The sequence below is a fragment of the Ranitomeya imitator genome, chromosome 2 (assembly GCF_032444005.1).
Source record: "Ranitomeya imitator isolate aRanImi1 chromosome 2, aRanImi1.pri, whole genome shotgun sequence".
NCBI lineage: Eukaryota > Metazoa > Chordata > Amphibia > Anura > Dendrobatidae > Ranitomeya > Ranitomeya imitator.
In genome coordinates this window covers 148,125,918-148,270,096 of record NC_091283.1, presented here as the reverse complement: position 1 = coordinate 148,270,096, position 144,179 = coordinate 148,125,918, and the positions used below count along the sequence as shown (strand labels likewise).

General features: G+C 47.7%; 2 protein-coding genes across 4 annotated transcripts; one reads left to right on the top strand and one right to left on the bottom strand.

Moving 5' to 3' along the window:
- Positions 1 to 24,988: 24,988 nt before the first annotated feature.
- On the top strand, positions 24,989 to 97,726 carry CNTRL (centriolin). 2 transcript variants are annotated; one of them, XM_069747425.1, is made up of 44 exons: positions 24,989 to 25,280; positions 46,256 to 46,386; positions 47,553 to 47,715; positions 49,673 to 49,797; positions 49,892 to 50,022; positions 50,467 to 50,608; positions 50,681 to 50,867; positions 51,655 to 51,848; positions 54,372 to 54,491; positions 56,220 to 56,448; positions 56,565 to 56,674; positions 56,889 to 57,083; positions 74,331 to 74,484; positions 77,432 to 77,631; positions 79,575 to 79,751; positions 79,833 to 79,946; positions 80,384 to 80,529; positions 81,647 to 81,854; positions 82,339 to 82,518; positions 82,618 to 82,797; positions 83,050 to 83,166; positions 83,847 to 83,979; positions 84,063 to 84,205; positions 84,302 to 84,485; positions 84,563 to 84,852; positions 85,438 to 85,613; positions 85,688 to 85,880; positions 86,469 to 86,599; positions 86,663 to 86,803; positions 86,906 to 87,032; positions 87,117 to 87,281; positions 88,160 to 88,319; positions 88,462 to 88,577; positions 88,760 to 88,977; positions 90,034 to 90,191; positions 90,271 to 90,344; positions 90,460 to 90,627; positions 91,515 to 91,740; positions 93,029 to 93,225; positions 93,413 to 93,553; positions 96,188 to 96,436; positions 96,550 to 96,612; positions 96,824 to 97,036; positions 97,368 to 97,726. In XM_069747425.1, exons 3-44 carry the CDS (start codon positions 47,571 to 47,573, stop codon positions 97,413 to 97,415), a joined length of 6,768 nt encoding a protein of 2,255 aa, XP_069603526.1. In that variant the 5' UTR covers positions 24,989 to 25,280; positions 46,256 to 46,386; positions 47,553 to 47,570; the 3' UTR covers positions 97,416 to 97,726. The 2 variants fall into 2 exon arrangements, with proteins under 2 accessions (XP_069603526.1, XP_069603528.1); XM_069747427.1 differs by lacking the exons at positions 24,989 to 25,280; positions 46,256 to 46,386; positions 47,553 to 47,715; ... (3 more) ...; positions 50,681 to 50,867; positions 51,655 to 51,848 and adding an exon at positions 53,897 to 53,977.
- Positions 97,727 to 115,764: 18,038 nt separating this feature from the next.
- RAB14 (RAB14, member RAS oncogene family) lies at positions 115,765 to 140,170 on the bottom strand. 2 transcript variants are annotated; one of them, XM_069747423.1, is made up of 9 exons: positions 139,848 to 140,170; positions 119,437 to 119,491; positions 118,856 to 118,914; positions 118,666 to 118,719; positions 118,359 to 118,536; positions 118,067 to 118,133; positions 117,897 to 117,984; positions 117,786 to 117,816; positions 115,765 to 117,169 (listed from the first exon to the last, which is right to left on the bottom strand). In XM_069747423.1, the coding sequence occupies exons 3-9, from the start codon at positions 118,905 to 118,907 to the stop codon at positions 116,992 to 116,994; spliced, it is 648 nt and encodes a 215-aa protein (XP_069603524.1). In that variant the 5' UTR covers positions 118,908 to 118,914; positions 119,437 to 119,491; positions 139,848 to 140,170; the 3' UTR covers positions 115,765 to 116,991. The 2 variants fall into 2 exon arrangements, with proteins under 2 accessions (XP_069603524.1, XP_069603525.1); XM_069747424.1 differs by lacking the exon at positions 119,437 to 119,491 and having other exon boundaries at positions 139,848 to 140,020.
- Positions 140,171 to 144,179: the final 4,009 nt, after the last annotated feature.

The following is a 144,179-nucleotide window of genomic DNA, read 5'->3' as shown; positions in this document are numbered from 1 at the left end:
ATTTAACAGCACAGACTACATAGTGGTGGAGCAGGGAGAGGTAAGTATTGCAAGTGGTAGAGCACTGTTCGAGCTGGGGGGGAACACTCTCTCGTGGGCGGCGGTACTGGCACAGGGCCCCTCATATTACGACGGTGCGTCTGACGTTGGTTGTGCACCACCACCGTCAGAGACACTAAATTGTACTATGACGGACCCCGTGCCAGTGCCGTCGCCCAAGAGTGGGCGCACCCACCTGTCCAGGCAAACGGCATTTGCACGGGTGCTTACGCCAGGTGGTGACCACGGCTCTATGGGGGGAGTCAGCCCCTTTAGGGAGGTATAAAAATGGCCTATGGTGGACATTCAACAGCTGCAAATGGCGGAATTGGAGAAGTCCGTAAGAGGAGGCCAAAAGCAAGACATTTTTCAGGCAAGCTATGTGTCAGCAGGAGAAGTGTAGGGCAAAATAATTTGAAATCCATGATTGGTTCATTTTAATGAAGGTTAGATCAACATTCTGGGTAGCCAGACGTGTCCTTTTTTCGGTCAGTATTGAACCAGCAGCACTGAAGACTCTTTCTGATAGCACACTAGAAGCAGGGCAAGCGAGCTTCTGTAATGCATATTCTGCCAATTCAGGCCAGGTGTCTATTTTAGATGCCCAGTAATCAAAGGGGAATGACCTTTGAGGGAGAACATTGAGAACATCGATAAGGGAGGAAAAGTAGTTTGTAACCATACTGGACAAATGCTGTCTCCTGTCACTTTGAATCGATGCAGTGGCAAAAAGTGGCTGGAAGATATATGAAAAAATACAAGGACTGTAGTACAATTTCAATCTCCCTACAATGATCTCAGGAAAAGTATGGCAGCAATAAAAAGGACTGCTGCACACAAAAGTGTGGACAAATAAACAAGATAACTGCAGAAAAAAGCAACAGGATTTTTGCTTTTAAAAAAGCAAACAGCAATGCAGCTATCAGGGAGCCTTATAAGGCAGCCTAAGAAGCTACAGAGATGATGCACAAAAATATAGACTCCACTGTCCCTGCAAACAAATGGTGCTGTTGGACAGTGGAAATCACTACAGCACAAGCAGTTTTGGGGTTAATCTTCCCTCCCTAACTATATCCCTTCTTATGAAGATGCAGCAACCTCTCCCTATGCTACGATCGGCAGAAGTAAGATGGCGGTCGGCGTGCACGCCCCTTTATAGCCCCTGTGACGCCGCAGAAAGCAAGCCAATCACTGTCATGCCTTTCTCTAAGATGGTGGGGACCAAGACCTATGTCATCACGCTGCCCACACTCTGCGTCCTTTTTCATTGGCTGAAGAATGGCGCTGAAAGCGTCATACGAAACGCGACTTTAGCGCGAAGATCTCCGACCTCATGGCCGATCCCACACTAGGATCGGGTCGGGTTTCATGAAACCTGACTTTGCCGAAAGTCAGCAATTTTTGAATTTGTCCGATCCGTTTCGCTCAACCCTAGTGTTGCATAGTTTGTGATACCTGGTATAGGGTTGAGCGAAACGGATCAGACAAATTCAAAAATCGCCGACTTTCGGCAAAGCCAGACGATGCCTGCACACAGAGACACACACACCAATGACCCCCCCCCCCCGCCCGAAGCAGACCCCAGCATGGCTAGCAGACCCACCGCACACACCAGCAGACCCCAGCACCGCCCGGCGCCCGCACATCCCAGCGCAGCCGCACCGCCCGGCGCCCGCACATCCCGGTGCAGCCCCGCCCATCACAGCACAGCGTGCACATCCTTGCCTAGCCCCACCCGCACATCCCAGCACAGCCCTGCAGCCCCCAGCCCAGTCACTCTTGAGTGACCGCTTTCTGTGGAGGCTGGGTCACTGCTACTGATGTTGTCACGTCAATTTCCAGAGTCTGGAAATTGACGTGACGTTGGCGGAAATTAGCGGCGGCTGCAGCCTGGGGGTCACGTGGCCCGGACTCAGCCGCTGGCATAGCGCCGCTCACAGGCAAAAACGGCAACAGAAGGTATTTACAAAATTCATTAGGGGCCCCGGGGGGATACATTGGGGGGTTAATTGAAAGTAGGGGACAACCCTTTTAAGGCATTTCCACTGAAGTTGGACCAGCCTGTAATTTGATTTTCCACTTTGATTTGAAGTATCATTCCAATTCCAGACCTCCGTGGGACATTAATTTTGATTTACGTTGATCATTTTTATGTTTTATTGTTCTCAACACATTCCACTATGTAATGAATAAAGATTTACAAATGAAATATTTAAGTCAGTGATATCTAGGATATCCCTTTATTTTTTTTGAGCAGTGTATATATAGTGTGATGGCCCCAGTTCCCACTATAAATATAGTATGATGGCACCAGTTGCCATATACAGTTAGGTCCATATATATTTGGACAGAGACATTTTTCTAATTTTGGTTACAGACATTACCACAATTAATTTTAAACAAAACAATTCAGATGCAGTTGAAGTTCAGACTTTCAGCTTTCATTTGAGGGTATCCACATTAAAATTGGAAGAAGGGTTTAGGAGTTTCAGCTCCTTAACATGTGCCACCCGGTTTTTAAAGGGACCAAAAGTAATTGGACAATTGACTCCAAGGCTATTTCATGGACAGGTGTGGGCAATCCCTTCGTTATGTCATTCTCAATTAAGCAGATAAAAGGCCTGGAGTTGATTTGAGGTGTGGTGCTTGCATTTGGAAGGTTTTGCTGTGAAGTAAACATGTGGTCAAAGGAACTCTCCATGCAGGTGAAACAAGCCATCCTTAAGCTACGAAAACAGAAAAAACCCATCCGAGAAATTGCTACAATATTAGGAGTGGCAAAATCTACAGTTGGTACAGCCTGAGAAAGAAAAAAAGCACTGGTGAACTCATCAATGCAAAAAGACCTGGGCGCCCAGGGAAGACAACAGTGGTGGATGATCGCAGAATAATCTCCATGGTGAAGAGAAACCCCTTGACAATAGCCAACCAAATGAACAACACTCTCCAGGAGGTAGGCGTATCAATATCCAAATCTACCATAAAGAGAAGACTGCATGAAAGTAAATACAGAGGGTTCACTGCACGGTGCAAGCCACTCATAAGCATCAAGAATAAAAAGGCTAGACTGGACTTTGCTAAAAAACATCTAAAAAAGCCGAACAGTTCTGGAAGAACATTCTTTGGACAGATGAAACCAAGATCAACCTCTACCAGAATAATGGAAAGAGAAAAGTATGGTGAAGGCGTGGTACAGCTCATGATCCAAAGCATACCACATCATCGGTAGAACACAGTGGAAGCAGTGTGATGGCTTGGGCATGCATGGCTGCCAGTGGCACTGGGTCACTAGTGTTTATTGATGATATGACACAGGACAGAAGCAGCCGAATGAATTCTGAGGTATTCAGAGCCATACTGTGTGCTCAGATCCAGCCAAATGCAGCCAAACTGATTGGTCGTCGTTTCATTCTACAGATGGACAATGACCCCAAACATAAAGCCAAAGCAACCCAGGAGTTTATTAAAGCAAAGAAGTGGAATATTCTTGAATGGCCAAGTCAGTCACCTGATCTCAACCTAATTGAGCATGCATTTCACTTGTTAAAGACTAAACTTCAGACAGAAATGCCCACAAACAAACAGCAACTACAAACTACCACAGTGAAGGCCTGGCAGAGCATCAAAAAGGAGGAAACACAGCGTCTGGTGATGTCCATGAGTTCAAGACTTCAGGCAGCCATTGCCAACAATGGGTTTTCAACCAAGTACTAAAAATGAACATTTTATTTAAAATTATTTAATCTGTCCAATTACTTTTGGTCCCTTTAAAAACAGTGTGGCACATGTTTAGGAGCTGAAACTCCTAAACCCTTCATCTAATTTTAATGTGGATACCCTCAAATGAAAGCTGAAAGTCTGAACTTCAACTGCATCTGAATTGTTTTGTTTAAAATTCATTGTGGTAATGTCTATAACCAAAATTAGAAAAATGTTGTCTCTGTCCAAATATATATGGACCTAACTGTATATAGTATGATGGCCCCAGTTCTCCCCACATATCTAGTATGATGGCTCCAGTTCTCCCCATATACAGTGGGGCAAAAAAGTATTTAGTCAGTCAGCAATAGTGCAAGTTCCACCACTTAAAAAGATGAGAGGCGTCTGTAATTTACATCATAGGTAGACCTCAACTATGGGAGACAAACTGAGAAAAAAAAATCCAGAAAATCACATTGTCTGTTTTTTTAACATTTTATTTGCATATTATGGTGGAAAATAAGTATTTGGTCAGAAACCAAATTTCATCTCAATACTTTGTAATATATCCTTTGCTGGCAATGACAGAAGTCAAACGTTTTCTGTAAGTCTTCACAAGGTTGCCACACACTGTTGTTGGTATGTTGGCCCATTCCTCCATGCAGATCTCCTCTAGAGCAGTGATGTTTTTGGCTTTTTGCTTGGCAACACGGACTTTCAACTCCCTCCAAAGGTTTTCTATAGGGTTGAGATCTGGAGACTGGCTAGGCCACTCCAGGACCTTGAAATGCTTCTTACGAAGCCACTCCTTCGTTGCCCTGGCGGTGTGCTTTGGATCATTGTCATGTTGAAAGACCCAGCCACGTTTCATCTTCAATGCCCTTGCTGATGGAAGGAGGTTTGCACTCAAAATCTCACGATACATGGCCCGATTCATTCTTTCATGTACCCGGATCAGTCGTCCTGGCCCCTTTGCAGAGAAACAGCCCCAAAGCATGATGTTTCCACCACCATGCTTTACAGTAGGTATGGTGTTTGATGGATGCAACTCAGTATTCTTTTTCCTCCAAACACGACAAGTTGTGTTTCCACCAAACAGTTCCAGTTTGGTTTCATCAGACCATAGGATATTCTCCCAAAACTCCTATGGATCATCCAAATGCTCTCTAGCAAACTTCAGACGGGCCCGGAGATGTACTGGCTTAAGCAGTGGGACACGTCTGGCACTGCAGGATCTGAGTCCATGGTGGCGTAGTGTGTTACTTATGGTAGGCCTTGTTACATTGGACCCAGCTCTCTGCAGTTCATTCACTAGGTCCCCCCGCGTGGTTCTGGGATTTTTGCTCACCGTTCTTGTGATCATTCTGACCCCACGGGGTGGGATTTTGCGTGGAGCCCCAGATCGAGGGAGATTATCAGTGGTCTTGTATGTCTTCCATTTTCTAATTATTGCTCCCACTGTTGATTTCTTCACTCCAAGCTGGTTGGCTATTGCAGATTCAGTCTTCCCAGCCTGGTGCAGGGCTACAATTTTGTTTCTGGTGTCCTTTGACAGCTCTTTGGTCTTCACCATAGTGGAGTTTGGAGTCAGACTGTTTGAGGGTGTGCACAGGTGTCTTTTTATACTGATAACAAGTTTAAACAGGTGCCATTACTACAGGTAATGAGTGGAGGAAAGAGGAGACTCTTAAAGAAGAAGTTACAGGTCTGTGAGAGCCAGAAATCTTGATTGTTTGTTTCTGACCAAATACTTATTTCCCACCATAATATGCAAAAAAAATGATAAAAAAACAGACAATGTGATTTTCTGGATTTTTTTTTCTCAGTTTGTCTCCCATAGTTGAGGTCTACCTATGATGTAAATTACAGACGCCTCTCATCTTTTTAAGTGGTGGAACTTGCACTATTGCTGACTGACTAAATACTTTTTTTCCCCACTGTATCTAGTATGATGGCCCCAGTTCTCCCCATATATATAGTATGGTGGCCCCAGTTCCCCATATATATTCAGGGCCGTATTTGGCCTTCATGCTGCCCTAGGCACTTTTCGTGGTCGCGGCCCTTACTGATGTCACACAGTCTGTGCACACGAAATCTATATAAGGCAGATCTACTCTGTAAAACCCTTTAAAAAGAGATAATTAAACACTTAAAGAATAAACGTCTGCACTTGCTGCGCACAGGTTCAGTCTTTTGAGTGGTTATTTTTTAACACCTTCAGCTTTCCAAAGTCGTCAAGACATTAAAATAGGTGACCTAACCATTGCTTCAGTGAGGAGAGGCCTAGTGATATAGAGACATGCTGTCTGCTCATTCACCCCTCCTCTTTACTGAAGGTGTTCAAAGTGAAGCCAAGAGCAGACAGGTATCAGGCCATGTGCACACGTTCAGTATTTTTTGCGTTTTTTTTGCATTTTTTCGCTATAAAAATGTGATAAAACCCCAAATAAAAAACGCTTACATATGCCTCCTATTATTTAAAGTGTATTCCGCATTTCTTGTGCAAATGTAGCTTTTTTCCGCGAAAAAAATCGCATTGCGGAAAAAAAAGCAACATGTTCATTAAATTTGTGGAATTGCGGGGATTCCGCACACCTAGGAATGCATTGATCTGCTTACTTTCCGCATGGGGCTGTGCACACCATGCGGGAAGTAAGCAGATTATGTGCAGTTGGTACCCAGGGTGGAGGAGAGGAGACTCTCCTCCACGGACTGGGCACCTGTTGTGAATTCTGTTGTCATGAATGGTACTTCGGCTGGTTCTGTCCATGGACTTCCTCTGGTGGGTGTTTCTGAGTTTCCTTTCACAGGTGACGAGGTTAATTCGTTAGCTGCTGCTCTATTTAACTCCACTTAGATCTTTGCTCCATGCCACCTGTCAATGTTCCAGTATTGGTCTAGTTCACTCCTGGATTGTTCTTGTGACCTGTCTTCCCATTAGAAGCTAAGTTCCAGCTTGTATTTCTTTGGTTTGCTATTTTTCTGTCCAGCTTGCTATTTAATTTGTTGTCTTGCTTGCTGGAAGCTCTGGGACGCAGAGGAAGCGCCTCCGCACCGTGAGTCGGTGCGGAGGGTCTTTTTGCGCCCTCTGCGTGGTCTTTTTGTAGGTTTTTGTGCTGACCGCAAAGTAACCTTTCCTATCCTCGGTCTGTTCAGTAAGTCGGGCCTCACTTTGCTTAATCTATTTCATCTCTGTGTTTGTATTTTCATCTTTACTCACAGTTATTATATGTGGGGGGCTGCCTTTTCCTTTGGGGAATTTCTCTGAGGCAAGGTAGGCTTTATTTTTCTATCTTCAGGGCTAGCTAGTTTCTTAGGCTGTGCCGAGTTGCATAGGGAGCGTTAGGCGCAATCCACGGCTATTTCTAGTGTGGTTGATGGTTTAGGGATTGCGGTCAGCAGAGTTCCCACGTCCCAGAGCTCGTCCTTTATTATCAGTAACTATCAGGTCATTCCGTGTGCTCTTAACCACCAGGTCCATTATTGTCCTGACCACCAGGTCATAACAGGCACCATATAATTGGTAAAAAAAAATGAATTAAAATAAAAAATAGCCATATACTCACCGTCTGATGGCCCCGGAGTCTTCCCGCCTCTCATCGGTGCACGCTGCCGCTTCCGTTCCTATAGATGCTCTGTGTGAAGGACCTGCGATGACGTCGCCGTTTTGTGATTGGTCGCGTGACCGCTCATGTGACCGCTCACGTGACCGCGACGTCATCGAAGGTCCTGCACACACACACCATCTATAGGAACGGACGCCGCTGAGGAGATCGGCTGTTTGCAGGTAAGTATAACCATTTTTTAAATTATTTTTAAACATTCTATCTTTTACTATAGATGCTGCTTAGGCAGCATCTATAGTAAAAAGTTGGTCACACTTGTCAAACACTATGTTTGACAAGTGTGACCAACCTGTCAGTCAGTTTTCCAAGCGATGCTACAGATCGCTTGGAAAACTTTAGCATTTAGCTAATTTCGCTTGCAAAATGCTAAAAAAAACGTGAAAAAAACAGGAAGAAAACGAAAAAAAAGAATGCGGATTTCTTGCAGAAAATTTCCGGTTTTCTTCAGGAAATTTCTGCAAGAAATCCTGATTGCCTTGTGCAGGCATGTACTACAGAGGACAAAGAATGAACTTGAATCCAATATTGCAGCCAGCATGCAGCCAGCGGGTAAGGAAAGGGTGAATCAAACACCCGAAAACCCCGCCTCCATGGCTGAAAATTGTTCCCTCCAAATTCAGGTGACAGAGTCCCTTTAAGTGCTGAAATCTGCATGGAAACGCTCCGCCCGGCACAGATGGCGTTTTCAGTACCATGGATACGTGTGTCCTGTAATCCGAGGCACCAAATACACCATATTGGACCTTGACGGGAGCGACCAGAGTCACAATACTGGGGGCGGGGACTCATTTTCACAATTTTTATTTTTAAGACCCACTTTAGTTGACATAATTCCACCACAGGTTAATACTAGTGCAAACAACACGTGGTATCGCACTGCCACTGTTCTCAAGGTCACCTGGGGGAACTTCTCAATGTCTTGATACTTTGTATTCAATCACCATTTGTAAGGCAAAGACATCAGCTCCCCTCCATATGTATAATGGTAGCGCCCTGCTGGTTGCACCTGAGCTCGACAGGTGTCTCTGGCGGTAGCCCCCTTATACACCTGTCCCAGGTGGATCTGAGCATGCGCAGTGCGCGCCCGGTGCTAGGACCCCCACGGAGGTGACGCAGCGCGAACCTTCACCTCCAGCCCCGGCGCAAACCTGTGTACACGCAGCACCACAGCAACATCCGCAGCAGCATGGCTTCCTGTGACTTGTTGTCCTTCCTCCTGGGGATTATCACTTCACACACGCCGGAGCGGAGCCGCCTGCCACCTCCATCACCAGAGAGTGAAACTTGCAGTACCAGGCAGAAACCTGCTCCCCTCTCCCAGCTCCAGGTGGAGGAGACACTGGCCCCGCTTCACCGCCACCACCTCCAACCTACCCTGCCGGGTGCAGAGCATCGCAACTGCCGAACCTGCAGAGCATCGTACATGAAACTTGTCACTCTCCTTACTTTCATCTGGCTTCCTGCCTGGACTTTATATGCTCTGCAGAGCTTGCTCTTCCCTGTCTTGGTGCCGCCCCCAGCAACCCCGCGCCCCTAGGCACGTGCCCTCCAGTGCCTAGTGGAAAATACGGCCTTGTATATATTATATATATAGTATGATGGCCCCAGTTCTCTATTTTAAAAATAATGAAGTTTATACTCACCTCATCCTGATTCCCGACACTGCAGCCTCCATTTTCTCTTCTGGTCCGCAGAGCGGCATGAGGCAATAATGTCATCCCGCCGCCTGCGTGAGCACACTGCAGTCTCAGGAAGCTGTGGTCTAAGCTTATGAGACAGACCAGGGCTTCCACTAGGAATTTCGGGGCCCCATACTGACAAAATTTTAGCGTTCCCTTGAGACTCCACCCAGGCTCCACACCAGCTCCGCCTCCACCGTCCCACTACCCACTCTGGGAAAAATTCAACTTCACCACATATTCATCGATCAGATATTAACAGTTCCCATCAAACACCAGATCACATTCAGCAAGGTATGTTTCTACGTGCTGGATTACATCAGGATTTGCTGCGGATTGGACGCTGCTTACAGCCGCAGAGTCCAATCCGCAGCATCTAGATGTTACAGCATAGTGGAGGGGATTTTATGAAATCCCATCTCCACTATGTGCGCACAGCCGCATCTGGCGGTCCTGCGTATCGGGACATGCGGAGCGTCTTTATAGACCACAGCATGTCTATTTATCTTGCGGAGACACTCCGTCTCCGCGAGATAACTAACCAAGTCTATGAATACGATGCGGTGATTCTGCATGAGTTCAATGAACACAACCGGAATCACCGTGCGTACAACAGGAGGCAGGGCTTTGGCGGAGCGGGGCATCCCCTGCGTCCAAAGTGCAGCCATTCCAGCACGTGGAAATATACCCTAAACAGCAGCTTTTGTTCTGGCCAAAAGGATTTTTAAGCTGACACCACAACACGGTAGACTCTTTCGGCCGGGCCCTACTCTACTCTAAACAATTAAAAATATATTTTTATGTGTTTTTCTTTAAGGGAATGAGTGACATACATTTACATTTTTTTAAAACAACCATTAATACCACATACAAGGGACAAATAACATCACACCATTACCAGACCACATATTACCACCACATAGTGACCGAATAATACCACATGCAAGGAACAAATACTGCCACACCTTGGCCAGACCACATATTACCACCACATAGTGACTGAATAATACCACATACAAGAGATACCCGACACCATAGCCAGACCACATATTACCACCACACAGTGACTGAATAATACAACATACAAGGAACAAATACCGCCCCACCAAGACCAAACCACATATTACCACCACATAGCGACTGAATAATACAATACTAATCATTAATTTAAAAAAAAACACAATACTAAGTGTCATTGTATAGGGAAACTCTGTATTTAATTACAGGTAATACAGTGATCACTGGTGACATAATACCCGGAAGCTCTGTATATAGTGTCAGTGTTCAGGTAATACAGGGATTACCGGTGACATTATATACAGGAGCTCTGTATATAGTTACAGTGTATAGTGTCAGTGTACAGGTAACACACTGACTCATCAGTGACGCCTCTATCTGAAGTCCTTCATCTTTGCTTTTCTTTTTCATGCATCACAGACCACCATCACTTCTTCCAGCCAGGACTTGTTTCTGCATAAAATAACACAGATACCTAGAGCATCACTTTTAGAGCACATTCCCCATTTTTTCCCTTCTACACTACACATCTGAATACAGAGGTGCACCCACAATATATAATTGGTTATTATGCAACCTTATAGATTGTAAGCTTACGAGCAGGGCCCTCATTCCTTTTGGTGTCTGTTGACCTATGTGTTTATTGTTATGCTTAATGTCCATTGTCTGTACAAGTCCCCTCTAAAATGTAAAGTGTTGCAGAATATGTTAGCGCTATAGAAATAAAATTATTATTATTAACTCACTATTCCAAATATAAATTATAATCCACCACTGTGCACCCACTAACTATAAATAGCCACTTTCCACATTTACTATATAAATTAATTAGCACCTGTACTCTTCCCCCAATTCATTACCAGTTACTTCAACCTCAACCCACCACCGCTCTAACCCTAACCCCGATTCATTATATTTACATGTCCCTCCCACCCCAATTCATTGTCATGTCTTTGTCTCCCACCCTCTATTCATTATCAACTGCTCTACCCTACATTCAATACATAATTTACTTCCCCATCCTCAAAATTCATTATTTGTTCTCCCCCTAGATCATAATTTGCTCTCCCTACCCCCCACCTTCAATTAAATTGCTGTCCCCGACTCTCACACTGTATTCATAATTTGCAGTCCCCAGTCCTCCCCTCTTCATCATTTGAAGTCACCCCACTTTAATTTGAAGTCCCCTAACTTCATCTATTGCAGTCCCCTATCACCCCCCATTTCATTTGCAGCGCCCCTTCATTTGCAGCCCCCTATCCCCCTTCAATTTCATCATGTGCAGTCCCCCCTCAGACACACTTCATCATGTGCAGTCCCCTTCCCCCCACTTCATCATGTGCAGTCCCCCTTACCCCCAATTCATGTGCAGTCCCCCTTACCCCCACTTCATGTGCAGTCCCCCTTACCCCCCACTTCATGATGTACAGCCCCACTCCCCCACTTCATATGCAGCCCCACTTCATATGCAGCCCCACTTCATCATGTGCATCCCCACTCCACATGCAGCCCCACTCCCCCCACTTCATCATGTGCATCCCCACTCACCCTTTATAATGTGCAATCCCCCACCTCATGTGCATCCCCACTCCCACTTTATCATGTGCAATCCCCCTTACCCCCATGTCATCTTGTGCAGCCCTGCTTACCCCCCCACTCCATCATGTGCAGCCCCACTCCCCCTTCACCATTTGCAGCTCCACTTACCCTCCAGTCCATCATGTGCAGTATCCTTTCACCCCCAAACTCCATGATGTGAAGTCCTCCTTACACACACACCCCACCCCCATTCATCACTTGCAATTACCCCCAGCCATTGAATTCATTTTATAAAGAAAGCAAAAAAGTTTTTCATACTTACCTCACCAGTCGCTCCCCTGCAGCTCCTCTCTGCTTCCAGCGCCCGGGTCATGTCGGAGGGAGCAGGAGCTGCGCTGCCGTCAAGGTGACGCCGTGCACAGCTCCCGGCCCCGGCGCAGACCGTGTGCGCTGATAGACTGTCAAGCGGCTGTGTCTGCACACAATTTCCATCAGGCCTTGTACTGCTGCTGGGGGAGCGGCTCGTGGGGCATTTGCTTCTCTGCCACCAAGCCCATCCTGCCCCTGGTTTCAGGCAATGTACATATATGCACTGGTGGACACAGTCAGGAGAGAGCCCCTGTGCCAAAACAATATATGGACCCTTTGCTTCCCAATAGCTCATCATTATGCACAATTCCACCTGCTTTGGGGGTGTAAATGGGCCCCCTTACATCTTGGGCCCCTGTACGACTGCACAGGTTGCACCAATGATACGTCTGCCCCTGCAGATCTTGGTTTATTACAACCTACTATTTATTGTGATATCCATACAGTGGGGCAAAAAAGTATTTAGTCAGTCAGCAATAGTGCAAGTTCCACCACTTAAAAAGATGAGAGGCGTCTGTAATTTACATCATAGGTAGACCTCAACTATGGGAGACAAACTGAGAAAAAAAAATCCAGAAAATCACATTGTCTGTTTTTTTAACATTTTATTTGCATATTATGGTGGAAAATAAGTATTTGGTCAGAAACAAAATTTCATCTCAATACTTTGTAATATATCCTTTGTTGGCAATGACAGAGGTTAAACGTTTTCTGTAAGTCTTCACAAGGTTGCCACACACTGTTGTTGGTATGTTGGCCCATTCCTCCATGCAGATCTCCTCTAGAGCAGTGATGTTTTTGGCTTTTCGCTTGGCAACACGGACTTTCAACTCCCTCCAAAGGTTTTCTATAGGGTTGAGATCTGGAGACTGGCTAGGCCACTCCAGGACCTTGAAATGCTTCTTACGAAGCCCCTCCTTCGTTGCCCTGGCGGTCTGCTTTGGATCATTGTCATGTTGAAAGACCCAGCCACGTTTCATCTTCAATGCCCTTGCTGATGGAAGGAGGTTTGCACTCAAAATCTCACGATACATGGCCCCATTCATTCTTTCATGTACCCGGATCAGTCGTCTTGGCACCTTTGCAGAGAAACAGCCCCAAAGCATGATGTTTCCACCACCATGCTTTACAGTAGGTATGGTGCTTGATGGATGCAACTCAGTATTCTTTTTCCTCCAAACACGACAAGTTGTGTTTCTACCAAACAGTGGCAGTTTGGTTTCATCAGACCATAGGACATTCTCCCAAAACTCCTCTGGATCATCCAAATGCTCTCTAGCAAACTTCAGACGGGCCCGGACATGTACTGGCTTAAGCAGTGGGACACGTCTGGCACTGCAGGATCTGAGTCCATGGTGGCGTAGTGTGTTACTTATGGTAGGCCTTGTTACATTGGTCCCAGCTCTCTGCAGTTCATTCACTAGGTCCCCCCGCGTGGTTCTGGGATTTTTGCTCACCGTTCTTGTGATCATTCTGACCCCACAGGGTGGGATTTTGCGTGGAGCCCCAGATCGAGGGAGATTATCAGTGGTCTTGTATGTCTTCCATTTTCTAATTATTGCTCCCACTGTTGATTTCTTCACTCCAAGCTGGTTGGCTATTGCAGATTCAGTCTTCCCAGCCTGGTGCAGGGCTACAATTTTGTTTCTGGTTTCCTTTGACAGCTCTTTGGTCTTCACCATAGTGGAGTTTGGAGTCAGACTGTTTGAGGGTGTGCACAGGTGTCTTTTTATACTGATAACAAGTTTAAACAGGTGCCATTACTACAGGTAATGAGTGGAGGAAAGAGGAGACTCTTAAAGAAGAAGTTACAGGTCTGTGAGAGCCAGAAATCTTGATTGTTTGTTTCTGACCAAATACTTATTTTCCACCATAATATGCAAATAAAATGTTAAAAAAACAGACAATGTGATTCTCTGGATTTTTTTTTCTCAGTTTGTCTCCCATAGTTGAGGTCTACCTATGATGTAAATTACAGACACCTCTCATCTTTTTAAGTGGTGGAACTTGCACTATTGCTGACTGACTAAATACTTTTTTGCCCCACTGTATATAGTATATTACTTATATGGAACATCTCATTTTCATTTAGCGGTTCGGGATTTGGTTTTTGATTTATCAACCACATATATATATTTCTTAACCTCTTGTATAAGAATTATTGTTTCTTCCCTAAGTGCGGGCATTTCTTTGCATGGAGTGCTACTGTTTACCATGAAGGTATTTTTATCCTGACATTATTCTTCCCACGTTTCTTTCCTTGGAGCGCAGGTTGGGTACATCCCCATGTTTTCCGGAATGATTCACCAGTCCCCCACATAGCACATATACAGTATCTCGCTTATCCCACATCGGGGTCTATGGTATTTTTCTTCGTTGATGTATAGTATTTGCTACGCTCAGTGTGTGTTCTCTCTGCTGTATGTACATCGTGGTTTCACAAGTTTACGATTTTTATGGAGGAACAAATAAAGAGGAAAACTAAAGGACTGACACAGAAAGAGACGTATTCGCTGAGCTTGTAACGTCTGATCCGTCCACATCTAAGATTAATGAAGCGGATTGGTGAAAGCCATGAAGTGAACATGGCAGAACTGTGATTTATTAGTTGTCGTAAATTCACAGATAGACGATTATATTCGGGATTTACCGGGAGAGTCATCAGCAGCAGCGGTCATCTGACGTGAGGAGACCTGGCCCGCTGTGCTCCTGGACATCTCACCGAACATGGCACCGGCCCACTATCAGGCACAAAAATGGAAGACGACGAGCCTTTATTTCTCTGCACTAGTTTCCCTGGTTATGTATGACTAGATCAGGGGTGGGCAATTAATTTTGCCATGGGGCCGCATGAGAAAGTGGGATGGTTTTAGAGGGCCGAACTAATTACCGTATTTTTCGGACTATAAGACGCACCGGACCATAAGGCGCACCCCAAATTTGGGGTGAAAATTGCAGAAAAAAAGATTTTTTATAAGATGGTCTGTCTTATTGTCCGAATTTACAGTATCTTACGGTAAGATTCTTACCTGAGGGCTGGCGGTGGCAGAGCAGGGTCACAGGAGGCATGGTGTCGGCAGAGGTGGGGTGATGCGGTGTGGCGTGCACCTGAGCAGGGTCCCTTCCTGCTTAGGCGGGCGACGCAACGGCCTGGTGTCCATGGGGGGGTTGCAGCAGTGGTGGTGCGGCGGCGGCAGAGATGCGGTATGGCGTGCGCAGGGTCCCTTCCACCGGTGAGGTGACGCAGCGGCCAGGAATGCGATGTGCGCACCAGAGCCGGGTTGAATATCGGTGGCGGCGGCCATCTTCCCGAGGCCACGTGTGTGCAGATGGAGTCCTCTGCTTTACGGGGCTTCAGGAAAATGGCCACGGGAGGCCGCGCGTGCGCAGATGGAGATCGCGGCGGCCATTTTCCTGAAGCCGAGATCTAAATCTGCAATCTCGGCTTCAGGAAAATGGCCGCTGCGATCTCCATCTGCGCACGCGCGGCCTCTCGCGGCCATTTTCCTGAAGCCCCATGAAGCAGAGCACTCCATCTGCGCACGCGCGGCCTCGGGAAGATAGCCGCCGCCACCGGGCGGCTGTCAGAAGTGACAGCTAGCTGGCGGGCCGCTTAAAATCATCAGGCGGGCCGAATGCGGCCCGCGGGCCGCATCTTACCCGGGTCTGGACTAGATGGTGGCCCGCTTCTAACGCATCAGGTATTCTAGAATATGCATGTCCACGTAGTATATTGCCCAGTCGTAGTATATTGCCCAGCGACGTAGTATACAGCACAGACACGTAGTTGTTGTGAATTCTGTGGCAGAGCTCCCTCCTGTGGTCACAAGTGGTACTTCGGCTGGTTCTCTCTGTGAGCTTCCGTTGGTGGAGGAAAGTGGTACTGCGGCTTCTGAGTTTCCTTCCTCAGGTGATGTGGTGAAGTCGTTAGGTGCTGCTCTATTTAACTCCACCTAGTGCTTTGATCCTGGCCTCCAGTCAATGTTCTAGTATTGGACCTGTTTCCTCCTGGATCGTTCCTATGGCCTGCTGCTCTGCATAGCTAAGTTTCTCTTTGCTATTTGTTTGCTGTTTTTTTCTGTCCAGCTTGTCTTTTTGTTTTTTACTGCTTGCTGGAAGCTCTGGGACGCAGAGGGTGTACCTCCGTGCCGTTAGTTCGGTACGTAGGGTCTTTTTGCCCCCTTTGCGTGGTTTTTGTAGGGTTTTGTGTTTACCGCAAAGTTACCTTTCCTATCCTCGCTCTGTTCAGAAAGTTGGGCCTCACTTTGCAAAATCTATTTCATCTCTACGTTTGTCTTTTCATCTTAACTCACAGTCATTATATGTGGGGGCTGCCTTTTCCTTTGGGGTATTTCTCTGAGGCAAGGTAGGCTTATTTTCTATCTTCGGGCTAGCTAGTTTCTCAGGCCGTGCCGAGTTGCATAGGGAGCGTTAGGCGCAATCCACGGCTGCCTTTAGTGTGTTGGAGAGGATTAGGGATTGCGGTCAACAGAGTTCCCACGTCTCAGAGCTCGTTCTTGTTTTTTGGGTTATTGCCAGGTCACTGTATGTGCGCTGACCTCTATGTCCATTGTGGTACTGAATTACCTTTCATAACAGTACTGGAGGCCAAAAGTACTAATGATTCTCAATAGAGGGAAAAAAGAAGTTCTGAGACCATTTTTTTTTCTTTGCACTGTGTTTTGCCTTTTTTTTCCCCTAGACATTTGGGTGGTTCAGGACACAGGTGTAGCAATGGACATTAAAGGTCTGTCTTCATGTGTGGATCAGCTCACGGCAAGAGTACAAAGTATTCAAGACTTTGTGGTTCAGAATTCTATGTTAGAACCGAGAATTCCTATTCCTGATTTGTTTTTTGGAGATAGAACTAAATTTCTGAGTTTCAAAAATAATTGTAAACTATTTCTGGCTTTGAAACCTCGCTCCTCTGGTGACCCAGTTCAACAAGTTAGGATCATTATTTCTTTTTTGCGTGGCGACCCTCAGGACTGGGCATTTTCTCTTGCGTCAGGAGATCCTGCATTAAGTAATATCGATGCATTTTTCCTGGCGCTCGGATTGCTGTACGATGAGCCTAATTCTGTGGATCAGGCAGAGAAGAATTTGCTGGCTCTGTGTCAGGGTCAGGATGAAATAGAGGTATATTGTCAGAAATTTAGAAAGTGGTCCGTACTCACTCAGTGGAATGTTAAGAAAGGCAATTCAGTACTACAATGGACATAGCGGTCAGAGCACATACAGTGATCTGACAATAACCCAAAATCATAGAACGAACTCTGAGACGTGGGAACTCTGCAGACCGCAATCCCTAATCCTCTCCAAACAACACTAGAGGCAGCCGTGGATTGCGCCTAACTCTGCCTATGCAACTCGGCACAGCCTGAGAAACTAACTAGCCTGAAGATAGAAAATAAGCCTACCTTGCCTCAGAGAACTACCCCAAAGGAAAAGGCAGCCCCCCACATATAATGACTGTGAGTTAAGATGAAAAGACAAACGTAGAGATGAAATAGATTTAGCAAAGTGAGGCCCGACTTTCTTAACAGATCGAGGATAGAAAAGGTAACTTTGCGGTCTACACAAAACCCTAAAGAAAACCACGCAAAGGGGGCAAAAAGACCCTCCGTACCGAACTAACGGCACGGAGGTACACCCTTTGCATCCCAGAGCTTCCAGCAACAAATTAGACAAGCTGGACAGAAAAAATAGCAAACAAATAGCAAAGAAGAACTTAGCTATGCAGAGCAGCAGGCCACAGGAATGATCCAGGGAAAAGCAAGTCCAACACTGGAACATTGACAGGAAGCCAGGATCAAAGCATTAGGTGGAGTTAAGTAGAGAAGCACCTAACGACCTCACCAGATCACCTGAGGGAGGAAACTCAGAAGCCGCAGTACCACTTCCCTCCACCAACAGAAGCTCACAGAGAGAATCAGCCGAAGTACCACTTGTGACCACAGGAGGGAGCTCTGCCACAGAATTCACAATAGTGGAATGAAGGTGCGCTCGCAGCTATTTTCAGAAAAGGTCTCTCTGAAGCCCTTAAGGATGTCATGGTGGGATTTCCTATGCCTGCTGGTCTGAATGAGTCTATGTCTTTGGCCATTCAGATCGGTCGACGCTTGCGCGAGCGTAAATCTGTGCACCATTTGGCGGTATTACCTGAGCTTAAACCTGAGCCTATGCAGTGTGATAGGACTTTGACCAGAGTTGAACGGCAAGAACACAGACGTCTGAATGGGCTCTGTTTCTACTGTGGTGATTCCACTCATGCTATCTCTGATTGTCCTAAGCGCACTAAGCGGTTCGCTAGGTCTGCCACCATTGGTACGGTACAGTCAAAATTTCTTCTGTCTGTTACCTTGATCTGCTCTTTGTCATCATATTCTGTCATGGCATTTGTGGACTCAGGCGCTGCTCTGAATTTGATGGACGTGGAGTATGCTAGGCGTTGTGGGTTTTTCTTGGAGCCCTTGCAGTGTCCTATTCCATTGAGAGGAATTGATGCTACGCCTTTGGCCAAGAATAAGCCTCAGTACTGGACCCAGCTGACCATGTGCATGGCTCCTGCACATCAGGAGGTTATTCGCTTTCTGGTGTTGCATAATCTGCATGATGTGGTCGTGTTGGGGTTGCCATGGCTACAAGTCCATAATCCAGTATTAGATTGGAAATCCATGTCTGTGTCCAGCTGGGGTTGTCAGGGGGTACATGGTGATGTCCCATTTCTGACTATTTCGTCATCCACCCCTTCTGAGGTTCCTGAGTTCTTGTCTGATTACCGGGATTTATTTGATGAGCCCAAGTCCGATACCCTACCTCCGCATAGGGATTGTGATTGTGCTATCGATTTGATTCCTGGTAGTAAATTCCCAAAAGGTCGACTGTTTAATTTATCTGTGCCTGAGCACGCCGCTATGGAGTTATGTGAAGGAGTCTTTAGAGAAGGGGCATATTCGCCCATCATCGTCGCCATTAGGAGCAGGGTTCTTTTTTGTAGCCAAGAAGGATGGTTCACTGAGACCTTGTATAGATTACCGCCTTCTAAATAAGATCACGGTTAAATTTCAGTACCCCTTGCCATTATCTGATTTGTTTGCTCGGATTAAGGGGGCTAGTTGGTTCACCAAGATAGATCTTCGTGGTGCGTATAATCTTGTGCGTATTAAGCGAGTCGATGAGTGGAAAACTGCATTTAATACGCCCGAGGGCCATTTTGAGTATCTAGTAATGCCGTTCGGACTTGCCAATGCTCCATCAGTGTTTCAGTCCTTTATGCATGACATCTTCCGAGAGTACCTGGATAAATTCCTGATTGTGTACTTAGATGACATTTTGATCTTCTCGGATGATTGGGAGTCTCATGTGAAGCAGGTCAGAACGGTGTTTCAGGTCCTGCGTGCTAATTCTTTGTTTGTGAAGGGATCAAAGTGTCTCTTTGGTGTTCAGAAGGTTTCATTTTTGGGGTTCATCTTTTCCCCTTCTACTATCGAGATGGACCCTGTTAAGGTCCAAGCCATCCATAATTGGACTCAGCCGACATCTCTGAAAAGTCTGCAAAAGTTCCTGGGCTTTGCTAATTTTTATCGTCGCTTCATCTGCAATTTTTCTAGTATTGCTAAACCATTGACCGATTTGACCAAGAAAGGTGCTGATGTGGTCAATTGGTCTTCTGCTGCGGTGGAAGCTTTTCAAGATTTGAAGCGTCGTTTTTCTTCTGCCCCTGTGTTGTGTCAACCAGATGTTTCGCTTCCGTTTCAGGTCGAGGTTGATGCTTCTGAGATTGGAGCAGGGGCTGTTTTGTCGCAGAGAAGTTCTGATTGCTCGGTGATGAAACCATGCGCCTTCTTTTCCAGGAAGTTTTCGCCTGCTGAGCGAAATTATGATGTGGGCAATCGAGAGTTGCTGGCCATGAAGTGGGCATTCGAGGAGTGGCGTCATTGGCTTGAAGGAGCTAAGCATCGTGTGGTGGTCTTGACTGATCATAAGAACTTGACTTATCTCGAGTCCGCCAAGCGGTTGAATCCTAGACAAGCTCGTTGGTCGTTGTTTTTTGCCCGTTTTGACTTTGTGATTTCATACCTTCCGGGCTCTAAAAATGTGAAGGCGGATGCTCTGTCTAGGAGTTTTGTGCCATTGTTTTTCCAGCATGTGGTTCGTTTACATGGTATTCCAGAGAATATCGTTTCTGACAGAGGTTCCCAGTTTGTTTCGAGGTTTTGGCGAGCCTTTTGTGGTAGGATGGGCATTGACTTGTCTTTTTCCTCGGCTTTCCATCCTCAGACTAATGGCCAGACCGAACGATCAGACCTTGGAACCATATCTGAGATGCTTTGTTTCTGCTGATCAGGATGACTGGGTGTCCTTTTTGCCTTTGGCTGAGTTCGCCCTTAATAATCGGGCCAGCTCGGCTACCTTGGTTTCACCGTTTTTCTGCAACTCTGGGTTCCATCCTCGTTTCTCTTCAGGGCAGGTTGAGTCTTCGGACTGTCCTGGTGTGGATACTGTGGTGGACAGGTTGCAGCAGATTTGGACTCATGTAGTGGACAATTTGACTTTGTCCCAGGAGAAGGCTCAACGTTTCGCTAATCGCAGACGCTGTGTGGGTCCCCGACTTCGGGTTGGGGACTTGGTTTGGTTATCTTCTCATCATATTCCTATGAAGGTTTCCTCTCCTAAGTTTAAACCTCGTTTTATTGGTCCGTATAGGATTTCTGAGGTTCTTAATCCTGTGTCTTTTCGTCTGACCCTTCCAGATTCTTTTTCCATACATAACGTATTCCATAGGTCATTGTTGCGGAGATACGTGGCACCTATGGTTCCATCTGTTGATCCTCCTGCCCCGGATTTGGTGGAGGGGGAGTTGGAGTATATTGTGGAGAAGATTTTGGATTCTCGTGTTTCAAGGCGGAAACTCCAGTATCTGGTTAAGTGGAAGGGTTATGCTCAGGAAGATAATTCCTGGGTCTTTGCCTCTGATGTCCATGCTCCCGATCTTGTTCGTGCCTTTCATATGGCTCATCCTGGTCGTCCTGGGAGCTCTGGTGAGGGTTCGGTGACCCCTCCTCAAGGGGGGGGTACTGTTGTGAATTCTGTGGCAGAGCTCCCTCCTGTGGTCACAAGTGGTACTTCGGCTGGTTCTCTCTGTGAGCTTCCGTTGGTGGAGGAGAGTGGTACTGCGGCTTCTGAGTTTCCTTCCTCAGGTGATGTGGGGAAGTCGTTAGGTGCTGCTCTATTTAACTCCACCTAGTGCTTTGATCCTGGCCTCCAGTCAATGTTCTAGTATTGGACCTGTTTCCTCCTGGATCGTTCCTGTGGCCTGCTGCTCTGCATAGCTAAGTTTCTCTTTGCTATTTGTTTGCTGTTTTTTTCTGTCCAGATTGTCTTTTTGTTTTTTAGGCTACGTTCAGATTAGCGTTTCCCGATGCTGCGTCGGGAAACGCAGCGGCGACGCACGCGTCATGCGCCCCTATGTTTAACATGGGGGACGCATGCGTTTTTCTTGTTGCGATTTCCGACACGTGCGTCGTTTTTGACGCTAGCGTCAGACGCAAGAAAACGCAACAAGTTGCAGTTTTCTTGCGTCCGATTTCGTCAAAAAAACGACGCACGCGTCGCAAAACGCAGCGTTTTTGCGTGCGTTTGCACGCATTTTTTCGTGCGTCGTGCGTTGCGTCGCCGACGCAGCGGCGCGCAACGCTAATCTGAATGTAGCCTTACTGCTTGCTGGAAGCTCTGGGACGCAGAGGGTGTACCTCCGTGCCGTTAGTTCGGTACGGAGGGTCTTTTTGCCCTTTGCGTGGTTTTTGTAGGGTTTTGTGTTTACCGCAAAGTTACCTTTCCTATCCTCGCTCTGTTCAGAAAGTTGGGCCTCACTTTGCTAAATCTATTTCATCTCTACGTTTGTCTTTTCATCTTAACTCACAGTCATTATATGTGGGGGCTGCCTTTTCCTTTGGGGTATTTCTCTGAGGCAAGGTAGGCTTATTTTCTATCTTCAGGCTAGCTAGTTTCTCAGGCCGTGCCGAGTTGCATAGGGAGCGTTAGGCGCAATCCACGGCTGCCTTTAGTGTGTTGGAGAGGATTAGGGATTGCGGTCAACAGAGTTCCCACGTCTCAGAGCTCATTCTTGTTTTTTGGGTTATTGCCAGGTCACTGTATGTGCGCTGACCTCTATGTCCATTGTGGTACTGAATTACCTTTCATAACACGTAGTATATTGCCCAGCCATGTAGTATATTGCCCAGTCACATAGTATATTGCCCAGTGACGTAGTGTATTGCCCAGCCACGTAATATATTGCCCAGCCACGTAGTATATTGCCCAGCCACATAGTATATTGCACAGCCCACGTAGTATATTGCACAGCCACGTAGTATATTGCCCAGTGACGTAGTATATTGCCCAGCCACGTAGTATATTGCCCAGTCACGTAGTATATTGCACAGCGATGTAGTATAGAGCACAGACACATAGTATATTGCCCAGCTAGGTAGTATATTGCCCAGTCACGTAGTATATTGCCCAGCAACTTAGTATACAGCACAGAGGCACGTAGTATATTGCTCAGCCACGTAGTATATTGCCCAGCGACGTAGTATACAGCACAGAGCCACGTAGTATATTGCCCAGCCACGTAGTATATTGCCCAGCGACGTAGTATACAGCACAGAGCCACGTAGCATATTGCCCAGCCACGTAGTAAATTGCCCAGCTACGTAGTATATTGCCCAGCCACGTAGTATATTGCCCAGCTACGTAGTATATTGCCCAGTCACGTAGTATATTGCCCAGCGACGTAGTATACAGCACAGAGCCACGTAGTATATTGCCCAGCCACGTAGTATATTGCCCAGCGACGTAGTATATTGCCCAGCGACGTAGTATACAGCACAGACACGTAGTATAGTAGTATGCAGCAAAACGTTAGAAATGTTCTACCAGTCTGTGGTGGCAAGTGCCATCTTTTTTGCAATCACATGCTGGGGTAGTAGTGTGCGGGCCTCTGATGCTAATAAGCTGAATAAGATTATTAAGAAGGCAAGTTCTGCTGTGGGCTGCAATCTGGACTCTTTTGGGGAGGTAGTGGAGAAAAGAACTCTGAGAAAGTGTATGGCAATTATGAACAATAATGCACATCCACTATATGAGCTATTCATGAGACAGAAGAGCACCTTCAGTAACCGGCTAATACTTCTGAGGTGTAAGAAGGAAAATTTAGGAAATCGTTTGTGCCAACTGCCATGGGAATGTACAACAACAACATTAGGGTTAAACCACCAAGGTGAATGTCTACTTATTTCTCTACATTTCAGTTCACTCGTTGTGTATGTCCTATTCTAATGTATAATGTTCTTCTGTCAACTCCACTGTCATGTCAACTATGTAATTCCTTTATGATTTTTATGATTTAAGTCGTGCTGCTGTGATACCATAATTTCCCACGGGATCAATAAAGTGTATCGTATCGTATATTGCCCAGCTACGTAGTATATTGCCCAGTCACGTAGTATATTGCCCAGCGACGTAGTATACAGCTCAGAGCCACGTAGTATACAGCACAGAGCCACGTAGTATATTGCCCAGCTACGTAGTATACAGCTCAGAGCCACGTAGTATACAGCACAGAGCGATGTAGTATATTGCCCAGCCATGTAGTATTGCCCAGCCATGTAGTATATTGCCCAGCAACGTAGTATACAGCACAGAGCCACGTAGTATATTGCCCAGCCACGTAGTATATTGCACAGCCCACGTAGTATATTGCCCAGTGACGTAGTATATTGCCCAGCCACGTAGTAAATTGCCCAGTCACGTATATTGCACAGCTACGTAGTATATAGCACAGAGCCACATAGTATACTGCCCAGTCACGTAGTATATAACACTGCCCACGGAGTATATAACACTACCTATGTAGTATATAGCAGCCATGCGGTATATAACACAGCCCACGTAGTATTTAGCAGTGTGGGCACCATATCCCTGTTAAAAAAAATAATTAAAATAAAAAAATAGTTATATACTCACCTCCTGGGATCCAGCTGAGCTCCGGCGATAGACGCGCGGCTGCCGCCATCTTCCGTTCCCAGGATGCATTGCGAAATTTCCTAGATGCGCCGCTAAGTCTTCTGGGTAATTTCGCAATGCATCGCTGGGAACGGAAGATGGCGGCAGGCGTATGCGGCTCAGCGGACAACGGAGGGTGACTATGGCAGGTTTTTTGTTTTTTTACTATTTTTAACATTAAATTTTTTTACTATTGATGTCGCATAGGCAGCATCAATAGTAAAAGGTTGGGTACACACAGGGTTAATAGCGGTGGTAACGGAGTGCGTTACCAGCGGCATAACGCGGTCCGTTACCGCCTGCATTAACCCTGTTTGAGCGGTGAGGAGTGTGCGTGCGCCGGGAACAGACTACGGGTAGTAAGGAATGGCCATTTTCTTCCGGACTGTGCCCGTCGCGGGTGTTTTGCCACGACCAATCAGCGACTTGGATTTCCAGGACAGACAGAGGCCGCGACCAATGAATATCCGTGACAGACAGAAAGACAGACGGAAGTGACCCTTAGACAATTATATAGTAGATACAAGGAATGAGGTCATTGAAAACCACAACTGGTCCCGGGGCCGCCACAAGTCCGGCAGTTGCAGAAGGGGAGTACTTAGCAAGGCGCGGAGATGGAGACTGCCCGGGCAATAAAGGGTGAGCTGCTGAGGTAAACTGAAAGCAGAGCGCTGATTGGGCGCAAACGGAAAGCAACGCTTGTCGGTTGCTATGGGAGACAGTTTACCTGATCTACTGGCGCAGAACAGCCAATCAGCGCTCAGTTCTCCTTTTGCCCACAGATCAGTGTACATGAAAGAGATTAAAGCGAAGTTGTGATTGGTTGCGCTGTATAACGCACCGGTGCGAGGCCTATGGAACGCGGTGCTGGCTGCTCCACTTAGTACCGGCCGGCACAAGATGAGCACACCCCCGACGCCTTTCTGCTGGCTGGCGGGCCCTCCCCGGATCAGGCGCGGCTTTGGCTGCCCCTGTCAGTTGACGCCTCCTGTAAGATGGCGGCGCACAGCTGCAGGTGACCGCCTGTTTTCTCCTAGATGACTGCACCATATAGCTGTACACGTCACAGCTCACCTCCGCCTCCATCTCCGGGGGATGCCGGTCCGACTGCAGCGCGGAGTATCACGGGAGGACCAGCCTGCGGCGGGAAAAGACGAAGAAGCCGCAGTGTTACCATGACAACGGCGACCCCGACAACAACAACAGCTGCAGCCAGAAGGAGAGGAGCTTCCGAGGAAAGGAGGTGAGGAGGCTAAGACGCAGAAGGCGACTGAGGAGACGAGCGGGGTGAGGAGGCACAGAAGCAGAAGGCGACTGAGGAGAGGAGCGGGGTGAGGAGACTCCGAGGAGAGGAGGCAAGTAAGCTAAGAAGCAGAAGGTGCCTGAAAAGAGGAGGGGGTGAGGAAGCAAAAAAGCAGAAGGGGTCTGAGGAGAGGAGCTGGGTGAAGTGGAAGGTGTCTGAGGAGAGGAGCAGGGTGAGGAGGCTAAGCAGCAGAAGACGTCGGAGGAGAGGAGACAGCACAGATTGGGGAGGAGCAGAGGCATGGAGATTCCCGAGCGCAGGCGCGGAGACTCCCGAGCGCAGGCGAGGAGCAGAGGCGCGGGGACTCCCGAGCGCAGGCGAGGAGCAGAGGCGCGGGGACTCCCGAGCGCAGGCGAGGAGCAGAGGCGCGGGGACTCCCGAGCGCAGGCGACTTCTAGTGAAGGAGAGAAGGTGAAGCGACCTCTTTGGAGAGGGGACATATCACCCTCACTTTGAACATATGGGAATAATTGTAACTGGGAAGTGAGAGAAAGCTCACACTTCAACTTCCATTAAAGTAGAGACCTCCTGCAGTGACCAGGTAATTCCAGCAATGATCTGCTGTGGGAACCAGCTACCAAGACTAGGATTCGTTAACGCAGAAGCAGAGAAGTACACTTCTGAGGGAAGGTTTTCCTCTGTTCAAAGGCCTTGTCTTGAGCCAGTAGTTGTGAATATTGGGGTTTCATCAATCCTCTGTTCAAAGGGCTTGTCTGAGCCAGTAGTTGTGAATATTGGGGTTTCATCAATCCTCTGTTCAAAGGGCTTGTCTTGAGCCAGTAGTTGTGAATATTGGGGTTTCATCAATCCTCTGTTCAAAGGGCTTGTCTAGGCCAGTAGTTGTGAATATTGGGGTTTATATCAATCCGATATTTATGGGAGATATAATTTCGGCGTTGTAGCGAAGGGATGAAACCTAACGTGTTCATTCACATCACCGTTAGGCCGGTTGAACACCTCCAACTTAATATCGGCTGATGGATGATGCTATTCATGCCATGTTTCATCGCTATAGAAATGGGAAACCTGCCAACAATATCTATGGCCTGGGATCTCCAGGGGGTAAGATATCCCCAATGTTGGGGATCTCATAACCTGCTCGAAGACCTAGCACATCACACAAACCCACATATGAGTTGACCAAGGGGGAATGCAGGTGTAACCTTGATCTAATTAAAAGCAGAATTTTGGTTTTAGTATTTTTTGTCAGTCCTGGAAGGTACAGTTTGCTGTGGGTCCTGTCCGTTTTTCTAAAGAGTACCTCTCTCAGCTAAGCTCTGAGCTATTACTGTGACATCAGGCTGTCATTTTCTCTTATTATCTGTTGGCTCCTCTCCTCCCCTTCTGGGTGTTTGTAAAATGATGAGGGGATGAAGTTTAGGATCACAGTGAGGGGCAATTTTGTTGGGGCTTTAAAAGTGATACTGACAAGCAGATTGTCACAGAGGACGGCCGGCAGCACCGATTCTGTTAGTTGGTTGTGCTCGTTGTATCATAAGCTGGGGTCAGATACGTGAAGTGTGTCATGTGCTGTGATTAGATACACTTAGGGTATATGCACACAATCAGGAATGGCTCAGTATTTGTTCAGGATTTGACGCAGGTGAAATCTGCATCTGAGGTCACTGGCAGGTCACCTGCGTTTTTGATGCGTTTTTTTGTCACTTGAAATAAAGCTACTAATTGAAAGTTGGCTTCTGGGGAAGAAAAGCATGTCAATTTATGTAGCCGAGACTCTCAGTCTCTGCTATGTAAATTACCCATACACTTTCATTAGATGTGGTAAAACTGCATTATCTTCTTAGTCACATGCGTATTAAGTGTGCACTGCAGTTCCCGTGATCAGCTCATCTCTAGTGTTGAGCATTCCGATACTGCAAATATCGGGTATCGGCCGATATTCGCTGTATCGGAGTTCCGATACTTTTACGATATTGAATACCGGAATCGGAAGTTCCCATAGTGCAATGATGCACTATAATGGAGTGTGGGCGGAGATTGCGTGTCTGTGTGTGCGGGCCTGCCGGGGGTCTGTGCGGGCCTCTCGGGGGTTGTGTGTGTGCAGGCATCGTCTGATGGGACTAAAAGTCCCATCGGGCTATGCCTGCTACAGTGACAGTGATTGACAAATTAGCCACTGATGGGACAGTAGTAGTCCCATCATCCGGCTAATGTGTTGAATGTAAAAAAAACCCCACAAACATACATACTATATACAACACGCTACATTCATACATCTGACATAGAGTATATACTCACCATCACTTGTCACTTTGTTCCCCGAAGCCAGTGTCATCTGTAAAAAATATGAAAATAACAAACAAACAATATACTCCCTGATCCGCAGAAATCCACGAGTGTCCCACGACGATCTCCTGTGGAGAACGGCAGCATCAGCTGATGTGACCGCTCTCTAGAGGCTACAGGAATACAATGACAGGAGGAAGGTATCCTTCTGCACTGTATTCCGCCGCCGCTGTAAAAAAAATAGTCCCTAGTCTCACTTTTGGCACTGCTGTTTGAGAAATTGCCCATGCAGCAAATGCCATACAGTGAGACTCTGAACTACAGTAACCTCTCAGTGATGCACTGCAGGAGCCATTGTCTCCTGTCAGTGTGTCACTGGAGGCCCTATAGAGCAGTGACATCACCCGATGTCACTGTTCTATAGGGGAGATCGTCGTGGGACACTCGTTGTTTTTTTTTTTTTTTTTTTGATTCAAATAAATTTTTATTAAGAATAACAAGATAAATGACATGTTACATTCTTATTTTCAATACAAAGCTTTTTTCCCCCCCTTCAAACATTCCCCTTCAATCCCACCACCCTCCAACCCCACCCAACAAAGCAGCTCACCTTGGTTAGCACTTCCATCATTAGACCAATATACTATCTAATCCCTCGGCCAATAATATAAGCCACATTTAACATTACCATTAATTAGGAACCTTAATTAACTCTCCCTCTATACTACCCCTATCCCATAGCAATCCACGGAGACCACATTTTATTGAACATTTCGATTTTCCCTCTTTTTTTTATAAAACCCCTTTTCCAGTGTCAGGCCCTGCTTCACATACTGGAGGAACTCTCCTCTTGACGGCGGTTCTTCCCTAATCCAATTTCGAGCTATTACCTTCCTAGCCATGTATAACAATCTGGCAATAGCTATCTTTAGGTTGTTATCCACTCCAATCTCATCCACACATCCCAACAAGCACACTATAGGATGGGGACACTTGTTATTAATTGGACTACGGCGGACAGATAGTATACGGTTTATTATTTTACGTTTTTTGCAGGCGCTGAAGTATGGTTAAATGAAGAATATTAAAATACTTTTTTCTGGCTGTGTCTTTATTTATTTTTTTAACTCTTTCACTACACTAGGATTAATAATGGATAGACGTCTTATTGACGCCTCTCCATTATTAACCCGGCTTAATGTCACCTTACAATAGCAAAGTGACATTAACCCCTTATTACCCCATATCCCACCGCTACACAGGAGTGGTAAGAGAGGGGCTAAGTGCCGGAATTGGCGCAGTTTTTCAACGCATCCGCTGCCCATTCTGAAGTCCGGGGAGGAGGGAGCGGAGTTTCGGCCGCACATGCGCGGTAGAAAATGGCAGACGCGACGGACAAAAATTCACTTGAACGTTTTTTCGTGCCGACGGTCCGCCAAAACACAACTGATCTGTTGCACGACGGATCCGTCGCTAACAAGTCTATGGGTAAAAAACGCATCCTGTGAGCACATTTGCAGGATCTGTTTTTTTCCCAAAACGACGGATTGCGATGGATTGCTAAAGACGCAAGTGTGAAAGTAGCCTTAGAAACATCAGCCTTTCTATTATATATCTATGGATATATCTAATAGAGAAAAAAACCAACCAGCACGCCTAATGTGAACACGTGCAAGCTGCATCATATAGATAAAGAAAAACAGCAGCACATGTACATGAATCTAGGCCATGTGAAAACAGACAAATATTCAATATGAATTATACTTCTCAAAAAAAAATTTTAAAAATTTTTTTCTCATAAAACTTAGTTATAGATGAAATGAAGATTCTTAGCGCATAAATTGGCCAATTCATGTGTGCCCATCAACCACGGCAAGGTGATCTCCCTCTGATGGGTCCTACACTACCATACATGCCACTTTTGGGCCACCAGCCTACAACTCTGGACAAAACATGTCACTTCAGGCTCAACCTACAATTTATGGGCAGGTAGAGTAGATTACCACCACCTGCAAGGTCAATGGGAGGAGTGCACGATCAGTGGGGATGCAGCCGCATCCGTACATCAAATAGAGAAAAAAAATCTAAGTCTATGGGTAAAAAACGCATCCTGCGAGCACATTTGCAGGATCTGTTTTTTTCCCAAAATGACGAATTGCTAAAAACGCAAGTGTGAAAGTAGCCTTAGAAACATCGGCCTTTCTATTATATATCTATGGATATATCTATCCATAGATATATCTATAGATTCATAGATGTATCTATCCATATATCTGGCAGCTTTCATACATCAGGTTTTTGCCGTCAGGCACAATCCGGCGAGTTTTGAAAAAAACGGATCTATTTTTTCCGCCGGATCCGTTTTTTTTCTCAAAGAGTTGTATTAGCGCCGGATTGCGCCTGATGGCCACACGTTTCATCTGTTTTTTTGCCGGATCCGACAAAAAAGCTGTTTCCACCGGACGGAAAACACATACAGAGGAACGTTTTTTCTGTCTGGTGAGAAAACACACAACGATAGATCCAGTGAAAAACGTATGAAACTGAGATGTGAAATGATGAATCCGGCCTCCGAATCCATTTTTTCATGCATGTTTCCATTCAAATCATGCACATTTTCCGTTTATTTATTTATTTCCAAAAACTGCATCATAACTGCACCAAAAACTGCTTCAAAACTGCACCAGTTTTTGATGCAGTTTTTGGTGCGTTTTTTGCACGGTGGTCAGTGACATTGCGGCAGCTCGGGTGGTCGGTGACGTGGCGGCAGAATGGTTATTGCAGGCTGTAGGCTTTCCAGGTAGAATAGGGGGAGAGAGGTGCATGGATTCAGAGGTGCAGTGGGTATTCCAGGTTAGCAGACAGTTCAAACGTACCTGTGAATGGAAGCAGATGGGTCAGGGCATGACAGCATGAAGGAGAATATGCCATGGGTTATCTTTGTGTCATATTTCTGACGATACACTTAAAGATGTCACTTGAAATGATGTCACATCTGACTAAAGTCAAATCTGACCGACACCATTCAACTTATACCATTCAAGATAGCTCAACCACACCGAAAGAGGCAGTGAGGTGATCAGAGGTAGAAGGTAGGCAACTTCCATAGAGTACCAACACTCGAGAATTTCTCCATCAAAGAGGAGTTTACCAGTCTGGGACTTTTTAAAGAGCTTTCTGAGACCTAACCACTAAGAACCTAAGCACCATTAGCATGATGAGGCACCTGTCATCTACGCACCCAATGCCTGGGTCTATGATTGGTACAAACGGGTGACACCACTGCCTCTTCTCCTGTATTAGGTGCTTCCCAATCCCCTGTTTGACATTGGTGTGGAAGCCTCTTGCCCTGCACCTGTCCTTGCACATTATGATGCACCATCATTAGGCAATTCCAAATCGTCCCAGCACAGCATTCAGCCAGATTTGCCAGAGCCTCAGATCCAGGTACTCTGTGTCAGTGCCCATTTCCCCAAGTCTGCTACAGCTGCTGCCACTCTGGCACTGCTGCAGCAGCGCAAACAAGTGCCATCTCACAGACTGGTATATGACGTGACGTGCTGAAACGCCACTGCACATACGGGTAACGATTTGTGAGAAGCAGAGGCCAGTTTTGCAATACCAGCTCCAACACGCCCTTTGGTGCTGTGCCTAATGCGTGTGCATGGATGTTTGACATTTGTGCGGTTCTCTAAGACTGAGGAGTCCACAAAGATGGTGAGTGGCGATAACGTCACAGTTCGTGCAACGATCCCACTTCTGTGCCTACTTAAGCAGTCACTGAAAATTAAACATGAAGTTATGCATGCAGACCAGGTGGCGATGGAGGAAGATATGAGACAGGGAGATACTACCCAGCCTAGCCTCATTTCATCTGTTCAGTGTGCATTGGATAACAATGAAGAGGAGGAACAGGATCTAGTTACTAGCACAACATAAGCTAGTACCCACACAAGCCTGTCCTGTCTCCTATGTGGATAGGCTGACGAGTTGGAGATGGAGAGTGGTCATCATGGTAGAGACAAGGAAGTGTTGGCTGTAGTGAGCTTGGCACATATGGCCAATTTTATGTAGCGCTCCCTTTCCTGTGACCCTCGCGTTATATATACCTTGGCCAAAAAAAGAGTACTGGTTGTTCTCCCTGATAGACCCACGCTACAAGGGGAACTTTGCATCTTTCCTTCCTGTGGCGGAAAGGTTTTCTAAAATTCTGCTATACCAGAAGGCCATTGTGGAAAATATGCTGAAAAAATTACCATCAAACCACGCTAGCAGCAGAGGGTAAGCGTCCTTGCCCAACCAAGGAAGAGAGGCTCCGGAGATACACAGCAGAGGCAGAGGTACATTGTCAAATGCATGGCCCAATTTCATTACAACATCCTAGCATCCAGGGCCTGATAACCGGTTATTTTTGACGAGGGAAGCATTTTTAAAGATGGTCAAGCAATACCTGGCTGACTAAACCAGTGTAATCCCTAATTCCTCTGTGACCTTCAACTACTATTGGGTCTCAAAGCTGGACACCTGGCATGAGCTGTCACTCTATACTTTGGAGGTATTGTGCAGCCCTGCCGTTTGCATCTTGTCTGAGAGGGTTTTTAGTGCTGTCAGAGGGCATTGACTGTTAAAAATATACTAGATTGTGGCCCGATTCTAACGCATCGGGTATTCTAGAATATGCATGTCCCCGTAGTATATGGACAATGATGATTCCAGAATTCGCGGCAGACTGTGCCCGTCGCTGATTGGTCGAGGCAACCTTTATGACATCATCGTCGCCATGGCAACCATTATGACATCTACGTCGATACTGTGCCCGTCGCTGATTGGTCGAGGCGAATTCGCAGCAGAATGTGCCCTTCGCTGATTGGTCGAGGCAACCTTTATGACATCATCGTCGCCATGCTGTGCCCGTCGCTGATTGGTCGAGGCCTTGCGACCAATTAGAGACGTGGGATTTCCAGGACAGACAGACGGAAAAACCCTTAGACAATTTTATATATATATATATATATATATATATATATATATATATATATATATATATATATATATATATATATATATATATATATATATATATATATATATATATATATATAGTGACTTTTGAATTTGTATTTTTCTGATTGGTCAACAAAACACAGATTTTTGTTTGTATAAGCCTGTAATATTGACTTGTAAGTTAACATTTGATGTTATAATGTAATATACTGTGCTGTTATACTGGATGACCAGAGACGCAGGATAAATGAATAATGATCTTTGCTGATAAGATGATTACACATTGTCCAGGCCAGCTAGCTTGTTCACTTGCAAAACAGATGAGGAAAAACTATGCAAATAGATTAAATAATCAAATAATGCAAGTAGACCTCATTATCATTTTTCCCTTTTACCTCTGGATGCTGGCTTGAAGGACAGTTGTAAACTATAAAAAGAGAATTTATGTGCCTCTGTAACATATACAGATATACATTCAATGAACCTTGAGACTCTCTACAGGAGAGCATGGCTCCATCACGAGGGACACAATTTGTCGTTCTACAGGATGCCAGTTCAGGGGTCCATGGCCCCGGCTGAAAAAATACATGTAGTGTAGCTTACAAGTTATTTGTCAAACTTAACCTGACAAGTGCCGTGCCCCTATCAAAGGGTATCAAAAAGTGTGTGCTCTGTCGCCCCCTTTCCAAACACACTCCCCTCCCCATCAGACTATCTGTTGTGCTGTTCCCTGCATTTTATATGTGTTTGATATCTTGTATCTCTCCCTATATTTTCTGAGTTTGATATTCCCATTATTTATTTGTCATTCTTATTTGATAGCATGATTCTCATTGCTTGGGCCTGTATTCACTATGTATGCAGTATTTTATAGGAGTTTGATATACCCATCAGATCGTTTATTTGTCATTCTTAGATCATTTGTCATTCTTATTTGATAGTGTGTTTATTGGGCATATTATTTATAGGGCCCATAAATCTTTTATTCAGCTCTTACAAATCACCTTCCCAAGTATAAATTGTGTGTTTTGTAGGTTTGTAAAAAAAAAAAGACACAATATTGTAAATATTGCCGTGACGTGGCAGTGGGCTTCAGAGTCTGATCGGAATGTTAAGCGAAGAACCTCATGTTCACTTATATAAATCTTTGCCTGGTGGCTTTAGATCAACGTGTGATTGTTGGAGGTGCTGCCCATTCTCTTTTTTTTTACAATATTGTAAATTGTTTAAAAGATTTTATTGTCCTGAAAATAATTGCCTCTCAGAATGATTGTCACAGATTTTATGTAATCAAGAAAGTTATGTGGTCTGTAGGGAGCACTAAGACACAGTGGATGAGGATAAATTTAAAATTAGAAAAGTCCAGGTGACCCATGGTGCCTGCTGGGGCCAGTGTGCAGAGATAGTCCAGCGTGACCGCTGTGCGCGCTCTGCCACACGTGACCGCAGGTCCTGAGGGTAACGTAAGGAAGAGTCCTGGCAAGAATGAATTAAGAAATAGTCCTGTGGGTCGCAGCTCTAGACATGCGCCCTCAGAGAGGTATAGAGAATAAAAACAAAAGTGATCCATAGATATATATACTAGAAAGGCTGATGTTTCTAAGGCTACTTCACACTTGCGTTTTTAGCAATCCGTCGTTCTGGGAAAAAACGGATCCTGTAAATGTGCCCGCAGGATGCGTTTTTTTACCCATAGACTTCTTGGCAACAGATGGCTACACGTTGCGTCCGTCGTGCAACGGATCCGTCGTGTTTTGGCGGACTGTCGGCACAAAAACGTTTTTTTTTTTTTTGTCTGTCGCGTCCGCCATTTTCTACAGTGCATGCGTGGCCGAAACTCCGCCCCCTCCTCCACGGACTTCAGAATGGGCAGCGGATGCGTTGAAAAACTACATCCGCTGTCCACGTCGTGCACAAATTTCACAATGTACGTCGGCCCGACGCATAGCGACGGACCCGTACCAACGCAAGTGTGAAAGAGGCCTTAATGAGCGTTTAATTTAAAAAAAAAAAACGGAAAAAAAGGGCGTGGGCTCCCGCGCAATTTTCTGCGCCAGAGGGTGAAAGCTGACGGCCAGGGGCCAATATTTGTAGCCTGCTATGAATATCAGCCCGCAGCTGTCTGCGTAGCCTTTACTGGCTATTAAATTAGAGGGACCCCCCAAAAAAAGTGATGTGGGATCCCCCTATATTATATAGCCAGAAAGGCTATGCAAACAGCTGCGGGCTGATATTCATAGCCTAGAGAGGGGCCATGGATATTGTTCCCCCTCCCCCAAAGGCTACAAATACCAGTCCGCAGCCGCCCCAGAAATGGCGCATCTGTAAGATGCGCCAATTGCGGCACTTAGCCCCTCTCTTCCCACTCCTGAGTAGCGGTGGGATATGGGGTAATAAGGGGTTAATGTCACCTTGCTATTGTAAGGTGACATTAAGCGGGGTTAAAAATAGAGAGGCGTCAATAAGACGCCTATCCATTATTAATCCTAGTGTAGTGAAAGAGTTAAAAAAAATAAAAATAAAGACACAGCCAGAAAAAAAGTATTTTAATATTCTTCATTTAACCATAGTTACCATACTTCAGCGCCTGCAAAAAACTAAAAATAAACCATATACTACCTGTCCGCCGAGTGTCCCACGATGATCTCCTCTATAGAACAGTGACATCGGGTGTGATGTCACTGCTCTATAGGACCTACAGTGACACACTGACAGGAGACAATGGCTCCTGCAAGCATCACTGAGGCCGGCGTCACACTAGGCGTAAGTAAATATGGCCCGTTTTTGACTGCCGTAATATGCAGTAATTGTACCCAAAACACTGTTCCGTATTCAATGAGAGGATGCGAATTATTTATTTTTATTTATTTTTTTTTTGTCACAGGCTTGCAAAATAGACATATCATGGATCCATCTGCTCAAGTATTCTTAAAAAAAATAAAAATAAAATAATAAATAAATATATATATATACCATATATATATATATATATATCTCTTTGATGACTGCTTTGCACACTTTTGGAATTCTCTTGATGAGCTTCAAGAGGTAGTCACCGGAAATGGTCTTCCAACAATCTTGAAGGAGATCCCAGAGATGCTTAGCACTTGTTGGCCCTTTTGCCTTCACTCTGCGTCCAGCTCACCCCAAACCATCTCGATTGGGTTCAGGTCTGGCGTAGCACCCCATCACTCTCCTTCTTGGTCAAATAGCCCTTACACAGCCTGGAGGTGTGTTTGGGGTCATTGTCCTGTTGAAAAATAAATGATGGTCCAACTAAACGCAAAGTGGATGGAATAGCATGCCACTGCAAGATGCTGTGGTAACCATGCTGGTTCAGTATGCCTTCAATTTTGAATAAATCCCCAACAGTGTCACCAGCAAAGCACCCCCACACCATCACACCTCCTCCTCCATGCTTCATTGTGGGAACCAGGCATGTAGAGTCCATCCGTTCACCTCTGCGTCGCACAAAGACACGGTGGTTGGAACCAAAGATCTCAAATATGGACTCATCAGACCAAAGCACAGATTTCCACTAGTCTAATGTCCATTCCATGTGCTCTTTAGCCCAAACAAGTCTCTTCTGCTTGTTGCCTGTCCTTAGCAGTGGTTTCCTAGCAGCTATTTTACCATGAAGGCCTGCTGCACAAAGTCTCCTCTTAACAGTTGTTTTAGAGATGTCAGCTGCTAGAACTCTGTGTGGCATTGACCTGGTCTCCAATCTGAGCTGCTGTTAACCTTCGATTTCTAAGGCTGGTGACTCAGATAAACTTATCCTCAGAAGCAGAGGTGACTCTTGGTCTTCCTTTCCTGGGGTGGTCCTCATGTGAGACAGTTTCTTTGTAGCGCTTGATGGTTTTTGCAACTGCACTTGGGGACACTTTCAAAGTTTTCCCAATTTTTTGGACTGACTGACCTTCATTTCTTAAAGTAATGATGGCCACTCGTTTTTCTTTACTTTGCTGCTTTTTTCTTGCCATAACACAAATTCTAACAGTCTATTCAGTAGGACTATCAGCTGTGTATCCACCAGACTTCTGCACAACACAACTGATGGTCCCAACCCCATTTATAAGGCAAGAAATCCCACTTATTAAACCTGATAGGGCACACCTGTGAAGTGAAAACCATTCCCGGTGACTACCTGTTGAAGCTCATCAAGAGAATGCCAAGAATGTGCAAAGCAGTCAAAGCGAAAGGTGGCTACTTTGAAGAACCTAGAATATAAGACATAATTTCAGTTGTTTCACACTTTTTTGTTAAGTATATAATTCCACATGTGTTAATTCATAGTTTTGATGCCTGCAGTGTGAATTTACAATTTTCATAGTCATGAAAATACAGAAAAATCTTTAAATGAGGTGTGTCCAAACTTTTGGTCTGTACTGTATGTGTGTATATATATATATATATATATATATATATATATATATATATATATATATATATATATATATATATATATATATATATATATATATACACACACACATTTATTCTACCTATTGTCAGTGTGATTTTACTGTACACCGTGCTGAATTGCCGGCTTTTCTATAGAACACCGCTGCGTATTTCTCACAAGTCACACGCATGGTCCGTGTGTAATAGACTTTCATTGGTGTATTTTTTGCGCAATACGCTGACAAACGCAGCATGCTGCAATTTTCTACGCCCGTAACATACCGTATATTACGGATGCGTAATATACGGCAGATAGGAGCTGCCCCATAGAGAATCATTGGGCCATGTGCAATGCGTATTTTCTGGACGTATTTTATGCGCTCATACGTCCGTAAAACTCGCTAGTGTGAAGCCGGCCTGATGGTTACTATAGTTCAGAGTCTCACTTTATGGCATTTTGCTGCGTGGGAAATTTCTCACACAGCAATGCAAAAAGTGAGACTAGGGACTATTTTTTTTTTTTTTTACAGCGGTGGAGAAATACCGTGCGGAAGGATACCTTTCTCCTGTCATTGTATTCCTGGAGCCCCTAGTGAGCGGTCACATCAGCTGATGCTGCCGTTCTCCACGGGAGATCGTCGTGGGACACTCGTGGATTTCTGCGGATCAGGGAGTATATTGCTTGTTTTTTTTCATATTTTTTACAGATGACACTGGCTTCGGGGAACAAAGTGACAAGTGATGGTAAGTATGTACTCTGTTATATGTACTGATTGTCTATATGTATTGTATGTAGTATCTATGTAGTATGCAGTATGTATGTATGTATGTAGTATGTTGTATATAGTATGTATGTTTGTGTGTTTTTTTTTTTGTTTTTTTTTTTTGTTTTGTTTTTTTTACATTCAACACATTACCCGGATGATGGGACTACTACTGTCCCATCGTTGGCTAATGTGTCAATCACTCATTGTAGCAGGCATAGCCCGATGGGACTTGTAGTCCCATCGGACGATGCCTGCACGCCTGCGCGCGCGCACGCACGCACGCACGCACGCACGCACGCACGCACGCACGCACACACACACACACACACCCCCGAGAGGCCCGCACAGACCCCGCCCACACACACAGACACGCGGTCACCGCCCACATTATTCCCCCCTCCGGAACTGAATGTGCAAAGGAAAGAAAGGGCTTTTTTTTTCATTCCGATATTTGTGTCCCATTGACTTGCATTGGTTTCCTGTATCGGCAATACCCGATATTTTTTGGGTATCGGTCCGATCCATTCTGATATTTCCCGATATCGGAAGGTATCGCTGAACACTACCCATCTCATGTCGAGAACTGCAGTGTACGTGTACTTCTGGCTGAAGCAAGGTACACCATTATTCAAATTAGTACACATGCGTAGTAAGCTGCGTTCCCGCACTAAATACGCATGTGACTAAGAAGATAATGCGGTTTTACCGCAAATAATGAAAGTATATGGATAATTTTCGCAGTGGAGACTGAGCGTTTCCGCTACATAAATTAACATGCTACGGTCTGGAGAGACGCACCGCATGTCCGTCTCTGCAGGGAAGCCGGAGGTGTGCATGCACGCATAGTGGAGATGGGATTTCTTGAGATCCTGTCCACTATGCTGTAACATTTGTGCGCTGCAGATGTACACAGCATCCAACCTGCAGCGTTTACTGACCGTGGGAACATATCCTTAGTAACACGCTGGGATTAGATACATGCCTCAGTATAGTGTATCACATGATGGGATTAGATATCCAATATGTAATGTGTAACCTTGTCCACTTGTATGGGAGCAGTGGTGAAATGTGTAATCCCGCTCGTCTAGTCTATTACTACTCTCATAGAAGTGGACAGAGCAGGGTCACACACTACACTACTACTCCCATTGAAGTGGATGAAGCGGGGTCACACATTTCTAGGGGAGCAGTAGTGTAATGCGTAACCCAGCTCCATCCACTTGTGTTTGAGCATTGGTGTAATGTTTGACCCTGCTCCATTACTTCTCCCATAGAAGTGGACAGAGCAGGGTCACACATTACACTACTACTCCCTTAGAAATGTCACCCTGCTTCGTCCACTGCTATGGGAACAGTGATGTATTATGATGGGTATTACCATGATGGGCATTAGATACACGGCTCTGGGTGGTATCACCTGAGATGTACATAGATATCATGTGGCTCCCCCCCTCAAAAAAAAAAAATCAGCAGGGTCACGGAAGAGCATCTATCATAACTTTGCTATGTTTTAATGCAATATTGTGGCATCCAAAAAAACGTAATTCTGGCATTTTGACTTTTTTTTTTTTTTTCTCGCCACGCAGTTTAGCAATCGGGATAATCCTTTTTTTTTTTTTTTTTTTTTTTTAATTGGGTGATTCTGAACACGGCGATACCAAATATGTGTATGTTAGTTTTTTTTTTTTTTGTTTTTTTTTGTTTTGTTTTATTTTGAATGAGGCGATTGGGGGTGATTTAAATATATATTTTTTTAAAACATATTTTTTTTTTACTTTTGGCATGCTTTAATAGTCTCCATGGGAGACTAGAAGCTGCCATAGCCCGATTGGCTCTGCAGCATAGAGGCGATGATCAGGCACTGACAACCATAGAGGTATCCTGGAGGCCTGGTTGTCAGAAGCCGGAAGCGCATGTTAAATGCCACTGTCAGTTTGACAGCTACATTTAACTAGTTAATAGCTGCAGTTATTGCGGGCACATCAGTTGTTCAAAACAGCTGACATGTCCCGGGAAAGATATGGGCTCAGCGCCAGAGCCCGCATGAAAGGGAGGGAAGCGACCTCTGCAGTACTAGTACGGCGGAGGTTGTATAGATGTTAAAGATAGCTGTCTTAGGCTGGGTTCACATTGCGTTAGTGGGTGTCCGCTGACTGAATCCGTTACATGGCGCAATTAACACTATGTAACGGATCCGTTAGCATACCCATTGACCGCAATGTATCTAACGCATCGCTAACGTATGCCATTTTTGGCATGTGTTAGCGATGTCCCGTTATTTTCTGACGGACCTCGAACGCTGCTTGCAGTATTCGAGGTCTGTTTTTCGCTAGCGCAGATCGGGCATCTGCGCTAGCGGGATCACTAAACACAATCCCTTTTTGTACATTGCGTTAGCGCATTCCGTTAGCGTATGCGCTAAACGGATTGCACTAACGCAATGTGAACCTAGCCTTACATAGTCACCTTTATGAAAGACTCCTGTCCACAGACTCAATTAATCAGTGAGACTCTAACCTCTGTATCCTGGGAAAGACCAAAGAGCTTTATCAGGATGTCAGGGACAAGATCATAGACCTGCACAAAGCTGGAACTGTTGGTGCAATAGTAAGAAAAAGGAAGAAATACAAAATGACTGTCAATCGACATCAATCTGGGGCACCATGCAAAATCTCACCTTGTGGGGTATCCTTGATCATGTAGAAGGTAAGAGATCTGCCTAAAACTACACAGGGAGGGGGGGGGGGGAGGTTCTTGATAGCTGGGACCACAGTCTCAAAGAAAACCACTGGTAACAAATTACGCTGTAAAGGTTTAAAATCCTGCAGCGCCGGCAAAGTCCCCCTGCTCAAGAAGGCACATGTGCAGGCCCGTCTGAAGTTTGCCAATGAACACCTGGATGATTCTGTGAGTGATTGGGAGAAGGTGCTGTGGTCAGATGAGACAAAAATTGAGCTCTTTGGCATTAACTCAACTTGCCGTGTTTGGAGGAAGAGAAATGCTGCCTATGACCCAGAGAACACTGTCCCCACTGTCAAGCATGGAGGTGGAAACATTATGTTTTGGGGTTTTTTCTCTGCTAAGGGCACAGGACTAATTCACCGCATCAATGGGAGAATGGATGGAGCCATGTGTCATAAAATCCTGAATGACAACCTCCTTCCTTCCACCAGGACACTAAAAATGGGTCATGGCTGGGTCTTCCAGCAAGACAATGACCCAAAACATACTGCCAAGGCAACAAAGGAGTGGCTCAAAAAGAAGCACATTTAGGTCATGGAGTGGCCTAGCCAGTATCCAGACCTTAATCCCATAGAAAACTTATGGAGTGAGTTGAAGCTCCGAGTTGCCAAGCGACAGCCTCAAAATCTTAATGATTTAGAGATGATCTGCAAAGAGGAGTGGACCAAAATTCCTCCTGACATGTGCGCAAACCTCATCATCAACTACAAAAAACGTCTGACTTCTGTTCTTGCCAACAAGGGTTTTGCCACCAAGTATTAAGTCTTGTTTGCCAGAGGGATCAAATACTTATTTCTCACTGCATAATGCAAATAAGTGTGTAATTTATACAATGTGATTTTATGGATTTTATTTTTGATATTCTATATCTCCATGTTAAAATTAACCTACCGTTAAAATTATAGACTATTCATGTCTTTGTCAGTGGGCAAACTTACAAAATCAGCAAGGGATCAAATACTTATTTCCACCACTGTAGACTCCTTCAAGCCATGTGCACACGTTCAGTATTTTTCGCGTTTTTTTTCGCTATAAAAACGTGATAAAAGCGGCAAAAAAATGCGAAAAAAAAACTTACATATGCCTCCTATTATTTACAGTGTATTCCGTATTTCTTGTGCAAATGTTGCATTTTTTTCCGCGAAAAAATTGCATTGCGGAAAAAAAAGCAACATGTTCATTAAATTTGCGGAATTGCGGGGATTCCGCACACCTAGGAATGCATTGATCTGCTTACTTTCCGCATGGGGCTGTGCACACCATGCGGGAAGTAAGCAGATGATGTGCGGTTGGTACCCAGGGTGGAGGAGAGGAGACTCTCCTCCACGGACTGGGCACCATATAATTGGTAAAAAAAAAAAAACGATTAAAATAAAAGATCGTGATATACTCACCCTCTGATGGCCCCGGAGTCTTCCCGCCTCTCAGCGGTGCACGCTGCCGCTTCCGTTCCTATAGATGCTCTGTGTGAAGGACCTGCGATGACGTCGCAGTCTTGTGATTGGTCGCGTGACCGCGACGTCATCGAAGGTCCTGCACACACACACCATCTATAGGAACGGACGGCGCTGAGGAGATCGGCTGTTTGCAGGTGAGTATAACCATTTTTTATATATTTTTTTTAAACATTCTATCTTTTACTATTGATGCTGCATAGGCAGCATCTATAGTAAAAAGTTGGTCACATTTGTCAAACACTATGTTGGACAAGTGTGACCAACCTGTCAGTCAGTTTTCCAAGCGATGCTACAGATCGCTTGGAAAACTTTAGCATTCTGCAAGCTAATTTCGCTTGCAAAATGCTAAAAAAAAACCGCGAAAAAAAACGGGAAAAAAACGCAAAAAAATGCGGATTTCTTGCAGAAAATTTCCGGTTTTCTTCAGGAAATTTGTGCAAGAAATCCTGACGTGTGCACATACCCTCAGACATTTGTTAGGATCTACGATGGTGGATTTTAACAGGAGACAAGCATCCATCAGTGCCCAGGAGAGGGAGGCCATACAACCTTTAAAATCCAACAAAGAAATCCTCATTTAACCTGTTGATAAGGGTGGTGCAGTAGTCATGATGAACACATCAGACTATATTAATGAAGCAAACAGACAACTGATGGGGACATGCTACTACGAAAAATTGGGGGAACGACGCCTGTGAAATGCTCGCCTGCTCCCAGCGCTCCTGACGCGGTCCCTGCATGTCCCACGGTCTTCGGGTGCCTGCAGCTTCATCGCCTGTTCAGCGGTCATTGGTACCGCTCATTAAAGTTATGAATATGGACTCCACTCCCATAGGGGTAATGAGCGGTGCCATGTGACCGCTCACTACAGGAAGAAGCTGCCGCTCCCGAAGACCATGGGACATGCAGGGACCGCGTCGGGAGCGCCGGGAGCAGGTATGTCATAAGCACCTCTCCGCGTTCTACCGCCGCCTCGTCTTCCCGTCCTCTTGCTGTGACTGTTCAGGTCAGAGGGCGCGATGACGTACTAGTGTGCTCGCGGCCCTCTGCCTGAACAGTCAGTGCAAAGAGACGGGACGCTGAGGAGCAGCGACGAGAGGTGAGTATGTTTTTTTTTTTTTTTTTTTTTTTGTGCAGCAGCATTACATGTGGCACAATGCATGGCAAGAACTGCATGGAGCATCTATGGGGCATTTATGGGGCCATAACTACATGGAGCATTATATGGGGCATCTATGGGGCCATAACTGCATGGAGCATTATATGGGGCCATAACTGCATGAAGCATTATATGGAGCATTATATGGGGCCATAACTGCATGGAGCGTTATATGGGGCATCTATGGGGCCATAACTGCATGGACCATTATATGAGGCATCTATGGGGCCATAACTGCATGGAGCATTATATGGGGCCATAAAGAACTGCATGGAGCATTATTTGGGGCATCTATGGGGCCATAACTGCATGGAGCATTATATGGGGCATCTATGGGGCCATAACTGCATGGAGCATTATGTGGGGCATCTATGGGGCCATAAAGAACTGCATGGAGCATTATATGGGGCATCTATGGGGCCATAAAGAACTGAATGTAGCATTATATGGGGCCATAAAGAACTGCATGGAGCATTATATGGGGCATATTTTGTATGGAGCATTTTATGGGGCCATAAAGAATTGTATGGAGTATTATATGGGGCCTATTTTGTATGGATCATCTTATGGGGCCATAATGAACTGTATGGAGCATTATATGGGGCTCTTCATTCAATATGGATTTTCAAAAACCCTTAACCTACTGATGTCTCAATTAATTTTACTTTTATTGGTATCTATTTTTATGTTTAACATTTACCCGTAGCTGCTGCATTTCCCACCCTAGGCTTATACTCGAGTCAATTAGTTTTCCCAGTTTTTTGTTGCAAAATTAGGGGGTCGGCTTATACTCGGGTCGGCTTATACTCGAGTATATACATATATACATATATATATCTACAAGAGTCTGGTACAGCGATGGGAAGTTAAATGCCTCCACAGTACGCAAATCTTTTCATGGCAAAGTTTGAAAATGACTTCTTGTACTATCTGGCCTACTACCGTGACATTGATGATATTTTAATCATCTGGACAGAGTCTGAGCAACATTTAAAGACGTTCCATAAACATTTCAATCAATTTCATCCCACTATCAACTTAACACTCAACTACTCCTGTACTGAAATTAAACCTTTTGGACACATCATTAAGCTACAGAATAATTTAATAAAGACGTCCCTGTATCGGAAACCAATTGGTCTTCCAACATACCTTCAGTGGGACAGTTTTAATCCAAAATGCGTGAAAAAAACTATCCGCAACCAAGCCAACAGATACAGTCAGATATGTTCCAACCCTATGGATAGAGATGAACACCTTGGTCACATCAAACACCTTTTTGTATCAGGGCTACCATCCAAGAACAATTGAAAACTAGATTACAAGAGCCACCAGAATATCAAGGCATCATCTCCTATATTACAAAACTAAAGAAAACCACCGAGTGCCTCTAGTGGTCACCTACAATCCAAATCTGGAGGTGCTAAGGGGAACTGCACGGAAATTACAACCTTTACTACAAGATGTCCCTATTACAATCCATATTTCCAGACCACCCACTTCTGTGTTTTAGGCAGCCCCTAAATCTAAGAAGCATCATTGTCCAGAAGCTCCCGGTCCTCTCCAACAGCTACAGGAACCTTTCCCTGCAAATAGAAAAAAATGTAAAATCTGTCCATTTATAATGACCATAGACAAGATAAAGATCTCAAACTCTCGTCAGGACTACAAGATCCCAGGTACTTTCAGCTGCATCACATCAAAAGTGATAAAGGGGATGGGAGAACTACAATACCTAGATAGATTAGCGAAATTAGGATTATTTAGTCTAGAAAAAAGACAACTGAGGGGCGATCTAATAACCATGTATAAGTATATAAGGGGACAATACAAAAATCTCGCTGAGGATTTGTTTATACCAAGGAAGGTGACGGGCACAAGGGGGCATTCTTTGCGTCTGGAGGAGAGAAGGTTTTTCCACCAACATAGAAGAGGATTCTTTACTGTTAGGGCGGTGAGAATCTGGAATTGCTTGCCTGAGGAGGTGGTGATGGCGAACTCAGTCGAGGGGTTCAAGAGAGGCCTGGATGTCTTCCTGGAGCAGAACAATATTGTATCATACAATTATTAGGTTCTGTAAAAGGACGTAAATCTGGGTATTTATTATGATGGAATATAGGCTGAACTGGATGGACAAATGTCTTTTTTCGGCCTTACTAACTATGTTACTATGTATGTTACTATGTTACTTAATTATATGTGTCAAATGTCCAGCTGGGGGTCTGTATGAGGGGGGAGACAGGTTGAAAATTTAGAACAAGGATGAATTCTCATCACTGCACAATAAAAATAAAAAAATAAATAGGAAAAATAGATCTTCCTATGGCCAAACATTTTTGTATCCCTGATCACCGCACCATGGACATGAAATTACTGGTATTAAATGGGGTCTAAGGGGCAATGTTTCTCCTTATGGAGAGTGACATAACAGCTCTGGCTTGTCAAGGTAGGGAGGCTTATTCGCCGTGCAATGGAAATATAATATGCAAATTGCCTCTTCAGAGAAGAAGAGGACTTTAACTCTATAGCGCCACCTGTTGGAAGTAGCGATCCTACAAGTCACAATCAACCCTTTAACAAGTTGTGCAATATGACTTAGGATAAAAGCCAAATCAGTATCTCAATTCGCAGACACGGTGTTTTGGGCTGTTGGCCCTCGTCAGTGCGAAGCATGAGAACTAATTTGGCTAGATGAGAACCTCTCACCTAGCCAAATTAGTTCTCATGCTTCGCACTGACGAGGGCCAACAGCCTAAAACACTGTGTCTGCGAATTGAGATACTGATTTGGCTTTTATTCTAAGTCATATTGCACGATTGCTTCTCTGAAGAGGCAATTTGCATGGTATTAAATGGTAACTTAAGTGTGTACTCAATTTTTTTCTGACAACCTTTAGCACTCAGTGGAGGAATGAATATGTCACATGGATTTTTGTTTCTATATCAACTAAGGAATGTACTCCTCAGACCATTTGGGGGCATCACAACCTGACCAGACCTCAATCATAGGACAATAAAACTTTCACACTCCTTATCTATGAACTGTTCCAATATTTACAGCCACAACTGTTTTTATCCCTGTCCCATACTGATAGATCTGTCACTTGTCTTATCCATATGCAAATTGTCTCTTCAGTGAGAACTAGGACTCTAGTGCCACCTATTGGAAGCAGCAATCCTAAAAGTCAATGTCGACTCTGGTCCTTCATTCTGAGCTTCCGAAACGCGCAACGGGTGTGCCATACACGGCGACTCTGATACAACCAGGTATTCTATTGTTTTTTGCTTATGCATCCGGCTTAATACTCCTTCTTCATTGACCATTTTATACTGTAATTCTTCCCATATACAGCTTTATTTCCTTAAAAAAAAATTATATACAGTGTGTGTGTGTGTATATATATATATATATATACACACACACACACACACACACACACACACACACACACACACACACACACACACACACACACAATGTGTGTCTCTACAGCACGTGTTCTATCAGTTCTTTGCACATATTTATATAGTCATTCCGTGACCAGACAATATTCTCCTTCATTCCTCCCCCATTTTGTTATATACATAGTGTTGCTTTCTTTATAATAAATTCTTCATGATTTATGATTGCACTTGGTTTTAAATAATATATCACAGTTGTTTTCTGTTGTCAATTCGCACATGTACTTTGTGTGACATATATTTTTTGTATAATTTTTTATATTTTGTAATAATTTTTTTGCTGTGTTTATATACTCAAACTTCTTTTTACCATTAACAAATTATAATAATATATTCTTTTTCTGTCACACTGACAGTACAAGATTGGTCCTCCTCTCCTTTTTTCCCCTTTTTGTCTCTTATCACTATGTGCAATATATCTATTTTTTTTGTAGATATTACCTGGGGTATTTGGTTTTAATATTGACTTTTTTTTATCATTTTTTTTATAATTATTGTAATCTATATTATTATCAATTGTTTTTTGTTTTGTTTTTTGTCCGTGTCAGCACCTTGTCTTATTTGTAGTGCTACATTTTCTACCCTCGCTAGTAAAAGGTATTTTAGCCGTAATTTCTTGTCTTACTACTTCTTGAGCCTTGCTCGGTGTTCTCCTCTTTTTTTGTTTTTTACTTCCTGGTTACTATAATGCCGTGGTCTGCAACATGTGTATATGATGGAGGGGGAGGCCTCATCTGCCAGCAGCATCTAGAGAAGAGGAAGGAAGCGGCTCTACAGCATTTTCTCGCCTCCGCTCCCTCCTCCCTCTACTGCTGCTGTGTAGATTGTAAGCTCCTGCGATCAGGCGTCTTGTATCTGCCACTTACCTCTATATCCTAGTCTGTGTTATGTGCAGTACAGCACTGAGATAATGCTGGTGGCATATAGACCTTGGATATTCATGGTCAAGATTCTGTAATTCTCTGTTGCAGGTGGAAACTCCTCATATAATGAAGAAAAGCTCCAGGAATCCGCAAGCTGCACTTTCTAAACCAAAAATGAGATCTTTGACCTCCACAAAGCCTCAGAGGGGAATCGGCCATAACCTTGATACAACAGAATATGGCGACATCTCGGAGTATGAAGTACAAGAAGGTGGGGAGCAAACACATATTCACAGTGTGTGGTCGCTGGCTGTAACCTCTGCCGCTGGGGTGGTCTGCTGACTGTGACCACTGCGGCCAGGGGGAGAGCGGTTGGCATGCCGGGGTGGTGGTGGTGGGGGTCGGTTAACTGGCTGTGGCTGGAGGGGCGGTTGGCTTGCTGTGGCCTTTGTGGTGGGAGGGAGGTTGGCAGGCTGGCATCTGTGGCGGGAGGTTGGATGGCTGGCTGGCCTCTGTGGTGGGGGGAGGTTAGATGGCTGGCTGGCCTCTGTGGTGGGGGGGAGGTTGGATGGCTGTGGCCTCTGTGGAGGGAGGTTGGATGGCTATGGCCTATGTGGCGGGAGGGAGGTTGGATGGCTGTGGCCTCTGTGGCAGGAGGGAGTTTGGCTAGCTGTGGCCTCTTTGGCGGGAGGGAGTTTGGCTAGCTGTGGCCTCTGTATCGGGAGCGATGTTGGCTGGCTGTGGCCTCTGTGGCTGGGGGGAGGTTGGATGGCTGTGGCCTCTGTGGCGGGAGGATGGCTGGCTGGCTGGCATCTGTGGTGGGAGGTTGGATGGCTGGCTGGCCTCTGTGGTGGGGGGGGGGTTGGATGGCTGTGGCCTCTGTGGCGGGAGGGAGATTGGATGGCTGTGGCCTCTGTGGCGGGAGGGAGGTTGGATGGCTGTGGCCTCTGTGGCGGGAGGGAGGTTGGATGGCTGTGGCCTCTTTGGCGGGAGGGAGTTTGGCTAGCTGTGGCCTCTGTATCGGGAGCGATGTTGGCTGGCTGTGGCCTCTGTGGCTGGGGGGAGGTTGGATGGCTGTGGCCTCTGTGGCGGGAGGATGGCTGGCTGGCTGGCATCTGTGGTGGGAGGTTGGATGGCTGGCTGGCCTCTGTGGTGGGGGGGAGGTTGGATGGCTGTGGCCTCTGTGGCGGGAGGGAGATTGGATGGCTGTGGCCTCTGTGGCGGGAGGGAGGTTGGATGGCTGTGGCCTCTGTGGCGGGAGGGAGGTTGGATGGCTGTGGCCTCTGTGGCGGGAGGGAGGTTGGATGGCTGTGGCCTCTGTGGCGGGAGGGAGTTTGGCTAGCTGTGGCCTCTGTGTCGGGAGCGATGTTGGCTGGCTGTGGCTGGAGGGAGGTTGGCTGGCTGTGGCCTCTGTGGCGGGAGGATGGCTGGCTGGCCTCTGTGGAGGGAGGTTGGATGGCTGGCTGGCCTCTGTGGAGGGAGGTTGGATGGCTGGCTGGCCTCTGTGGAGGGAGGTTGGATGGCTGGCTGGCCTCTGTGGAGGGAAGTTGGCTGGCTGGCCTCTGTGGAGGGAGGTTGGATGGCTGGCTGGCCTCTGTGGAGGGAGGTTGGATGGCTGGCTGGCTTCTGTGGAGGGAGGTTGGATGGCTGGCTTCTGTGGAGGGAGGTTGGATGGCTGGCTGGCCTCTGTGGAGGGAGGTTGGATGGCTGGCTGGCCACTGTGGAGGGAGGTTGGATGGCTGGCTGGCCTCTGTGGAGGGAGGTTGGATGGCTGGCTGGCCACTGTGGAGGGAGGTTGGATGGCTGGCTGGCCACTGTGGAGGGAGGTTGGATGGCTGGCTGGCCTCTGTGGCGGGAGCGGGGAGGTTGGATGGCTGGCTGGCCTCTGTGGCGGGAGCGGGGAGGTTGGCTGGCTGGCTGGCCTCTGTGGCGGGTGGGGGGAGGTTGGCTGACTGTAGTTTCTGCGGGGGATAGGCGACCGGCTGATTGTGGCCTCTGCGGAGGACGGGCGGTTGGTTGGCTGGCTGTAGCCTCCGCGACAGGTGGGGCAGCTGGCTGTCGTCATCCAGTAGATCTAACAGTAATCGCCATAGATCACCATTCTACACAGATTTACCTTAATAAAACTCAATATGGTAGAAATGTTGGAGCACAGAATGTTGTGCGCTGCTATTTCCCCACTAGAGTAAATGACGATTGAAGCCTCTCCTCCACCTCCCAATTATTAGGTGATAATCCGGGAGTGCGTTATATCACTCAGTCGCTCATCCAGAGATTATCCAAGCAGGAGAACCTGGCGTTTGTGAGCTCGCTGAATCTTTCTCTTTCTAAGGATGGAGGCAAAAAGTTTAAGGTGAGGTGTAATAGTGTGACTGTAGAGAACGAGTTGTGAATGTTCTCAGCCCCAGTGCGGGCTTATGAGGACTAATTGTACATCTGCTGCACAGTTTATAGAGAATCTAGAAAAATGTGAGCGGCTGGAAGTGCTGAACCTCAGCCATAATCTCATCGAGAGAATCGAAAAGCTAGAGCGGCAGACACGACTGCGGGAGCTGAACCTGGCTCACAACCGAATCAGGTAAGCATCGGCCCTGTGTTCCCCGATTACAGGTACAGCCACCATAGACTAGTGCACTGCTAGCAGTCCTATCTTCTTGATGTTGCCATTAATTATTATCTAGCGGCTGGTGGGTGTTTAAGGTAGCAAAATATGACGGCTATAATCCTAATGGTTCCAGTCATTGCAGTCCCCACATTGTGAGCTGCACAGATGTAAGATAATTCTGGATGCATCTGCAGGGTTACCCCACATTAAATGTACATAATGTGCAAGCCACTCCTGTGCGTTGTCCTCATCTTCCCCATGGCAATGTGGTTTTACTCTGGACTCTCCTTCTGTACATGTCTGCATAATGTCAGCAGAAAACGGGGGTCACTCTGCCCAACTCGAGCAGAGAACGACTTATCACAGGCACAGTGCCGCTCCATGTCCAGCCCTAAATCTGACCTTTTTGTTTTGCAGTAAGATTGAAGGTGTGGAGCACATGCAGAATCTCCAGAAGCTGAACTTGTCCATTAATGAGATCGAGCACATCCCTGCCTGGATGGGGAAGAAGATGAAAGCTCTGCGGACCCTGAACTTGAAGCAGAATGTCATCTCGTCAGTAAGTAGTCATGTTGGTGATTCCGAGATGTCCGCTGACTGTGTACCTACAGGTGATCATCTCCGTCTGTAGCTGCAGGACGTTTCCCGACTGAAGCCATTAAAGGACTTGACTTCCCTGGTCTTGGCTGATAACCCAGTGGCCAATCTCCCCCATTACCGGCCCTACGTCATCTTCCACCTGCGCTCTTTGAATTCATTGGATGGACAAGTGATAACTATCCAGGAGAGGCAGGAGGCACATGACCGTTTCAACCTAGGTGAGAGTCTGATACGTGTCCATCCCATTTCTTCTGTGTATCCTGTGTCTAGGATTGACGAAAAAATGGAGAAAGATTCCGGCACAACCATCCTGGGATAAAATGAGTTCTTTATTCAAACATAGTTTAAAACATTAAAAGGCCTCATACCTGACGCATTTCAGGTGTATACACACCCTTATTCATAGGCTAACTGAGGCATAAGTGTAACAATCCGACATGTATACATTGTCTAAACAAAAGGACAATTACAATAGGTTAGAACAAAGTCAACTCCCATAAGTTGGAACCTGTGGCTGGAGAGGAGAGAGGAACACATGATGGTAATAAATGTTTTAATAATAAAAAACATGAAAAGGCACAAAAATGTTTCTACCATATATCAAGGCAATTATTATTAACCAAATAAACCTACATAGAATGTCTAGGATCACTGCTGCACTGCGGGGTCCAACAAAAACATGGCTGCTTATTGCTAAAAGCAGCTCCACTCCTCTACATGGGTTGTATGTGGTATTGCATCTCATCCCTATTCACATCGATGGAGAAAAGCAGCAATACCTCACACAGACCATGGACAGAGCTGACACTGGTTTTAGAAGAAGGCATCCATGCTTTTCTAATTCTGAACTGTCCAAAAAGTTTCCAGTAAAAGGTCTCTGTTCCTGGGGTCTGCTGCCACCTATAGGTTTGGGGTTATTACCCCTTTCTCAAGGTGAGCAGTCATCTGATGCCTGTAGCAGGACAGAGGTATAGTCCATTTAATGATACTGAACTCTTTTTGTAGAGGAGGTGGAGAAGCTGGAGAGGGACTTGGAAAAAAGGATGAAGGAGATCGAGGAGCTGCAGAGCCAGAAGATGAAGGTAGTCAGCGACCTCCACAACCAGGACCAACTGAACACTTCTCTGCGGCAGGAGGCGCAGCAGCAGAAGAAAAGCTACCAGGAGCTGGAGCTTGAGATGACCACCAAGAACGAGATTGTAAGTAGTTATCCGACCCTGCAAGACGGCATCATAATAGCTAGAAAAGCTGACTTCTGCAGCTAAACAAGATGATTGGCCTCATGTAATTTGCACATAATGAACATCCTGATATTATGCCCACATGTTCCTTACAGTCTGAGGATGTAAAAATGAGCATTCAGCTTTTAATGTAGTACTTAGACTTCTCTGTCCACCTCTCCCTCTGGACTATACTCTTTGCTCTTCTATTCTGCCCTCCCTCTGAACTCCCTTTCGTCCCTGCCCTCACTCTGGACTTTTCCTTCTGGTCTCTGCCCTCCATCTTGACTCCTCCCCTGGTCTCTATCCTCTACCTGCCTTCCTCCCTCTAGTCCCTGCTCTCCATCTGAACTCCTCCCTCTGGTCCCTGCCCTGCCTATGGACTTTTCCCTCTACTCTCTGTCCTCTACCTGCCTTCCTCCCTCTGGTCTCTACTCTCTACCTACCTGCCTCCCTACCTCTGGTCTCTGCTCTCTACTTACCTGCCTTCCTCCCTCTGGTCTCTGCTCTCTACTTACCTGCCTTCCTCCCTCTGGTCTCTACTCTCTACCTACCTGCCTTCTTCCCTCTGGTCTCTGCTCTCTACTTACCTGCCTTCCTCCCTCTGGTCTCTACTCTCTACCTACCTGCCTCCCTACCTCTAGTCTCTGCTCTCTACTTACCTGCCTTCCTCCCTCTGGTCTCTGCCCTCTACCTACCTTCCTCTACTCTCTACCTGCCTGCCTTCCTCCCTCTGCTTTCTACCTGCCTGCCTTCCTCCCTCTGCTTTCTACCTGCCTGCCTTCCTCCCTCTGCTTTCTACCTACCTGCCTTCCTCCCTCTGCCCTCTAGCTACCTACCTGCCTTCCTCCCTCTGCCCTCTACCTACCTACCTGCCTTCCTCCCTCTGCCCTCTACCTACCTACCTGCCTTCCTCCCTCTGCCCTCTACCTACCTACTCTACCTACCTTCCTCTACTCTCTGCCTGCCTTCCTCCCTCTTTCTACCTACCTGCCTTCCTCCCTCTGCTTTCTACCTACCTACCTGCCTTCCTCCCTCTGCCCTCTACCTACCTGCCTTCCTCCCTCTGCCCTCTACCTACCTGCCTTCCTCCCTCTTCCCTCTACCTACCTACCTGCCTTCCTCCCTCTGCCCTCTACCTACCTGCCTTCCTCCCTCTGCTTTCTACCTACCTACCTGCCTTCCTCCCTCTGGTCTCTACCTACCTACCTGCCTTCCTCCCTCTGGACCCCTTCTTGAATGTCCTGCATATTTGCGGATACCCTAGGTGTAGATTGTATTTGTGCTGTGCTCGCCTACCACGTCTCTTGGTGAGACCAATGGGCACAATAAGTGATAACAGCTGGGATTGTGGGTCCATAGTCCATAAACTTCTCAACATTCATCCAAAATCTATAACCCTGCTCCCAGTGCAAGTCAAAATATAGAATCCAGTTCTGGAGTGGGCCTGTGGCCCCCATGGCCCTCACTGTGGAGAATGAGGCTTAGTGCGGCGGTTTCACTGGTGTCTGCTCCTCGCTGTGGACTGTAGCGCTTACCCCGGTACAGACCACTGTTATGTAGGATGGGGGATGTGATCCACAGGACACTTGACATTTCCTGACTTCGGTCACTGAAAGCAGAAGATGCGCTGTCAGCTGCTCCTTGTGATGTGCGGCGTCCCAGCAGCCACTGCTCTAAGGAATTGCTGACACCAGTCAGATGCAGAACATGTGCGGAGCCGGTCTCGGGCGGCGCTGATACACAGTGCCCTATGACTGGCTTACACCCTGTATTATTCCACGCTCTTCTCATCCTGCTCCTCGCGGTTTTTCAGCAGTAGTGGAGGCAGAGACCAGTGTGCCATTCACACATAACACAACTGTGCCACACAACTACAGGCTCGGGGCTTGTAGGCAAACATGACTAGAGGAGCAGGCTGTACAGAGATGACCATGGAGACAAATGGGCCTGCGTAGGAGCTGCAGACACAGAAGGGAGGTGACTTCTGATGAGACGTTAGTGTGACTGCAGTGATGGGGAGCGGTATAAGAGCTACCAGCATGACCTCTTTCCCTCTTGACCTTTTCTTTCTTCCTTGCAGCGTCTGGTCGGCCCCCCCTGTGCAGGTATCTGAGCACGTCCCCCCTACCAGGCTGCATGATGCGACTTATCCGATTTGCTCTAAATTTGCATGATTCCTCCATGTTCAACCATGTCCTGTCCTATCTCTCCTCCCTTAGACGTGGCATCCTGTGGGAGGAGGGCTGCATGCTGTGTGAGGTACTATACCACTACAGGTCACATGATGGCTGATTTGCGGGACATTCTGAGGAGAACTACAACTCCCAGCAGTACTCCCTGCATGCTAGCCATTGTTATCTGTGCAGTCAGTGAGTGTACCATTATAGTCCGTGCAGTGTGGTAATGTGCTGTACGTGGCGTCAGTGGTGTGACCCCCCCCCTGCTGCCCATGTTACTGTCGTAGTATCACTCTCATAATTCACTGTACTCTATTTGTAGCTGAAGCAGAAGACGCTGGAGCTGAGCCGAGCCTGCCAGAAACAGTACCAACTGGAGCAGGAGCTCGCCTTCTACAAGATCGATGCCAAATTTGAGCCGCTTGGATACCTGACCTCTGAGGTGACCTCTCGTTCCATCCCCTTCTCTTTTAGGATGTGGCTGATAGGAGTTGTAGTACTGCAGCTAGTCAGCCTTCTCGAGATCCTCAACGGATGTCTGAGTCATTTACTGATGCTTTCTCCACTCCTCTACCCTGTGTTTCTGATCAGATCTCCTATGAAGAAGAGTGACCCTTTAAGGCTATATGTACACGTTCAGGATTTTTCGTGGTTTTTTTTCCGCCGAAAAAACGCTAAAAAAAGCTTACATAAAAATCCCATCATTTTTAATGCATTCCGCATTTTTTTGTGCACATGCTGCGTTTTGTCTCGCGGCGGAATCGCATTCCGGGAAAAAAATGCAGCATGTTCATTCTTTGTGCGGAATCGCGGGGATTCCGCACACATAGGAATGCATTGATCAGCTTACTTCCCGCATGGGACTATGCCCATCATGCAGGAAGTAAGCGGATCATGTGCGGTTGGAACCCAGGGTGGAGGAGAGGAGACTATCCTCCGGGCCATGGGAACCATATACCTGTTAAAAAAAAAAAGAATTAAAATAAAAAATTGTGATATTCTTACCATCTGGCGGTCCCCACAGCCTTCCCACTCCTCGCGATGCTCCCGTTCCCAGTAATGCCTTGCGACAATGACCTGTGATGACGTAGCGGTCTCGCGAGACCGCTACTTCATCTGGGGTCATAGCCGCGAGGCATTACTGGGAACGGGAGCTGTCGGGAGCATCGCGAGGAGCGGGAAGGCTGCGGGGGCCGCCGGAAGGTAAGAATATCACAATTTTTTATTTTTTTTTAAATTTAACATGATATCTTTTTACTATTGATGCTGCATAGCAGAATCAATAGTAAAAAGTTGGTCACACTTGTCAAACACTATGTTAGACAAGTGTGACCAACCTGTCAATCAGTTTTCCAAGCGATGTTAGAGATCGCTTAGAAAATGCTAGCATTCTGCAAGCTAATTACTCTTGCAAAACGCTGGGGCAGCATGGTGGCTCAGTGATTAGCACTGCAGCCTTGCAGCGCTGGAGTCCTGGGTTTAAATCCCACCAAGGACAACATATGTTCTCTCTGTGTTTGCGTGGGTTTCCTCCAGGTTCTCTGGTTTCCTCCCACAATTCCAAAGAGATACTGATAGGGAATTGTGATCCCCATCGGGGACAGCGATGATAATGTGTACAAACTGTAAAGCGCTGCGGAATATGTTAGCGCTATATAACAATAAAAGATTATTATTTTAGTGTTGATATAGATATATATAATTATAGCGGGAATATGCATGCCAATTCTGCATGCGTTATACCCACGGCAGGGAGTTGCAGAATTGCTGCTGAAATTTCCGCAGCAATTCTGCAACTTGAGCACATAGCCTTATAAGACGGTGACTGCACCTACAGGTGTCCTCTAAGCTGGGGACGCATTGCAGCAATTTGCAAGTCACTGGGGTCATATTGTGGCTGGCAAGTCACAGTTGTTTTGCATGTCACAGTATGGTGTTGGTTGAAGAGCGACCCCTGTACTACGCTGCCATGTAGTGGTGACATGCCCCAATCTCTGGCCTCGCGGCTTGTGCCACAGCCAAGTCGCCATGCAGTTGGTATGTGGGGCTGTCAGCAGCAAGGATGAATAGTCTGACCGTAACTGTGCTGTGAGGGGCTATACCCGATAATACAAGATGGGGGTTATACTCCCCCCGACCTGGTGTTTGCATATGCTGCTCTCATTTACAGGAGGTAGATGCTGACGATGCTCCTGGAGAAAGCCCATACATTGGGAAAGCCAGATACAAGAGGAATTTGTATGCCAAGGAGGAATATATCCCCAATCGTGCACAGCAAATACAAGTCGGCAAGGTTGAGATTGATTCAGATGACCAGATTAAAAATGAGCAAATCCGAGCTCGAATTCACACCACCCTTGACGTGGACCTGAATGAAAAAGAGAAAACCATACGGGCAGGTGAGGCCACTAGAGGGCAGCACAATGTTGAGTGCTATGGCATCGTATTGCGACATATGCTCTGCGCCGGGCCCTGTGCAAGCACAACACAACTGACTTTCTTTTTCTTGTCATAGCTGAAGCAAAATTGTTTGATGTGCGTCAGGAAATTGTCCACGCCGAGGAGCAGATATTACGGGCCTCCGAGGAGCTGAAGGAGCTGGAGGAAGCCGTCGCGCAGAAGAAGGTGAGTTGAGAGACAACCACTCTGTGTATAATGAGCATCCGTTCAGCCATCTGCTCAGTAGTCAGGGCAGTGGCCTGTGTGCAGGGAGGCAGAATCAGGTGCAGCTTATTTATCCAGGCATCCATTGTGCTCCTCTACAGTGCAGCACCATAGGAAATCTTCTGATGTGACAGGTGTCACTGTGAAACTCTAGCCTTATTCTCTTGTCCTGCAGATATCGGAGGCAGAAAAGGAAGAGCTGCGGCAGCAGCTGCGGAGTCGGATCCAGACCCTGAACCAGCTGAGGGATGAGGCTCAGGAGCTGGAGAGACAGATGGAGCGGCAGCGGTTAGACATGGATAAGAAGCAGCAGGAGATCGAGGGGCTGCAGCGGCACCTCGACTCTCTCAATCCTCAGGATCCCAGACATGTGCGTTAGGATAGGGTTGGTGGAATGGCTTCTGGACATAGGGGGACCTCTATTTAGCTGCTGGTTGATGCTGAGGACGCTGGATGATCCCACAGAAATGTGTGTGGAGACTGTAAGCTGCACAGGGGACATATAGATCTGTAGTCTGTAAGATGTGTGTATATGGCAGAGGCTGAAACTAGAAGTTTACATACACTATATAAGAAGACACATGCATCTTTTTCTCAATATCAAACATAAAATCAGAATAAACCTTTCCCTTTTTAGGTCAGTTAGGATTACCATAATTATTATTTGCCAAATGCCAGAATATTGTGAGAGAATGGTTTAAGGCATTTTTCTTACTTACTGCAAAGTCAAAAGTTTACATACACTAAGATTACTATGCCTTTTAAACAATTCTGGACTGCCCATATGATGATGTCATGTGTTTGGAAGCTTCTGATAGTTTTTTTTTTTTGGCAACATCTGAGTTAGAGACACACCTGTGGATTTATTTTAATGCCCACCTGAAACACACTGTTTATGTAGCATCATGGGAAAGCCTAAAGAAATCAGCCAAGATATCAGGAAGAGAATTGTGGACTCGCACAAGTTTGACATATCCTTGGGTACAATTTCAAGATACCTGAAGGTGCTTTGTTCTGTACAAACAATTATACGCAAGTACAAAAAAGATGGGAATATCCAGCCATCATACTGCTAAGGAAGGGAAAGGGTTCTGTGTCCCAGAGATGAACGTGCTTTGGTCTGACATATGCATATCAACCCAAGGACAAAAGCAAAAGACCTTGTGAAGATGATGTCGGAAACTGGTAAGATTGTGTCAATATTCACAATAAAACGAGTATTGTATCAAAATGGGCTGAAAGACCACTCAACCAGGAAAAAGCCATTACTCCAAAAGAAACCTAAAAAAGCCAGATTCATGTTTGCAAATGTACACAGAACAAAGATCTTAAAGGGAACCTGTCACCCCGAAAATCCCGGGTGAGGTAAGCCCACCGGCATCAGGGGCTTATCTACAGCATTCTGTAATGCTGTAGATAAGCCCCCGATGTAACCTGAAAAGGGAGAAAAAGACGTTATATTATACTCACCCAGGGACGGTCCCGCTGCTGGTCAGGTCGGATGGGCGTCTCTGGTCCGCTGCGGCGCCTCCTATCTTCTTTCCATGACGTCCATCTTCTGATCTTGAGGGCAGAGGATAGTACTGCAGTTCGCAGGCGCCGGAAAGGTCAGAGGCTCGGCGCCTGCGCACTGCAGTACTTTGTCTGCCCTCAACAGGGCAGAGCAAAGTACGCCTGCGCCGGAGCCGTGGCTGAAGATCAGAAGAGGACGTCTTGTAATGAAGATAGGAGGCGCCGCAGCGGACCAGAGACGCCCATCCGACCTGACCAGCAGTGGGACCGCCCCTGGGTGAGTATAATCTAACGTTTTTTTCTCCCTTTTCAGGTTACATCGGGGGCTTATCTACAGCATTACAGAATGATGCCGGTGGGCTTACCTCACCCGGGATTTTCGGGGTGACAGGTTCCCTTTAATTTTTGGAGACATGTCATGTGGTCTGATGAAACTAAAATTGAACTTATTGGACATAATGACCGTCGTCAAGCTTGGAGGAAAAAGACAGAAGCTTGGAAGCCTAAGAACACCATGCCAACTGTGAAACACGGGGGTGGCAGCATCACGTTGTGGGGTTGTTTTGCTGCAGGAGGGACTGGTGCACTTGACAAAATAGATGGCATCGTGATAAAAAAAATTGTGGCAATACTGTAGCAACATCTCAAGATATCAGCCAGGAAGTTAAAGCTTGGGCGGAAATGGGTCTTCCAAATGGACAATGATCCGAAGCATACTGACATAAAGGTAAAGTGGATTAATAAAAACGAAGTCAATGTTATGGAGTGGCCATCACAAAGCCCTGATTTCAATCTTGTTGAAAATTTATTGCCAAAGCTGAAAAGGCAAGTGCGAACAAACCTGGATCAGTTACACCAGTTTTGTCAGGAGGAATGGGCCCTTCCGACCAACTATTGTGAGAAGCTTGTGGAAGGATATCCCAAACGTTTGACCCAAGTCATTCAGTTTAGGGGCAATGGTACCAAATACTAATGAAATGTATGTAAACTTTTAACTTTGCAGTAAGTAATAAAAATGCCTTAAAACATATTTTCTCCAGTCACCTTCCACGACAGCGGTACTGGAGGATGTCTCCCCGCCCTAATGGGGGACAGGAAACACAAAGAGGTTAAATACCCTCCCCTTCTTGCCACCTCCAGTGTTTTTCCTGTCCCCTATGGGGCATGAAGAGGTCCTGCGGTAGTGCTGCCGTGGCCGGCGATCGGAGCACTCAAGATCTTACCTTGCCGGGCAGCTTGGGTCGGGATGTTTCTCCTCCCTGCGGCGCTGCTCCCGTCTCCTCACAATGTGCGGACTCGGGACCCCTCCTCCGCTCCTCCCGCGCTCCTTCGGGAGTAAAGCGGAGCGGTGTAGTGCGGCCGGGGTCCCCGCGCGGCTCCCCGGCATTTCCTCCTCTCCTCATGGCCGGAAACGGTGGACGCGCGAACCGGAAGTACCCGAACTTCCGGTTCACGGCATGTGCGTTCCAGCGGTGGAAAGCACGCGCGTCGGAATACAGTTCTGATGGCGGCATAGCGGTTTTTCCCCTACGCCTGGGACCGGGAGGAGGAGCACAAGATTGGACGCAGCTTCCACGGTATTTAACCCTGGTAGATCACCTCCAGGTAAGGCCCCCTGTCTGTCTGACTGGACTGCAGTACTGACTGACCATGGAAGGTGACAGATCTGTCTCTGCTTATGCCGAGCCCTGCGTCCTCCCTCCTACCGTGAGTAGTGGGTTAAGGTCCCTCTATCCCTGTATTCCTTAGGGTGCTATATACTTAGTCCCCCTTCTCTCTCTCTTTTAGGGAGACAAGGCCTCTGCCCCTAGGAAGATCGAAAATGTGGTGTTTGTGCATCAAAGCTACCTTCTTCTTACAAGAAGAGACTGTGCCAGCCCTGCACTGATGAAATAATTTGCTCAGAACAGCCATCCTTGTTCGAGAGCATTAAATCCCTCATTAAACAGGAAGTTCAGTCCTCGGTATCGGCCCTTTCCCAGTCTCTGTTACCTCCGCCACCTCCTCCTAAAAAAAGGAAGATGGCAACTTCTGATTCAGATTCTGGTGAACTTCATTCCTCCGGCTCGGAGGATTTGTGGGAGAATGAGGGCTCCACTTCCACCCCCAAAGAGGAGAGTAAAAAATACTATTTTTCCTCAGAGGACATACATGAGTTAATTAGTATGGTCAGGGGGACAATGGGCGTTGAGGAGGAGGAGAAGCCATCAGTGCAGGATGAGATGTTCGGTGGGTTAAAGCCTAAAAAATTAAAGGGGTTTCCTATACACGAGAATGTACAGAGTCTCATTCTTCATGAATGGGAATCGCCCGAAAAGGGTCTTACTGTTCCCTCTGAGCTTAAAAATCGTTTTTCTCTCGATGGAGACGTCTCTCTGTGGGATACCCCTAAGGTAGACGTGCAGGTCTCTAGAGTGTCAAAAAAGACAACCCTCCCTTTCGAGGATTCTTCCCAACTCAGAGACCCTATGGACCGCAAGATGGAGAGTTTACTAAGAAGATCGTGGGAGACTTCTACCAATCTCCTTAAAACAAACATTGCGTCCACCTGCGTGGCTAGATCCCTATTCCGTTGGCTCCGCACGCTTGAAGACCACCTTACCCAGGGAACATCTAGGGAAGTAATCTTAGATTCTCTCCCGCTTCTCCAGAAAGCTACGGGCTTCCTCGCCGATGCTTCGGCAGAGTCCGTAAGAGTGGCTGCCAAATCTGCAGTTCTCTCTAACTCAGCCAGAAGAGCTCTATGGCTTAAGTCTTGGAGTGGGGACATAACGTCCAAAACAAAGCTCTGTGCCATTCCCTTTTAGGGCCGCTATCTGTTCGGGCAGGCCCTGGATGATATTCTGGATAAAGCAACGGACTAGAAGAAAGCGCTTCCGGAACAGAGAAATCCGAAGAAACGTTTTTTTCGTCCCTCTAAAGAACAACCCTTCCAACGTGAGTTCAAAGGGAAAGGCAAATCAGGACGCTGGAGCTATCCTAAAGGGGGGAAAGGTAGGAACATCCTGGTTCCCCAGTCCCAGCAGACTCCGGACAAACAGTGACTACGCCCAGGGCTTTGGGGGGCGTCTCTCGAGCTTCATCAACCAGTGAAGTTCCATTTCGTCGAACCAGTGGGTACTCGACACTATTCAGAATGGACTAAAATTAGAGTTCGAGAGCCCTCCCCCTCATCACATAAGGATAACCTCATTACAGAGTCTCAGCCCTCAGGGCGCATTCCTTTCCGGCCTTCAAGACTTACTCCAGGAAGGAGTAATTTCCCCAGTACCTCAGCAAGAAATTGGCAGAGGACACTATTCCCACCTGTTTCTGATCAAGAAACCTTCGGGAAAGCACCGAATAATAATCAACTTGAAACCCCTGAATCAAGTAATAACCTACAGGAGGTTCAAGATGGAGTCGGTCAAAACAGCGATCCCTCTGATAGGACAGGACTGGGCGATGGCTACCGTGGATCTGAGGGACGCTTATTATCACGCCCCAATCCATCCAGAATTCTGGAAATACCTAAGATTCGCAATATCTCAGGATCGGGAGATGGTACACTACCAGTTCAACTCCCTTCCCTTTGGAATCGCCTCAGCTCCCAGAGTCTTTACAAAGATCATGACAGAAGCCATTATAGTCATCAGTCTTCAGGGGATCTGCATAGTACCCTATCTAGACGATCTACGCATTGTCGCTCCCTCAGTCTCCCGCCTCAGGGCGGACTTAACAAGATCTCTAGAAATCCTAAAGTCGTTGGGTTGGATCCTGAATCTAGAGAAATCGGACCTACTTCCCTCCAGAAGGAAGAAGTTCCTAGGAGTCCTTCTGGACTCGGAGGTGAGGAGATCCTTTCTGCCCAGAGAACGTCAACTCGATCTGGTACAGAAGATAACAGCATTCAGAACCCTGAAGGCTCCTACTCTACGACATTCCATGTCTATGCTGGGATCTCTAACATCTTGTATCCAGATGGTATCTTGGGCCCAAGCCCACACGAGAGTCCTCCAAACCCATGTCCTATTATCCTGGGACGGACAGCAGAGTTCTCTTTCCAAGAGAATTTGCCTTCCCAATCAGGTCAAGGCATCCCTGACATGGTGGCTACGGCTCCGAAACCTCCAACGGGGGGTCAGTTGGGATCAGATCCCGCTAAAGACACTAACATCGGATGCCAGTCAAAGGGGATGGGGAGCTATAGTCGCGGGAACCCATTTCCAGGGCACCTGGGCTCCAGACATCAGAGCAAGCTCTTCAAACTTCAGAGAACTGAAAGTGGTGGAAGAGGCGTTAAAAGCCGCATCCTCTATTGTTCAGGGAGACCATGTCAGAATATATTCCGACAATATGACCACAGTAGCATACCTTCGTCATCAAGGAGGCACAAGATTCAGGAAACTAAAAACCTTAGCCTCAAACATTTTTTTCTGGGCAGAGAGGCACGTCCTCTCTATTTCGGCAGTTCACCTGAAGGGGTCAGCCAATACCCAGGCAGATTTCCTGAGCAGAAGGGATGTACATCCAGGGGAATGGTGTCTGGACCAGGAGGTCTTCCTCTCCCTGATTTCCAGATGGGGGATCCCAGAAGTGGACCTTTTTGCCAACAGTCAGAATGCCAAGCTGCAAACTTATTTCTCCCTAAATATGGCAGACAGAGCACTGGGCATGGATGCGTTCTCTCACCCGTGGAGGTTCAACCTCGTTTATGCCTTTCCTCCGATCCCATTGCTATAAAAAACTCTACAGAAGATCCGATCGGAACGAGTTACGGCGATTCTAATCGCGCCAACATGGCCGGGGAGGAGTTGGTACAGCGCCCTGTTAGACATGGCTCAGGAAGGTCCAGTATATCTACCTCAGAAGGAAAATCTTCTTCATCAGGGACCATTGCTGCATCCAAACCTTCAGATTAAATCTTTCAGCATGGCTTCTGAGGCCGAAATACTAAAGGCAAGAGGTCTCTTAGATGAAGTAATTCATACTCTCCAAAACAGTAGAAAACCCATAACAAATGCCATTTATGCCAAAATCTGGAAGAAGTTTTCATCGTGGTATCTTCCAGATATTCCAGACCCATTTCATCCAAATATTGCCAAAATTCTGGACTTCTTGCAAAGGGGTCTAGAGTTGGGTCTTAGGCCTAATACCTTAAAGGTACAGATTTCAGCACTTAGCTCCTATTTCGATCAGGAACTAGCCAAAAATCGGTGGATCTGGCGTTTTGTAACTTCAGCGAGTAGAATCCGTCCCAGAGTTCTCAACAATACTCCTCCTTGGGACCTTAATTTAGTCCTTAATAGTCTAACTCGGGACCCTTTCGAACCTTTATCTCAGTCTTCATTAAAGGTTCTTACCCTAAAAACGGTCTTTTTAGTGGCTATTACCTCTGCCAGACGGATAGGAGAACTACATGCCCTATCCATACAAGAGCCTTAAGGGTAACATCGGATAGTATAATCCTTCGTCTAGATCCTACCTTCTTACCTAAAGTAATATCAGACTTTCATAGAGGTCAGGACATAGTGTTGCCCTCATTCTACCCGGATACTTCTAATGTGAGAGAGGAGTCCTTCCACACTCTGGATGTCCGCAGAGTGGTTCTACGTTATCTTTCACAAACAGAGAGTTGGAGGATTGATCAAAATCTCTTCATTCAACTCTCCAGTAAGAACAAAGGCAGAAGGGCTACGAAAAATACTATCGCCAACTGGATTAAACAAGCCATATCTCTGGCATACTCATCCCAGAATCTACCACCTCCTCCATCACTGAAGGCCCATTCTACACGGTCGGTGTCAACATCATGGGCAGAGAGAGGTGACGCTTCTACGGAGCAGATTTGCAGAGCTGCCACCTGGTCATCAGTGCATACGTTCACCAGGCACTACAGGCTTGATTTCAACCGGGATTTAACTTTCGGCAGAACAGTTCTGCAGGCGGTTGTCCCCCCCCTAGAAATTATTTGTTGGTACTACTCCAGTACCGCTGTCGTGGAAGGTGACTGGAGAAAATAGAATTATTCTTACCGTTAATTCGGTTTCTAGGAACCTTCCACGACAGCACTAATTTCCCTCCCTATCTGATAATTTTATTGGATGATTCCTGCACTTAAGTGGTAACTATACATACTACTGTGTCCAGAAAAAACACTGGAGGTGTCAGGAAGGGGAGGGTATTTAACCTCTTTGTGTTTCCTGTCCCCCATTAGGGCGGGGAGACATCCTCCAGTACCGCTGTCGTGGAAGGTTCCTAGAAACCGAATTAACGGTAAGAATAATTCTATTATCTCTCTCTCTCATTATTCTGGCATTTGGCAAATATTAATAATTATGGTAATCCTAATTGACATAAAACGGGAAAGGTTTATTCTGATTTCATGGCAAATGTTGAGAAAAACATGCATGTGTGTCTTTTCATATAGTGTATGTAAACTTCTGGTTTCAACTGTGTATATATGTATATACAGTTGTGCTCAAACGTTTACATACCCCAGCAGAATTTTTGCTTTCTTGGCTTCTTTTTTTTTCTTCAGAAAAAATGAATAGCACCAAAACTTTTTCTCCACTCATGGTTAGCGGTTGGGTGAAGAAATTGTCAAACTACTGTGTTTTCTCTTTTTAAATCATAATGACACCCCAAAATATCCAAATGACCCTGATCAAAAGTTTATATACCCTGGTGATTTTGGCCTGATAACATGCACAGACGTTGACACAAATGGGGTTGAATGGCTACTAAAGGTAACATCCTCACCTGTGACCTGTTTGCTTGTAATCAGTATGTGTGCATAAAAGCTGAGTGAGTTTCTGGGATCCAGACAGACTCTTGCATCTTTCATCCAGCCACTGACGTTTCTGGATTGTGAGTCATGGGGAAAGCAAAAGAATTGTCAACGGATCTACGGGGAAAGGTAGTTGAACTGTATAAAACAGGAAAGGGATGCAAAAAGATATCAAAGGAATTGATAATGCCAGTCATCAGCGTTCAAACTGTGATTAACAAAAATTCCGGGGATCTGTAAAAACAACGCCACGGTCAGGTAGACCAACAAAAATGTCGTCCACAGCTGCCAGGAAAATTGTTCAGGATGTAAAGAAAAACCCACAAATAACATCAGCTGAAATACAGGACTCTCTGATATCCAGCAGTGTGGCTTTTCAAGTTGCAAAATAAGGAGGCACTTGAAGAAAAATGGGCTGCATGGTCCAGCCAGTCGCTAGAAGAAAGCCATTACTGCACAAATGCCACAAAGTATCTCGCCTACAATATGCAAGAAAGCACAGAGACAAGCCTTCAAAGTTCTGGAACAAGGTAATTTGGTGTGATGACACCGAAATTGAACTTTTTGGCCACAACCATAAACATTACATTTGGAGAGAGGTCAACAAGACCTATGATGAAAAGAACACCATTCCTACTGTAAAGCACGGAGGTGGATCCTGATGTTTTGGGGATGTGTGAGCTACAAAGTCACTGATGAAACTTGGTCAAAGTTGAAGGAAAGATGAATGCAGCACGTTATCAGCAAATACTGGAGGAAAATTTGCTCTAAACAGTCCGGAAGCTGCACATGGGACATACTTGAATGTTCGAACATGACAACGATCCAAAACACAAGGCTAAGTCGACCTGTCATTGGCTACAGCAGAACAAAGTGAAGGTTCTGGAGTGGCCATCTCAGTCTTCTGACCTCAATATCATTGAGCCACTCTGGGGAGATCTCAAGTGCGCAGTTCATGCTAGACAGCCCAGGAATTTACCGGAACTCGAGGCTTTTTGCCAAGAAGACTGGGCAGCTTTACCATCTGAGAAAATAAAGAACCTTATCAACATCTACCACAAAAGACTGCAAGCTGTCATTGATGTTAGAGGGGGCAATACACGGCATTAAGAAATGGGGTATGTAAACTTTTGATCAGGGTCATTTGGATGTTTTGAGTTGTCATTATGATTTTAAAAGAGAAAACACAGTAGTTTGACAATAAATGGCTTCACCCAACCACTAACCATGAGTGGAGAAAAGGTTTTGGTGTTATCATTCATATTCTCTGAAAAAAGGCCAAGAAAGCAAAAATTCTGCCGGGGTATGTAAACTTTTCAGCACAACTGTGTGTATATTTATTCATATGCCATGCACACATCCTTATAATAGGGCACATGAATCCAGCCCCATGTACTATAAACACGTGTCCTTATAGCAGTGTATGTACAATTCGGTCCAGGAATATTTGGACAGTGACACAAGTTTAGCATGTTCGCGGTTTATCAAAACCTATTCAAGATACTGTTGTATAACAAATATGGGCTTAAAGGGAACCTGTCACCAATCCCCCCCCCCGGCGTTTGTAACTAAAAGAGCCACCTTGTGCTGCACTAATGCAGCATTCTGATAAGGTGGCGCTTTTAGTTCTTGTCCCTGGCACTGCTGCAATAATCGTTTTTTAAATTTGTCCCTCATACCTCGAAATCGCCACGGGGGCAGACCTTTCTCCCCTAATCCAGACGCCTCACAGCTGTCACTCATGGCCTCTGCGCATTCCCGAAAAAAATAAATAAATAACAGCGCCGGGGACGCTAATGAAAGAAAAGGAGGTGCCGCCCGACGGGCAGAGGCCATGAGTGACGACTGTGGTGCGTCTGGATTGGGGGGAAAGACCTGCCTCCATGGTGATTTCAAGGTATGTGGGACAAATTTCAAAAACTATTATTGCAGCAGTGCCAGGAACAAGAACTGAAAGAGCCACCTTGTCAGAATGCAGCATTAGTGCAGCACAAGGAGGCTCTTTTAGTTACAAACTCCTGAGGGGGTGACAGGTTCCCTTTAAAGTGCAGACTCTCAACTTTAATTTACAGCTTGTTAATATGTAGATGCCCATTTTTAAAGGGACCAAAAGTAATTGGACAGTTATCTCAAAAGCTCTTTAATGGCTGCATGAGCCGTTTTCTCATTAACCCATAATCAATTAAGCAGGTAAAAGTTCTGGAGCTGATTCCAGGTGTGGTATTTGGAAGCTGTTGTGAACCCAAAAGAAAGAGAGACAGGCCATTATTAGGTTGCAGAAATCCATCAGAGAGTTAGCAGAAATGTTAGGAGTTGCCAAATCAATAGTTTGGTACAGTCTGCAAAAAATAAAAATAAAAAAAAATACACTGATGATCTTGGGAACTCAAGGAGGCATGAATGTCCACAGGAGACAACAGTGGTGATGATTGCAGAAACCTTTCCATGGTGAAGAAAAACCCCTTCACAACATCCATCCAAGTGAAGAACACTCTCTAGGAAGTAGGCATTTCCAGTATCTAAGCTCACCATAAAGAGAAGACTTCATGAGAGCCAATGCAGAAGGTTCAGCACAAGGACCGAACCATCAATCCGCCATAAAAATAGAAAGGTCACATTAGACTTTGCCAAAAAACTTATGAAGAACCCGCTCAGTTCTGGAAAAGTATTCTGTGGACAGATGAAACTAAGATCGACCTGTCCCAGAATGATGGGAAGAAGAAAGTATGGAGAAGGCTTGGAACGTCTCATGATCCAAAGCACAGCACACCCTCTGTAACACATGGTGGAGGCAGTGTGGTGACATGGGCATGTATGGCTCCCAATGGCGCTGGGTCACTAGTGATTATTGATGATGTGACAGGAGACAGAAACAGCCGGATGAGTTCTGTAGTGCACAGAGCGATACTTAATGCTCAGATTCAACCACATGCAGCAAGGTTGATTGGACGACGCTTCACAGTAAAGAGGACAAGGACCCAAAATATACTGTGAAAGCAACACGGGTTTAAGCCAAAGAAGTGTAATATTCTGCAATGGCCGAGTCATCACCAGATCTCAACCCCATTGAGCAGCATATCGCATGCTTAACCCGTTAGTGACCCGGCCACATTTTTCAAATCTGACTTGTCACTTTGTGGCAATAACTGGAATATTTCAACATATTCCAGAGACTTTGAGAATTTTTCATGACCTATTATATTTGATGATAATGGTAAGTTTAGGTTGATTTCTGTTTTGAATTTATATTTAAAAAAAAATCAGAAATTTTACATTTCTAAAAATTATCAATTTTAAAACTTTAGCGCCGTACTAGTACTGCGCATGTCGTGTCTCCCCCTTTGATGTGGGCTCCGGCACATGATCAGGGGTCGGCGATGCGTCAGGATGGTAACCATAGAGGTCCTTGAGACCTCTATGGTTACTGATGCCGGCCTGCTGTGAGCGCTATGTAGCAGAGCCGATCAGGCTATGTAGCAGAGCCGATCAGGCTATGCCATCTTCTAGCCTCCCATGGAGTCTATTGAAGCATGGCAAAAGTTTAAATAAAAAATGTTTCTAAAAATATGAAAAAAATAAAAAATATAAAAGTTTAAATCACCCCCTTTATGCCCCATCCAAAATAAAACACTAAAAAAAATTCAAACTTACACATATTTGGTATCGCCACGTTCAGAATCGCCCGATCTATCAATAAAAAAAAGCATTAACCTGACCGCTAAACAGCATAGCGAGAAAAAAAATTAGAAACGCCAGAATTAAGTTTTTTGTTTTTTTTTGGTCGCCACGACATTGCATTAAAATGCAGTAACGGGCGATCAAAAGAACGTATCTGCACAATAGCGGTATCATTAAAAATGTCAGCTCGGCATGCAAAAAATAAGTCCTCACCCAACCCCAGATCATGAAAAATGGAGACACTATGGGTAACAACTTTTTTTTTTTTTTAGCAAATTTTTGAATTTTTTTTCACCACTTAGATAAAAAATAACCTAGACATTTTAGGTGTCTATGAACTCGTAATTACCTGGAGAATCAAAATGGCAGGTCAGTTTTAGCATTTAGTGAACCTAGCAAAAAAGCCAAACAAAAAACAAGTGTGGGATTGCCCTTTTTTTTTTTTTTTTTTTTTTTTTTTTGCAATTTCACCACACTTGGAATTTTTTTCCCGTTTTCTAGTACAAGACATGGTAAAACCAATCATGTCGTTCAAAAGTACAACTTGTCCCGTAAAAAATAAGCCCTCAAATGGCCATATTGACGGAAAAATAAAAAAGTTATATGGCTCTGGGAAGGAGGGGAGCGAAAAAGGAAAACGCAAAAACGAAAAAGGGCCGCGGCGTGAAGGGGTTAATCATCCCTTTAGGCCAGAGAGACCACACAAAATGGTTAATCAACAATATTTCCCTCATGTCTGCTTGGCATCAGCACCATCTGTCAAAATGTTTTTTGTTTTTTTTTCTTAAGATGTTAGAAGCTTTAAAATTGTAGCAGTAATTTTTCATTTTTTTCAAGGAAATTGATGAAGCTTATTTATTTTAGGAGCCTGTTCAGTCTTCAAGTTACTTATGAGACCTTGTATATTGGAAAACATCCAAAAGTTGATACCATATTAAAAATAGCCCCCTCAACATATTCTAAACTGCTGTCAGGTAGTTTTATTAACCCTTCTGGTACTTTTCAGGAATTAATACAAAGGTGCATGACCGGGAAGAAAAATGTAATTTTTACCACCTAAATGTTGTTAACTTCTAAATCGGTCACTATAGTCGTTAATTGTCATGTCAATCATCAGGACCCCAAAATCATGATCTTTGTACCAATGGGGTTCAAGACGGAGCCCCACACTCTTTCATCTTGATGCCTAGTCACTATTGGCAGCAGCATCTCTGAGTTTCAGTAGCCATGGTCTATGCCAACATCGATCGTGACTGCTGCAGCAGGGTGTCAGCTCTCGTGTACAGCTGCTGGATACTCCCCAGTGGGGGGGGATGCTGTTCACTTACCTGAGCTGTAAGTCGGAGGTTGGTGGTCACTAGAGCTTAACACAAAACTTAAGGCACAAAGATCCAGAAACAAGCGACAACTGAAGTCCTCTGCAGTAAAAGCCTGGCAAAGCATCACAGAGGAGGAAACCCAACGTTTGGTGACATCCACGGCTTCCAGACTTCAGGCTGTCATTGCCTGCAAAGCATTCTCTGCAAAGTATTTAAAAATGAACATTCTATTCATGGTAAAGTTAATTTGTCCAGTTACTTTTGAGCCCCTGGAATGAGGAGGCTTTGTAGAAAAATGGTTGTAATTCCTAAATGTTTCACAGGCTATTTTTGTTCAACCCCCTTAATGAAATCTGCACATCTACACTTAAAATGAAACAACTGATATACTATTGATGTCCAAAATAGTGTCGTACAGAGCTGAAATCATGGCGATTCGGTCGCTGTCCAAATATTTCTGGACCTAACTTTATGTTCAGCCCTGTATAATGTGCACACGTGTCCATGAAGCAAGGTCCATGTAAACAGCCCTTGTATACCGTACACGTGTCCTTATAGTGGAGGTACATGGATATGCTCATTTTTACCTCCAGACATTACTAGGTTGGCGGGGCTGGTGATGGAGGTCATTACCAGCTAATTGTGCTCACATCCTGGCACGTCCGCAGTGCCACCCCGCCATCCATTGCGCATATGAGCAGCAGCAGACAACACAAAGCTGCACAGAGGAAGGTGTCGCACTGATACCCCGTGTTTCCCTTGGGGCCCTATCGGGGGCAGACTATCTGCTGCAGGTCTGCGATGCTGCCATACAATGATGGGAACTGTAACCAACTGAATCAAACGTGTGGAGAGGCCTGTGCTGATGATGTCTTGTGATTGTGAAGGGTCTGTTTAGAGGCCACGGTATACCAGCGCAGTACCCGGATGTGTCCCCTCCTGGTCCGTACCCCTCATGTAGCAGAGGTGGGTTAATAATTGATTGTGCCAATCTTTTATTACCGGTGACTGAAGTAAAGGGGAGCCATATGCGTCCCTCCTCGTGCGCCCATCTCCTCTCCTGGTACCATCCTGTCTCTCAGGTGCTTGTCTATAAAGGCACGGATGATTGTCCTCGTGGAGACCAAAACATCCAACACCGCGGAGACATCATCACGTGTTTCTCAATGCAGTGATCCAGAACACTGCCCCCAAATATGCAAATGCATGTAGAGGAGCTGCGGAGACACCATCACGTGTTTCTCAATGCAGGCAGTGAATAGCCAGGCCTTTCCCCGGGACGGAACAACCAAGGGAAGGGCAGCATCCAATAAAGGAAAACCACCTATGCCAAGCATGGTATCCATCCACAGACAGCTGTTTCGGGGTTTTTGCCCCTCATCAGTGTGGAGTAGGAAACTGGCTATCAGGAGCAGTGCCTAGTAGAAAGTCTATAAAGGGACGGATGATTGACCTCGTGAAGACCAAAACATCCAACTCCACGGAGACACCATCACGTGTTTCTCAACGCAGTGATCCAGGACACTGCCCCCAAATATGCAAATGCAAGTAGAGGAGCTGCCAGCGGCCTGGCTATTCACTGCCTGCGTTGAGAAACACGTGATGGTGTCTCCGCAGCTTCTCAGGTGCTTGTGACTGTTGCTGCATATTGTGTACTGGATGGCTGCAGCTTATACTAATTGTTGATCCTTCTATGTAGCGTCACAGATGGACGCACGGAGGTGAGAGGAGCTGTAGAAACATGGAGGCGGCACTCCACACTGTCTTCCACATCCATTCCGATGTTTTACATGGACATCTGGCGTTCAGCACCTCCATGGCATATACTCCTGTGACACATTACATCATGCTGTGTACAAACAGTCCGTGTGATAGATCCACAGTCGTACAATTGATGAGTCCCACAGGGATCTATTATCCAGGATCGTAGGATGTGCAGGCAGAGTGGTTGTATACTCTGGTCTGGGGTCTCTTTTGAGGGTGTGGAGTTAGCAGCTGGGACTGCGAGGACGTTCTGGGGGTCGCTGCTGGGACTGCGGGGATGCTCTGAGGTGCAGGGGTAGCATCTTGGACTGGAGATCTGGAGGTGTAGGGGTAGCAGCTGGAACTGCACGGATGTTCTGGGGCTGTAAGGGTAGCAACTGCGGGGATGTTCTAGGGGTAGCAACTGGAACTGCGGGGATGTTCTGGGGGTGTAGGGGTAGCAACTGGAACTGCGGGGATGTTCTGGGGGTGTAGGGGTAGCAACTGGAACTGCGCGGATGCTCTGGGGCTGTAGGGGTAGCAACTGGAACTGGCGGGGATGTTCTAGGGGTAGTAACTGGAGCTGCGGGGATGTTCTAGGGGTAGTAACTGGAGCTGCGGGGATGTTCTAGGGGTAGCAGCTGGAACTGCGGGGATGTTCTGGGGGTAGCAGCTGGAACTGCGGGGATGTTCTGGGAGTGTAGGGGTAACAACTGGGACTGTGGGGATACTCTGGGGGTGTAGGGGTACCGGCCGGGATGCTCTGCGGTTGATGGCTAGGCCTAAGGAAATTCTCTAGGAGTGATGGCAGGGGCACACTGCAGGGATGCTCCGGGGGGTGCAGTGGTAGGAACTGGGACTGTGGGAACACTGGGAGTGTGGGGTTAGTGGTGGGGACGCTCTTGGGGTGCAGGGGTAGTGGCAGGGATGCTCCGGGGGGTGCAGTGACTGGGGGAACACTGGGAGTGTGGGGTTAGTGGTGGGGACGCTCGGGGGGTGCAGTGGTAGTGAATGGGAGTGTGGGGTTAGTGGTGGGGATGCTCTTGGGGTGCAGGGGTAGTGGCAGGGATGCTCTGGGGGGTGCAGTGGTAGTGACTTGGACTATGGTAACACTGGGAGTGTGGGGTTAGTGGCGGGGACGCTCTTGGGGTGCAGGGGTAGTGGCAGGGATGCTTCGGGGGGTGCAGTGGTAGTGAATGGGACTGTGGGGTTAGTGGTGGGGATGCTCTTGGGGTGCAGGGGTAGTGGCAGGGATGCTCCGGGGGTGCAGTGGTAGTGACTGGAACTGTGGGAACACTGGGAGTGTGGGGTTAGTGGTGGGGACGCTCTTGGGGTGCAGGGGTAGTGGCTGGGACTGTGGGAACACTGGGAGTGTGGGGTTAGTGGTGGGGACGCTCTTGGGGTGCAGGGGTAGTGGCAGGGATGCTCCGGGGGTGCAGTGGTAGTGACTGGGACTATGGTAACACTGGGAGTGTGGGGTTAGTGGTGGGGACACTCTTGGGGTGCAGGGGTAGTGGCAGGGATGCTCCGGGGGGTGCAGTGGTAGTGACTGGGACTATGGTAACACTGGGAGTGTGGAGTTAGTGGTGGGGACGCTCTTGGGGTGCAGGGGTAGTGGCAGGGATGCTCCGGGGGGGAGCAGTGGTAGTGACTGGGACTATAGTAACACTGGGAGTGTGGGGTTAGTGGTGGGGACGCTCTTGGGGTGCAGGGGTAGTGGCTGGGATGCTCCGGGGGTGCAGTGGTAGTGACTGGGACTATGGTAACACTGGGAGTGTGGGGTTAGTGGTGGGGACGCTCTTGGGGTGCAGGGGTAGTGGCAGGGATGCTCCGGGGGGGAGCAGTGGTAGTGACTGGGACTATAGTAACACTGGGAGTGTGGGGTTAGTGGTGGGGACGCTCTTGGGGTGCAGGGGTAGTGGCTGGGACTGTGGGAACACTGGGAGTGTGGGGTTAGTGGTGGGGACGCTCTTGGGGTGCAGGGGTAGTGGCAGGGATGCTGTTGGGATGTGGGGGTAGCATCAGAGATTTATCAATGCTCAGTGCACACACATTGGAGGAAGGGAGGAGAATAATTCAATTCTGGGGTGGGGGTGGGGCTGAGGAGGTGCTGGCCTGTGATTGGCTGGTGCTTTGGCTTCCTGTGTTGTGATTTCAAATCCCCAGAACTGTGTCTTCGGCTGCTTCCTCCCAGCAGGGCTGTAACTCCAGAAAGTGCCTCTCGCCATGATATGAGGAAGTCCGAAGGGGCGATGCCCTGAGCACAGGGGTCGCAGCCCCAGAAGGCTCTGGCTTGTTCCTCGCTGCGGTTTGTATTCTACATGTAAGCAGCGCTAGAACTGTGCAGGGTGATGGCTGCCTGTGTCACTGCACTATCCTGATGGCTGCACATCAACTGCTCCTTGTAGTGAATCATTAACTCTGTCCCTGCCGTCATGCTCAGTGCGGTGGTGTCAAGTTTCTGATTTTTGCTCCTGTGTGCAGGTTATTGTACATGAGGTTCAGCACAGGGTGCACTGTCTGCGGGGAAGAAGTGGCCTTTATTTCACTAATGGGGCGATGTAACTTCACTGAGCTTTCTATTCTTCATCCGCAGTCCCATGTAAAAGCACAGAAAGTCAGTAAAGAGCAGCAGCTGGAGATGATGGACAGACAGTATAAGCAGCTGGAGGGCCGACTGGACGACATGTTATCCCGCATCGCCAGAGAGACCGAGGAGATCAAAGATCTGGAGCAGCAGCTCACTGAAGGTAAATTAAGGCTTCTGCTAATTAAGGGCACCGCTGATCTCTAGTGATGGATAGGCGGCATTCTCAGTGATGTCACCGCTGATCTCTAGTGATGGATAGGCGGCATTCTCAGTGATGTCACCGCTGATCTCTAGTGATGGATAGGCGGCATTCTCAGTGATGTCACCGCTGATCTCTAGTGATGGATAGGCGGCATTCTCAGTGATGTCATCGCTGATCTCTAGTGATGGATAGGAGGCATTCTCAGTGATGTCACCGCTGATCTCTAGTGATGGATAGGAGGCATTCTCAGTGATGTCACCGCTGATCTCTAGTGATGGATAGGAGGCATTCTCAGTGATGTCACTGCTGATCTCTAGTGATGGATAGACGGCGTTCTCAGTGATGTTACCGCTGATCTCTAGTGATGGATAGGAGGCATTCTCAGTGATGTCACCGCTGATCTCTAGTGATGGATAGGTGGCATTCTCAGTGTTGTCACCGCTGATCTCTAGTGATAGGCGGCATTCTTAGTGATGTGACTGCTGATCTCTAGTGATGGCTAGGAGGCATTCTCAGTGATGTCACCGCTGATCTCTAGTGATGGATAGGAGGCATTCTCAGTGTTGTCACCGCTGATCTCTAGTGATGGATAGGAGGCATTCTCAGTGATGTCACCGCTGATCTCTAGTGATGGATAGGAGGCATTCTCAGTGATGTCACCGCTGATCTCTAGTGATGGATAGGAGGCATTCTCAGTGATGTCACTGCTGATGTCTAGTGATGGATACGCGGTATCACGGTTCACAGGAAGGATACCTTTATCATCCCCACCACTCACACCAAATTGTCATGAACCGGGGTTGTTTGGTTGCTCCTGGTTCTTTCTGAAGGGGATTTATCTATATCCCACTTCCCAGATCCGGTTTGGAACCTGCAGCTCTCTGGCACCCCCCTTATCCTAAGGTCAGACCGGGTACTGCACCTAGGATAAGTAGTTGCCAGAAAGGCTGCCTTACTTTGCCTTGGCTAATGGGCACACTACAGCGAGGGCGATATAACTACTCCCACTCAGACGGGAACAATAATTATCAACACCGCTACAAAGCCTCCCCAAACGCACAGGACAAATTCCGCTGCCACCAGCCCCGATTTCTTAATAATTAACGGGTCCGGAGCCAACCTAGATTAGTAGCATAATTCACTTCAGAGGACGTGACAGTACGTTATAGACCAAGGAGAGACAAAGCTAGTAATTTTATATATTTTACTCCAAAAAAGGTAGACAGGCAATGTTTACAGAAGTATAAAAGGTATTATAAAAGTAGGCAAGTCGTATGTACAGTACAATTACAAATAAAATGGGATTAAAGTTGACACATTTCATTCAGATCATTTCATCTCCTGGCTGCCCATGTGCTCAGGGGGCACATCTAGATGCATATCACACATCTGTATAGCAGCTAGACCCCGGACAAAAGACACGTGAAGACTGCTGCTTCACTCACTTGCTTCCCAGCCTCAAACCAAGGCACTCCCCCTGTGGTGACCTCACTTAGAGGCTGAATCCTCCCCTTTTCTTAGTTATGGCAACCATTTTTATACATATCTCACTGTATCAACCTCGTATACGAAAGACACAATGATGAGGATGTGCACCACATCGGGGGCATTCTTTTAAGTGTAAACACGACGTAGTTACATGACCCGCTTGCGGAGAAACCCGCTCCTTACACTCGTTGGGTTTAGCTCATAGCGATTTCAGGAGGTTATAGATTTCTCGATGGACTTCCAGAATTTATAATCCTTATATCTCTAGCCCTGATCGGTGCCAATATGCATAACCTTGAGTGAACAATAGAATTCCATGCTTTCTGTCCCAGTTTTAGCCAGTATTTGGTGGGAGGGGGAATGAGGAGTGTAGGGAGATCTGTCTGGCTCAGCACGGAGCCATATAAATTCCTGAGGGAGTGGGGAAGAAGTATAGGATTACACACATAGGCAGAGGGAGAAAGTTGCTTAGGCTACTTTCACACATCAGGTTTTTGCCGTCAGGCACAATCTGGCGAATTTGGGAAAAACGGATCCGTCTTTTTTCCGCCTGATCTGTTTTTTTCTCATAGAGTTGTATTATTGCCGGATTATACCTGATGGCCACATTTTTCATCCGTTTTTTGCCGGATCCGTCTAAAATTAGTTTTATAATGGATCCAGCCTCCGATTTTATTTTTTTTTCTCTCCCTCTCCCTCTCCCTCTCCCTCTCCCTCTCCCTCCCCCTCCCCCTCCCTCTCCCCCTCCCTCTCCCTCTCCCTCTCCCTCTCCCTCCCCCTCCCCCTCCCCCTCTCCCCCTCTCCCCCTCTCCCCCTCCATTCTCAGTGATGTCACCTCTGATCCCTAGTTTGTGTGTATCTCTTGGCGGAGTGGATGACTATCTCGTAGGATGATTGGAGAGTGCTGCTCTGGGAGTTGTAGTACATCTGGTCCCTGTGTCTGATTTGATTGCTGTGCTGTGTCAATTATTATGGTGGCTGCTGTGCGCTCTCGTCCTTTGTATCTTAATGTGTGTAGTCTGAGTAAGGAGTCCTGCTCATTCTCCTGTGGACCCGGTGTAGATCCTGAGCGATCCTCCCTCTCTCCAGAGCAGGAACGAGCCCAGAGCACTGTGTATAGCCCTATCTCTGACGCTGATCACTGGCGCAGCACCCAGCATGTTACGACCATGCTGCACTCCTCTCTATCAGCCCAGTGGAAGTGAGTGGAGGATAAGACACGATGGCACAGAATAGTGACCGCAGCTCTGAAGGTGACCTTAAGGATAATACTGGATGTAACAGAATAGTGATCACCGCTCTGAAGGTGACCATTTCAGGCTGCTTCACTTACAAAACTCTGGCGATGATAATCCTGTGAACTTGTGGTCTACTGGCCCTTTTTCCGCTCACATTTGTCTTTGTGCCTTACTTTTAGGCCAGATAGCGGCGAATGAAGCCCTGAAGCGAGACCTGGAGGGCATTATTTCGGGCTTGCAGGAATACCTGGAGAGCGTGAAGGGACAAGCCAAGCAAGCACATGATGAGTGCCGGACCCTGCAGTCCGAGCGGGAGGTTCTGCTGCAGCGATTGGAGGAGCTGGAGGCTGCTGTTCAGGAGGCCGACCACATGAGGAAGGTAGGGGCCCTTCTTCAACACACCCGCCAGAGCGCCTGCCCTGGTCAGTGACTGCCGCCAGGGCTCATGATGCTCCACATGATTCTCGGGGAGCAGACAGACCTGATTTACCTCTGTCCTGATGTGATGAGATACAGTGGCATGTAAACGTTTGGGCACCCCTGGTCAAAATTACTGTTATTGTGAACAGTTAAGTTAAAGAATAAATGATTTGTAAAAGCTCTAAAGTTAAAGATCACACATTTCCTTTGTATGTTAGGTAAAAAAATGTATTGACATTTTTTTTTACATTTTAAAAACTACAAAAATGAAAATGGTCTGATGAAATAGTTTGGGCACTCTTGGAGAGTTGTGTGCTCAGATAACTTTGACCAAGCTTTTAGACCTTAATTAGCCTGTTAGGGTTACGGCTCATTCACCATAATTGTTAGGAAAGGCTGGGTGATGCAAATTTTCCAGCTTTATAAAAACCCAGCCTCCTCTAACCTTGTGCCAAAAAATAGCAGCCATAGGTTCTTCTAAGCAGCTGCCAAGCACTCTGAAAATGGTGGAGGCCCACAAAGCAGGAGAAGGCTATAAGAAGATAGCAAAGCGTTTTCAAGTTGCCTTTTCCTCAGTTTGGAATCTGATTAAGAAATATCAGTTAACAGGAACAGGGGAGGTCAAGTTATGGTCTGGAAGACCAAGCAAAATTTCAGTGTGAGCTGCTGGTTGAATTGCTGGAGAGGCAAATCAGAACCCCCGATTGACTGCAAAAAACCTTCAGAAAGATTTAGCAGACTCTAGAGTTGTGGTACATTGTTCTACTGCTCAGAGACACCTGCACAAATATGGCCTTCATGGAAGAGTCGTCAGAAGAAAACCTCACCTGCGCCCTCAGCATAACATTCAGCATCAGCGGTACGTAAAAGAACATCTAAACAAGGCTGATGCATTTTGGAAACAAGTCCTGTGGATGAGGGTGAAATAGAACTTCTTTGGCCTTAATGATCAAAGGTATGTGTGGAGAGCAAAAAGGGCACAGAATTTCAGGAAACGAACATCTTGCCAACCATTAAGCATGGGGGTGGATCAATCATGCTTTGGGATTGTGTTGCAGCCAATGGCACGGGGAACATTGCACGGGTAGAGAGAAGAATGGATTCAATGAAATTTCAACATGAAAATAACAGCATCTGTAAAAAAGCTGAAGTTTAAAAGAGAATGGCTTCTACAAATGGATAATGATCTTAAACACAAATCAAAATCCACGTCCGACTACCTCCAAAAGGCACAAACTGAAGGTTTTACAATGGCCCTCACAGTCCCCTGATCTAAACATCATTGGAAATCTGTGTCCAGACCTCAAAACAGCAGTGCATGCAAGATGACACAGAACTGGAAGAATTTTACAAAGAAGAATGGGAGAAAATCCCTCAAACAAGAATTGAAAGACTCTTGGCTGCTACAAAAAGCGTTTAAAAGCTTTGATACTTGTAAAAGCCGGTGCTACCAGGCACTAACCTTGCAGGTTACTCAAGCTTTTGCATCTGACCGTTTTCCTTTTAGTAATTTTAAAAAAATGTATGTATATTTATTTCCCCTAAAATACAAAGGAAATATGTCATCTTTAACTTTTAGGCCTTTTAGAGATCATTTCATCTTCAATTTGCTTAACTGTTCACAATAACAGTAATTTTGACCAGAGGTACCCACATTTTATGTGCCACTGTACAGTCATCTGTTAGATGTAATCCTAAATCCAGACTGATATATTATAACAAACTATGTGGGTAGGAGAAGGACTGCAGCACATGTGTGTAGTTCACTGAGGAGATAGAAAGGGGGATATGTTGAAAATGAAGGTTTCCCACCTCGTTTGGCTACAGCGAGTTCAGATGTCCTGTGACCTTAGTTCTGTGAGATGGCGCTGATACCTGTCGTCTCTCCTTTTTCGGTTTCAGGAGGTTGAAGATTTGGAACAGGCCCTGCAGGAACAGCAAGAAGTGAACGAGGCGCTGCAGCAGGCGCAGGGAGATCTCCGCTCCTATGGAGGTCAGCTGGAGTCCCAGATGAGGGCACGAGATGCCGAGATCACCCAGCTGAAGCAGGAGCTGGAGCAGTGGAAGAGGCAGCGGCACGTAAGCCAGGGCGAGCTGGGGCGCAGGCTGCGAGCACTCGGCATGGAGGAAGTGCCACAGCTATGTCTAATATTATTACAGGCCGACCACTCTGCATGGAAAGCTGAGCTGGAGAGCGCCCGCACCGAAGCCCACCAGTTACAGGAGCAGGAAAAGGACCACAAGAAGCTTATGTCCCAAGTCCAACAGCTGCAGGTAAATCTCTTGAGAGTCCATGCAACCAGCTCAGGAGTCCTGTCCTGGGGTGGGGGTCCACATCACTGAGCCTATGATCGAATGGATAATCAGTTCTGCACCAGCAGAATAGTGAGTGCAGCTCTGGAGTGTAATGCAGGATGTAACTCCGGATCAGCAATGTATGTGCACAGTGAGTGCACCTGCAGAATAGCGAGTGCAGCTCTGGGGTATAATGCATGATGTAACTCGGGATCAGTGCAGGATAAGTAGTGTAATGTATGTACACAGTGACTGCACCTGCAGAATAGTGAGTGCAGCTCTGGAGTATAATACCGGAAGCCGTAGGACTAATAACAGAGTTGAGGGTGTATTATCCGGCCGTCTCGGACACTTTGTGTTACATTGATATTACTTGTTGGCCGCTCTCCTGTGTTATACATTTCCTTTTTCCTCAGGATGAAAACGGTTTGTTGGTGTCGCAGGTGGAGAGTCTCCATGATCAGCTTCGTGCTGCTGAAGACAACCTGGTGCATCCAGAGCAGATCAGCGCCCGGGTGTCCGAGCTAAAGCGAAAACTGCAGACCGGAGTTGGGGAGCTGCGGTGCGTCAGTGTCAGTTGCACTTATTGTACTTGCATAAGGGGTTAAGTCCTGCAAATATTCACCACCAGACAGGACCACTTGTCTCCGGAGTCCTGTACAGACTGTAATGTCCAGAACGCTCATCTGTCACTGGTCAGCTACTCACAAGCAGTATGGAAGCGCCTTAACCACAGAGCTGCCAGTTAACCCCATACACTGCCACCTTGCCTCTGTCTCTCTGGGACTGGGATCTGTGCAGTCCCTCGCCTCTGCTTTCCTGGGGCAGGGCTGTGTGCAGACCCTCTCCTCTGCCTCTCCGGAGCAGGGCTGTGTGCAGCCCCTTGCCTCTCCGGGGCAGGGCTGTGTGCAGCCCCTCGCCTCTGCCTCTTTGGGGCAGGGCTGTGTGCGGCCCCTCGCCTCTGCCTCTCCGGGGCAGGGCTGTGTGCGGTCCCTCGCCTCTGCCTCCCTTGGGTTGGGCTGTGTGCGGCCCCTCACCTCTGCCTCTCCGGAGCAGGGCTGTGTGCAGCCCCTCGCCTCTGCCTCTCCAGTGCAGGGCTGTGTGCGGCCCCTCGCCTCTGCCTCTCCGGGGCAGGGCTGTGTGCGGCCCCTCGCCTCTGCCTCTCCGGGGCAGGGCTGTGTGCAGCCCCTCGCCTCTGCCTCTCCGGGGCAGGGCTGTGTGCAGCCCCTCCCCTCTGTCTCTCCGGTGCAGGGCTGTGTGCAGCCCCTCGCCTCTGCCTCTCCGGTGCAGGGTTGTGTGCAGCCCCTCGCCTCTGCCTCTCCGGGGCAGGGCAGTGTGCAGCCCCTCGCCTCTGCCTCCCTGGGGTTGGGCTGTGTGCGGCCCCTCGCCTCTGCAGGTCACACTCCGTTCACCGTGAAGGTGTGTATACTTATATCTGATGTCTATATAGTGAGTGGGCATGCACAGAAATTGGCTGTGCACTGGTAATGCTGGACTGGTGGAGGTTCTTGATTATTGGATGTTTTATTACACTGTTACCTACAGCTGTAGTCCAGCCATACATTTGCAGACACGACAGCGCTCCCATGTCACCCCTGTGGGGCTGATGCTGTGGAGTTGTCGTCGGCTGTACATGGGTGACGCCTGTAAGATCCCTAACTTCTACATCTTGCTGTCAGGTGTTCGGGGCCATCTGATGTCCTGGGGCAGAACCTCATGGAACTGCAGAGACAGATCGGTCAGATCCTTCAGAAATCAGAAAAGGAGAAGAGTGAGGTGCAGGAGCGGCACAGGAAGCTGCAGGAGGAGGTGGCTGTCCTCCAGGATCGTGCCCGTCAGGCTCCCGATGACTATAAGAGGGCATGTAACAAGGCAGTAGATGCCAAGGTGAGCGCTGTCAGTGAAACAAACCTTTATAAACCTGTGCTGACCCAGTACTCACACAGCTGATGGCATTGTTAGTGAGTCATTTTGGGGAAATCCAGGGCGTCTGTATAAAACGCTGAAGGCTCATGCAGATGTTCGAGCTCGGACCAGCCGCATCACCCCTGAATGAACTTCATATAATTCTGAAGCTGTCACGCTGAGGTCAGGAGACCCGCGGCTGATCTGAGCTCAGACAGTGTGGCACAGACATCTGCATGAGCCCTGACACTGTTACGATGTGTCAGTGCAATCTGTGATCAGGAATCTTTATGCCACAGAGGAGACTGGATACGACTGTAACAAAATCTCAGCTGTGAGTATTCATACTGACAAGTATGAGAAATGGAAAATGATGAGGAACTGCAATAAGATCCACCATGCACAGGCGATGGTATGTTGGCCCTTTAATCAATGAAGGAATAAAATATGTTTTTCTTACCCGCAGCTTCAGCTGGAGAAGCGACAGCATGAGGCAGCGCAACGGCAGCTGGAGAACCAGGTCCGGCAGCTGACTGAGAAGCTCAACACCATGGAGGAGATACAAAGCCTGGCTGACCAGCAGCTGCTGGAGGCTGAGGAAGAGCGGGAGAGGCTCCTGGCAGAGCTGCACGATCTGGAGGCAGAGGTTAAGCAACCCCCCACCACAACCAAATCCTATGCGTCCCCTCCTATTTTGTACACTGGGAGCTCCCCCTATATTGTACTGACATATTCTGTAATGTAGAGGAGAATGGAGGGTTCCCGGGCACAGCAGGAGCTATCCGGACTGGACCATGAGCTGAAGGAACTAAAGAGGGCCGTAGCCACGTCCGACAAGATGGCCGCCTCCGAGCTGACCAACACCAAAGAACAACTGAGGACCCTGCACGGCACCGTTCTCCAGATAAACAAGGAGCGGGCTGAGGTAAGGAAGTGACAGTAGGAGACACTGAGGAACAGAGCAAATCCAGGGACATTGACTGCTAAATAAAGTGCTCAGGCGAGGCCTGGGACAGCCTCATGAGGTTCAGATCACATTTACCGGTACATTGCATTTCTTTTATCAATGATGGTTATCTAATCTGACTCTCTAGCTGTTGGCAAACTACAACTCCCAGCATGCCTTCAGAGCCACAGACTGATCTAAATAACTGAATATGTTTTTATTTTTTTCTAGGAGATGCAGGAAGCGGAGAGCTACAACTCCCAGGCTGCTCAGGCTGCTCGAGATCTTGTTAAAGCAGAGGCAGAGATAGAATTACTTCAGGAACTGCTCCACGACAAGGAGAAACAGGTGCCATACCATGATTCGGTACTGCGGGGAGGGGACGGCTGTACAGGGCCTGATACTGCAGTGGAGGGGACGGCTGCACAGAGACCCCGCCACAGGGCATGGTACTGCAGGGGAGGGGATGGCTGCACAGGGACTCCGCCACAGGGCCTGGTACTGCAGGGGAGGAGATGGCTGCACAGAGACCCCGCCACAGGGCCTGGTACTGCAGGGGAGGGGATGGCTGCACAGAGACCCCGCCACAGGGCATGGTACTGCAGGGGAGGGGATGGCTGCACAGAGACCCCGCTACAGGACCCGGTACTGCAGGGGAGGGGATGGCAGCACAGGGCCTGGTACTGCAGTGGAGGGGACGGCTGCACAGGGACCCCGCCACAGGGCCCAGTACTGCAGAGGAGGGGATGGCTGCACAGAGACCCCGCCACAGGACCCGGTACTGCAGGGGAGGGGATGGCTGCACAGGGACCCTGCCACAGGGCCCAGTACTGCAGGGGAGGGGATGGCTGCACAGAGACCCCGCTACAGGACCTGGTACTGCAGGGGAGGGGATGGCTGCACAGGAGCCCAGTCCTGGTGTGTGGTCACACATGTATACAGAGCATACGCTGCCTTGTCTAGAGACTGTATAACGTGGTGTGGAGGGATATGCCTTGTGTGTGTCACAGCCTCCTCTTTCGTCACAGTTGCAGGATGCAGACCCAGGACTCGCTGTTTCCAGCTCTCAGCGGCTGCAGATCCATCGATTGAACGATGCTGTGCGGAAACAACAGTCCGAGATGGATCGCCTCCGACACCTGCTGGAGCATGCGCGAGCGGGTAGGACCCCAATATCTGCGGTCATCGCTGCCTGTGGTGCTGATGACTGCGGTTCCTGTGTATAATGTCTTGGCCTCCTGTAGATAACATCGGGGAGATGGAGAATCTGCTTGAAGAGATCCAGTCTCTGAGACGTGCTCTCCGCCGTCAGAGCAATGACCTCACCAATATGGCTGACGCATTCCACAGAAAGGGTTACTGGTGTTACCTGCCGGCCTCATGTAACGTAAGTCAAGTATATAGAAAGCGCCCATTATACTGCGATGTCTCCCTTTCTGCTGACTGGGCAATATTCACGACTTTCACATGTTTCTCCTTTCAGAACTCTGGTCGTGATTCTCTGAGCACGAAAGACTCCGGGGTCAGTTTACATTATCCGATGACGTCCTCGTCGACCAAAAGGTGTAACTACAACCAGCAGCACAGGCAGGAGGAGGCACTGGCTGCCGGGCACTGGGCATACTCGCCGCTGCGTCCTGCTGGCACCCATTGTCACAGTGATAAAGGTGAGCCCTGCAGTCATCACGGGGTAGATGAGCAGTCTTTTCCCTATGGGTAATTCTGATAATGCTTCTCTGTGCAGGTGCTGAGGCTGACAGTGACAACGATGTGCTGCCCTCCTGTCACTTTATTGCTCCTGCTGGCTCTGTTATTTATACAATATTCCCAGACGGTACTCCGGTGCCACCCGGTACTGTCATCTATGGCCCTCCGCCACCCTCTGAGGGTAGGCCTCTGGCTCCTGAAACTGTTATTTATGGCCCCCCTCCTATCGGCTCTCAGGTTGTGTCTGGACCCCCTCCACCACAGTTCACCATTCCAGTCATCCCAGCTGGCGTCCTCCACTGCAATGTGTCTGTGCACCATGATTTGGTATGTGGTAGTAATGCCCACGCTAGTCTGCCAGCCCCTCCCCGTAGTGCTACCAGATCCTCGCCCCGTCGCGCTGCTAGTCTGCCGGAGGCCCGCTCGGTTGCGCTGCTAGTCTGCCGGAGGCCCGCCCGGTTTTGCTGCTAGTCTGCCGGAGGCCCGCCCGGTTGCGCTGCTAGTCTTCCGGAGGCCCGCCCGGTTGCGCTGCTAGTCTTCCGGAGGCCCGCCCGGTTGCGCTGCTAGTCTGCCGGAGGCCCGCCCGGTTGTGCTGCTAGTCTGCCGGAGGCCCGCCCGGTTGCGCTGCTAGTCTGCCGGAGGCCCGCCCGGTTGCGCTGCTAGTCTGCCGGAGCCCCGCCCGGTCGCGCTGCTAGTCTACCGGAGCCCCGCCCGGTCGCGCTGCTAGTCTGCCGGAACCCCGCCCGGTCGCGCTGCTAGTCTGCCAGAACCCTGCGCTGCTAGTCTGCCGGAGCCCCGCCCCGTCGCGCTGCTAGTCTGCCGGAACCCCGCCCCATCATGCTGCTAGTTTGCCGGAGCCCCGCCCCGTCGCACTGCTTCTGATCTTTGTCTCTCGCTGTGCTGCCTTTGCAGGAGAATGAACTTTCCCGCCTTGAGAACATCGTTGATCACTTGAGGTTTCGGCTGCACAAAGAGAAGCGTCTGAAGGCAACACTCAAGGATGACGTAACGGTCCTGGAGAGTCATAGAGAGGCGCTGAGGAGGGAGGTCGAGGAACTGCAAGACTGTGCCAAAAAACGCAAGCGCAAGTATGTTACACTGTAACTCCACCTGAGCCCCGACAGACACCATCTGAACACCAAACTGTGATGTCTTAATGCAGGAACTTTGTGGACGGTGATGTGGAGAGTCTGATGCTGGAGCTACAGCTGGAGCGCTCCCTGGAGCATCACGACAACATAGAGGACGAAATCGACTGTGTTGAAAAAACCCTCCAGAAACGAAGAGTGGAGCTGCGAGAAGCCGACCGACTGCTGGCGGAGGCTGAGAGTGAGCTGAAGGGCACGCGGGAGAAGGTGCGGACCCCCACTGTCATCTGTTGTAGGGCTGCTGCAGTCCTATGTGAATATGCACAATCATTCTAATAGACTTTGGGCTTCTATTCATTTCCAAGAACTCTGCTTCTTGTCAGCGACTGGAATTACAATTTATGTTGATAGACTGCAAATCCTCCTTGAACTGGTGCTTCTTAGGCTACGTTCACATTAGTGTTCCGCTAATGTGCGTCGCTGTTGCGTCGGCGACGCAGCGGCGACGCGCCCCTATGTTTAACATAGGGGACGCGTGCGTTTTTTGGGTGGCGTTTTTCGACACGTGCGTCGTACGCAAGAAAATGCAACAAGTTGCATTTTTTGTGCGTCCGATTTTCGTCAAAAAACGACGCACGTGTCGCAAAACGCAGCGTTTTTGCGTGCGTTTTGCGCGCGTTTTTTTGTGCGTCGTGCGTTGCGTCGCCGACGCACCGGCGCGCAACGCTAATGTGAACGTAGCCTAAGTGTCCTCGGCAGTGCTGCTGACTTCCGTCCTGAACCATCATCTCTACTGTCAGATGTGATCGGATTAGGGAGCCTCTGAAGCCACGTTTTGTTTTTTTATTCTTCTAGACAATGGATGTAGTTGAAAAGCACAATGTAACGAAGAAGCAGCTCTGTGAGGCAGAGAATGAGGCGGAGGAGCTGGAGCGGAGGGCGCAGGAGACGGCGGTGACCCTGGTGAAGGCAGAACAGCAGCTGCGGTAAGCAGAGAAGAGTCGGGTGTCTCGGCTCAGGATGGTAGCAATGACATGTGACGTTCATAGGATGCTGCAGACCAATGCCCGGGATCTGGAGCAGCACAGAAGCGCACAGGAGGCCGTCCTGCAGGAGATAAACAGCATCGTGGCCGCCAAGGATGCAGAGTTCCAGTCCTTAAATAGCAAAATGGAAGTCATGACAGAAAGGTGAGCGGTGCCTGCTCTCGGCCCCCCTGGTCCATGCCGCTGTGAGGTCACAGCTCCATCCGAGGCGTTTCTCACCCGTCTTCATTTTGTTGGACATTTCAGTCTTCAAAAACTGCAAGAAGAAATCCGAGCGGCCGAGTGTAAGGAAGAGGAAAATGACCAGGCGCTGAGAGAAGCCGAGAACCTCTTGGTGGAGAAGAGGAGCATCCTGGACCAGCTTCACTGCCAGGTAAGTCGCCTGCTGTGCACAAAGCTCCCCACCTGTGGTGGCATCAATGATGACCTGCATATCATATCTGCCTGTGACCCACAGATATCCGCACAGCAGGAGGAGGCAGCGCAGCTGGACAGGATCCTAGGCCACAAGAAGCAGGAGCTTCATCTGCTGCAAAGTCACATCCACCAGAAGAAGGTGGATCTGAAGGACGTCCTGTGGAATGGAGAGCTGGAAGTGGCAGAGAGGAGACGAGAGATAGCGGTATGCGGTGTCACCTCCAACATGGGGGGGTAAATTAAGTAATAGCCAGTGTGCCGGGATAATTACTATCTGTGAGAGGAACTGGAGATTGCGATGCAGGGTGTCACCTCTGATTATAGGGGAGTAAATAAGTAATAGTAATGATCCATGCTCACAGACAGTTCTATGACCATATGGACGACCTGAGAGCAGACGGGAAACAATGGTACGGGGTGTCACCTCTGACGTGGTTTGGGTCAGGGAATAAGTGGTGATCACTGTTTCCTGACTATTTTCTGACCACGCCGATGATCTCAAGGAAGACGGTAGGCAAGTGTATCGGGTATCACCTCTGACATGGGGGGCGGGTAAATAAGTGATAGTGATGATCTCTGGTTCTAGTAACTAATAGTGATGAGCGAGTGTACTCGTTGCTCGGGTTTTCACGAGCACGCTCGGGTGATCTCCGAGTATTTATGACTGCTCGGAGATTTAGTTTTCATCGTGGTAGCTGAATGATTTACAGCTACTAGCCAGCTTGATTACATGTGTGGATTCCCTAGCAACCCCCACGTGTACTCAGGCTGGCTAGTAGCTGTAAATCATTCAGCTGCCACGATGAAAACTAAATCTCCGAGCAGTCATAAATACTCAGAGGTCACCCGAGCGTGCTCGTGAAAAACTGAGCCACGAGTACAATCGCTTATCACTATTAGTTACTGTACCGAGTAATGGTTCAGGGACCTGTAAGGTTGGACATAGAAACCTGAGATGTTTGTGTATTGCTGCCAATGATTTGCTAAGTTCAGAAGCAGATGCCGTATGCTGACACCATCCTGCAACTTCATCCTGATTATCAGACTTTTCCTAAATCTTTCTTCTTATTTTCATTTTTGCAGGAGGTGAAATCCGTCTTAGAAGAGTTAAGTGTCCAGAAAGGTGATCTGAGTGCTCAGTTGAATGAGAAGAAGTCACAGCTCTCGGCCCTGAGACAGGAGATCCTGGAGGAAGGAGACCACCTGCAGGACACAGGCTCTCAGATCCAAAGACAGAAATCTGGTGAGCTGCCAGCCGGAGCTGCGTATTCTGCATGTCCTGTGTGAGCGGCGTATTGTCTGCATGTCCTGTGCGTGATGTCTCCATCTATGCTGTACCCCAGTGGCAGCATAGACGTGTCTGATGCCTTCTCTGATTTTCTCAGAGCTGAAGCGTGTCCTGGAGATGCAGCAGCTGGAGGACAACGAACTTCAGGGGCTGAGGCTACAGCACGAGCTGAAGATAAGTGACCTGGAGAAGACGCAGGTTCTGCTGCTGCAGGTGAGATGTGCCAGGTTGTGACTGATGCACTTCAGGTGAGATTTCCTACAGTATGACCAATGTGCTGCGGTTTGACCGCAGCTCCAGGGGCTGCTTGGTTGTCAGGATCAGCATGTATTCCATGTATTTGGGGATCTCATAGTGTGGATACACAAGAAGTGAAGTGAGAGCTCTGCCCTCAGGGAAAGCTGGAGCTGGAGAACTTGCAGCGGACATTGCAGCGAGTCCACGGGGAGGTGGAGCTGCAGCGGCAAGTCCTAGAGAAGGATCACCAGGAGATGGAGCTCCTCATGGCACAGATGCACACGCTGCAGGAGAAGATGGATGTCCTGAACACCCAGAAGGAAAACCTGGAGGAAAGCAACCAGGAGCTGGAGCGCAGACTTGTCCAGAGCAAAAAGTAAGTGTCATACCATCTCATCACCACTGGGGGACATCCGGGCTCCTCCATCAGAACAATCCCCATAACGATAACGGACAACCTTAAAGCATCTGCCCACAAGGGAAGGCTGCATCTCCTGAGAACAGAGTTCTCCAGAATAGAGATCTGTGAGGCTGTGGCCTGCAGCTAGACGTGTGAGCTAAGCAATCGGGTGCAGGCAGGAGTGAAGTCAGGGGAGAGACAAGCTAGCGGGTACAGGATGTATTGCACTCAGGAGAGGGACCAGATAGCGGGTACAAGATGTATTGCAGGCAGAGGAGGGGCAAGATAGCGGGTACAGGATGTATTGCAGGCAGAGGAGGGGCAAGATAGCGGGTACAGGATGTATTGCAGGCAGGGGAGGGACCAGCTAGCGGGTACAGGATGTATTGCAGGCAGGAGAGAGACCAGATAGCGAGTACAGGATGTATGGCAGGCAGGAGAGAGACCAGATAGTGGGTACAGAATGTATTGCAGGCAGGAGAGAGACCAGATAGCGGGTACAGGATGTATTGCAGGCAGGGGAGGGACCAGATAGCGGGTGCATGATGTATTGCAGGCAGGAGAGAAACCAGATAGTGGGTACAGAATGTATTGCAGGCAGGAGAGAGACCAGATAGCGGGTACAGGATGTATTGCAGGCAGGAGAGAGACGAGATAGTGGGTACAGAATGTATTGCAGGCAGGGGAGGGACCACAAAGCGGGTACATGATGTATTGCAGGCAGGAGAGAGACCAGATAGTGAGTACAGAATGTATTGCAGGCAGGGGAGGGACCAGATAGCGGGTACAGGATGTATTGCAGGAAGGGTTGGAGTCAGGGGAGGGGTGAGACATTATTCATTTCCCGTCCAGAGGGACTAACATTGGGTTCTCCAGTCTTGGTAACCATGGCCAGTTGATGCCTGCCGTTCCTGCCTGCCGTCCTCTCACCCGCCTGCTGCCTGCCCTCTGCCCCCACCACCCCGCCTCCTATCTGCCCATGTCATGAAGCTGATTCTCACTTTCTTGGTTTCTGTGATTTTTCTACATCAGAGCATTGTCCGATACGGAGCAGAGTGACCGGACAGCGAGCGCAGCTCTGGAGAGACTGGAGGCAGAGATCAGGAGCCAGCAGGACGAGCTGAGTCATCTGAGCAAGCGGAAGCAAATATCAAAGCAGGAAACGGCGAATGCTCAGCAAGTGCTGGAAGGTGGGACAGGATGGATATCTGATGTGTGAGACCCTAAATGCTGCTTCTCTGTAACATGTCCGGGATCATCTCCTCACAGACACCACCGCGGAGCTGAACTCTCTTACAGACGAGCTTGCGGATGTGAAGGAGCAGCTGAGGCTGCTGGAGCAGGTACAGCAACGGAGCCGGACTAGATGCTCCTTGCTTGAGAGGGCGAGGTGACAAACACCAGTGGGGACCATGGCCTAGGACTATGCAGGCTCCATTTTCCTTTGCTTTGTCCTAGGATGTAAAGAGCACTACCAAGCATCGAGATGACATGTTACGGGAAAACTCAGCTCTGCAGGAGGACGCTACTGCTGCTGCAGGGAGGCTCAGACTACTGCAGGAGAAGGAGAGAAGGACTGACGAACGCCTGCGGCAGCTGCACCAGTCTGTAGAGGAGAATGACATGGTGAGAATGATATATGGTCTGATGGGGGTAGTACTCCTGTACTGGGGATAGGATGTGGGACTGTTATATGGTCTGATGGGGGTAGTACTCCTGTACTGGAGATATGATGCAGGACTTGTAGATGGTCTGATGGGGGTAGTACTCCTGTACTGGGGATAGGATGTGGGACTCGTATATGGTCTGATGGGGTAGTACTCCTGTACTGGAGATATGATGCAGGACTTATAGATGGTCTGATTGGGGTAGTACTGTTGTACTGGGGATAGGATGTGGTACTTGTAGATAGTCTGATGGGGGTAATACTCTTGTACTGGGGATAGGATGTGTGACTCGTATACGGTCTGATAGGGATAGGGTGTGGGACTCATATCGTCTGATGGGGGTAGTTCTCCTGTACTGGGGGTAGGATGTGGGACTCGTATATGGTCTGATGGGGGTAGTACAGTTGTACTGGGGATAGGATGTGGGATTCGTATATGGTCTGATGGGGGTAGTACTTCTGTACTGGGGATAGGATGTGGGACTCGTATATGGTCTGATGGGGATAGGGTGTGGGACTCTTATATGGTCTGATGGGGGTAGTACTACTGTACTGGGGGTAGGATGTGGGTCTCGTATATGGTCTGATGGGGGTAGTACTCTTGTACTGGGGATACAGTGTAAGGACTCTTACATGGTCTGATGGGGGGTAGTACACCTGTACAGGAGATATGATGAGGGTAGTACTCCTGCACGGGAGGATAGAAGGACACTGTGAAGACACTGAACTGAAGTATGGTATGTTGGGGGTAGTACTCCTGAGGGTTTCCGGTGCTCGTAGTGGATAGGTGGGATCTGTTGTTCCATTCCTTCAAATTTGTGAAATTTTTGTTTGTTTTTTTTCACAGCAATTGAAGCAAATCATGACAGAGATTGAGAGTCGGGACAGTGAGCTCAGAGAGGCAGCTGCAAGACTAGAGATTGACAGGCAGAAGTACAAGAGGGAAGTGTCCGACCAGCAGAGCGCCCTAGACATGATGGCCCGAAGAATCCGTGCCCAGGAGGAGCGTGCCCTAAAGCTGCAACAGGAGGAGCGGTGGGGCGCTGCCCTGGAGGAGTCTCTGCAAGCTGCCAGTAATTACATTTACAAAGATTCCTGCTAAATTAAGAGTTCTGTAACTTTAACCTCTTCACGACATATGACGTACATTTATGTTATATGTTGTGTCCCTGCCTTTGATGTGGGCTTGCACACCGAGCCCACATCTTTCCTGGCCTTTAACATGCGTCGGCAGGGGGCGAGTCATTCCACATGGCCATAGTTTTTAAAAATGAGAAAAAGAAAGCAAAAAAAAGTTCAAATTGCCCCCTTTTTTGCACCACTAAATGCAAAACAATTAAAAAAATACACACATTCGGTATCGCTGCATTTGTGAAAGACTGATGTATCAAAATATAAAATGAATGCCAGAAATTTTTTTCTTTTTTTTTGGCCACTGCAATATTGTAGTAAGAGGAGCGATCAAAACATCGTATCTATCCCAAAATGGTATCAGTACAATCTGCTGCTGGGGGCACAAAAAAAAATAAGCCCTCACCCAGCACCAGATCCTGAAAATTTAAAATGTTACGGGTCTCAGAAAATGGCGACAAAAGTAAAGTGTACAGATGTGGTATCTGCATAATTGTACTGACCTGGAGAATCATATTGACAGGTCAGTTTTACCGTATAGTGAACATGGAAGAAAAAATTTTTTTTTTTTTTTTTTTTGCAATTTCAAGGCACTTGGAATTTTTTTCCCAATTTGTAATGCATCACATGATAAAATGAATTGTCACTCAAAAGTGTAACTCCTTCCACAAAAAAACGAACCCTCATATGGCTATGTGGACGGAAAAATAAAAAAAGTGTGGCTCTTGGGGGGGGGGGGGGGGGGAATGGAAAATCACCTGGGGATGAAGGGGTTAAGAAATCCGCTCCGCACGCTGCAGAGTCCTGGGCTGGGCACGGCCGTATCAGACAGAGCACCACCCCTCCTCCATGCCCGGCGTTGTCATCCGCTGGGTGCTGTGATCCACGCACTGCTCATAGACGTCTATACCTGGGGGATTCCTGAGTGTCTGCAGCATCTTCGGATGTCTCCGGACCAGCGGAGGAGGCTCCCACATTATGGTGGGGATAGGCGGCGCCACTTATTCTCCAGGGTACAGTCTGGATTTTTCCATCGTTTTCTTTGCAGCAGCTGGGTGGGTACCATTACCTATAAGTAGATGGGGCATACATGGCCTGCTCTCGTCACAGTGCCCCTCACTGTAAGTTTTGCAGGGGAATATATTGTGACTGTCAACAGATGATGGGAGTTGTAGTTGTCTATTTCCTATGTTTGTCCACTGTTTATGTCACTTCTACTTCTTTTTCCAGGACGTCTCCTGTCAGAGCAGGAAGAAAAGCTGCAGGACAAGTGCAATGAGGCGGCGGCTTTGCAGAAACAGGTGGAGACGTATAGAAGTGACCTGAGCCGGCTAGAGGACGAGGCGACGTCTGCAAGGAAGAGAGACGAGAAGAGAATCCTCACATTGAAGGAAACCATCACAAAGCAGCAGGAGGAGCGGACTGAGGTGCGCCATTGTATGTAGAAGTCACATCTGCTGGAGCAAGTACCTCCACAGACCCTGCAGGCCGATGACAGGATGCTGGGAGTTGCAATTCCTATGAAGCTGTTGCTCCTCTCCTGCGCCAGGAGGAAGTGGTCGCAGGTCTTGCGGTCATCATTCATTAGATCACTGCAGTGTCTGTTTCTTTCAGGAGCTGAGAAGAGAGAACAGCGGATTAAAGAAGCAGCTGACCCTGGTGCAACAAGCCGCGTACGACAACCATGAGCGCGCCAAGCGGCTGCTGAAGGAGATCACGCTGCTGCAGGCAGAGCACACCGTGCTGCAGAGACAGGTGAGCACCATTAACCACTGAAAGCTGAGCCAAGATAACATCGCCTGGTATTTACATATATAGCACCATCATCTCTGCCATAATGAGCAGTTATTGTGGTTGGGATTTAATATGGCCGAACGATGAACCTTCCAACGGCATGGACTGTCCACATAGTGGGACATCTACTCACCCAGGACTTTAAGCACAAATGCATGGTGACAAAACCTCTTTTTTTTTTTAGTACAGCTACATTAAAGAGGAACCCTCATTTTAATGATTTCATAAATCCAAAGACCACCTGAAAATAGTTAACTGTGTAATAAATCTCATTGGAGAAATCCTCTTTTTCACGCTTGATTCAGGAGTAATCTCTGTATATGTGCAATCTGCACTCAGTAGATCCCAGAGGAGAAAGAAGCAGATGATGAGTTATTGCAGAGGTTCTGATTTTCACATGAACATGAATTTATGAAATGAAGATTAAATTGCTGGTTACTCTCTAAGGCGGCATTCACACAGCTGTAGTTCACAGGTTGGCTGCCACTCTCCATGCCCAAATTCATCAGCTTCATCAGGCCATCGCATTCAGGCATCCCATGCCATCCATATGTGCACCGCCACACCAGGATGTGAGAAACCAGCAAGCAGACATCTTGAATAAAGATGAGCGAATTTGCTTAGGTTCCCTCTTTTTTTGACAAGCTATAGCACTTGCCAAATAGGCTGCAGAGGGAACCCGCTTCCTGAATTGTGCTAGCCAATCAGCTGATCGACACCACAGCTGCATGTATCGCGGCTGTGTCAGTCATGACACATGCATGGAGAGCCCAATAAATAAGAGGGAACCCGATCAAATTCGCTCATCTCTAATCTTGGAGTAAACTATGGCGATGTGTGCTTGTGGCCACTGCGCTCGGATGGCACAGCAGGGAGGATGCTGCTGATCACTGACATGTTATACTAGTGATGAGCGAGTGTCTTCAGTGTGCTCAAAAAAATGTTTGAGTCCCCGCGGCTGTTCGACAGGTTTAACACAAGCACGGATTACCTGTTTCTTAGGCTATCCCTCAATTTGTTGTGGCTGTTGAACAACCGAGAGACATAGAGGCACAGGGGCTCTAACATATTATTCAAGCACCCCAAAGTCACTCTTCGCACCCGAGCATGCTCGGACAACACCTTATCCAAGCACATTCGCTCATCATAAGTTACTACCACACTTTTTTTTTAACCCAGTTTATATTGAAATTTTTAGAAATACAATAACATACCAGATAGTAAAGGAAAACCATATGCCCGTACGCAGACAAGGCAGATAATGCAGACTTACAGTAAGTGAGTTAGGCTGGCATAAAATAAAACCTAGAAATGACAAATATAACCTTAAACTAATATCAACTATTTAAGTAAACTAGCTGACATTAAACTTTTATTAGACGCCATCATGAAAAGACTGTTATACTGTAATTTAAATTATACATCTAGATCTGGACATATCCTCCCCAACTTCAACTCAGTCGTAGTAACCCCATGTTGTTTTTGAGATCCTCTAGTATGTACCAAGCGGTTCCACCATACTCCTCTTTTAGGCTACTTTCACACTAGCGTCGGAATCTCCCCGTCACAATGCGTCGGGCCGAGATTCCAACGCTAGCGTTTGATGCGCCGCACAACGGGTGCAGCGGATGCATTTCTCCGGCGCATCCGCTGCCCCATTAGGAGGTGGGGGCGGAGTTCCGGCCGCGCATGCACGGTCGGAAAAAGCGGTCCGTCGGCAGCAAAAAAAAGTTACATTTAACGTTTTTTGCTCCCGGCGGTCCGCCACAACACAGCCCAAAGAGCAACAATTCACAATAAATTGTTTCCATTTCATAAGAAACTTTCCCGCTTGCGTTTCTTTATTATGTAAGGCATCTCTTTGTTCCACCTCCATAAAATGTTTCATTTGTGCTTTTAATTCTACAATGGCGGGGAGGCAGTCTGGATCAAGCCAATATTTAAAGGGAACCTGTCACCTGAATTTGGCGGGACCAGTTTTCGGTCATATGGGCGGAGTTTTCAGGTGTTTGATTCACCCTTTCCTTACCCGCTGGCTGCATGCTGGCCGCAATATTGGATTGAAGTTCATTCTCTGTCCTCCGTAGTACACACCTGCGCAAGGCAATTTGCACAGGCGTGTACTACGGAGGACAGAGAATGAACTTTAAATTTTTTTTTTGTTTAACCTGGTATGTGTTGTGTATGCGTTTTTGAAGCGGAAAACTGCTGCGAAGACACATACACAACAGGTGCACATAGACTTGACGGGTCCGTCAGAAAGACGGGCCCAGTGCACATGTTTTCCACAATCTGCACAGGATCCGTCATTTCAACGTCTTGACGGATCCTGTGCAGATTTGGAAGATGGAAGTGTGAAAGAAGCCTTAGGTGACAGTTAGGACATGCTGTTAGTCTATTTGACAGAGGATCTTTTTGGGGTACATTAAAAGTATAGATGGTCCCGTGCATAATTTTATATTGGGTTTCTCTCCACACTTCATTTATAATGTGTTCACACTCTCTTCTTGTATACCTGGCACCATGGTTTTCCTCTGAACACCTGAGGAGGTTGGGAGAAGGTGATGGGGATTGTAGGCTTTGTTTTTATTGCAGCTGAAGAGCCAGGAAGAACTGGACAAGCGGCAGCAGGAGGTCAATGAGGCTGTGAAAGAGTTAAAAGCCCAAGTAAAGCTGGAGATCCAGAATAGCTTACAAGAGATCCAGTGCAGCGCAGTCGATGAGCTCCTGGAGGATGTGGAGCCGGAGCTGGAGCGCAGCCTGCGGACTCAGCTGGACAGCCTGAAGGAGGAATACCCTTTCTCTGCCAGCCCATCCTCCCAGGAGAACCGGGGCACCATACTGGTGAGTACTACCGGAGGGGGCATGAGTCCCCCACCCCCCAAGTCCTACAGTGTTATGCATCAGGGAGTGGATGGGTGATGTGCCTTCTTGACCACTCTTCACCCTGTTCACAGGATGAACAATGGCGTGGAGAGGCCTCACGAGAAAAATTGCTGCAGCAAGAGGATCGGCTGAAGGTGACTATATGCCCTACAATGCTTATTAGTCTCTGTTTTGAGATCTCCGTTTACAACGAGCCCCTAGATGTTCACCCAGCAGACATCCATTCTGTGGGATGCCCCAGCCGTCATCAATGTTCAATCTTAGTAAATCCCCCCTATTCTGTATGAGGAAACCCTGATCTTGGGATCTTGAACACCCCATAATCAGGTCATGTGCTCATTTTAGGCGCAGCTCCACCAGCGACTGTCCAAGCAAGCAGATGTACTGAGCAGGGGGCGGCAGCAGACTGAGGGCTCTCTGCACAGTCTGCGGAGGCGGCTCACGGCACTGGACAACTTGGTCTGTTATGGAGCAGTGGATTCTCTGTTTCACGCCCACAGTTCCTCAGGATTGAGGCAGTCACCGACCTCAGAAAGGTGCAGCTTCCTGCTGCCCCAGGTGCGTGTTCTGTCCCTATATGTCTTCACTAATGTACAGAGCAATGGTGGCTGATATTAGGTGTTGTCAGCAAGGCTAGTGGCCGGTCCATGGCGACACGGGACTGGAATGTTCTTGGTTTAGGGATTCCAACCAAGATCCAATGCGCTACGGAATATGTTGGCGCTATATAAAAATTATTATTGGCCCATTCAAAGCTGCTCATGCAGTTGGAGTGTCTGCTGCTAGTACATAGGGGCAGCATCAGCTACTCCTGAGAATAGTAAATGGGGGTCTTTATAATGACCTTTTTGGGGGCTCAGCACGTGTTTTTTGTTTTTTTTTTTTACAGGAGCCATCGCTCCAGGATTATACTCCAGATACATTGGGATCACCATGATGTTCCAGCTGTGGATATGACAGATGCTGCAGTGCCTGGTCTCATCTGGACCACCTCCCTCCCTGGGTGGTACCTGGTGCCTCCCCTACCGATGGTGCTGGCTTCAGTTGGACACTCCCTTTACTGACCATGAAAACATTGGTGTTTATGGTCAGTAGAGCAGTGGTGCGTGTCCACATGGGTGCAGTAGTCCCTGGAGTAAGGTGGGGGCTCCAATATCTCAGATTTCTACAGATTTATTTATTTTGTGACTTGTATATTAATCAGATTTTTGTATCTTTAATTTCTACAAATAAAAGATTTATAAACTGTCTTGTCCCATCACCTCAGGAACTGTCGGCACTTATAAAATAGGGATTTTTGTGTACTCATCGTAAAATCCTTTTCTCCGAGCCACTCATTGGGGGACACAGACCATGGGTTGTATGCAGTTTGCCACTAGGAGGCTGACACTAAGTTAACACAAAAAAAGTTATCTCTCCTCTGCAGTATACACCCTCATGCTGGCTCCCAGAGAACCAGTTCGGTGCAAAAGCAGTAGGAACAAATAGTAACGACATAGAAGAGTACATAATGTCAACTTAAAATAACAGGCAAAAGCTATATAAGACATTAGGCAACGGTGGGTGCTGTGTCCCCCAATGAGTGGCTCGGAGAAAAGGATTTTACAGTGAATACACAAAAATCCCTGTTTCTCCTTCGCCTCATTGGGGGACACAGACCATGGGACGTCCCAAAGCAGTCCCTGGGTAGGAAAACAACACAAAGAATTAGGCTTCATGCAACAACTGACTAGATGTGCGCCACCGCTACCTGCAGAATTCTTCTACCCAGACTCGCATCCGATGAAGTCTGAGTGAATATCATAGTGCTTTGCGAAGGTATGTAAACTGGACCAAGTCGCAGCTTTACAGACCTGCTCCGCCGTCGCCTGATGCAAAATGGCCCAAGAAGCCCCCACCACTCGAGTATGCTCTGATCCCCATTGGGATGGGCTGACTTCTGACTCGGTATGACTCCTGAATGGTGCAACAAATCCACCTGGCTATCGTAGCCTTAGAAGCGGCAAGATGCTTCCTGTGACCTTCCAGGAAAAGAACAGGGCATCTATTCTTCTAAAGGATGCCGTCCTTGAGACGTACCTTCGCAGAGCTCTGACTAGGTCCAGAGTGTGGAAAGCTCTTTCAATTCTGTGAATAGGGGCTGGACAAGAAGGAAGAACAATGTCCTTGTTAATATGGAAGGACGAAATGACCGTTGGCAAAAAGGACAGCGACGGCCTGAGGACAACCTTGTCTTGATGGAAGTTAAGGAAAGGCACCTGGCAGGATAAGGCGGCTAATTCCGAAACCCGTCTGATAGATGTGATCGCCACAAGGAAGGCAACCTTCCAGGACAGAAAGACCAGCAAAATGTCCTGAAGCGGGTCAAAGGGTGGTTCCTGAAGGGCACTTAGAACCAAGTTGATGTCCCAAGGCTCTAAAGGCATGTGATAGGGAGGAGTAACATGTGACACCCCCTGAAGCATGAGACAAGCAGGGATTCCGTGTCTGGACACAAGCACAGCACCTATCAGCGTGAATAAGTCCAGTCTGTGTGCCTAAACCTATCTGCGCAAATACCAGACGCAGACCATGCTGTGCCTTATGACACTACAGTCATTCACTTTTTCGTCATAGTACGTAACTGATGAAGGTCCAGATATAGGACCGAAACGTTTTTTGGCTACTACGATTAAAATCTCACGAGCATTAAGCTGAGTGCCAGGTTCTTTCTTTTAGTACCCCCTGAAGCAAAGTCTTAACCTGGAGTCTTGACATGATGCGTCTCTGAAATAAGACTGATAGAGCGGAGATTTGGCCCTTGAGAGCCGAGTGCCAGCCAGGAGTCCAGACCGAACTGTAGAAACTCTAAAATGGTGGGAACTGAGAAGACGAGAGGAGAAAGGCCACGATCCTTGCACCAAGCAAAAAATGTCTTCCAAGTAGGATGGTAAATGCGTACCGATGAGGGTTTACTGGCATTAACCATGGTGGAAATGACCTCTTGGGAAAACCCTGCCTGGGTCAAGACCCAGGATTCAACGGCCATGCCGTTAAACACAGGTCCCCTGGGAGAGCAGATCTGGCTGATTCGGCAGTCTCCAGGGAATGTCAGTGACTAGGCATACTAATTCTGTAAACCACGCGCAGTGAGGCCAATCGGGAGCAACCAGGATCACTGGTACTCCTTCCGCCTTGATTTTCCTGATGGTACGGAAGGCGAAATTGGCGCAATGAAAGAACCAGAGCGTTGACACCGATGGCTCTTGGATCTCGAGCACTCACTATAAACTGGGGAACCTTGGCCTTCAATCTTGACGCCATGATGTCCACATCTGGGATCCGCCAGGGAAGACAGATCTGGGAGAAGACTTCCAGATGGAGCTCCTACTCCCCCGAAGTGAGACTGATGGCTGAGGAAGTCCGCCATCCAGTTTTCCACTCCTGGAATGTGTACCGCTGAGATCACCGAGTGGTTGTTCTCTAACCATCAAAGGATGCGAGTTACCTCTGACATGGCCGTCCTGCTGCAGGTACCCCCAACCCCCCGCCCCCCCGATGATTGATGTATGACCAGTGTGGTGGCGGAAGACTGCTCCCCAGTCCGAAAGACTGGAATCGGTAGTCACCACTAGCCATTGAACGGGTAGAAAGGACTTCCCTCAGTTGAGGGAAGAGTTCAAAGTCCACCATCTGCGTGTCTGTTTGACCTGCAGGGTTAAGCAGCACCTTTGGTGGAGGTAGAAAGGGTTTCTGTCCCAAGCTGCCAGAAGGGCATGTTGAAGGGGACAAAGGTGCAGCTGCGCAAAGGGGACTGCTTCCATTGCGGCCACCATCTTTCCTAGTACCCTCATTGCAAAACTGATGGAGTGAGGGGTAGACTGACGAAGCACTCGGGCTTCTTGTTGAAGGGCTAATACTTTGTCTGGAGGGAAAATTGCCAACCCCCGAGATGAGTCCAGGGACATTCCTAGAAAGGAGATCTGCTGGTCTGGGACCGGAGTGCAAGTAAGCGTCTCAGATGTCGACTGAGGCCAAGAATTCCCCTTCTTCCAGGGAAGTGATAACTGAACGCAGAAATTCCATGCTGAAATGACGGACCTTGACAAACTTGTTTAGAAGTTTGACGTCTAATATGGGTCTCACCTTTCTGTCCTTTAGGATGACAGAAAAGTTTGAATAGAAACCCTGAAACCTTTCGCTTTCTGGGATGGGAACAATCATGCCATTGTGATGCAATCCTGCTATGGCCTGGCAGAAAGCATTTGCCCTTGCCTCTGAAGAGGGAGGACGGGAGGGAAAGAAATGTGAAGGGGTGCGACGGAAAGCCAGACCTGACAAAAGTAGGCGGTCGCCTACCCTGCCGGTGTCGACCAGATAGCGCTGATAGCGTGAGGAAAATCTCTGGGACCTAGATCATTTAGGCCACGGCTGCTTGGGTTGGGACGTCCAATGCTGGTTAGGCCTGTATGAGACCTGAGTTCCTCCATCTCTTCGTGGAGAACATCCTGAACTGGACAAAGTAGTGGCCCAGCTTGGAGTGGAGCGAAAGGAACGGAAACGGATTTGTTGCCGTCTACGAAAGGGACGCCTAAGTCTCTGTTAGGGAAGGAATTTACTCTTTCCTCCCGTAGTATCGGAAATGATCTGATCCAGATTTTCTCCGAATAAGCGACCAGTTTGATATGGAAGGTGAGACTTTTTTTATGCAGTCCGCCTTCCACTCTGAGCCATAATGACCTTCTGATAGAGATGGCATTGGCTGCTGACTGAGCCACACAACCGGCCGCATCCAAGGATGTGTGTACCAGGTAATCTCCTGCCCGGGAAATTTGGTTGGCAAGGTGTGCCGCCTCTGGAGGAAGGTTACTGTGCCGAAGCGAATTAGCTAAGGTCTCTGACCAGAAAACCATAGCCTTAGGTACCCATGCTGCGCAAAAGGATGGATAAAGGGCCGAGCCTGAGACCTCAAAAGCGGAGCGGGCCAAGCCTTCTGACGGTCCGTGGGATTTCTGATGGATGAGCCATCTGGCCTGGACAGGAGAGTTTTGGCTGCTAGGCCGGACTCGGGGGGGGGGGGGAGGGTCTACCACCGGAGATTCCGCCTAATCCTTTCAGACGGCCTGAAAAAGGATACTTGGCCTGAAGTGGCCGTCGTGCTGTAAAGCGTTTATCCGGGCGTTCTCTGTACCTATTAACTATGGCACTAAATTCCAGATGAATAGCAAATGCCTTATGAGAGTGTAATTCTCTTAAAGGACAAGGTCGGATCCAGAGAGGAGCTGGAATCTTCCGCAACCTTTAAAGCCTGGTTGACTGCTTCAATAAGCGAATCCACTGTCTTCTGAAAGTCTGGCGAATCCGGATCTAAGGAACCATCAGATTTGCATTCACTACTGAACTCTGGTGAGAGCGAGAAGTGGAGCTGTGAGGCGACAAGGCACGTGTCTGCTCAGGAGACGTACTACGGATCCATTTTCTAGATGCCTGACCGGCTTTTTGAGTGCTTTTTGCCCCTGCTAACCGACTGCTCCTGTCTTGGGGAGGATGCGACTACATCAGTCCTGCAAACGCTCTGATCCCCCGAAGGATCACAGAGGGATTCAATCGCTTTGGCCAGCGAAGCCATGGATTGAGACAGTGACGAAGCCCACTTAGGGGGACTAGGTACACTGGGCTCGGTGGTGGCGGAGGGCTCCTGAGCACAGTTGGGGTCACAGGCATTGCAGATGCGGCGAACTCCGAGCCTTAGAAAAAGCAGATTGGCAGGAGGAGCATGAAGTAAACAATATAGCCATAGTCTTGTTAGACCTTTTAGATGACTTAGGCTGGGACATAATGTACCCTTCTATGTGGCCCTATAATATTAGGGGCTGCCGAGAATGGATACTGCTGAGAAAATAGAATTGCACTTACCGGTAATTGGGTTTCTAAGACCCTCCACGACAGCACACAGGAGGAGTTGCCTCCCCATCCTAATTAGGGACAGGAATAAGAGGTTTAAATAGCCCTCCACTTCCCCTAATCCCCAGTGTTTTCCAAGGACCACAGAGTGAATGCTTGAATCATTTATTTACACAAAGAATCAAATGCATACTTTATAAGGGGGGGTAATCACCCGTGCTGACGTGGAGGGTCTTAGAATTACACTTACCGGTAATTGGGTTTCTATTTTCTCTAATCCCCTCCACGACAGCACACAGGAGATATACCAAAGAAAGAATGGCTAGGGAGGGACAACAGCTTGCAGGACTTTCCCGCCAAAGGCTAGATCTCTTACTGACATATCTAATCTACAGGTCCTTCTCAAAAAATTAGCATATAGTGTTAAATTTCATTATTTACCATAATGTAATGATTACAATTAAACTTTCATATATTATAGATTCATTATCCACCAACTGAAATTTGTCAGGTCTTTTATTGTTTTAATACTGATGATTTTGGCATACAACTCCTGATAACCCAAAAAACCTGTCTCAATAAATTAGCATATCAAGAAAAGGTTCTCTAAACGACCTATTACCCTAATCTTCTGAATCAACTAATTAACTCTAAACACATGCAAAAGATACCTGAGGCTTATATAAACTCCCTGCCTGGTTCATTACTCAAAACCCCCATCATGGGTAAGACTAGCGACCTGACAGATGTCAAGAAGGCCATCATTGACACCCTCAAGCAAGAGGGTAAGACCCAGAAAGAAATTTCTCAACAAATAGGCTGTTCCCAGAGTGCTGTATCAAGGCACCTCAATGGTAAGTCTGTTGGAAGGAAACAATGTGGCAGAAAACGCTGTACAACGAGAAGAGGAGACCGGACCCTGAGGAAGATTGTGGAGAAGGACCGATTCCAGACCTTGGGGAACCTGAGGAAGCAGTGGACTGAGTCTGGTGTGGAAACATCCAGAGCCACCGTGCACAGGCGTGTGCAGGAAATGGGCTACAGGTGCCGCATTCCCCAGGTAAAGCCACTTTTGAACCATAAACAGCGGCAGAAGCGCCTGACCTGGGCTACAGAGAAGCAGCACTGGACTGTTGCTAAGTGGTCCCAAGTACTTTTTTCTGATGAAAGCAAATTTTGCATGTCATTCGGAAATCAAGGTGCCAGAGTCTGGAGGAAGACTGGGGAGAAGGAAATGCCAAAATGCCTGAAGTCCAGTGTCAAGTACCCACAGTCAGTGATGGTGTGGGGTGCCATGTCAGCTGCTGGTGTTGGTCCACTGTGTTTCATCAAGGGCAGGGTCAATGCTTTATGGTGATGAAGATTTCATTTTTTCAGCACGACCTGGCACCTGCTCACAGTGCCAAAACCACTGGTAAATGGTTTACTGACCATGGTATTACTGTGCTCAATTGGCCTGCCAACTCTCCTGACCTGAACCCCATAGAGAATCTGTGGGATATTGTGAAGAGAAAGTTGAGAGACGCAAGACCCAACACTCTGGTTGAGCTTAAGGCCGCTATTGAAGCATCCTGGGCCTCCATAACATCTCAGCAGTGTCACAGGCTGATTGCCTCCATGCCACGCCGCATTGAAGCAGTCATTTCTGCCAAAGGATTCCCGACCAAGTATTGAGTGCATAACTGAACATTATTATTTGATGGTTTTTTTGTTTGTTATTAAAAAACACTTTTATTTGATTGGATGGGTGAAATATGCTAATTTATTGAGACAGGTTTTTTGGGTTATCAGGAGTTGTATGCCAAAATCATCAGTATTGCTCGATGGACGCATTGGCCTTCTCTGCCCAGGAGACGTAGACAGCTCGAGTTGAGTGGGCTTTCAAGGATTATGGAGGAGGTAGATCCTGGTTTTTGTGAGTGTCCATGATCGCTTTCTTGATCCAATTTGCTAAAGAACTGTTGGAAGCTTTCTTCACTTTGTTTGGTCCACCATACTGAAGAAAAAGATTTTGAGCTTTCCTTCAAGACTTTGTTTCATTCAAATAGACGAGGACTGTCCGCCGAACGTCCAGAGAGTGGAATCCTGCTTCTCTCTCATCTCTTGGATTGTCACAGAAGGAGGGAAGAACTATTTCCTGGGACCTGTGGAACTCCGATGATACGTTTGATACAAAGGATGGGTCTAGACGAAATGTCCTGTTGTCCAAGATTCTTAGATAAGGTTCTCTGATGGATAGAGCCTGTATCTCGCCCACCCTCCTTGCAGTAGTAATGGCTACAAGAAGTGCTGTTTTCCAGGATAGACCATATCCAGATAGACAACTATCGGCTCACATAGTAGTTAGACCTTTTTAGCACTATGTTCAAGTCCCAAGATGGGACCATGTTGGATTTCTTTGGATGGATTCTGGAAGCGGCTGACATGAACATTCTTATCCATCTATGGTCTGCTAGATTTTGGTCGAAGTAGGAACTCAGGGCAGAGACCTGGACTTTCAGAGTACTTTGTTTTAGTCCCTTAGATAAGCCGTCCTGTAGGAAATCTAGGACTCTTTCTTGGACCGGGTGGAAAGGATCGATGGGACTGAATCCATACCATGCCGAGGTTTTCCATATTTTGGAATATGACATTGATGATCAGCTTCCTGCTTTATTGTAAAGTGGATATAACCACATCTGAGAGGCCTCTGGCTTTCAGGATTGTGGATTCAGAAGCCAGGCTGCCAAGCTTAGGCTGTGGGGAGCCGGGTGAAAGATGGGACCTTGATGTAGAGGTCCTGGTCCAGAGGCAGGATCAGAGGATTCTCTGATCTCATTAATTTTAGGGCTCCAAACTAGCCCTTTTTTGGCCAGAGAGGGGCGATCAAGATCGTTTTGACCCCATCTGTCCTGATCTTTTGCAGAGTCCTTGATGGTAAAGGAATTGGAGAAAACGTGTATGCCAGTCTGTAGTTCCAAGGGTGAGTGAAGGCGTCCACTCTTGAATGGGTTTAGTCTGGGCCGATGAAGCACTGCTCTGTTTTGGCGTTTCCTCGGTTCGCAAATAGGTCCACTTCTGGGTGACCCCATTTTTTTGTTATGGCCTGGAAAATTCTCATATTGAGGCTCCCCCTGGATCTATATCTGTTCTGTTCTAGAAGTCTGCTTCGACGTTGTCAGATCCTTTCAGGTGGAGAGCCGATAAGGATAGGAGATGATGCTCTGCCCAGCAAAATATCCTTGTCGATCTGTTGCAGACTTTCATATTTTGTGCTGCCCTGGTGACTTAGATGGGCTACAGTGGTTATGTCAGAGTAAACTTGGACATGTGGTTTTTGGATCAAAGGTTCTGCTGCCCTCAATGCCTCTTCTACAGCTTTCAATTCTCTGAAATTTGAAGACTGGTTGGTCATCTTCTTGGGCCAGACGCCCTTGAAAGACTCCCTGAGACATCATTGCACCCCAAGCAGGTTTGCTGGCATCTGTTGTAATCGACGTCATAGGATATTGTATCCAGCGCACCCCTTTTGGCAGGTTTCCTTGGCTGAGCCACCAGTTGAGGGATAACTTTACATGCTGAGGTAGAGAGATTCTTGTACTGAGAGTCTCTGGGTCCTTGTTCCAGCGGGAAAGGATAAACTTTTGGAGAGTTCTTGAGTGTGCCTGGGCCCAGGGGACTGCCTGGATCAAAGTCATTGACCCCAATACTGACATGGCGAACCTTATGGTCACCCTTCTCTATATTTTTAGTGTCCGAATTTTTGATCTTACGCATAACTGCTTGGCCACCGGGAGAGAAGATTTTAGGTTCTGGGAGTCTAGGAGGATTCCTAGAAAGACTTTTTTGGTTGAGGGATTCAGATCTTATTTTTTACCTGATTTACCATCTAGCCGAAGGATGCCAAGGTATGCAGAACTGATTGGAGTTATTCTAGAGTGAAGACGGAGACAGCCATGACGATAAGGTCGTCCAGGTAGGGGACGATACAGATGTTCTGCTTCCTGAAGAAGGCTACTATTTATGCCTTATTTCTGTAAATGTTCGGGGTGCCGATTATATCCCGAAGGGAAGAACTTTGAACTGGAAGTGATGTATTTCTACTCTTAGAGTAACCGTGTATCTCAGATGCTGATGGTAGGCTGTATGGATGGGTACGTGGTAATAAGCCTCTTGGAGGTCTATGGTGGCCATGGCAAAGTCTTTCCCCATTAATGGAATTGTACTTTTTATGGACTCCATTTTGAACAGTCAGTACATGAAGTGTTGGTTCAGCTTTTTGAGATTGATGATGACCAGATAATTCCCACCAGTTTTTTTTTTTTGTTTTGTTTTTTTACTAGGAATAGACGAGAGTAGTGGCCTTGCTCCGCTTCTGGAATCAGTGATATTACTTCTGAGGACAACATCTGTTGGAGTTTTGTATATAAGATTTTCTGAAGTTTTGTCGATGGAAGATGTTACTTCCAGTTTTTTTTGTGGGAATGAGGAAAATTCAATTTTTATTCCCCTTCTGACAGAGTCCAAGATGCTCTGGTCTGAGGTTACTTTTTGCCAGTTTGGAAGTGATTTGAAATCCTGCCCATCTGCTTGGTGTCATTTTCTGTCTGAATGGGAGCTCTGAAAAATATTTCTCCTTCTGCCACCTTTGGGGTAACTCCATCTCCGTTTTCCTATCGCCACGACAGCACCCCTACGAGAGAGGGGATCTGCCCACCATCTGGACAGGAACCTACAGGATTTGAAGGGGCGGTCCCCCTCACCACTCCAGTTTGGGGTCCTGTCCGGACAGCGGGAGCCTGCAGGATGGACTTACCCGGGTCCACCATGCCTCTGTGCGGTATCCGTTTGGGAATGGCAGAATCGGGGGCCCGGAAGCAGCGTCGGGGGCGTCCTGCTTGCAGACCCCCCCTCGTCTGGCCATGTGGAGTGCGTCCCAGGAGTCGGGCAGTGCCGTCCTGGTCCGCAGTTCGAGCGCGCGGTTCAGCGTTCTCACCGGCGCTGGTGAACCCGGAAGAAGTTGTAACACTTCCAGGGTAAGCCGGGGGAGGAGCGGCTATGGAATGAAGTGTGCCGCAAAATGTCCTCAGTAGGGGACGCGGAGCACCCTCAGGGAGAGGGACCAGAGCAGCGCAGCAAGAGCGGTAGCGGCCGCTCAAGAAGTAGTAGCAGAGTGGTACGGGGGCAACAGCATGCGAGCGTCACAGAGGGATTCTTCTCCTCCAAAGCCGGTATTCACAGAATCAGCCTTATAGTGAGTGTTAACAATACACCTGGTGCTGATATGGTCCGTTATTTTGTGCTTTGTTTTAGGGAAAAAAGACATCTAAATCTAAGCATAAGCAATGCGCTTTATGCACGACTCCAATGCCTGACAGTTATACTAAAAGGCTTTGTCAGGCTTGCATCTGTCAGACCGTAGAAGAGGAAGCTCCCCTTCGTTCATCAGACCTCAGAGCGGTCATCAGGGAGGAAATAAGCTATTCCCTTAGGGGCAGCTGCCATGAAAGGTCGGTCAGGGACATATCTCCTGAATTCAGCCCGTCCTTGCAAGAAGGTGAATGTTCCCGCTCCTCATCACCATCCTCCTCGGATGAAGAGGGAAGGCTATGTTTTTCGGTTGATACCATGGATGTTAGTTAAAGGAGTCCGAGCAACCATGGGCGTTGCAGAGAGCAGGGAACCAAGATCTGCGCAAGACAATGTTTGCGGGCTTGTGCCAGAAGTGTCGTAAGTCATTCCCGGTAGTGGATATAGTTAAGAACCTTATTAAGCGGGAATGGGATAAACAGGACAAAGGTATCCCTTTGACGATAATGACCTGGCGGAATGGATGAAAGTCCCAAAAGTGGACGCGGCGGTAGCTTCTACATCTAAAGCTGGTACCTTGCCTCTGGAGGATGTAGGCCTTCTGAAAGATCCGTCAGATAGAAAGGCGAATATGTTTTTGAAGAAAGTGTGAGAGTCATCGGCTGGAGCATTCAAACCGGCGATCTCTAGTACTTGTACAGCTAGATCCGTCATGGTCTGGATAACCCAGCTGGAGGAACAGCTAAAATCCAAAGTGCCTAGAGACAAGATACTGAACTCCCTATCGCAAATACGTGAGGGTGTGGCATATTTGGCGGATGCATCAGTGGATTCTCTGAAATTAGCAGCCAGATCAGCAGGTCTCTCAAACGCTGCTCGCCGAGCTCTATGGCTTAAGACCTGGAAAGGGGATGCTTAGGCAAGAGCTAAACTGTGTACAATTCTGTGTAGGGGTGAGTACCTGTTTGGCCCGGTATTGGATGACTTCCTAGCTAAAGCTGAGGATAGGAAAAAGGGTTTTCCTAAAGTATTCAATCCTACCTTTAGGAATACCTTCAGGAGGCGCATCCCATACCGAAGACCTTACCAAAACCGAGACTGGGAGTCAACAGAGCCGAAAAAGAAAGGTTCGGACTTTAATACCTCATCATCTTCCTCAAGACGCAGAAGAAATTATCGTTAATAAAGATCTCCCAGTAGGGGGCAGGTTAAAGCACTTCTATGCTCAGTGGGCCACAATAACTTCGAGCAATTGGGTTCTGGGTATAGTTAAGTCGGGTTTAAGATTAGAATTCCGGGAAAGACCTTTTAATTTTTATATTTTGACTGCCCTTGGTTCCTTAGACCAACAAAAGGAGGGTATAGTAGAGGTTCCAAAACATTCAGCAGGGGGAAGGGTTCTATTCCCCTTTATTTTTTATCTCCAAACCAGGTGGATCCTTCTGAACCATCATAAATTTACAGAGATTGAAGAAGTATCTACAATACCATGCCTTTAAAATGGAATCTATTAAAACGGCGACTAAACTTCTTTTTCCCAGATGTTATATGGCAGTCCTGGATTTAAAGGATGCGTATTACCATCTGCCCATTCACAAGGATCATCAACAATTCCTCAGAACGGCGGTGCGCTTAAACGACCAGGTCAGACACTTTCAGTTTACTGCAATGCCTTTTGGTCTATCTATGGCACTGAGGGTGTTTACTATGTCAGAGAACAAGATACATTAATTATACCCTACTTGGATGACTTCCTGGTAGTGGGAAATTCGTTTTTTCAGTGTAGGAGTCACCTAGAGCATGTAATATCTTCCTTACAGGACTTGGGTTGGCTAGTCAATATGGAAAAATCAAGATTGGAACCATCAACGACTCAGACTTTCCTGGGTATTCTGCTAAGTGCGGAAGATCAACTATGTTTCCTTCCGGAAGAAAAGAAGCAGAGGATTGTGCACAAAGTCAGTACTGTAACAAAAAAAACAGATCTGACTTTGAGAGACGCTATGTCCCTTCTGGGATCCCTAACATCTTGCATACTGGCCGTCCAGTGGGCTCAATTCCACACTCGAGTATTGCAGGCCCAGATCCTGGATGCAGAGAGGAGTTTTCAAGGTCAATTAGACGGAAGACTCAGGCTATCCACCACCACTCTACACAGTCTGAGATGGTGGCTAAATATGGAACATTTAGAAAAAGGGGTATGCTGGAGTAGTATAGTACCAGACAACACGGTCACAACCGATGCCAGTCCGATAGGATGGGGAGCTCATATAGGAGATGTTTGGACTCAAGGGCAATGGTCTCACTTAGAGGCTCAAGAGTCCTCGAATTGGAAAGAGCTTATGGCAGTGAAAAAAGCCCTACTCAGGTGGCTAACTTCTCTGCGGGATTCACACGTAAGGGTCCAGTCAGACAACCCAACAGTAGTAGCATATCTCAACCATCAAGGAGGGACAAGGTCAAGATCTCTAATGAACACCACTACGGACATACTCGACATAGTCGAAGCTCACTTTCGCTCTCTTTCAGCCGTTCACATTCGGGGAGAGCTCAACATGGAGGCAGATTACCTCAGCCGTCATTCTCTACGACAGGGAGAATGGGTTCTAAGTCAACGGGTGTTCAAACAGATAGACCTATGGGGGTTGCCCGTTATAGACCTATTTGCAACGAGAGAGGACAGACCAGGAAGTTTGCTTCTCTTCGGGTGGCGGACAAGCCCTGTATAATATACTCCCTTCAAGTTCACTGGGATTTCCCTCTGGCATATGCGTTTCCCCCAATATGTCTGATCCCTATAGTCCTCAGAAAGAACAGGGAGGAGAGGGCGCGAGTGATCCTGATAGCCCCCTTTTGGCCCAGGAGGGCATGGTTCTTGTTACTCGGGGCAATATCTGTGACTGACCCCTGGGTATTGCCAGTCAGTCCGGAGCATCTTTCTCAGGGTCCATTCCGTTACCCCAATGTGGAATCCCTGCATCTGACGGTGTGGAATTTGAGAGGGAGTTATTGAGGAGAAAAGGGTTTTCAGAGGCTCTGATATCTACCCTTTTAAATAGCCGGAAAGTTACCACTAAAATCTCTTCTAAAACTTGGAAAAAGTTCCTTGCCTTCTATCAACATCCCTTTTCAGGCAGGGTTCCAATTCCGGCTATTCTGGAGTTCCTACAGAAAGGCCACGAATTGGGCTTGGCGGTAAATACCCTTAAGCCCCGAGGGTGGTTTGCACGTTAATGACCGGGCCAATTTTTACAATTCTGACCACTGTCCCTTTATGAGGTTATAACTCTGGAACGCTTCAACGGATCTTGGCAATTCTGACATTGTTTTCTCGTGACGTATTGTACTTCATGTTGGTGGTAAAATTTATTCGATATAACTTGCGCTTATTTGTGAAAAAAATGGAAATTTCGCAATTTTCCAACTTTGAATTTTTATACCCTTAAATCACAGAGATATGTCATGCAAAATACTTAATAAGTAACATTTCCCACATGTCTACTTTACATCAGCACAATTTTGGAACCAAAATTTTTTTGTTAGGGAGTTATAAGGGTTAAATTTGACCAGCAATTTCTCATTTTTGCAACACCATTTTTTTTTTTAGGGACCACATCTCATTTGAAGTAATTTTGAGGGGTCTATATGATAGAAAATACCCAAGTGTGACACCATTCAAAAAACTACACCCCTCAAGGTGCTCAAAACCACATTCAAGAAGCTTATTAACCCTTTAGGTGTTTTACAGGAATTTTTGGAATGTTTAAATAAAAATAAACATTTAACTTTTTTTCACACAAAATTGATTTCAGTTCCAATTTGTTTTATTTTACCAAGGGTAACATGAGAAAATGGATCCCAAAAGTTGTTGTACAATTTGTCCTGAGTACGTTGATACCCCATATGTGGGGATAAACCACTGTTTGGGCGCATGGCAGAGCTCGGAAGGAAAGGAGCGCCATTTGACTTTTCAATGCAAAATTGACTGGAATTGAGATGGGACGCCATGTTGCGTTTGGAGAGCCCCTGATGTGCCTAAACATTGAAACCCCCCACAAGTGACACCATTTTGGAAAGTAGACTCCTTGGAAAGTAGTCCTGGTTACCCGGGGACTTCGGCATCGTTGGTTGCTGGAGAGCTGTCTGTGTGACAGCGACCACACAACGATGAAACAGCGACGCTGCAGCGATCGGCATCGTTGCCTATATCGCTGCAGCGATCGGCATCGTTGCCTATATCGCTGCAGTGTCGCTTAATGTGACGGTACCTTTAGAGTCCAAGTATCAGCTTTGGGGGCATTATATAACAGTGATGTGGCGGGAAATAGATGGGTATCCAGATTTATTAAGGCCACCGAACGTAGTAACCCAGTGTATGTTCCTAAATTACCACCATGGGATTTAAATTTGGTTTTAGACGCCTTAACAGAACCCCCCTTTGAGCCATTAGATTCTGTCTCCATTAAAAATGTAACTTTAAAAACAGCCTTCCTAGTGGCCCTGACTTCCGCTAGGAGAGTGAGTGATTTACAAGCATTGTCGATAGACCCCCCTTATTTAATGGTCTTTCAGGATAGGGTAGTGTTAAAACCAGATCCAGCATACCTACCAAAAGTAGCTTCCAAATTTCATAGAAGTCAGGAAATAATTTTGCCATCATTCTGTGACAATCCAGTTTCAGCTGAAGAGCAGAAATATCATATGTTAGAAGAACACTGTTAGAGTACCTGCACAAAACAGAACCATGGAGGCAGAGTAGGGCTCTGTTTGTTTCCTTTCAGAACCCAAGGAAAGGGGCGAGTGTAACAAAAGCATCTATCGCCAGATGGATAAGAGATGCCATATATCTTGCTTATACTGCTAAAGGCCAGACACCACCAGATGGCATCAGGGCCCACTCCACTCGAGCCATGGCCTCATCCTGGGCGGAATGAGCGGACGTCTCCATAGACGTAATATGTAAGGCGGCAACATGGTCATCTCCTTCCACCTTTTATAGACATTACCGTCTTGATTTATCAAAGGCCAATTTAGTTTTTGGCCGTACAGTACTTAGTGCTGTAGTCCCTCCCAGGTGATTGATCTTTGAAAATCTCTCCTAGGGGTGCTGTCGTGGCGATAGGAAAACCGGTTTTTACGGTAATAGGATTTTACAGAGTCCACGACAGCACCCGCACATTTCCCCCCGTAGTTAATCACTGGTTTCTGCACCCTTTTGGAAAGTGTGCTTTTAAATATCACTCTTTAGAAGGTGATGGTATTTAGTAATGTTTAAGTGTATATGTTTATGTACTAACTCAATGGCGGTGTCCCTTATACTCAAACACAAACTGGAGTGGTGAGGGAGGACCGCCCCTTTAAATCCTGTAGGTTCCTGTCCAGATGGTGGGCGGATCCCCTCTCTCGTAGGGGTGCTGTCGTGGACTCTGTAAAATCCTATTACCGGTACGTAAAAACCGGTTTTACCTTTCCTCCTGTATTGAGGGGTCTGGGTTTGTGGTGGACGCAAGGGCTTCTTGATGGAAAGTTTTGATTTGGGAAGATTTTCCTTCTTGTCTTTTTTTCTAGAAAGTCATCCAGTGCAGGGACAAACACGTTCTCGCCTTTGAAGGGAATAAAGCATAGTTTAGATTTTGACAGAATATCTCCTCTCGACATCTTCAGCCACAGTGCTCTTCTGGTGGTGTTGGACATTACCGATATTCTAACCACAATGCGAACTGCTTCCCCAGAGGCGTCTGCTAGAAGCTCTGCCGCCTTTTGAAGGAGAGGTATAGATGTCAGAAGATCGTCTCTTGGAGTACCACTTCTTATATGGTCTTCCAATTGTTGCAGCCAGAGAAATAGGGTTCTCTTTACACAGGCAGATGCGACGTTCGTTTTTAAGGAGGCTGCTGATGCCTGCCAGGACTTCCTCAGTAAGCTATCCATCTTGCGGTCAAGACGGTCTTTTGAGTTGAGGGGTGTCTTCAAAAGGTAGCGTAGTTTTTTTGGCTTCCCTAGCTACTTGGATATCCACTTTAGGGACTTCAGTCCAACACTTCGAGGTGACTTCATCCAGGGGAAACTGATCTCTCATCTCATTGGGGATATTGTTTCCTCTCTGGAAATTCCCCTTCATCCAGGATTAGATTCTGTACATTATCATGGATAGGGAAGACCATCTTTCTTCTTGATTTCAGACCACCAAATAAATAGTCCTGGACTGAACAGGATGGGTTTTCTTCCTCAACCCCCATCGTGTTTGACTGCCGAGAGTTGCTCCTCCATATCCTATGAGGAAAAGAACAGCTTTTTATCCTCTGTATGGCCCAGAGTCAGTTCACCTTCCTCCCTCCAATCCCCCAAGATTGATGACTTGGGTTCTGAGTCAGAGAAAATACGCCCCTGAAGACATCTCAATTTTGAGACTGTAGGACCCCGTGAATGACTGGGAGAAGGAAGCCAGGGATGACTATCTCCTGTCTTACTTCATCCATCAGGGATGGTTGTTCCTCCTGGACAATTTTCTCTGTGCATAGATGGCAAAAGGCTTTTTTTGTAATTGGGAGGTTTTTTTTTTTTTTACTGCAGATGGCACGCTTGCAGCCTTTTCCATAGTCTTTGGTACAGGATCCTTGTCTCCCTAAAGAGGAGGGGGGGGGGTGTTCCCATAAGAATAGGTCCCGAATCAAAGATGGGTACCCCTTTACCAGGCATACTCACTGGGCCAGGGTTTGTGCTGGGCTCTGCAGATGCATCTCTCAGGGAAGAGGCCTCCATCATTCAGACCTTAGCCCTACCTTATGGAGTCTTCCATCAGGGTCTCTCCCCCTCAGTAATGTGAACTTCCTGGTGCTGTTCCTCTTTTTTTTTTATTTGAAATTTCCACTGTGGAATGCAGAGCGGAAGTGACTTTGCCTTCTGCCTCAGCGGTGTACATCGCTTCCTGCGCATGACCCGGGATGCATGGAGCACTTGCCGGCATATAGGCGCGAGGGGGAGAGTGAACCAAGATGCTGGGGGAGTTCGGGAGGCCCCCAGCCCCAAGTAACCATCCAGCATTGCTGAAGGCGCTGGAGGATGGCACGGTCCCGCCGCGGCAGGAGCAGCATCAGGGGACGATCGACCCAGGCTGCCCGGCTAAAGGTAAAGACCCCAGGGATGTCGCCAGCCCATCCACGGAGCACACAAGAAAAACCTTCATCCCATTAGGGACAGGAAAACACTGGGGATTAGGGGAAGGGGAGGGCTACTTAAACCTCTTGTTCCTGTCCCTAATTAGGATGGGGAGGCAACCTCCTCCTGCGTGCTGTCGTGTAGGGGATTAGAGAAAAGGGGGTTACAGCAGGAAGGAAGAGGCTGTATAATGCAGCGCTCCCTTAAACAGGTCTGTGTCCCAGCTCCTCCTGCGTGACACTTGCTGGCTCTGTCCTGATGGCAGATAGTGCTGAGGCGGTCTGGGGGGAGAAAGATGGCCCCCCAAAGATCTCAGAGGCGCTTCTTGTGCTGCGCGAGAAACGCCAGGACTGGTGGGCGGGGCCTCCACATCGCATGGGCGAAGATAGGGGTTGCGGCCTATTATAGGGCCGAAGCTGGGGACTAAATTTGCGGTGCTGATGCAGTTAGGGGCCGAATGCGCACCCCCACAGCCAAAGTGGGTCCCCCTTAACCAGTGTCGCCCCAGACTGCCTGAAAGGAGGCCTCCAGCACTTACCTGGAGAAGCTGCCGGGTGGCAGATAAGGCAGCTTACCCTGCATCTCTATGGATAGTAAATGGTGCAGGGTCTTGAATGAGGAGTTGCTCAGCTTTTGTACAACTCCCATCATATCAGGAGAGTATTTGGGAACAACAGCTGAGAACTGCTTGGACATCACTCAGTTCTCATTAACCCCATCTTGGAACAACCCCTCCCAGTTTCCACCTCAGGTTGGTTGCAGGATTTCCTTGGTTGGAGGTGAAGCAATTAGTCAATGCTTTGGCTATGAAGAAAGTCCATAACCAAGACTGGGAGGAGTGGAGAAATCATTCATACACCACACCTATCTCTCCCCCCCCCCCCCCCCCCCGAGTGCTACAGGAAGGACTGAGCAACCCACCCCAATGTGAGTGGAAAGGATGGACAGACGCCATATAGATTATCTAGATCCAGGAACTTTATTTACAAATATTTAGATTAATAGCATTTTGTTACATCGAGGGAAAGTAGAGAATCCATCAGCCCCATCCACAGGCGGCCGGCGGACACGGAAGAGCGCAGGGGAGAGCTGTGGTCATTATCACTGGGTGGATTGTGGTCCCTGCACAAGACACGTTCTGCTTAGTGGATGGATGCAAAATGCATTAAAACCTCCCTCCCAAAAAAAGCCCATATTAATCATTAAAAAAGAGAGGCATTATATATCTTTGTAGAGGGGCCACACCACACAGCCCACCTGTCCTGTTCCAGTTTTGGCCTTGTGTGTAGAGTCTACAGCGTGTGGAACACTGTGCAATGCTCAGATTTAGCAGTGTCGATTCAGCGCCTCAGACCCAAACACTGGAATAAATTAACCAGCTAATACCCAAACTGCAGAAACCATCGACTGTAGTGTTAAACGCACAAAAAGTCCATTTACAAAGCGGAATGAGATTCTGCAGACAAACAGCAAGGGTTAAAAAAGAAAACACCAAGTGCAACAAGGAAAGGCAGAGCAGTAATGGAGGCTGGACCATTGTCATCACCTCGCTGATCGGCCCACTAGGGGATAGCTGGTAAAAAGCAGCTCAAAAGCCACAGTGCAAAGAAAAAAAACTGCAGATCCAGCGCTTGCAACATCCTGACCAGGAGGGGCAGGTGGCAGCAGATCTGGCCATTCTGCAGGATTTTTACACATCGGGGGTGAAGAGAAAATCAGCACAAAACAATAGTAAAAAAAAAAAAATTAAGACAAAAGTAAAAGTATTCACCCCCTGTGTACAAGAGGAGACGACAGACGGCCGGCCCTACTTATGAACCGCGGTATTCACAGCAATGAAGCGCTCAGCTACAGGAGGACAGAACAGGACAAGTCACAGGAAGATGAAAGCAAAGTCCAGCCTCGGCTTCTCTACAAACGGTACAGACGAGGGGGGAGGCTACACGGGAGACCATGCAGGAAATGGTGGAGTTTCTGGGTGTTTATTACGCGGCTTCGCCTTTGAGAACCTGATTACATCTAGTTACTTAGCAGTTTAGTATCGTGTTACTGTCAGCGCAGTAGAGTCCCCCCCACCTTTAATTTTAACCAGTAGGATGTACAGAAGAGAATGGGGCAGCAAAAAGTACTGCTCGAGACAGACAGGAGGAAAGGTCAGACACACGGCCCCCACTGACAGGTCACTAGCAGCCACAGCCTTCTCTCTGAGGTTGGGGTTCACTGGTTAGCCGGCCTCCTTGGGGTGCTGATGGCTTGTGCTGTACCCCAGACTCGGCAGCATTCAGATCTAGGCTTCCGTCCTGGATATTTTGGTAGATTTTCTTGGCCGCCTCCAGGAACGCATCTTCTACGTTCTCGCCTCTGTGGTGGAAAACAGGTATGTTAGCAATAGGGTGCAAAAGAGCCCAAAGTAAGATCATGTTACCAGATCCAAGGCAGAGCCAAAGTCATTAGTCACCTCCAAATGTTAAGGGGTAGTGATGAGCAAACGTGCTCGGATAATGTGTTAATATCAGAGCATCTGCGAGTGCTCTTATATATTTGCGTCCGTAAGAGCCGCAAATCATGCAGCCACAGACAGCCTGAACATGTGGGGATTCTCTGAAAAACAGGCAATCCCCACATGTGTTCAGGCCAGGGCCGCCCTGACTGGAGTATGGGGCCTGGTCAGCAGATGGGGCCCGCATCAGGCCCATCTTTTCATGCATGTGTTGTGACCTGCACGCAGCCACAACACAGGCAGCTGCAGCGCCGAACAGCTGATTATCAGGAACGCTCCAGGTTACCGCTGCTGCTTCTTCGGTAAGCTCTATAGCTGGCCGAATAAGGAGGGATCCGATGATATTCGCTCATCTCTAGTAAAAACCACAGCAGGCACCAAAAGTTTTAACCAGAGGATCAACTGCAAATCATCTATACAAGACAGACTACTCCTCCCATTATCCTCACACATTGCTCACATCACACAGTCACTTACGTTTTTGCACTCGCCTCCAAGAACAGGAGACCTAAAAAAAATAAGAGGTGAGGTTAGTGGGTGATGATGGCAGGGACAACAGGGGCAATCCGCCTGCGATGCGCTAAGTACCATTCTCCTCAGCAAACTGCTTGGCTTCCTCATACGTGACGTCACGCTGCGCTTCCAGGTCTGCTTTATTGCCTATAAGAATGATGACCTGTGAGGGAAGAGAAGCCGCATTACTGAGCCGTACTCAGCCGTCAATGGCAGGAGGTCCACTCCCCGGCAGTGGCACTTACAGTGTTGGGGTTGGTGAGGTTCCGGGCGTCAGTCAGCCAGCTGCTTAGATGATTATATGTGCTTCTCCTGTAAAGAGGTCACACACATAAGGCAGACACAGCTTCCCAGTCACTGACAACAAGCAGAGATCCTGACAGTGAGGAGAAGCAGCAAAGAGCTGAATCCTTCTCATTCTACACTGAAAAAGCTTCATGGTCTGCCCTCACCACGAGCAGAGGACCTCAGCTGAGCCGCCAAAGCTTATGAAAACTGTCGGGTCCAGACTCCAGGCCCCCATACACTGTCACTTACCTAGTAATGTCATACACCATCAATGCGCCAGCTGCTCCCCGGTAATAGCTGCGGGTGACGGCCCGGAACCGCTCTTGACCCGCCGTGTCCCAGATCTGCAGCTTTATCTTCTGTCCACTGACTTCAATTATCCGGGTACCAAACTCAACCCCGATAGTGTGAGGACAGTCTGCCATGACTGGTGGGAGGGGAGAGTCATGTGGTCACAGGAGAGCAAATACACATAACACATTACCACATGCCCCTCACCCCCCCCACAAATAAATATCATATATAATCTACACGCCCCTCCCCCGCTATACATTACATTTTTTCTCTGTGAATTGGTGCAGCAGGCAGGATTTTCCAACTCCCATGTCACCTGCAAGAGAAGAAGTAAACCGTGTGTGACAGCCGTGACTGCCGGTGCACCCTCCAGGGACAAAAGCATAATGCATTTCCCCTTTCAGTTGGCAGGTCCAGGTTCGGCACCCTTCCTGCGGCCGGGAGCCACTTACCGATTATGATATACTTGAAGATATAGGAGTAGTTGTACGGTGCAGTGGCCATGATGGTGCTAGACGGAAACAAAGAAGTGAGAATCAGCATAGACCGGACCCCTCCATCACGGAGCAGAAATCTTTTAGGTGTCACGTGGGGAGGCTCTGTGCGGCTATCCACATGGTGGCAGTACAAGAATTTGTGGGTGGACGGGGGACAACACAAACTCTCCTACTCGAAGTCACATGATGTGAAGTTCATGCACTCTGCCAGCTGATGTTACTATGGTAACCACAGAGCAAGCACAATACCTGTGTGACAGAGGCAGCAATCGGGTGGAATATCTTTTTGTCTATCCAGTGCACCAACACCATTACTGCGTGCACGGCCCCTACAGATGATCAGCTGCAATGACGAGTGCTGAACCCCACCGATCAGATACTGTTAACCTGCAGATCCCCCTCCAAGAAAATTCCTCTACCATCTCAGGAGTGTGAGTGTGTGTGTGTGTGTGTGTGTGTGTGTGTGTGGTAGGGGGGGGGGGGGGGGGTGTTAGTTAATAAAACTGCCTTTAATGGAAATGTAACCAAAGATGTACCTGATCAGTGGCGGGGGAAAACAGGAACCACCAAATCTCAGCCGAAATCAGAGCCCTGCCGGAGAGAAGACAGGCATCAGTAGACTGGGAGGGGGGCTCAGGACCCACAACACAACCCATCACCACTCAAGCTGGAGAGGTCATACTCTCCTACAGATGAATCCCCCTGCCAGCATTTTTCAGGGGTTTTATCCTCCATACTACTGTGATACGTTCAGAGGCAGGTGGTCTAATTTTCTTACAGCAGCAAGTACATGCCCGCCATGCGGGGATCGCAAATCAGGATTCAGAACAAACATCATATAAACTGGGAGCCAATGTCAGGGGTCACTACAGACCTCTCAAATCACCAATATGTGACAGCGTAAACTAGACTACCCCACCTGGGACAGGAAAGTACAGGAGCCTGTCCCTTTAAGAGAGCACTCTGTACACTGGAGTTGAGCGAATATGCTCGGGTTCCCTCTTATTCGGCAAGCTATAGGGCTTGCCCAATAAGCTGCAGAGGGAACCCGGCTTCCTGCCGCAGCTGATGTGTCGCGCCTGTGTTAGCCACAACACATGGAGAGCCTGTTTGTTGGACTCTCCCTGAATGTGTCGTGACTGATAGCGACGACACATGCAGTTGCAGCGCTGATCAGCCGGTGTGAGACAGTTTCTTTGTTGCGCTTGATGGTTTTTGCCACTGCACTCGGGGACACTTTCAAAGCTTGCCCAATTTTTCGGACTGACTAACCACTCGTTTTTCTTTACTTAGAATTTGTATTATGGCAAGAAAAAAGCAGCTAACAGTCTATTCAGTAGGACTATCAGCTGTGTATCCACCAGACTTCTGCACAACACAACTGATGGTCCCAACCCCATTTATAAGGCAAGAAATCCCTCTTATTAAACCTGACAGGGCACACCTGTGAAGTGAAAACCATTCCCGGTGACTACCTCTTGAAGTTCATCAAGAGAATGCCAAGAAAAGTGCAAAGCAGTCATCAAAGCAAAAGGTGGCTACTTTGAAGAACCTAGACTATAAGACATAATTTCAGTTCACTTTTTTTGTTAAGTACCGTATATTAATTCCAGTTTTGATGCCTTCAGTGTGAATGTACAATTTTCATAGTCATGAAAATACAGAAAAATCTTTAAATGAGAAGGTGTCTCCAAACTTTTGGTCTGTACTGAATACACACATATTGTAAACAGCTAGGCAATGTCCTCCTAGACCTGGATTAGGGCATTGGCGGCTCCAGGACAATGTGACACTATATAGTGGTGTTTGATGCTCCGATAATATCCCCATTCTGGATCCAGACATTGCAGCTCCTGGACAGTCTGTGGCACTACATGGTGTAGGGTGCTCCAATACATTATGTCTGTGGCACTACATGGTGTAGGGTGCTCCAATACATTATGCCTGTGGCACTACATGGCGTAGGGTGCTCCAATACAATATGTCTGTGGCACTACGTGACGGTGTCTGATACTCCTATAATATACCAGACCTAGATCCAGGCACCGGCAGATTCCACGCAGACTGTGGCACTACATGACTGTGTCAGATGCCCCAATACATAATGTCCCAGAAGTTCTCTCGGATTCAGGTCTAGGGAACTGACATCAATAACTGCAATTCAGTAACTTACAACACACAATAGAGTGGCGCTGTCCTGCCGGAGAAGGGGCCCTGGACTACTGCATCATTCGTAAGGTCTGAGGATAGTATTAACAGTCGTCTGGGGTCCACTGGTGTCAAGGGGATGTCTGTGTGACCCTCCATGTTCTGGAGACTGCTGGGAGACTATGGAAATCTTGTGATGGCATGTATGTCTGTGGCACATGGAGGAGCCATGACCATAGGCGGTGCAGCGTTCTGTCAGTGTCGATATGGACACCGGAGAAGAATCATGGATGGCTTGTGGACACTACTCCCTTTTCGTGGTGTCCTGTGGGTCTCCCAAGAGGTCCAGCTGACAGGGACAAACCATTGCTTCCAGCCCGGAAAGTCACATGGGTTATACTAGCATATGTAATGCGCTCCAGGTATTTGCGAAAAATAAATAAAAAGAATTATAATATATTATAAAACAGAGATACAGTAGCATGTGAAAGTTTGGGCACCGCCGTTCAAAATATTTTTGTAATTTTTAAAATGCAAAAGATAAAAATATATATATACTAGATGGTGGCCCGATTCTAACGCATCGGGTATTCTAGAATATGTATGTACGTATATAGCAGCCACATAGTATATAGTATGCAAATAGTACGTGGCCTATGCTATATAGTATGTGGCTGCTATATACATATATTGTAGAATACCCGATGCGTTGTATATAACGCAGCCCACGCAGTATCTAACAGGCCACGTAGTATACAGCAGCCATGTAGTATAAAGTACGGCCCACGTAGTATATAGCAACCATGTAGTATATAGTACTGCCCACGTAGTATATAGCAACCATGTAGTATATAGTACTGCCCACGTAGTATATAGCAGCCATGTAGCCAACGCAGCCCACGCAGTATTTAGCAGTGTGGGCACATATCCCTGTTAAAAAAAAAAAAAATTAAAATAAAATAGTTACATACTCACCCCCTGGGATCCAACGGTGCTGTGGCGATGGGCTCACGGCGGCCGCCATCTTCCGTTCCCAGGATGCATTGCGAAATTACCCAGAAGACTTAACGGTCTCGCTAAGTCTTCTGGGTAATTTCACAATGCATCTCTGGGACCGGAAGCTGGCGGAAGGCGCGAGCGCATCCTCGGACAACGGATGGTGAGTATAGCAGGTTTTTTTTTTATTATTTTTAACATTAGATTTTTTTTTACTATTGACACTGCATAGGCAGCATCAATAGTAAAACGTTGGGGACACACAGGGTTAACAGCAGCGGTAACAGAGTGCGTAACCCGCGGCATAACGCGGTCCGTCAATGCTGGCAGTAGCCCTGTGTGAGCGGTGACCGGAGGGGAGTATGGAGCGGGCACTGACTGCGGGGAGTAGGGAGGGACTAGTTGGACTGTGCCCGTCGCTGATTGGTCGCGGTAGCCATGACAGGCAGCTGGCGAGACCAATCAGCGACTTGAATTCCATGACGGACAGAGGCCGCGACCAATGAATATCCGTAAGGACAGACAGACGGAAGTGACCCTTAGACAACTATATAGTAGATTGCCTAAAATACAAAGGAAATGTGTCATCTTTAAAGGGAATCTGACGCTTAGCGACGTCCGCGTACCGACTCAAGTGTGAAAGAAGCCTAAGCAGACCAGACGCTGTGCTAATTGCACAGGGCACTGGGGGAGACACTGCACAATCAAAACATCACAGGGGCCATCCCCTGAAATCAGCGTCTATGATAACGCTTTGTTTCAGGTGGCAGACAAAGCAAGGGGAGCCCCCCCCACTACGATAACTCATTTCAGGGTAAAAAGTGGAGTGACAGCCGCTTCAGCTAGCAGATGACATTTTATTTGAGTATCCCATCATGCACTGGGATTCTTAAACGAATCGTCTTAGGAAGTGAGTAAAAAAGGCAGAACTCCGTTACAGTACAGATTGAATGGTAGGGAAATTATTAGTTTTTAAAGATTAATTGAAATTTACTTTTGGATTTCAGACTAACCTTTTACGGACCATCAGCTGGTCACAAAAATGTTCAGTCTTCTGTACTTCTAGACAGTGTCAAAAGTATTTTTTTTTTTCTTGGAGATCCATTACTGGAGGACATTTTTTGAAAAATATTTGCTGCTCAAAAAATAAAGGGAACGCTAAAATCCCACATTCTAGATATCATTGAATGAAATATTCCAGTTGAAATCTTTATTCATTACATAGTGGAATGTGTTGAGAACAATAAAACAAAAATGATCAATGTAAATCAAAATTAATATCCCATGGAGGTCTGTATGACCTCCCTACAAAGCCTGGGCATGCTCCTGATGAGGTGGCCACAGCTCGCATTGATGTGCCATCCTGGATGAGCTGCACTACCTCAGCTACTTGTGTTGGTTATAGAGTCCGTCTCATGCTACCACGAGTGTGAAAGCACAACCAACATCCAAAAGTGACCAAAACATCAGCCAGGAAGCATTGGTACCAAGATGTAGGCTGTGGTCTCCACCTGCAGAACCACTCCTTTAATTGAGTGTATCTTGATAATTGCCAATAATTTCCATCTGTTGCCTATTCCGTTGCTTCCTAAGTGGACAAGTTTGATTTGACAGACGCTTGATTTACTTAATAATCTTTATTTTTATATAGCGCTAACATATTCCGCAGCGCTTTACAGTTTTGCACACATTATCATCACTGTCCCCGATGGGGCTCGCAATCTAAATTCCCTATCAGTATGTCTTTGGAATGTGGGAGGAAACCGGAGTACCCGGTGTGATGTAGAGGATATATATGAGGATATATATATGGATATATATATATATATATATATATATATATATATATATATATATATATATATATATATATATTATATTCTCTACATCACAGAGGATATATATATATATATATATATATATATATATATATATATATATAATATATATTCTCTACATCACACACACACACCCCTCCAAAAGATGAAGGGAAGACTTATACAGCAGAATATAACTCCAAATTATGGGCAGCACGGTGGCGTAGTGGTTAGCACTGCAGCCTTGCAGCGCTGGCGTCCTGGGTTCTAATCCCACTCAGGACAACATCTGCAAAGAGTTTGTATGTTCTCTCCGTGTTTGCGTGGGTTTCCTCCGGGTATATTTATTAAGTCCTTTTTCAAACAAAGGCTGCGGTCACTTCAAAAATCAATAAATAACATTCAATTATGGAATACCACAAAAGAAAAAGAAGTGGAGAGAGAGGAAAAAAAATGTTTAAAAAGGTAATAAATTTATTGAAAACAATGTGTTAAAAATTAATACAGAAAGAGTGCATTAACATGGGGAAAAAAGAAGGGAAGGGGGTTTAAACCACCAGACTGGAGAAAACGGATCTGCACTATACCGTGAGGGTTAATGCTAAAAAAATAAACCCAATTTGAATATGATGGAAGTTATGGTACAACAAAGAAAAAAGGAGCGATCTAGGTACACAGAGCAAAAGTGTATTAATATCCAGAGGGCAAAACAAAATCCCCAGATGCAAAAGAAATATCCTATTAATGGGTTAATATCCAGGCACAGGGTAAGTACATGTATATCCAGAAATGCAAGAAAGGGGAAATCTGCTAATGAACTGGAGAGTACTCACACAGAAAAGTGCCAGAATGGAAAGACTGCCAAAAGAAAAAAGATTTTATGCAAGGGAATAAGTTACCTGTGGTGCAGAGCGAGTGCGGTGGTACCTAGCGCTGGTGGTAAAGTGCAAATGCGGTTCCCCGGCGCCCGACAAGCGCTGTTTCGCCGTAGCTTCTTCAATAGGGGCAAGGTCCTATTGTACAATGTAAACCTATGGGAAACGAAATCCGCAGTGCACATGCTGCGGAAAAAAACGCACGGAAATGCAGCGTTTTATTTTCCGCAGCATGTCAATTCTTTCCGCAGCGTTTTTACACCTGCTCCAATAGAAAACTGCAGATGTAAAACCGCAGCGGATTCCGCAATAGAAAACGCGATAAATCCGCAGGAAAAACCGCAGCGGTTTTGCACTGCGGATTTATGAAATCGGCTGCGGAAAAATCCACAGAGGAGCTTTCTACGTGTGCACATATCCTAAAAATCCAAAAACAAAAAACAACTTTGGGATTGCAGTGTTTTTCTTTTTTTGCAATTTCACCACACTTGAATTTTTTCCCATTTTCCAGTACACAATATGTTAAAACCAATGGTGTTGTTCAAGAATACAACTCATCCCGCAAAAAACAAGTCCCCACATGGCCATTTTGATGAAAAAATAAAAAAAGTTATGGCTATGGGGAGTAAAAAAGCAAAAGGGGAGCAAAAAACGAAAACGCAAAGCCAAGAATACTTCTGGTCGTTAACAGAAGATAAAAGATTAAACAACCACAAGACGGATTTCATTACCCAAGGTATCATCTTGGGCTACTTTCACACTAGCGTCGGAATCTCCCCGTCGCAATGCGTCGGGGAGAGATTCCGACGCTAGCGTTTAACGCATTGCACAACGGAGGCAGCAAATGCATTTCTCCGGCGCATCCGCTGCCCCATTGTAAGGTGCGGGGAGGTGGGGGCGGAGCTCCGGCCACGCATGCGCGGTCGGAAAAAGTGGTCCGTCAGTTGCAAAAAACGTTACATGTAGCGTTTTTTGCTCCCGACGGTCCGCAGAAGCACGACGCATCCGTCGCACGACGGATGCGACGCGTGGCAATGCGTCGTCAATACAAGTCTATGGGGAAAAAACGCATCCTGCAAGCACTTTTGCAGGATGCGTTTTTTCTGCAAAACGACGCATTGTGGCGGATTGCAGTTAACGCTAGTGTGAAAGTAGCCTTAATCAGTACAACGACGCCAACCTGACAGGTTCCCTTTAAGCTTGTGTGTAAAAATGTTGAGGAAAAAAATGTGGAAAAGTTCACAGGGTATGAATACCTTTTCAAGGCATATATACTTCATCACACACTAACGTTACAGAATACAGTTAAGTCCAGGAATATTTGGACAGTGACAAGATTTGCCATTTTCACCGTTTACCAAAACATTCAAGATACAGTTATATAATCAATATGAGTTTAGAGTGCAGACTCAGCTTTAGGTCGGCATCACACTGACGTATTGCATCTGATGCGAGATCATCGGATGTTTTATGCTAATGACACTCGGCTCCTGCTCGCAGCAGAGCAGGAGCCGAGCGCCATGCGTCTGTGCTCAGATTCTCTCGCACAGGGAGGATCGGAGCACAGCTGCGGAGGAGGCGTAGAAATTAATTTCTCCATCTCCTCCATTGCTGGGGATAACGCACATCATTCGGATGATATCCGAGTGGTGTGCGCTGTCTCACTCGCACCCATAGGCTTATATGGGTACGAGTGAGCAGAGAGTTTTCCTCGAGGAAAACGGAGCCGACGAAAACGGACGACAAAAAGTCGGCTGCTGGGAGCTGCCCCATACCTTAACATTGGTCCGAGTGCAATGCGATTTTTTATTGCATTGCACTCGGCCATTTAAAACACTAGTGTGACGCTGGCCTTAGTTTGAGAGTATTCACAACCTAATTGGAGTAAGGGTTTTTGAATTACAGCTCTTTAATATGTAGCTGCCTCTTTTTTAAAAAGGGACCAAAAGTAAGTGAACAATTATCTCAAAAGCTCTTTAATGGTTGCATGGGCTTTTCCTTCTTTAATCCATCATCGATTAAGTTAAAAGGTCTGGAGCAAATTCCAGGTGTGGCCATTGCATTTTGTTGTGAACCTACAACACTTGGTCAAACAAGCTCTCAATGAAAGAGAAACAGACCATCATTATGTTGAAAATAAAAATCTAGCAGAAAGACAGCAGAAATGTTAGGAGTGACCAAATCAATAGTTTGGTACATTATGCAAAAATAAAGGGCACTCGTAAGCTTGGAAATTCAAAAAGGCCTGGATGTCTACAGAAGACAACAGGGGCAGATGATCCCAGAATCCTTTCCATGGTGAAGAAAAACCCCTTAACAACATCCATCCAAGTGAAGAACACTCTCTAGGAAGTTGGTGTTTCAGTATCCAAGTCCACCATAAAGATAAGACTTCATGAGAGCAAATACAGAGGGTTCAGCACAAGGAGCTAACCATTAATAAATAAGACACATGTAAAAAATAGAAAGGCCACATCAGACTTTGCAAAAAAAAAAAAAAAAAAGAAACCACCATCTAAAGAAGCCGCCAGTTCTGGAAAAGCATTCTTTGGGCAGATGAAATCAAGATCAACCTGTACCAGAATGACGGGAAGAAATATGGAAAAGGCTAGGAATAGCTCATGATTAGTGATGAGCAAACGTGCTCTGATAACATGTTATCCGAGCATGCTCGGCTGTTAGCCACAAAACATGCAGCAGCAGGGACTAGAAGATATTAATTGAGCAGGACCAAGATACTCTGATAACACGTTATACTAGCATGTGCGCGCAGAACTACTCATGATCCAAAGCACAGCACACCCTCTGTAACACATGGTGGAGGCAGTGTGGTGACATGGGCATGTATGGCTTCCAATGGCGCTGGGTCACTAGTGATTATTGATGATGTGACTGAAGACAGAATCAGCCGGATGAGTTCTGTAGTGCACAGAGCGATACTTAATGCTCAGATTCAAACACATGCAGCAAGGTTGATTGGACGACGCTTCACAGTACAGAGGGCAATGACCCAAACATCCAGCAAAAGCAACACAGGGGTTAAAGGCAAAGGAGAGGAACATTCTGCAATGGCCGAGTCATCCACCAGATCGTAATCCCATCCAGCAGCATTTCACACGCTCAAAAGAAATCGGTCACCAGTTTTTTCCCCATATAACTTACGGCCACCACTTTTCAACAGCATTCTAAAATGAAAATATATATATTTTTATTTTTTTTTTCTTCAATTTGCCACGCAAGGCAAAAGCGTTTGTTATACTCACCTATGGGGCGATCCGGTCTAATGGGCGTTGCTGGTCTTCAACCTGCGGCGTGCACCCCCTTCTCTTCTTGCGATACAGTCCTCTTCGTGTGAGTAACGTGACCTACGTCATACACAGTGTGCCCCTTCGCCCTTCTGTGCAGGCGCACTTCTCTCTGCTCTCGGCAAAGTACTGTAATGAGCCGGCCCTCTTTGGCCTTTCACTGCGCATGCGTAGAACAGTACCTTGCTTCACAAAAGAGGAAACACAGCATTTAGCCGTCATTGCCTGCAAAGGATTCTCTGCAAAGTATTAAACATGAACATTTTATTTATGGTAGAGTTGGTGTCCAATTACTTTTGAGCCCCTGAAATGAGGAGGCTTTGTAGAAAAAAAAAGTTGCAATTCCTAAACGTTTCACAGGATATTTTTGTTCAATCCTTTTAAGAAGACCTGAAAGTCTCCACTTCAATCGTCTCTCAGTTGTTTTATTTTAAAACCAAAATATTGGCCTGCAGCGCTGAAATCTGATCTGGAGATTCATTTACTGGCTAAATATTTCTGGACCTAACTGTATACACAGAGTTCAGCGTAAATGAGTACCGTATTTTCTGGCGTATAAGACGACTGGGCGTATAAGACGACCCCCAACTTTCCCATATAAAATATGGAATTTGGAATATGCCCGCCGTATAAGACGGGGGTCATCTTATACGCCCAGTCATCTTATACGGCGTGTGGTTCCCAGGGTCTGGAGGAGAGGAGACTCCTTCAGGCCCTGGGATCCATATTCATGTAAAAAATAAAGAATAAAAATAAAATACATGGATATACTCACCCTCGGACGGCCCCTGGCTCACACACACATATCTACTATATAATTGTCTAAGGGTCACTTCCGTCTGTCTGTCTGTCACGGTTATTCATTCGCTGATTGGTCTTGGCAGCTGCCTGCCATGGCTGCCGCGACCAATCAGCGACGGGCACAGTCCGGAAGAAAATGGCCGCTCCTTACTCCCCGCAGTCAGTGCCTGTCGCCCGCATACTCCCCTCCGGTCACTGCTAACACAGGGTTAATGCCGGCGGTAACAGACCGAGTTATGCCGCTGGTAACGCACTCCGTTACCGCCGCTATTAACCCTGTGGGTCCCCAACTTTTTACTATTGATGCTGCGTATGCAGCATCAATAGTAAAACTATCTAATGTTAAAAATAATAAAAAAAAAAAAACCTTATTCTCACCTTCCGCCGTCGCCTCCTCTCCTCGGCACTGCAAGCGGCAGGTTCCGCTTCCATAGATGCTATGGGAGAAGGACCTTCCATGACATCATGGAAGGTCCTGCGCTCATACCAATCCTGAGACCGGACACAAGCGCCGGAACTACAACGGGCTCTTCAGATGGTATGTTTCTTTTTTATTTTTTAACCTGTAAGGCTACTTTCACACTAGCGTCGGATTCCGACGCTGGCGTTGTTAGCGCCGCACAACGGGTGCAGCGGATGCATTCTCCGGCGCATCCGCTGCCCCATTGTGAGGTGCAGGGAGGTGGGGGCGGAGTTCCGGCCGCGCATGCGCGGTCGGAAAAAGCGGTCCGTCTGGAGCCAAAAATTTTACATTTAAAGTTTTTTTGCTCCCGGCGGTCCGCCACAACCGTCGCACGACGGTTGCGACGTGTGTCAATACGTCGCAATGTGTCGGTAATGTTACTCTATGGGGCAAAAACGCATACTGCAAACAACTTTGCAGGATGCGTTTTTCCCCTAAACGACGCATTGCGACGTATTAAAACAAAAACGCCAGTGTGAAAGTACCCTTACATACGTGACTGGGCAATACACTGCGTGGCCGGGCAATATACTATGTGGCTGGGCAATATACTACGAGGACATGCATATTCTAGAATACCCGATGCGTTAGAATCGGGCCACCATGCCAGACAAAGTTATAATATACTGTGCAGAAATCTTAGTGGCGCAGATGTCACCAGATCTTTTCCTGCAGATTTCCCTGCCTACAACTGAGCAAAACACTGAAGAGAAAACGTCAGGACTGGGCCCACAAATATCCGATAGATAGTTCAGGGGTTTTATAGACTGATGAGATGACAGCGACTCTGGATGGGCCATGGCAGGATCAGTACCAGGTGCAGACAAAAGCACACTGCCCTTCTTATATTTGGGTCTGTTTACTTTCTGAACTGACCACACGGGGGACAATCAGTAATAACCTGTTCACCAGGAGCACAGGGGGCCAGATGACCCTGCGCAGCGCGTATATACAGTTAGGTCCAGGGCTGTGGAGTCGGAGTTAGTTTTGGTTGGAGTCGGAAGAAATGTACCGACTCCAGCTTTAAAAAAAATGTACTAATATTTCATAATTGAACTTTCATATGAATTTTATAAATGTTACTCAAATATATATGTTCTATCAAACTATGAACAACAGTGATAAGCAGTTCTGCTGGAGATAGAGACATTTCTAAAGGTAACTTCACACTGAGCAACTTTACAACGAGAACGACAACGATCCGTGACGTTGCAGCGTCCTGGATAGCGATCTCGTTGTGTTTGACACGCAGCAGCGATCAGGATCCTGCTGTGACATCGCTGGTCGTAGCTGAAAGTCCAGAACTTTATTTGGTCGTCAGGTCGGCGTGATTCGTCATGTTTGACAGCAAAAGCAACGATGCCTGCAATGTTTTTTCACGGAGCTAACAACCAGCGAGAACGATAAGTACGTCACTGGATCGCTCCTGCATCGTTCTGGAGTTGCTGTGTTTGACATCTGTACAGCGACCTAACAGCGACGCTCCAGCGATCTAGTTTAGGTCAGATCGTTGTTTATATCGCTGGAGCATCGCTAAATGTGACGGTACCTTTACTTCTTGTGTGACACTGTTCTCCACTGCCCTTATCTAATCTTATACTTGGTTAACCTCATGCTGCCCCAACCCCCTTACTTACAATGTATGAAACTGAAAGTGTGTTGCAAATTCTTAGTAGTAAAGCTCCTCTAGACTAGATGTTTGGTGTGCGTCTTCCAAGCATCTCACAGCTGCTACTCAGAAGAGGAAGACTGTAAAAGTATTATCCTTTCAACAAACTTTGCATCAGGTAACTGTGAGTACATGAGGAACAACAATATTACTGACCACTATATCAGTTGTACGACCTGGCAATAATTTTGTACAATTGTTTTTATGAAAAACAATTGTCATTTGGATTGTGAATGCAGAATTAAAAACCTGAGAATGTCAAAGAAGCGTCACATTAAATCAGCTGTATTTGAACATTTCACCATCACTCAAGATAGAAAACATTATGTCTGACAGTGTATAGATTTCTTCTTATTAACTGCATAACAGTGTTTATTGCATATTTACTTACAAGAGGTTAGAAAAGTTCATAAAAGTTATTTGCTATATTCTAATTGTATTCTAATAAATATAGTTTTTGCTCTAATTACTTATATGATGGTGAGAAACTGAATAAGCACGATGTTAATATTTGACAACAGTAAATATTTTGTTACAAATTGGCCATTTATGAAGGAGTCGGAACCTGATAAAATCCAGGAGTCGGAGTCGCAACTGTGGCTTACCGACTCCACAGCCCTGGTTAGTTCCAGAAATGTTTGGACAGTGACCGGATCTCCAAATTTTAGCTCTACAGGCCAATATTTTGGCTGTAAAACGAAACTACCGATATACAATTGAAGTGTAGACATGCAGATTTAATTAGAGGGGTTGAACAAAAATATCCTGTAAAACATTTTGGAATTGCAACCATTTTTCTACAAAGCCTCCTCATTTCAGGGGCTCAAAAGTACTTGGACAAAGTAACTTTACCATAAATTAAATGTTAATTTTTAATACTTTGCAGAGAATCCTTTTTAGGTTATGTCAGCCTGAAGTCAGGATGCCATGGACGTCACCAAACGCTGGGTTTTCTCCTCTGTGAAGATTTCTTAGGTCTTTACTGCAGCTGATTTCAGTTGTTGCTTGCTTGCGGGTATTTCTAACCATGTTTTGTACGCCTTCACACATAACGATATTGTTAACGATATCGTTGCTTTTTGTGACGTAGCAACGATATCGTTAATAAAATCGTTATGTGTGACAGCGACCAACGATCAGGCCCCTGCTGGGAGATCGTTGGTCGCTGAAGAAAGTCCAGAACTTTATTTCGTCGCTGGACTCCCTGCTGACATCGCTGGATCGGCGTGTGTGACACCGATCCAGCGATGTCTTCACTGGTAACCAGGGTAAACATCGGGCAACTAAGCGCAGGGCCGCGCTTAGTAACCCGATGTTTACCCTGGTTACCATCCTAAAAGTAAAAAAAACAAACAGTACATACTTACCTACCGCTGTCTGTCCCCGGCGCTGTGCTTCTCTGCACTCCTCCTGCACTGGCTGTGAGCGTCGGTCAGCCGGAAAGCAGAGCGGTGACGTCACTGCTCTGCTTTCCGGCCGCTGTGCTCACACAGACAGTACAGGAGGAGTGCAGAGCACAGCGCTGGAGGACAGACAGCGGTAGGTAAGTATGTACTGTTTGTTTTTTTTACTTTTAGGATGGTAACCAGGGTAAACATCGGGTTACTAAGCGCGGCCCTGCGCTTAGTTACCCGATGTTTACCCTGGTTACCGGCATCGTTGGTCGCTGGAGAGCGGTCTGTGTGACAGCTCTCCAGCGACGCTGCAGCGATCCGGATCGTTGTCGGTATCGCTGCAGCGTCGCTTAATGTGAAGGGGCCTTTAGGCTACTTTCACACTAGCGTTTTTTACAATCCATGATTTAGGGCAAAAAACGGATCCTGCAAATGTGCTCGCAGGATGCGTTTTTTTGCCCATAAACTTGTATTAGCATCGTGTTTTGGTGGACCGTCGCCACAAAAAAGTTCAATGTAACTTTTTTTGTCCGTCATTCTCGACCGCGCATGCGGCCGAAACTCCGCCTCCTCCTCCCCGGACTGCAGAATGGGCAGCGGATGCGTTGAAAAACTGCATCCGCTGCCCACGTCGTGCAAAAAATTCACAACGTCCATCGGTACGTCGGCCCGACGCATTGCGACGAACCCGTACCGACGGAAGTGTGAAAGAGGCCTTAAATGGAATCTGTCACCATAAAAACGCTATTAACCTAGTGATATTGGGTTAATCATAAGGGTAATACCATTATTAACCTGCCCAGCGCTCGTACTTATCTGAATGCTGCGGGGAGAAAATGAACCCACCCCAGCAGCGGTGCCAATGCGGGTTCAGTCAGAGCTCGGTATATAGTGAGTGGTGGCTGTAAATGTGCCCACCGCACTGACAGCAGCACAAAATTAGGGTCAGCTGTCAATCAGAGCCGGGGTACAGATACAGGCATTGCTCTGTATACTCAGAGCGGTGACCGAACCTGTGCTGGCAGCGCCTCCATCACTGAGTCACAAACGCTGCCAGGGGAAAAAGTTAATTTTCTCCCTGCAGCGTTGGGATAACTGTGGGTGCTGGGCGGGTTAACAACAATATTACCCTGCAGATTACCTCCATACCACAAGGTGAAAAGCCTTTTTTCTGGCGACCGGTTCCCTTTAAGCATGTGATATGCTGCTAGATGGGGTTGAGATCTGGTGAAGACTCGGCCATTGCAAAATATTACACTTTGCCTTAAACCTCCGTGTTGCTTTCGCAGTATATTTTGGATCCTTGTCCTTTGTACTGTGCAGCATCGCCCAATCAACTTTGCCGCATGTGGTTGAATCTGAGCATTAACTATTGCCCTGTACACTACAGAACTCATCCGGCTGATTCTGTCACATCATCAATAGACACTAGTGACCCAACGCCATTGGGAGCCATACATGCCCATGTCACCACACTGCCTCCACCATGTGTTACAGAGGGTGTGCTGTGCTTTGGATCATGAGCTGTTCCAAGCCTTCTCCATACTTCTTCCCATCATTCTGGTACAGGTTGATATTAGTCTCATCTGTTCACAATACTTTTCCAGAACTGAGCGGCTTCTTTAGATTTTTTTTTGGCAAAGTCTAATCTGGCCTTTTTATTTTTATGGCTGATTGGTTAGCTCCTTGTGGTGATCGCTCTGTATTTGCTCTCATGAAGTCATCTCTTTATGGTGGACTTCGATACTGAGACACCTACCGTATTTTTCGCTTTATAAGACGCTACGGATTATAAGACGCACCCCAAATTTGGAGGAGAAAAATAGGAAAAAAAACTAATAAAATGGTGGTGCTTCTTAAAATCCATGCATCTTATTGCTTACCGGGGGTGGTGGCTGTGGTGAAGTGGGGTCTCAGGGATGCTGCTGGAGGTAGGTGTTGCCGTCGCATTCTGTCCCATTCTGCCGCCATGCTGCGTCCCCGAAGCTTGCCATCGCATTCTGTCCCTTGCTGTCACCATGCTGCGTCCCCAATGTTTGCTGACGTGCTCTTTTACTGAGTGATGCTGCCGTGCTGTGTCCCGGATGCTTGACGCCATGTTCTGTCCCGTGCTGCATGGGGGAGTTCTGCAGTTCCATCCATGCTTTCCTGTGTGGTGGATTCCTTCCGGGAAAATGGCTGCCGGGAGGTGGCGCATGCGCTGACGGAGATCTCGGCAACAAGATCTCGGGAGATGAGATTTCAGCGCTGAGATCTCATCTCCCAAGACCTCCCAGCGGCCATTTTCCTGGAAAGAATCCACCGCACAGGAAAGCATGGATGGAACTGCAGAGCCCCCCCACGCAGCACGGGACAGAGAGCGGCAGCAAGCACCAGGGACACAGCATGGTGGCAGCGGCAGCACCAGGATGGTTTGGAGGCAAGCATCGGACACCCGCAGTGGCAGCACCGATAAGGTATATCCGCATTGTAAGACGCAGCCACCATTTTCCCCCCAAATTTGGGGGAAAAAAAGTGCATCTTACAAAGCGCAAAATACGGTACGTCAGAGTGTTCTTCACTTGGGTGGATGTTGTGAAGGGGTTTTTCTTCACCATGGAAAAGTTTCTGCGATCTTCCACCAATGTTGTCTTCTGTGGACGTCCAAGCCTTTTCGAGTTCCCAAGTTCACCAGTGTGCTTTTTTTTTTTTTTTGCAGAATGTACCAAACTGTTGATTTGGTCACTCCTAACATTTCTGCTATGTACCTGGATGTCTTTTTTTTCCAAGGTGATGATGGTCTGTTTCTCATTCATTGAGAGCTCCTTTGAACGAATGTTGTAGGTTCGCAGCAACAACATCCAAATGCCACACCTGGAATCAGCTCCAGACCTTTTACCTGCTTAATTGTTGGTGGATTAACAAGGGACTAGCTCATGCAGCCCATTAAAAGGAACCTGTTGTGTCCTTTTAAGCTATGAAACTGCCATCAATGTCCTGTTAGTGATGCATATTGCGTCACTAACATGTTTCTCTCAAGCAAAACGTCCATGTAATTATCAGAAAAATCACTTTTTATACTTTGACGATTGCCCCGCATACCTTCTGCTTCAGTCATAGGGGTGGGGATCTCTTGCTTTTCAGTTACGGTCAGGCAAATGCCTTTTTCAAATTCTCCACACCCATTACATTACAATATCTTCCCCTCACTGCTCCCTACGTCACCAAACCCTCCCGGGTGGGGGGGGGACTATTTTGCTATGAAATTGCCACCAATGTCTTGTTCAGAAGAGGGGGAAGAGACTCAGCCGTACACCAGGACGAGAGGGGGGGGGGGACCTCGGGGCCGGACACTGGAAGGAGGAGGGGGGTAGGAGGAGCTCAGGGCCAGACACCGGGCGGAAAGGGGAGGGGCGCAGGACTCGGGGCAGTACGCCGGAAGGAGGAGGGGGGTAGGAGGAGCTCAGGGGCCAGACACCGGGCGGAAAGGGGAGGGGCGCAGGACTCGGGGCAGTACGCCGGGAGGAGGGGAGGGGGTTACAGGACTCGGGGCAGTACGCCGGGAGGAGGGGAGGGGGTTACAGGACTCGGGGCAGTACGCCGGGAGGAGGGGAGGGGGTTACAGGACTCGGGGCAGTACGCCGGGAGGAGGGGAGGGGGTTACAGGACTCGGGGCAGTACGCCGGGAGGAGGGGAGGGGGTTACAGGACTCGGGGCAGTACGCCGGGAGGAGGGGAGGGGGTTACAGGACTCGGGGCAGTACGCCGGGAGGAGGGGAGGGGGTTACAGGACTCGGGGCAGTACGCCGGGAGGAGGGGAGGGGGTTACAGGACTCGGGGCAGTACGCCGGGAGGAGGGGAGGGGGTTACAGGACTCGGGGCAGTACGCCGGGAGGAGGGGAGGGGGTTACAGGACTCGGGGCAGTACGCCGGGAGGAGGGGAGGGGGTTACAGGACTCGGGGCAGTACGCCGGGAGGAGGGGAGGGGGTTACAGGACTCGGGGCAGTACGCCGGGAGGAGGGGAGGGGGTTACAGGACTCGGGGCAGTACGCCGGGAGGAGGGGAGGGGGTTACAGGACTCGGGGCAGTACGCCGGGAGGAGGGGAGGGGGTTACAGGACTCGGGGCAGTACGCCGGGAGGAGGGGAGGGGGTTACAGGACTCGGGGCAGTACGCCGGGAGGAGGGGAGGGGGTTACAGGACTCGGGGCAGTACGCCGGGAGGAGGGGAGGGGGTTACAGGACTCGGGGCAGTACGCCGGGAGGAGGGGAGGGGGTTACAGGACTCGGGGCAGTACGCCGGGAGGAGGGGAGGGGGTTACAGGACTCGGGGCAGTACGCCGGGAGGAGGGGAGGGGGTTACAGGACTCGGGGCAGTACGCCGGGAGGAGGGGAGGGGGTTACAGGACTCGGGGCAGTACGCCGGGAGGAGGGGAGGGGGTTACAGGACTCGGGGCAGTACGCCGGGAGGAGGGGAGGGGGTTACAGGACTCGGGGCAGTACGCCGGGAGGAGGGGAGGGGGTTACAGGACTCGGGGCAGTACGCCGGGAGGAGGGGAGGGGGTTACAGGACTCGGGGCAGTACGCCGGGAGGAGGGGAGGGGGTTACAGGACTCGGGGCAGTACGCCGGGAGGAGGGGAGGGGGTTACAGGACTCGGGGCAGTACGCCGGGAGGAGGGGAGGGGGTTACAGGACTCGGGGCAGTACGCCGGGAGGAGGGGAGGGGGTTACAGGACTCGGGGCAGTACGCCGGGAGGAGGGGAGGGGGTTACAGGACTCGGGGCAGTACGCCGGGAGGAGGGGAGGGGGTTACAGGACTCGGGGCAGTACGCCGGGAGGAGGGGAGGGGGTTACAGGACTCGGGGCAGTACGCCGGGAGGAGGGGAGGGGGTTACAGGACTCGGGGCAGTACGCCGGGAGGAGGGGAGGGGGTTACAGGACTCGGGGCAGTACGCCGGGAGGAGGGGAGGGGGTTACAGGACTCGGGGCAGTACGCCGGGAGGAGGGGAGGGGGTTACAGGACTCGGGGCAGTACGCCGGGAGGAGGGGAGGGGGTTACAGGACTCGGGGCAGTACGCCGGGAGGAGGGGAGGGGGTTACAGGACTCGGGGCAGTACGCCGGGAGGAGGGGAGGGGGTTACAGGACTCGGGGCAGTACGCCGGGAGGAGGGGAGGGGGTTACAGGACTCGGGGCAGTACGCCGGGAGGAGGGGAGGGGGTTACAGGACTCGGGGCAGTACGCCGGGAGGAGGGGAGGGGGTTACAGGACTCGGGGCAGTACGCCGGGAGGAGGGGAGGGGGTTACAGGACTCGGGGCAGTACGCCGGGAGGAGGGGAGGGGGTTACAGGACTCGGGGCAGTACGCCGGGAGGAGGGGAGGGGGTTACAGGACTCGGGGCAGTACGCCGGGAGGAGGGGAGGGGGTTACAGGACTCGGGGCAGTACGCCGGGAGGAGGGGAGGGGGTTACAGGACTCGGGGCAGTACGCCGGGAGGAGGGGAGGGGGTTACAGGACTCGGGGCAGTACGCCGGGAGGAGGGGAGGGGGTTACAGGACTCGGGGCAGTACGCCGGGAGGAGGGGAGGGGGTTACAGGACTCGGGGCAGTACGCCGGGAGGAGGGGAGGGGGTTACAGGACTCGGGGCAGTACGCCGGGAGGAGGGGAGGGGGTTACAGGACTCGGGGCAGTACGCCGGGAGGAGGGGAGGGGGTTACAGGACTCGGGGCAGTACGCCGGGAGGAGGGGAGGGGGTTACAGGACTCGGGGCAGTACGCCGGGAGGAGGGGAGGGGGTTACAGGACTCGGGGCAGTACGCCGGGAGGAGGGGAGGGGGTTACAGGACTCGGGGCAGTACGCCGGGAGGAGGGGAGGGGGTTACAGGACTCGGGGCAGTACGCCGGGAGGAGGGGAGGGGGTTACAGGACTCGGGGCAGTACGCCGGGAGGAGGGGAGGGGGTTACAGGACTCGGGGCAGTACGCCGGGAGGAGGGGAGGGGGTTACAGGACTCGGGGCAGTACGCCGGGAGGAGGGGAGGGGGTTACAGGACTCGGGGCAGTACGCCGGGAGGAGGGGAGGGGGTTACAGGACTCGGGGCAGTACGCCGGGAGGAGGGGAGGGGGTTACAGGACTCGGGGCAGTACGCCGGGAGGAGGGGAGGGGGTTACAGGACTCGGGGCAGTACGCCGGGAGGAGGGGAGGGGGTTACAGGACTCGGGGCAGTACGCCGGGAGGAGGGGAGGGGGTTACAGGACTCGGGGCAGTACGCCGGGAGGAGGGGAGGGGGTTACAGGACTCGGGGCAGTACGCCGGGAGGAGGGGAGGGGGTTACAGGACTCGGGGCAGTACGCCGGGAGGAGGGGAGGGGGTTACAGGACTCGGGGCAGTACGCCGGGAGGAGGGGAGGGGGTTACAGGACTCGGGGCAGTACGCCGGGAGGAGGTTACAGGACTCGGGGCAGTACGCCGGGAGGAGGTTACAGGACTCGGGGCAGTACGCCGGGAGGAGGGGAGGGGGTTACAGGACTCGGGGCAGTACGCCGGAAGGGGAGGGGGGACAGGGCTCGGGGCAGTAAGCCGGGAGGAAGGGGGGGGGATAGGACTCGTGGCAGTACGCCGGGAGGAAGGGGGGGGGATAGGACTCGTGGCAGTACGCCGGAAGGGGAGGGGGGACAGGGCTCGGGGCAGTAAGCCGGGAGGAAGGGGAGGGGGGACAGGGCTCGGGGCAGTAAGCCGGGAGGAAGGGGAGGGGATAGGACTCGTGGCAGTACGCCGGAAGGGGAGGGGGTTACAGGACTCGGGGCAGTACGCCCGGAGGAGGGGGGGGAGTGGACAGGACTCGGGGCAGTACGCCGGGAGGAGGTTACAGGACTCGGGGCAGTACGCCGGGAGGAGGGGAGGGGGTTACAGGACTCGGGGCAGTACGCCGGAAGGGGAGGGGGGACAGGGCTCGGGGCAGTAAGCCGGGAGGAAGGGGGGGGGATAGGACTCGTGGCAGTACGCCGGGAGGAAGGGGGGGGGATAGGACTCGTGGCAGTACGCCGGAAGGGGAGGGGGGACAGGGCTCGGGGCAGTAAGCCGGGAGGAAGGGGAGGGGGGACAGGGCTCGGGGCAGTAAGCCGGGAGGAAGGGGGGGGGATAGGACTCGTGGCAGTACGCCGGAAGGGGAGGGGGTTACAGGACTCGGGGCAGTACGCCCGGAGGAGGGGGGGGAGTGGACAGGACTCGGGGCAGTACGCCGGGAGGAGGTGGGGGGATGACAGGACAGGGAGGAAACAGGACTCAGGGCCGTACACTAGGAGGGGGGGGATGTGACTCGAGGCCGTACACAAGGAGGGAACTTGGGGTCGTACTATGGGAGGAGGGTGGGGGAGGGGAGGCCGTACGCCGGTTCCGGACACCGGGAGGAGCGGGGGCGCTGCACAGGTTCACCGGGTGTCATGTCTGCAGGGAGCTGTCAGCGGGATCCGGGGAGGTTTACATCCGGGGCGGCAGTCACATTACCGAATGTCTCTGCTCCGGTGTCCGCAGCTGTCGGTTCCTCCGTGTCCGGTGACTGGCAGGGGAGGTGAGGAGAAGGAGGAGGCCTCGGTGTCGCGCTGTCCTCCCGGTGTTTCTCTCTTCCTCAGTCTCCAAGATGGCTGCGGCGCTTGCACGGGGTTTCCCTGCGCGCACACAACGGGTCAGGGGTGGGCGGGGCCATCGTACACGCGCAGAACCACCGCAGCAATAGGCGAGGACGAGCGCGATCATGAGACCCGACCGGAAGATCACGTGCCCCGGAAGGTTAACTCCCTCCTAACCGCTCCCTTACTCGTTGTTTCTGTACAGTCTCGGGATGTGGGCGTGGCCTCGTGCAGGTACAACCCGGAACTGAGACAGTTATCCATCATAGCAACCAATCAGATTTCTGCTTTTGTTCTTCTTTCAAATGTGTAGAAATGGTAGCTCCAATCTGATTGGTTATTATTAGAGGATCCCTGAATCCCCTTGTACTGTCATATACAGTGTCATGATCATCCCACAACCACCGCAACCCACTTGTCACAGCACCACTCGCTCAGGACACGCCTGGGATGCTACTGTACAGGGGGTGCCACTTCCCACTCGCTTGTCCACTCACTTATGGCAATAGGCTGACTAATGAGCTGAGCGCCCCCCACAGACGGTCCCCACATCCACACCACACTTTACATCTTTACATTAACATTACTTGCCATTTTACCAGGCCACGAGACGCCAACACACGGGAACACACTGGCACACATGCACACCCAGCTTTCCCAAGCTCCTGAACGTTCACTACTTGCACTGTGGCCACACGGTAATACAACCCATCATCCCTCTCCTCCAAATCGTGGGGACAATACAGCAACGAAGGACAAACTTATTACACTTTAGATTTAATATTTAAAAAGAAGGAGCTACAACGAAACAGAAGAGCAGAAAAGGGCGGAACACTAGTGAGTCCGGCGAGGGGAGCGCGGCAGGACTGATCTGCAATACTCGATGCTTCTGGGGGGCTGATATTCGCTAGGCGAGACGTTATAAAGGGTCTCACCAGACCCCTCACTCCCTCCGCTAAGGTCGGAGGACGACGGATGATGAGATTCCAGTCTGATCCAGTTTTACTCCTCATTTCTACCATGGGCCATATTTTCCCCCAGGGATCTCCCATAGAAACAATATGGCGGTCACTCTGCCGAGCATCCTTCCAGCATTCTATACATGCCGCACATGAATATGATAGATCCATAATTCAGGATAGGTAAGTATTACACAGGGACAGTGAGATATTGGTGGTAGATTATGGCACCATCAGAGAGTCATATATCATCAGTTTCTCATGCATCATCTTTGTTATATATCTTTCAGATTGGACGATCTTCCTGTCATCACGGCCAAAACAGTCATAATGTCTTATTATAACGCCTCACTTCATTTATATTCTTACATTTTTTGTTTTCATAAATTATTCATTTTTATTTCACTATTTTATGGTAATTTATGTCACTTTTTTCCTTCCCCTTTTGTTCATTTTCAGATCTTCATATTTTCTTCATTCACAATATTGAGTATTCCATTAATCATGGGCATTATCACACGTTCCCTCACACATATTTCATTCATGCATCACTAGTATTGATTTGATCACAGTACATTTTCTACAGTATTTATATTGTCCTTGTATTTATCCTTCACTTTCCAATTCATTGACTCACATGTACGTCATGTGCTCACCTCATTTCCCTGCATTATCAGGTCTTTATCGTGTGTATATGGATCGTGCCCTCACTATTGCCCTCTGTCAGTATGGCTACAGGGTCGTTCTGCACTCGCTGCAGTGACGTGGTATTGGACTGCGACCTCGGCTGCACTTCGATATCGTGTGTCCGGCTGCGGGTGTCATGCACAGGTTGCAGCGCTCGATAACATGACTTCCTTGGTTTGTAGGTATGTACAGTTGTTATCGTCCTATTTAAAACCCTCCATTTTTCCTCCACCTCAGTCCCTGAATAAGCAGAAGCGAAACGTGCGTTGGAGTAGGTGGAGGGGTTGTGGTGTGCTCCTCTGGTCAGTATATGTTGCATCTGTCATATTCCTTATGGCCTCAATCATTTATTCCTCCCTTAGATAGCCATACCTGGGGTCACTGTACTGCCCATAATTTACCTGTCTCATCATTTATTACCAATATCTTACTTTGTCACTGTGCAATATTTAATTATTGATGCACTTTTCTATCTATTATTATTATTTATTGCAAAATGCACTTTTCTGATTCCATCAATGGATTATATTTCTGAAATGTGAAATTTCTTGATTTTTTTTTTTTACTGTGTCATTTTGGTTAGGTCATCATTATTTCATTTATTTATTGTTGCACAGCTCACTTTTATTTAAAGAAATTGTCCACTACTAGGACAAGCGCTTCTCATGCCCCAGGCTTGGCCCGATAAAATAAAAAGCTTATACACTCGCCTCTCGTTCCGGGTCTGTTCCAGCGGTGTCGGCACTCGCTCTCCCCGGAGCTCCCGTGTGGTTGTTCTGATATGTGCCTCCCAATCAGCGCTGGTTTCACTGTTTCCGCCTTCAGACATATTGAACATGAAAAGGAAGTCCGGCTGCAACTGATGTCTGACTTCCTCATTATGTTCAATTTGACAGAAGGTGGGGACAGCGACGCCATCGCTGATTGGACGCCGGGGTCACTTGTCACAACAACCGCACAAGAGCCCCAGGGAGAACGAGTGTCGACACCCTAGGAACGGTGCCTGAATGAGAGGTGAATATAAGCTTTTTCATTTTATCGCGGCCAAGCCTGGGGTATGAGAAGGGGTTGTCCCAGCAGTAGGCAACCCCTTTAATTTTTTTGATTGTTTTATTTAATATTGATATGACTCTTTGTACATATATTATGCTATCAATAAATTGGCCATTGACTTTTTATTTTATTTCCAAGATATACATACCTAGTGCACATACATCCCCCTCCTCAATTTTATCTTTTCCCGCTGTTTTCCTTTCCCCCCATTTTTTATTTCGTAATTTTTGTGTTCTATGTTTTTAAAGTGAATAATAAAGAAATATACATTTTACAGAGTTTTTTTCTGACTATTTTTTTGTAGGTTTATATTCTGCTATATATATGGGCTTTCATAATTTTGAAATTGTTGGTGTTTTCTTCTTATTTTATTTATATTTTTTTATATAGCTCTAACATATTCCGCAGTGCTTTACAAACATTATCATCGCTGTCCCCAATGGGGCTCACAATCTACGTTACCTATCAGTATGGTTTTTTTTTAGAATGTGGGAGGAAACCGGAGTACCCGGAGGAAATCCACACAAACACGGGGAGAACATACAAACTCCTTGCAGATGTTGTCCTTGAAGGGATTTGAATCCAGGACTCCAGTGCTGCAAGGCTGCTGTGCTAACCACTAAGCCACTGTGCTGCCCAGGTTTACATACCTACTGCAATTACCTGTTCACATTGGGGGTGCAGACGGTCATTCAATGCCCCAAAACCTGGATCTGTATAACTAGAACTCCATTTATGATACCTCCCCCTTTTAGATATGGCATGGAAGATTGATTCACAGAATGTCTCCTGAGCCCATCTTCCTGCATCTCGGAATACCTTTCCCTTGTTAGTGGGGTCTCGTCGCTCCTCTATACGGACATCTGGGTGCAGAGCAGCTATGAACTCCTGGTTCTAAGGGACTTGGGAGGAAATTACCATGACTCTCACATGGGATTCACTTCCCTCCCAGAGGTCGGAGGTGAGGGTTCAGACATCAGACTGAAGTCTACAAGACAGGCCCTCTGGCTGTGGGTCACAGCTGATATGTAAGGGGGCCCCAAGTTGGCTAGTCGAAGTGGGTCAACACAAGTGTAGACAGATTTACATTCATCAGGACATGTCTCTGAGGTATAATTGCTTCCCGGATGACTACATGTCACGTTATCTGTATCACATAATGTTATGACATCAGCAGGTTCCCCAGTCGTAAATCCCATGGACATCATCAGCCATTACTACAGTAGTGCAGGGTACAGTGAGGTTAAGAGGGGAATCACTGGGGCACAGCTCTATAACATTACAGAGTACCAAACTACTACAGTTCACATCATCAGTATCACCCAATGTTACTACATTACCAGATTTCACTTGGTTGCAAATCAGAGTAACCTCAGATCTTTCTACATTAGTGCTGGGTTCTGCACTGTTAACAGGGAAACATCGTTCCCAGAGTATCACAGATCACCTTATCTGTATCATGCAATTCTACATTATCAGGTTCTACCTGGTCACAAATCATCATAACCTTA

Excerpts from the sequence above, each read along its gene's own strand:
- RAB14 (XM_069747423.1), bottom strand. The coding sequence starts at position 118,907 with ATGGCCACTGCACCGTACAACTACTCCTATATCTTCAAGTATATCATA. Across the intron at positions 118,537-118,665 it reads CCAATTCACAGAGAAAAAAT|TCATGGCAGACTGTCCTCAC; the intron begins GTAATGTATAGC and ends CCCTCCCACCAG. Across the intron at positions 118,134-118,358 it reads ATGGTGTATGACATTACTAG|GAGAAGCACATATAATCATC; the intron begins GTAAGTGACAGT and ends ACCTCTTTACAG.
- CNTRL (XM_069747425.1), top strand. The coding sequence starts at position 47,571 with ATGAAGAAAAGCTCCAGGAATCCGCAAGCTGCACTTTCTAAACCAAAA. Across the intron at positions 50,868-51,654 it reads ACATGACCGTTTCAACCTAG|AGGAGGTGGAGAAGCTGGAG; the intron begins GTGAGAGTCTGA and ends CTCTTTTTGTAG. Across the intron at positions 56,675-56,888 it reads AAGCCGTCGCGCAGAAGAAG|ATATCGGAGGCAGAAAAGGA; the intron begins GTGAGTTGAGAG and ends CTTGTCCTGCAG.